The 144,179-nt window shown below is 41.0% G+C and overlaps 1 long non-coding RNA gene across 1 annotated transcript; it reads left to right on the top strand.

Moving 5' to 3' along the window:
* The first annotated feature begins 63,064 nt into the window (after window positions 1-63,064).
* LOC126162540 (uncharacterized) lies at window positions 63,065-126,304 on the top strand. Its single transcript, XR_007535084.1, has 3 exons — window positions 63,065-63,179; window positions 94,268-94,351; window positions 126,253-126,304. It is a non-coding gene; the product is annotated as an uncharacterized LOC126162540 (long non-coding RNA).
* Window positions 126,305-144,179: the final 17,875 nt, after the last annotated feature.

Here is a 144,179-nt window from a genome sequence, read left to right as displayed (position 1 = left end):
GACATTTGTGAAGGATCCACTTTTGTCATCTTGTCTGTAAGTAAACAGTTTAAATACCCTTCTATGATAACCTCGGCTGTAAGCAACAGGAAGGAGCATGCTGGTTGTTTTGATAACTTGTGGAGTTAAGTTCCAATAAAATCTCATAAATAAAATATTTCAGTCATTTACAATGTGATTTTTTTAATTCAGGTACATCATTGTTTTCAAATATATGTACAGTAACGACATATTTCTAAAATGGTAAATTATGTCCAAAATTTTATTCTTAAAAATTCGCCGTCTGCTTTGGCCGAGCGGTTCTACGCACTTCAGTCAGGCACCATGCTGCTGCTATGGTCGCAAATTCAAATCCTACCTCAGGCATGGATGTGTGTGATGTCATTAGGTTAGTTAGGTTTAACTAGTTCTAGGCTTAGGGGACTGATGACCTCAGATGTTAAGTCCCATAGTGCTTAGAGCCATTTTTTAAAGAAATTCGTCAGTAACATAACATCAGTAACATTGTTTACTTTCAAACTCAGTGCACTTAGCATTGGTTAGCAATGACTTTTACAACTGTTTACTTGCTGGGTGAATTGACTAGACATTAATACATAACCTCTCACAAATACAGATTAAAAAGGACCAAATTGTTTCAGTTCTTGACACTAGGATTTTCATTAAAATTTGCAATAACATAGTACAGCCTCAAAAATTAATCTATGATTTAGCACAACAAAAATTTAATTTTAGAGAACATTTTAATGCAGCATGCAAAGGATGTTAACATTTCTAACATCTCACTGTCATGTAAACTCACAGGAAATGCAATCTGAAAACAAAGGAAGTAGGCTACAGTACACTTGTTTGCCCACTGCTTGAATACTGCTCACCAGTGTGTGATCAGTACCAGATAGGATTGATAGAGGAGATAGAAAAGATCGAATGGAGAGCAGCGTGCTTCATTACAGCATCATTTAGTAATCGCAAAGTGTTCCAGAGATGGTAGATAAACTCCAGTGGGACACTCTGCAAGGGAGATGCTCAGCAGCTCTGTACGGGCTTTTGTTGAAGTTTCGAGAACATACATTCACCAAGGAGTCAAGCAGGATATTGATCCCTCCTACATATATCTCGCGAAGAGATCATGAGGGTAAAATCAGAGAGATAAGAGCCCACACAGAGGCATACCGACAATCTTTCTTTCCACGAACAACATGAGACTGGAATAGAAAGGAGAACCGATAGGGGTACTCAACGTACCCTCTGTGACACACCGTCGGGTGGCTTGTGGTGTGTGGATGTAGAAGTAGATGTAGACACAGTGCTAAGTGTAACAATTTAACATAGTATACTTGCTTAAATAAATAATTGTCTTTTGCAAATTGTTTGCATTCAGGAATGTATTCAGGATCTTTATGTGAGTACTAATTGTCCACATCATCCTCAGATTTGTATAAATCACTCCTCTAAAGCGTTTTCGTAGCACAAACACTGAATCCATTACTACTACTGGGAGATATGTCTTTGGCACTTACTACTGTTTACATGGACACATCCTGACAAAGCTTCAAGTACTGAGGACATGAAATCAGAGATACAGCTACCATTTCTCGGATTATCATGGAAGTTACAACTAATTTTAATACGGCACATCACTTACCATGTTGTACATAAAATAACTTCGTTTCTCATTGACTATCCCTAACCATTTTTGCAGGCAAAGTCTTATTTACTTCCAGACTAATCAGAACAAACATTTAAGACAAATTAACCATGCTTTTTATCGTTTACATCATGATGAAATGGGATATGCTTTATGCTAACTCATTATAAAGTTTATGCAGAACGAAAAGCTCCTCTATAAAAATCAGAATGTATTCTCACAGGTCTTGCAAAATTCAGTTCGCCCTGTTCGTCCATGAGATCCAAAGCGCCGTAGAGAAGGTGTTCAAGTCGTGTCCTTTCACCCTTGGAAAACATTCAGTACAGTTCCACGTTGTCATTTAGTAACAAAATACGATCTTACTGAGCATCAGATCAAATTGTGACTGCTTGTAAGACTTCCTTGCAGACAGAACTTACCTCGTCATTCTCAACAGGACAAAATCAACAAATATATAATTAATTTTGAGAGTATCCAAAGGAAATGTTACATGGCTACTACTATTTACTATTTATATTTATGATCTAGTAGACAATGTGGAGGATCTGTGAGGTTGTTCACGAATGATGCTGGGTAATTTCCGAGATCACTTGCAAGCGATATACATTGAGTGTGTGACTGTCATAGCTACAGATATCGTTTTTGTGTACACGGCTGACAACAACAATAATAAAAAAGAAACTACAATGATTTAAGTTATTTTATTTGTCATCCAGACCTACACCATCAATAATTCTGTGTGTTGTGTATGCAACCAGGAGCAATCCTTTTTGCGATTGCTGGGTACACTTCAGCTATATCTTTCACGAAAACTGCGAGTCTCTCGAAAGGCAGCTTTTTGCACTCAACTGAAAATTGTGAAAATACAGGTACCGAAATGGTTCAAATGGCTCTGAGCACTATGGGACTTAACATCTGTGGTCATCAGTACCCTAGAACTTAGAACTACTTAAACCTAACTAACCTAAGGACATCACACACATCCATGCCCGAGGCAGGATTCGAACCTGCGACCGTAGCAGTCGCGCGGTTCCGGACCGCGCGCCTAGAACCGCTAGACCACTGCGGCCGGCACAGGTACCGAAACATGTATAGTTCGTCTCAGTCACATAACACAACTCGTGACCAAAACCATAGTAGTTGCAAACAATATTTGTAGATAATCCAGTTTCTGAAGCAGTGACTTCTAACAGATATTCTTTAACCCAGTAGGAGATTAAAATATTACGTTGCTACATCATCAATTTACATTTAACGAACCACAAATTTTTCCTGATCGTAGTTTTTTTGTGGCATTTCGTACAACATAACTGAAATGGAAAATCAAAGTTGTTCTTTCTTTTTTACCAAGACTCACTATTACAAGATGTTCCGTTATCAACGCTGTAAAGCAATAACTAATCGATAACTGCTGCCATGAAAGTCGCGCGCTCGATATACATCGTTTTTAATGATCTTGGAAGTTACCGAATGCTGTTGACGAGAGCGAGTTTGCAACGCCGTAAGTCTATTGCGAAATGCAGGAAGACCAACAGGGGATTGACGACTGGTGCAGGGAATGGCCGTTGAACGTGAATGTAAGGAAATGTAACATACTGTGCGTACATAGGCCAAGAGACCCATTACTGTTTGATAACATTATTGGTGACAAGTCTCTGGACACAATAAATACCGTAAACTACCTAGGAGTAACCACCTAGTATGGTGGAATGGTCATATAAAATAAATAGTACGAAAAGTTGATGCGAGATTGAGACTCACTGGGATAAACTAAAGGAAATGTACCACATCCAAAAAGGAAATGGCTTACAAAATACTCGTTCGTCCGATTCTTGAGTATTGCTCAACAGTCTGGAACCCTTACCAATTAAAAGAAAAATAGAGAAGATATAGAGAAAGACGGGCGTTGCGTCACGGGATCACACCTGTTAGTATAGAGATGCTCAACAAACTCCAGTGACAGACTCTACAAGAGACGCATTCATTGTTCATGGCAGAGACTTTTACAATCCAAGTATCGAGAGCGTACATCCGAAGAGGAGTCAGTCCCACACACATCTCACGAAATGTTCTCGACGAGAAATTAGATAAATGAGATGTCTTACAGAGCTTCTCTAGCAGTTATTTTTCCTGTGCATCATTCATGAACGGAAAAGGAAAAGGGGGGGGGGGATAGAGGTGGAAGACAGTGGTGTCGGAAGTACCCTCTCTGGAATACAGCTGTACATGTAAATATAGAATTGCATAGCAGCTCAACACAGAATCAGTCAGTAACTAATCATTTCAGACATTCACTTCTCAAACTAAAAAAAGTCGTTTAGGGTTATTGTTTTCTCTGTGGCTCCTGAGCAGGGATGCTGAGAGATGTCACTTTTTTGCGAAGAGTACATGAGCGTGGGGCGTATGCTGTTTCACTCTCTCCGCTTACATCGAATTCCATTCGATCACTCTTTCTTGGGACGAGACATCCTGTATACGTGCGTCGAATGACATTATCCAAGCAGCGTTAACGAACTTTGTATCATTTAGCGCTGCTAAGAGGAAGTGAAATATCCAAAATGAGCATCCATCTTCAACCGTTAACGTGTTTTTAACACTTATGCACAGCCGACTGCCTCCTCTACTTTACATTTTCCGTAATTATGGGCTTTTCCACAGCGTTGTGTCACTGCCGTAAACTCGTGTATCTCATCACACAAGCAGACTAGCTGAGCTATGTGAACCAGAGACGATCCTCTTTAGCGGTATATGCAGTATCACTACTAATCTGTAAGGTGAAGACAAATGAAAACGAGGTGACGGAGAATATTAGTGTTCAACCGTCCGTCGACAACGAGGTCATTAGAGATGGAGCACAAGCTCGGATTAGGAAAGGATGAGGAAGAATAGCGGCCGTGCCCTTTCGAAAGAACCATCCCAGCATTTGACGTCCGCCCCCGGTAGCTGAGTGGTTCAGCCGTCACGGTAGCTCAGCGTGTTTGGCCAGAGAGCTGGTTGGCCTCTGTAATAAAAAAACTGAGTGGAAGGATCAACAAAACGAACTTGACCGGATGTCATGTGACGTCCGCAACGACCAAACACATCGATCAATAATGAATAAAATGAAAAAAAAAATGGTCAGCGCGACAGGCTGTCAATCCTAAGGGCCCGGGTTCGATTCCTGGCTGTGTCGGAGATTTTCTCCGCTCAGGGAACTGGGTGTTGTGTTGTCCTAATTATCATTATTTCATCCGCATCGACGCGCAAGTCGCCGAAGTGGCGTCAAATCGAAAGACTTGCACCAGGCGAGCGGTCTACCCGATGATGATGATGATGATGATGTTTGGTTCGTGGGGCGCTCAACTGCGTGGTTATCAGCCCCCGTACAATTACCCAATCTTTGCTCAGTCCAATTTCGCCACTTTCCTGGATGATGATGCAATGATGAGGACAACACAAACACCCAGTCATCTCGAGGCAGGTGAAAATCCCTGACCCCGCCGGGAATCGAACCCGGGACCCCGTGCTCGGGAAGCGAGAACGCTACCGCGAGACCACGAGCGGCGGACAGGTCTACCCGACGGGAGGCCCTCGTCACACACCATTATTATTACTTAAGCGATTTGGAGAAATCACGGAAAACCTAAATCAGGATGGCTAGATGCGGGTTTGAACTGTCATGTTCCCGAATGCAGCTGCAATACACCGACCACTGCGCTACCTCACTCGGTCAAATGAAAATGACGCAGATGGAAAAAGTAAGTAAACTGTTCATTATTTCAAAATGATCGCCATAGCTGTTAATGCATTTATCCCACTATGAGCCAAGATGATCATTGCTTTCATGGAAAACGTGTCTGGTGTGTAACTATGGAACCACGACTGTATCCAGGAGTGCAACTCTTCGTCTGAAGCAAATCAGTGGCCACAAACATTTCCTTCAGGGTTCGAAAAGTATGGAAGTCAACTTCTGCAGCGTAGTTGAAACAATCTAGGCAACATTATGGGGGACATTTTGTTGACAGGTTGCTTCGACTTCGCTGCAGAAGTTTCGCTGGGAAGTCCTTACATATCCTCCATAGAGTCCTAATCTATCACCATGCGATTTCCATATTTTTGGAACCCTGAAGAAAGGGATATGTGGCCACCGCTGTACTTCGGATGAGGAAGTACATGCCTGTGTGCAATCATTGCTCTATAGGTAACAGGAAACACTTTTTCCACGAATGCTTTGACCGTCTTGTCTCACAGTCGGATATATACACTCCTGGAAATTGAAATAAGAACACCGTGAATTCATTGTCCCAGGAAGGGGAAACTTTATTGACACATTCCTGGGGTCAGATACATCACATGATCACACTGACAGAACCACAGGCACATAGACACAGGCAACAGAGCATGCACAATGTCGGCACTAGTTCAGTGTATATCCACCTTTCGCAGCAATGCAGGCTGCTATTCTCCCATGGAGACGATCGTAGAGATGCTGGAAGTAGTCCTGTGGAACGGCTTGCCATGCCATTTCCACCTGGCGCCTCAGTTGGACCAGCGTTCGTGCTGGACGTGCAGACCGCGTGAGACGACGCTTCATCCAGTCCCAAACATGCTCAATGGGGGACAGATCCGGAGATCTTGCTGGCCAGGGTAGTTGACTTACACCTTCTAGAGCACGTTGGGTGGCACGGGATACATGCGGACGTGCATTGTCCTGTTGGAACAGCAAGTTCCCTTGCCGGTCTAGGAATGGTAGAACGATGGGTTCGATGACGGTTTGGATGTACCGTGTACTATTCAGTGTCCCCTCGACGATCACCAGTGGTGTACGGCCAGTGTAGGAGATCGCTCCCCACACCATGATGCCGGGTGTTGGCCCTGTGTGCCTCGGTCGTATGCAGTCCTGATTGTGGCGCTCACCTGCACGGCGCCAAACACGCATACGACCATCATTGGCACCAAGGCAGAAGCGACTCTCATCGCTGAAGACGACACGTCTCCATTCGTCCCTCCATTCACGCCTGTCGCGACACCACTGGAGGCGGGCTGCACGATGTTGGGGCGTGAGCGGAAGACGGCCTAACGGTGTGCGGGACCGTAGCCCAGCTTCATGGAGACGGTTGCGAATGGTCCTCGCCGATACCCCAGGAGCAACAGTGTCCCTAATTTGCTGGGAAGTGGCGGTGCGGTCCCCTACGGCACTGAGTAGGATCCTACGGTCTTGGCGTGCATCCGTGCGTCGCTGCGGTCCGGTCCCAGGTCGACGGGCTCGTGCACCTTCCGCCGACCACTGGCAACAACATCGATGTACTGTGGAGACCTCACGCCCCACGTGTTGAGCAATTCGGCGGTACGTCCACCCGGCCTCCCGCATGCCCACTATACGCCCTCGCTCAAAGTCCGTCAACTGCACATACCGTTCACGTCCACGCTGCCGCGGCATGCTACCAGTGTTAAAGACTGCGATGGAGCTCCGTATGCCACGGAAAACTGGCTGACACTGACGGCGGCGGTGCACAAATGCTGCGCAGCTAGCGCCATTCGACGGCCAACACCGCGGTTCCTGGTGTGTCCGCTGTGCCGTGCGTGTGATCATTGCTTGTACAGCCCTCTCGCAGTGTCCGGAGCAAGTATGGTGGGTCTGACACACCGGTGTCAATGTGTTCTTTTTTCCATTTCCAGGAGTGTATATTAACAGTTATGACGTTTCTTTACTGACTTTGTTACATTTGAGTCGTTTTCGTCTGACTGCCCTTTACATACTACTACATGGCTAACGCGATTCATGGTATCTCAGCCCAAGTTGTAGGTTGCCTATCTAACAATTTCCAGGGGCAACAGAAAAAAATTGTTTTCAATATTTCACTTAGCTATTAACCGAATGTAAAAACATTAAAATACTGTTATAACCTACTCATTAAGAGGTATAATCTTATATTAACGTTTTCGTACAGTAAAGCAAGTATTGCAGACAGAATCTATACATATACTGTTTATGTATATAGAGGCAGTGTAACTGATCGTGCCCAAACACCCAGGCTACAATATTCACCCGGTGTTTGGGAGTGACAGCACTTAGTGACTGCCAAAGAACTTCACACATAATTTCAAACTTTTATGAAATTTTTCCTCACTGACACTCCCACAAAAGTTTATCGCTTGCTACATTTTAACTTTCGTGCAGTACAACTATCGCATTGGGCCTGACATTTCAATTTATTACTTCTTTACTACTAACTCTATTCGAAAGGCATTTTGCAGACAATATCCAAATATACTGCTGAATATATCTGCAACATTTTAACATTGAACGACACATAGTTCAGGATGTATGACGACATAAACACTGAGCTGCGCGAAAAACTAGCATTTGCTTAGAATGGCATGGAAATTACCTAGACCATAGTCACCCAGTGTTTGGTACTGAGAGCACTTACCGACTGCAACATAATTTCAAAACTTTTAAACCCTTTGCTCGCTTACATGCTTAACGTCAAAAATTTTGTTGTGCCGTGCATCCATACACTGCGGTCGCCGCACGGAAGACGCGACCGCTGCCTTCTCTAGCACTGTGTGCCAACGCTCCAGTGGCAGCAGCGTGGCATGCTTCAGAGTTCTCACAGTGGAGGCGCCACAAGAGATGCAGCAGTCATACTGCTGGAGTCGGCGGAGCCAATCAGGATGCAGCCCCAAATAATTAAGTCACATTGTCACGCCCCAAAGGGGAGTCATCTGGTGGGTCTCCTGGAGTACGGAGCAGGTTTCCTCTGAGTCACGACGCTGTTATTGTGGTAGTGTTTACTGGAGATGAACTTTGGCTACGGACCTGAACACGAGTAATGTTTCACCTTGTCTTCAAAATAAATCCTCTAAGTTGTAATTAATTACGACTTTCCATTTGGTAGTTTGTACCTGGGACACAACAAATTTAGCACATTAACTCTTTTGCAAAATAATCAGAAGTATGAAGCTGTTATGTACCTGGGAGTTCGATTGTTTAAAGAATCGGGGGTTTACTGGTATTTTCTACTGAGGTGGTGGAGGACGATGTTTTAAATCCCTGTCCGGCCATCCACATTTAGGTCTTTCATGGCTTCCATAAATCTCTTAAGACCAAAGACGAGATAGCTCCTTGAAAAGTACATGGCTGATTCAGTGGTTATTCGTGCTGTGGAGTTACATGGAGAGCTAGCAGAAAAGAATGATACAACTATATTTGGACAAGCTTACCTTAATAATCGAACTTAATCATTTATTGCACACCCAATCAATCCTTCGATCTTTTAAGGGGGGATGTAATGGAAAATGTAAACATTTATTTAAAAAATAATTACAACCATATTTATTAAGGCACAAATCTAAAATTTTGCATTTGTAAAACAAAAGAGCTGTGTTTTAACAGAAAAAAATATAATAAAATATGCAGGATTAATATTTTGCCACAAATTAGAATTTTTAATTTTTTACTGTCTTTTTATAAAAAGCCATAACTCAAATTTAATCATGCAATTAATCTGAAAATTGTATTGCAGTGTCCTGAAAAGGTTATAAGATCACTGAATTACAGTTATTAATTTATGGTACAAATTGTATCATTAACATAGTTTTTAATTTTGCACATCCAAGATTAACTTTTTTCTGCATACAATCATATCAAAATCAGAATGTCATTGCAGGATCTTGTATTTTTTAGTTCCAAGGAGACAGCAACACGTTGCAAACAGGTCCTAAACATTTCATAGCATTAGCGCATATACTTTTTGAGGAAAGCTTCTATTAACGTAAAAAATGTAAAATAGGGAAATTAGGTTCAAAGATTTTCTTCTCATACTTCTACATGTAATAAGCTTACCTCAATTTTAAAATCCTCCATACTGATACTCCTCATCCTCCAGGTTTCTCTTGTCATCTCCGAATCTGCCTGGCCTGTATTTGCAGGTAAGACAATGATCTGTTAGCTTTTTTGACCCTGCTCTCGTCGATGATGTAAAATGCTTTTGTTATACACACACCAGGATCTATACCTACTCTCTTCAGCACTTCTATTCTGCCATTATTTCCGTTATTGTAACATAAAACTTCTTCACAGACACCTATTTTGAGTACTTCAAGTCCACAGAATGTCCTTTTTGAACATATAATCCAAATTAAATTATTGAGGCTTTCATTTGCTTTTTGCGTCTTTCTGTGACACCTGAATATGAGCTAAACTGCATTTTTAACAGGTTTTGGTAATGAGTGTTTATGTGAATACGTCTCATTTCCGTTGTTGAACTCACACTAATCGTCTTTCAGACACAGATTGTGCATTGGTGTTTGGTCAGTGGACAGTTTGTGGAAAAAAGTTGTCAACACAGCACGCCTTATTGTCTCTAGATGATAAGTGTTTTTCGTGATAGCTCTCCCATAAAATAACTGAAGAGAATCAGTTTTCTTCAGAGTAAGCCTGCCTTTTCCCCCTAGTGTTTTTCCATCCTCAAGTACTTCACCTTTCTTCTCTTTCAGCAAGCGATGAAGTTTTCAGGCAAAGATATCAGCCAGAGATATGATGTCAGCCAAAGATATTGGAAGAACATGGCCCTCACACTGACAAAAATTCCGCTGAAGCAAGCAGCTTCCCAAATGTCGGAAAAGGTGGGGGTAAGCGGCCGCCAGTGCAGAGCTAATCAGTTAAATAATTTAAAGTCATTTCTACAGCTGCTATCACGAAAAAATTCACCCCCAACATCGATTAAACTGTGTAGATCAAGAAAAAAATATTTTTGAAAAATTTATTTTTTCGAACAAAATCCATTACATCCCCCCCCCCCCCCCCCCCGTTAAGGCTATAAACTTCTCGATGATGTCTTAATAGAATGGCTGTGTTTTACTGACTGTGCTGTAAGTTCTTCCTAAATTGAATTATTTGCTAAACGAGGACATCTCTCTTCTGAAACTGTATTCCTCAGGTACTAGTATGTTTTTACAAGCTTCAAGCAAGAAAAACATTGTTACACAGATGCTGTAATAGAAAAGAGGGACAGAATAGGGGAGAACACTTTGTAAGTATCTGTAAAGATGTTCTTAGTCTCATTTATCATTTCTAACATCTTTCTGGTGAAAATCTTTCTTTGTCATAGGCATACAAAATAGAGAATCTTACAAAGTTTGTAAGATTTTAAATGCACTTGAAGAAGACGTGTGGTGATATTCAAACTTTGTGATGTTGGTAACGCAGCAAAATGATTTTTTTCATAATGGCTAAATTTCTCACTCATTTTCATCAAAACATGAGCCAGAATTCCGTAATACAAGATTCGATACATTTGATCATATTCATACTGATAGAGAGAACTGTACGTTCTTGAGAGACCTATATCTGTCATTTTGCCGGTCTTTTGAAAGATAATAGAAAAATACTGTTCGTTCCTCTTGTTCCATAACATATCATAATCATGTCTAAAATATACAGTACTAAATGCACTATGCTACAGACAGAAGCGTGCTCTATGCACACAACGACCACTGCTTTACAGTCTGGAACTGAAGGAGCTGGGAAGTTGAAATCTACCTCACGTTTAAATCTACCTCACTGCATGCCCCCTCCACAGACACACGCAAAAGGTGACGTCGCTGTCGCTATGGCACCCATATAGTTAAGCCTAGTTTACACGACGACATTGGGTTGCGCCACTCGTTGCATCGAATGAGTTGCACGCAAATGGTTTCATATTTGATTGTAGACACGGCGAAACCAGTATATACTTCAGTTTCGTCGTTTTGTGGGTTCTTGAGTCGTATCTGAAATGAAAGTTTAGCAGCTGCACGTCGCAAGAGTTGTGATGGAGTTAAAGCTTGTTGTGTGGAATCGCTGCATAAGAAAAAAATTAGAAACGTGTTTGGATTCGTGACTGGATGAAGCCGTCAGCTCGGTTGCTCAGCATCCTTGCTGAAATAATTTATAACAGAAGATCCAAGAAGTTCTTTTAATTATCTTAGAATGTCACCAGAACTATTAACATTTCTTCTAAATAGAGTTAATTATGCGATAAGGAATAAAGATACTGTAATGCATGAAGCACTGTCGCCAGAACTGAAATTACATATCACATTGCATGCATTGCAATCGAGAACACTCGGCATGCTATAAGATGCAGTTTTAGTTGGTGCTGACGCTTTTTCATTAACACCAATAAGTATTAACAGTAATAATTATTAACATTAACAGCAGTAATTATTCGAAGCAGGCTACATTAAGAAGAGAATGGTTTGCAAACTACTCTCTTGAAGATAGATCTGTTCAGTGGCAATATTTCAAAATTTAAACATATGTGAATGGGTAGCACTGCTGCGTCGTTTTAAATAGATTAATATTGAATAGAGAATGTAGCTCCTCGATTTGCGTAGCCTTCCCTCCTCTCAACAATATTCCTTAAAAAAAAAAAGAGTGGGCCAATTCGAGCGACGGGATTTTAGTTTTGTAGACGAGAGAATTTCTACAACTAGAATTATATTTGCTTGTACTTTTCATAATTCAGTTGCATATGTGCTCCTAATTTAATAAATTTTGTTCTGCGGCTCAGATATTGTCAAACTATCTATGTTCTGATCGCACATGAGCGTCTCAGGAGCAGCAGTATGTTGCTTATTTTTGTAAACAGCATCACTGAAATCCCACAAACACATATGCAAAGCATAGATATCCAAAAGGCGAACATTATTCTCCGTTCCCTACTTCATATTTCAGTTTGTCTACACTCTATGAACACACATAACCTCAAAACTCATGCAACTAGTGTCGCCAAAGTTGAAACACGCAGAAACTGCTTAGTTTCACCGACGAGTTGAGGAAACGCGCGGCGCGCTTGCGCAGTGGCCGGTAGCGCAGTTGCCTGCAACCTTGTGTCGTCGTGTAAACTGGGCTTGTGGTTCCCCCCAAGAGGTTGAGCTGCGGGAAGGGGGAGCCTACTTCATTTCGCCTTCTCAGAATCGCGCTCAAACTGCTACAAGAGAGTTCTGAGAAATATGTTTGGAGTAAAAACCAGAAAACTTGGTAACATAAATAAACGTTTTTAAAGCGTGGTAAGATGAAAATATTGAAGTGCTGGTTTACCAACTACTTCTGAGTAGCCACCCACGGACTGATTTCTTTCCCTGTCTTTCTCACATTCGAGCTTGCCTCAGTCCTTCATCCTCGTCGGCGACAGGATGTTAAACTCTAATCTTCCCATTTTTTTGCACTGAACATCTCATCATGTATTTTAGTAACGTCTGTGCACTCTAAATAATGTAAATATTGCTATACCAAGAAGGATACATATAACTGAAAGGAATGTTATACTACAGATGAAATGCATGACAACACACAAACAGGTTTGGAGCATAGAACTGTATTTGATCTCCGTCGCATGGAGTCAAAATCGCTCTGGATCCGTTCCACCCCCACAGAGTGTTCAGGAGGAGCACCACGAACAAGTTACTGTCAGTAGTGGTGCCTGTCATACTCTGAAGAAGCCTGCATACCGCTCTCCATGAATTCTCCCTCAATACCTTCCTGAAATATATCTGGAGTTATCAGACGGAGGGGCAGTACCTCGGGTTCTCAATGGGTAAAAGTCGAGACTGAAAGTGCTTTGCAGTGGCGCCCGAAACCATCGCAGCTGGCATTTGGCTCCTGTGCTGTTTAATGATAAAAGTTTATAGATTGTACACTCCATGGTAGTGGCTGACAGGAAAGAGGTCATCACAATAGGATAAGCAATAGTCGTCCAGATACATTATCCTACTGAGCTCGCATATGAATTTCTAACAAATGTACTTCAGCGCGTTTCTTAAACTCTCTCATTTGGTTTCTGTATTTTTGTAGGTCGTACTGAACATTCCTCTCATATTTAAATCGAAAATCTCAAAGGCCATACCTCTGAAGTTGCTTGATTGATGCTTTGATCTCTGAACATCGGTGGGACATTCTGGGATCAGCCAGATACGTTTGTGGTAATGATTCTGGTAACTTCCATTATGAAAATCCATACAGAGTCCTCTCAAAGATCGTAACAGATCTTCTTGTTGCAGTCTGAGTTCAATCTCCCTTAAAGCACATTTCGACGACGAAACCATGAAGCTTGCTGATAACCCGAGGGGTAACTGTCAGGGGCAGTGCTGCAAATAACGATTGAAACCCTTACGAACACTGTACATAACAGCATTGCAGAGCAGTGAACCCTCCAAATATGAGAGTGCTCAATGTAGTAATCTCCTTTTTTGTTACCGGTACTGACACTTCTTGTTTTCTTCTCTAACCGTTAGGCCACTTCCTAAGTATTTTTTTTAGGCCTTTATCCTCCCCTTATATCCCATCACCAACACAAAGTTCTCTTCGGTGACATCGGCTTTTACTACCAAACAAAACAATATTTCTAAACGGAAAATTTGCTCCAGTTAGAGCTTTTAACTGTTAATCAACATTGTTTACTTAATAGGACAGATGACAGGAAATAGAAATTAAATGATGAATTTAATTGAAATTTATCTTCCTTAAAGATAAACCCTTCTTCTTTCAATAGCGTGAGCCTCTTTGGTCTTGAAAATCTTAAAACTGGTTCACTAAAACTTCTTCATGAGAACTAAATTTATATCTATCTTCTCAATGAGCAATTTATTGTCCAATATATATGTGTAAACTGACTACCAGTTTTCTAACATTTTACTTAGAAGTTAAATATGATTTTGTATTATTGAGCTGAGCTACAACCATTCGTGGCGTCTTGGGTGGATCTATACGAAGGTGCATGTGAAAGGATTACGTTTCGTTTTCACTTCAGAATTAGTTATCTTCCACTGTCCTATCCTTAGATAGTTGTGTCGTCTCGATATTTTCTCTTTAAGACAGATACGAGGTCTGTTTAAAAATTTCCGGAACCTTGTCCACAAAATTTTTCTATGCTTATCTTTTACATTTGTGGGTGGTCTCCTTCGAAATGCTCTGCTCCACAACTGTTACATTGCTCCCAACGGCGTTTTCACCTCCGGAAGCAGCCTTGGTACGCCTCTTGCTGGATCACGCGAAGCGCCGTCTGCGAACTTTATTTTTCCTCGTCTATCGTTGCAAATCTTCGTCCTTTCAACAGGTTTTTCAACTTTGGAAATAAAAACAAAGTCCGCAGGGGCCAGGTCTGGAGAGAACGGAGGATAAGGCAGCTCAGTGATTTCGTTTTTTGTACAATGGTCACGCACCAACGGGAATGAACGTGCGAGTGCGTTATCGTGATGCGAGAGCCACGAATCGTGTCTCCGCACTTAATGCCGTTTCCGTCTCACATTTTCTCGCAGGCATCGCAACACTTCCAGATTGTACCATCAATCAACAATTTGTCCCTGTGGCACGAAATCATGATAAAGTAATTCTTCAACATCAAAGAAAACTATCAGCATAGCTTTGACATTTGATCTGACCCGATGAGCTTTCTTTGGTATTGGAGAACCTTTCCCGACCCACTGTGAAGACTAAACATTGATCTCATCGTCATAACTGTGGACCCACGTCTCATGACCAGTTATGGTTCTGTTAAGGAACATCTTGTTTTCATTTGCGCTATCCAAAAGCTCTTCACAGATTGCGAGGCGAAGGTCTTTCTGGTCTTGACTCATGTGCCATGGGCCGAACCTGGTGGCAACACGATGCATTCCAAGATGCCCTGTCAAGATTTCATGACATGATCCAATTGATAATGTTACATTCTTCTGCAATTTCTCGGACAGTCAGTCTCAGATTGGCACGCGCAATGCCGTTGACGTTACTGACATGACCGTCCTCGGTAGTTGTCGAAGAGCATCCTGAACGAGGGTCATCTTTAACTTCCGTCCGTCCATTTTCAAACAGTGTGAAACACTCGTAACTCCGTGTTCGGCTTAAGCACTCATCGCCGTAAGCTTCCTGCAGCATGTGGTGTGTCACAGTAAAGGTTTCCTTAAGTTTCACGCAAAATTTAAGGCAGACGCTTTGCTCCTCTAACTCTGCCATCTAGAAATTTGTAAACTGTGCGACACAGCTTCTACTCAGTACAGCACTGTACAGTAACTAACAAACACACACATTAAACACAGGCGTGTGCAAGGATGCCAACCGCATTTTGCTCCAACCCGCCATTGGTGCGAAATTACGGATGTTACAGAATTTTTTGAACAGACCTTACTTGCTAAGTAACCATTTTAATATTTTCATTTTTACATTAGAAAAACTTCGATTTTCTAAGTAGTTGAGTGTTTGTCTACCACATTTTGAAGGTGCTTAAACAGCGTGTTCGTGCATCGATTTTTTGTTCACTGCCACACATCTCTTATTTTCTAATATCCAACTACTCTGTATCTCACGATGCCTCTCAGACGATAGTGTCCGTAGCATACGTTTTGCTCTAGGTGTTCCTGTGAAACTTGTCTGCTGCAGGTTGAAGGAAATACGTGCATTAGGGCGTAAATTGCATTCTATACAAGGTGTAACCAAATTATACCGACAAATTTCAATGGACTGCAGCGAGTATCTTGAAGAACAAACTAAGGATAGGAAATCGTGTACAGAAAAGTAATAACATGACATTAAAGAGAGTCGTAATTGTAGGGTTTAACGCTTGACACTAGAGTACCCACTGTACAGCAGAAGTTAGTTTCTACGCTAATGGAATGTTAGTGGAACTCTTGGCAATGGCCGTGACTGTGTCTGGATGCAGGCTGCATTGGCATCCCTTCGCTCCCAGCTTCAGGCAGTGTTGGCTTCGGTCACACAGCTTGAGGCTGTTGCCAATGGGCATCACTGTGGGGGTCCGGATGGAGGTTTGTCGGGGACGGCCAGCTCGTTTCACGCATCCCCCGATCGGACTACGACTGTGGCTGCCCGGGATACTGCCCACACTGAGGCTGATCCCTCACCTGTGGTAGAGTGGGAGGTCGTCTCGAGGTGTGGCAGGGGGCGAAAGACATTCTGGAGGGCTGAACGGAAGGCCTCTCCAGTTTGTCTGACGAACCGGTTTCAGGCTCTGTCTCAGGCTGATACTGATCTTCGGCCGGACATGCCTGCTTGTCCTGTTCCAGAGGTTGCCCCTCAGTCTGCAAGATCCGGGCAGTCGCAGAGGGTGGGCTTACTAGTAGTCAGGAGCTCCAACGTCAGGCGCGTAATGGGGCCCCTTAGGGATATGGCAGCAAGAGAGGGGAAGAAAACCAATGTGCACTCCGTGTGCATACCGGGGGGAGTCATTCCAGATGTGGAAAGGGTCTTTCCGGATGCCATGAAGGGTACAGGGTGCACCCATCTGCAGGTGGTCGCTCATGTCGGCACCAATGATGTGTGTCGCTATGGATCGGAGGAAATCCTCTCTGGCTTCCGGCGGCTATCTGATTTGGTGAAGACTGCCAGTCTCGCTAGCGGGATGAAAGCAGAGTTCACCATCTGCAGCATCGTTGACAGGACTGACTGTGGACCTTTGATACAGAGCCGAGTGGAGGGTCTGAATCAGAGGCTGAGACGGTTCTGCGACCATGTGGGCTGCAGATTCCTCGACTTGCGCCATAGGGTGGTGGGGTTTCGGGTTCCGCTGGACAGGTCAGGAGTCCACTACACGCAGCGAGCGGCTACACGGGTAGCAGGGGTTGTGTGGCGTGGACTGGGCGGTTTTTTAGGTTAGATGGCCTCGGGCAAGTACAGAAAGGGCAGCAGCCTCAAAGGGTGCAGGGCAAAGTCAGGACATGCGGGGGCCAAGCAGCAATCGGTATTGTATTTGTAAACTGTCGAAGTTGCATTGGTAAAGTACCGGAACTTCAAGCCCTGATAGAAAGCATCGAAGCTGAAATCGTTATAGGTACGGAAAGCTGGCTGAAGCCAGAGATAAATCCTGCCGAAATTTTTACAAAGGCACAGACGGTGTTTAGAAAGGATAGATTGCATGCATCCGGTGGTGGCGTGTTTGTTGCTGTTAGTAGTAGTTTATCCTGTAGTGAAGTAGAAGTGGATAGTTCCTGTGAGTTATTATGGGTGGAGGTTAAACTCAACAACCGAGCTAGGTTAATAGTTGGCTCCTTTTACCGACCTCCCGACTCAGCAGCTTTAGTGGCAGAACAACTGAGAGAAAATTTGGAACACATTTCACATAAATTTTCTCAGCATGTTATAGTCTTAGGTGGAGATTTCAATTTACCAGATATAGACTGGGACACTCAGATGTTTAGGACGGGTGGTAGGGACAGAGCATCGAGTGACATTATACTGAGTGCACTATCCGAAAATTACCTCGAGCAGTTAAACAGAGAACCGACTCGTGGAGATAACATCTTGGACCTACTGATAACAAACAGATCCGAACTTTTCGACTCTGTAAGTGCAGAACAGGGAATCAGTGATTATAAGGCCGTTGCAGCATCCCTGAATATGGAAGTTAATAGGAATATAAAAAAAGGGAGGAAGGTTTATCTGTTTAGCATGAGTAATAGAAGTCAGATTTCAGACTACCTAACAGATCAAAACGAAAATTTCTGTTCCGGCACTGACAATGTTGAGTGTTTATGGAAAAAGTTCAAGGCAATCGTAAAATGCGTTTTAGACAGGTACGTGCCGAGTAAAACTGTGAGGGACGGGAAAAACCCACCGTGGTTCAACAACAAAGTTAGGAAACTACTGCGAAAGCAAAGAGAGCTTCACTCCAAGTGTAAACGCAGCCAAAACCTCTCAGACAAACAGAAGCTAAACGATGTCAAAGTTAGCGTAGGGCTATGCGTGAAGCGTTCAGTGAATTCGAAAGTAAAATTCTATGTACCGACTTGACAGAAAATCCTAGGAAGTTCTGGTCTTACGTTAAATCAGTAAGTAGCTCGAAACAGCATATCCAGACACTCCGGGATGATGATGGCATTGAAACAGAGGATGACACGCGTAAAGCTAAAATACTAAACACCTTTTTCCAAACCTGTTTCACAGAGGAAGACCGCACTGCAGTTCCTTCTCTAAATCCTCGCACAAACGAAAAAATGGCTGACATCGAAATAAGTGTCCAAGGAATAGAAAAGCAACTGGAATCACTCAGCAGAGGAAAGTCCACTGGACCTGACGGGATACCAATTCGATTCTACACAGAGTACGCGAAAGAACTTGCCCCCCTTCTAACAGTCATGTACCGCAAGTCTCTAGAGGAACGGAAGGTTCCAAATGATTGGAAAAGAGCACAGGTAGTCCCAGTCTTCAAGAAGGGTCGTCGAGCAGATGCGCAAAACTATAACCTATATCTCTGACGTCGATCTGTTGTAGAATTTTAGAACATGTTTTTTGCTCGAGTATGATGTCGTTTTTGGAAACCCAGAATCTACTCTGTAGGAATCAACATGGATTCCGGAAACAGCGATCGTGTGAGACCCAACTCGCTTTATTTGTTCATGAGACCCAGAAAATATTAGATACAGGCTCCAAGGTAGATGCTATTTTCCTTGACTTCCGGAAGGCGTTCGATACAGTTCCGCACTGTCGCCTGATAAACAAAGTAAGAGCCTACGGAATATCAGACCAGCTGTGTGGCTGGATTGAAGAGTTTTTAGCAAACAGAACACAGCATGTTGTTATCAATGGAGAGACGTCTACAGACGAGTAACCACTGGCGTGCCACAGGGGAGTGTTATGGCACCATTGCTTTTCACAATATATATAAATGACCTAGTAGATAGTGTCAGAAGTTCCATGCGGCTTTTCGCGGATGATGCTGTAGTATACAGAGAAGTTGCAGCATTAAAAAATTGTAGCGAAATGCAGGAAGATCTGCAGCGGATAGGCACTTGGTGCAGGGAGTGGCAACTGACCCTTAACATAGACAAATGTAATGTATTGCGAATACATAGAAAGAAGGATCCTTTATTGTATGATTATATGATAGGGGAACAAACACTGGTAGCAGTTACTTCTGTAAAATATCTGGGAGTATGCGTGCGGAACGATTTGAAGTGGAATGATCATATAAAATTAATTGTTGGTAAGGCGGGTACCAGGTTGACATTCATTGGGAGAGTCTTCAGAAAATTTACTCCATCAACAAAGGAGGTGGCTTACAAAACACTCGTTCGACCTATACTTGAGTATTGCTCATCAGTGTGGGATCCGTACCAGATCGGGTTGACGGAGGAGATAGAGAAGATCCAAAGTAGAGCGGCGCGTTTCGTCACAGGGATATTTGGTAACCGTGATAGCAGAACGGAGATGTTTAGCAAACTCAAGTGGCAGACTCTGCAAGAGAGGCGCTCTGCATCGCGGTGTAGCTTGCTCGCCAGGTTACGAGAGGGTGCGTTTCTGGATGAGGTATCGAGTATATTGCTTCCCCCTACTTATACCTCCCGAGGAGATCACGAATGTAAAATTAGAGAGATTCGAGCGCGCACGGAGGCTTTCAGACAGTCGTTCTTCCCGCGAACCATACGCGACTGTAACAGAAAAGGGAGGTAATGACAATGGCACGCAAAGTGCCCTCCGCCACACACCGTTGGGTGGCTTCCGGAGTGTAAATGTACATGTAGATGTAGACAGCATTCAAGACGTTAGATTGTTGAATTACAAAGCACTAAGGGAAAGTGCTTCTACTTCTACTTCTACTATTACCCTGGTCGCCTCTACCTCCGCACCACGGCATTGCGCTCTACCTAACACTGGTCAGGTCAGTGCTTGAGTAGGTGGCGGTGGTGGGGGAAAGGCCGCTTTGACTCACATCGCGGCGCTGCAGAGGATGCAGCTCCGAGCTCTGAAATTCGCTCTGCGCCCCCCGACTCTGTATCCAACTCGTCTGCTGCACGAACTGCAGCGGGACAGAATCTGGTAGACTACTCGCTCCTTCTGCGAGAAGTGTCAACTCCACAATCGGCTCGTCATGGAACTGGAACTGGGCCACCAACAACACTACAGGCCGTCAACACATTGGCCGGACCTGCTGCAAGAATAATTTTTTCCGCAACAGTCTGAGGACAACTCACCTCCAATCACCAGTGGTCAGTCTTGCTGTGAGAGTAACACTGGCCAACAGTGAAAATGTATCTGGCGTGAAATAAACAATAAATGTTTCTTGGCTATATGGACTACACTGATAACGAAAACGACGCTGAAAAACTCGAATTAGCTCCTGTTTCCAAGTTAAAGGGGGGAGTATTCAATTATAATTATATTTTATTAGCATTCATTGTCAATCCTGCCCCTTAAAGGCTTCGAAATTCCACTGATGCTAGACGGAGTGATGAAGTGCCATGCATCAATAGCTGTGTGTATTTTGTCGCTTTTTTTAGCCCAGCTTGGTAGCAACAAGGGGAATGGGGAGCAGAGCATGTTTCATTTAAGCGTAGTTTCAGTCTGTTGCATTCCGTTCGTGTGCTAGAAGAACATGTTACTGAAGTGTAGTTGGTGCGCGTGGTCATTGTAATTCCTATGTACCGCAAATGCGTAAACAGTGCTGAAACTTTTTACTGCATTTGCGGATAGGCCACATTGAGATCGCAAAGGAGGCCAATAACACCGCATATAAGAAAGGCGCACAGACTGTGCTTTGTCTGTGAAATAGGGGACCAGGGGAAGTCCTGGGCTCCTCATGTATGTTGCATAACTTATGTCTCGAGATTTCATTTGTTGTTGAATCGTAAAAGATTTTCCATGAGCTTTGCTATATCCACGATCTGGCAAGAATCATCAAATCATGTGAACGATTGTTACTTTTGTATGATAGCTCCATTAACACATGGTATTTCCAAAACGAAAAAGCGTTCCTTCACGTATTCTGACATACCGCCTGCCATGTGACCAGTGCCTCACGGCGACAGACTGCCTGTTCCTTTTTACCTGACTGCCACAGTGACAGGGGCAGTTGTGAAATTAGTGCTGCACCATCACCTTCAAAACCTAGTTTTTCTAAAGATCCTAACTTTGTATGCAACGATGAGTGTACAAAGGTTCATCAAATAACACAGTGTGAACCTAATGACCAAGTGAGAGACCTGGAATTGCCGAAAGATAAAGCTGAGCTGTGTGTGTGTGTGTGTGTGTGTGTGTGTGTGTGTGAATTCCTAAGGGACCAAACAGCTGAGGTCATCGTCCCTAGACTTACACACTACTTAAACTAACTTATGCTAAGAACAACACAGACACCTATGCCCGAGGGAGGACTCGAACCTCCAGCGGGAGGGGTAGAGCAAACCGTGACATGGCGACTTAAACCACGCAGCCACTCCGCGCGGCTGAGCTGTCAGCGTCAAGACTACAACAGTGGAATTGTCTTTATAAGAGGATAAATGTGACTGCGTTTCATAACCGTCATATGCCAGTCCTTCCGTTTTTCGAAAATGAAAAAAAACTTGGTGTTTTGTAGTGATGTACAAGGACTAATGGCAGCTATGGGCACATTGACTATAAAATTGGTCAGTCGAGGGTGTCCATAAACTCCTCCACAGTAAGTCTCAAGTGTGTGCTACTGCATAATGGCGACGTGTTACCATCGATTCCGATTGGGTACGGCCCTTATGGTGAAAGAAACAGCTGATAACATGAATTATTGCGATTGAACTATGACAAGTTGAAATGGCTGATTTATGGGGATGTGGAAGTGATAGGCATATTACTTGGGTTACAAAACGATTACAAAAAATTCTCTTGCTTCCTGTATGTGTGCGATAGCTGCGATGAAGTAGACCTATTCACTATAAAAAGAAAGATTGGCCAAAGCGTCAGTCACTTGAATCAGGATCTCACAATGTTATGTACGAAGCACTTTTCGAATCCAAGAACATAATTCTCCCTGCTCTTCTTATAAAATTCGACCTAATGAAAAATTTCGTTAAGGCCATAGACAAAACTGGGAAGATTTCACAACTGGCGCGAGAAATTTCTACTTATTAGTGAGGCGAAAATGAAAGAAGGGGTTTTCGTGGATCCCTTACACACAAACTATACAGAGATGAGCATTTCAACACCACCCTGTCTGATAATGAAGAATTAGATTGGTACGCCTTTGTTCAAGTCTCAATAAACTTTCTAGGGAGTAAGAGGGTAGAAAACTAAGGATCTCGTAGAAAATCTTCTACACTGCTCCAGTAACTGGAGTGCAATATGGCCCTGAAGTTACATTTCCTATATTCCTACTTAGACTTCTTTCCTGACAACTGTGGAGCCGTCGCCGACGAGCACAGAGAATGCTTCCACCAGCAAAATACAGGAAATGAGGTACCAGAGAAAGTGGAGAGCATCAATATTAGCCGATCACCGTTAGACACTAATCAGGCAATCACCAGAAGAAATCTCTAAAGATCAGGCAAAGCGATTGTGCCTTCATTGACCTACCTCTGAGGGATAAAACCAAGGTAAATACATGCAAAAGCTTACATAGGGAATAACATAAAGTTATCATAACTTCAAAATGAGAGCTAATCTGGTTTGATCTCCTTGTGATGTTCGTGGTCCAGATTTACAATGTTGTCTTGTTTATTCACACACCAGTCTCCACGTAAATAGGTTCTGCGGAGAATACTGTGGCCGGTAGAGGCGTAAATGGCAAGGCACATATGGGGAGAACGGTAGTGGTGGGAGTTACGGGCAGGCATTGTAAGGGAAAAGAGCAACGCTGGAGGGGAAGTGCTGTTCTAAACTGAAGCCTAAGCCGACCTCGGGGAAGATCAGTTTGGATTCCGTAGAAATATTGGAACACGTGAGGCAATACTGACCCTACGACTTATCTTAGAAAATAGATTAAGGAAAGGCAAACCTACGTTCCTAGCATTTGTAGACTTAGAGAAAGCTTTTGACAATGTTGACTGGAATACTCTCTTTCAAATTCTAAAGGTGGCAGGGGTAAAATACAGGGAGCGAAAAGCTATTTACAATTTGTACAGAAACCAGATGGCATTTATAAGAGTCGAGGGACATCAAAGGGAAGCAGTGGTTGGGAAGGGAGTGAGACAGGGTTGTAGCCTCTCCCCGATGTTGTTCAATCTGTATATTGAGCAAGCAATAAAGGAAACAAAAGAAAAATTCGGAGTAGGTATTAAAATCCATGGAGAAGAAATAAAAACTTTAAGGTTCGCCGATGACATTGTAATTCTGTCAGAAACAGCAAAGGACTTGAGGACTTGGAAGAGCAGTTGAACGGAATGGATAGTGTCTTGAAAGGAGGATACAAGATGAACATCAACAAAAGCATAACAAGGATAATGGAATGTAGTCGAATTAAGTCGGGTGATGCTGAGGGAATTATATTAGGAAATGAGACACTTAAAGCAGTAAAGGAGTTTTGCGGAGTTAACACAGTCTCACCTCACTAAGAACTGCGAGGGAATTCTGAAATAGTGGTTTATTAAGTTCATTAAGTGAGGGAAAGTAGCGTCAGTAACTTATGAAAAAGCACAGCCTCGGTAAAAAAAAAAAAAAAAAAAAAAATAGGTATTAATGGCTCCTGAAAATTACATTCTTACATCGAAAATTCTATAGTTCATGGAATAACACGGTAGGTAATGAAGTTTTGCATAACAACGATACTGAAAAATACTCTCCTTTTTGCGTGCTATCATTTGCCAAAATCTCATTTCGATATCGGAAGGCGTTTATAAAGTATGAGAAATGTTATGAATATTTCACTATGGCTTTATCGCTGGTGCGGCGCTATCGCAAATTAGGGTACTATCTCAGATCAGTTTTCTAGTGATTGGTGACAGCTAGATACCTCTACCCAAGTCTAAAGAAAAATTCATTATTTTAGCTAAATTTCATAAGCAATAACATATTATGTAATACATACCAAATGCACCACTATTTTTCATTACAAACTTTTCGGAATTACGCGCAGCGCCTTACTTCTAAATAAATATCGCAGTAACTATGACCATTAACGAAATGATGGGCACATCATCGTGAAACTGACATATAAAACTATAAGTAAGGCAAAATGATTTTTTTTCGGAATAGGTTCTGTAAAATCGTTTGAGGAAGATCGCAGGGCGTGCGCCTCGATTCTGTTTTCGCTGACCGGCCGGAAGGTGGCAAACACTTGGGGGCATCCCCTTCCGAAAAATGAACGAACTCCCCCAGCACTTTGGACGAAAATCGGTCACTGCACATCAACCACCGCATCCTGTGCGGACTCTATTGCAACAGTGCGGAGGCTCCATGATTCATTTGTATTTGTAATGTGACATCAGTCCATTAAAAGGGTGCACTACTATGGTGCATGCAGAATTACATATACGATTGATAAAATTTTTGAATTTGTTCCTTTACAACAGATAACAACATACTGCGAGAATGTACAATTACTTGTTTTTTCGTAGTATTTTTGCCACTAGGAAGAGTTAGATATTGCTCATTGCTTAAGAATAAAAAATGGCTCTGAGCACTATGGGACTTAACATCTACGGTCATCAGTCCCCTAGAACTTAGAACTACTTAAACCTAACTAACCTAAGGACATCACACAACACCCAGTCATCACGAGGCAGAGAAAATCTCTGACCCCGCCGAGAATCGAACTGGGGAACACGGGCGCAGGAAGCGAGAACGCTACCGCTCGACCACGAGCTGCGGACGCTTAAGAATAATGTAAATTCAGACAAAGCTGAAAAGTTCGCCTTTTTTGGATAATATGTTGCTTATCTACAAAGGTTAGAGTTGTTAAGTTCACACGAATGTCAATGTGTCCATTATTCTGTTTACTTGTACACATATTAACGTGTACATTTAAATGTTCAATAATGAGCACCACACAGACGTCCTACGACAACCACATTTTACTGCTGGCACGCCCACGACCTGGTCTGAATGTGACCGTTGGCTACGGCACATTGTGTTTAAGCTTTCTTAGCGAAGGCTGCTTTTGGAGTTATTTTGAATTCCTGTGCATTGAAATCGACCGACATCCCTTCAGTAGCACACCATTTTGGAGGAAATGATTTCATTTTTTTATGCACTCCCCTGCGTCTGATGGAAATGCTGTTTACTTGTCCTAAATTTCGTTTAGCTCCCCACCAGGGATAGCGATTACACACAGGGAACTAATTCTCTACCCCAACACATGATTGGTCACTATTTATCAAATGCACACCACCAGTTTGTTTTTCCACTATAACAGAAGTCTAGATACTTTCATACTTGGTTTCTTATTTACTATGGGCTTTTATATTTACAGGTTTTCTGTCCAAATCTTTTAATCTACTAGTATTCTTCTATTTATTAGTCACATGCTTACATAAGTTCGACTTAACTTATTTTCAGCCTTTTAAAATGCTTTTTAGAATCTGGGTGCAGTATCCATATATCATGGACGTAATATTTCATTTATATATATACACATGAAAGTGAGGTCGAAGAGAAGTCACTGCAACACATCACTACCTAAAGTACTTGAGTGCAAACGTTTACCATGGTTCTTGAAATTAACTTCCAACAGGGTGTTGCGCCCGACCTATATGATCTCAGAGAAAGGTTATAATGTCGTACTGTGAACGTTTAGTGGTTTAGTGCTGGTGAAACAGCATATACATAATTCAAAGTAAGTTCGTATATTATGAATCATTTACAACTACAGCACACGATGCTTGCATTATGACAGCTGGAAGCAGAAAGACAAATGCGAATAGCCAGGCTTCTCGTAGCAGTTGTTAAAAATAACTGAAGCTTGCGCCTTCTTTTATTACACAGGTAACGTAGATATGAACATTGATCCTTTGGTCGCAAATCTTTACATGAAATTTTACACAAAAATATAATTTTATAAAAAGGGGTATTACAGTACGTAGAGAATTGGAGACGAGCCCACTAAGACCAAAAATGGATGAAAAAATCCACTGAAGGCGTCCCTTGTTCACTGATCTTTACTGTGAGAACGTTAACAGCCCAGCACCTCATGCTGAAGGAGTGGGACCACGGCCGACCTGCCCAAAATGAGTACCTGATACAATTAACTATTTTTCTGTTCTCACAAAAAAGTCCATGGGATATAGCCACGTCACGTCTTGACTGGCAAACTCAGATGGGTGACCTGGTAGGTGGCAGAGAGTTGCTGTGCACTGTGACAGTGGGTGGGTGGAGCATCGTGTTTGTGTGTGTGTGTGTGTGTGTGTGTGTGTGTGTGTGTGTGTGTGGTGAGGGGGAGGAGGCGGAGGCTGCACAGCTGTAGTGGCTTTAGATAGCCCTCACGTACCATTGCAGAATGCAGTCGAAGTGGAGGTGTATTCCATGGTGGTGTCACTCCAAAAACAAACCCCCAAAACTGCAATAGTCCATCCGATGGATATTAGTGTGAGGCCGAGCTTTGATTACTTCACTTCCACTAGTGACAAAGAAAAGACTAGTTTTGTTCCATTACTGGTAATGCGAAACTATGTTTTGTTCAGTAAGTGCAAAATACAGTTATAAAAGTCAAGAATTCCTTTAAAAACATTTAGCATGAACAATCTTATAACCATCCTTACATATGTAAGAGGATCATTAGTTTTTAAAATCGCCTGGTGACTGGCACTTAGAAACAAAAATTTGAGGTGGCTTACAGAAACGTTTACAAACCTGTTTTGTATTAAAACGCAGAATAACACAAAGCAGCACTAGAATTCAAGGAATGGAAAGGCTGCTAGGCAGTGTCATAGTTAACGTACATTTCTGCCGGTGCCAAACTTCAGTGTTCACGATAGCGCATTGGTAAAGTTAAATGACAATGACTAATTGTTACCTCTAAGGTAAGTTAAGTAAATACAACAGGAATGGTTTCAGACTAATGTTAAAGTGGTATTCCAACTGAACATACAGTTTAAGGGAGGGAGTGATAATGTGACACTGGGACTACTGAATAGCAGTTCGATAACAGCTAAAAGATACATAATTATTAAGCTCCTTTCGTGGCCACTTGTTGACAAACTGCCTATTGGCTTCCGTCTCGGGTTCTTCGGCCGACGTTCATCTAATGATTTTACTAACGTTTCGCCAGCACGAGTGGCTCCAATTGTCAAAGCTTCCCCCTCCATTGCCGGTGGTGAACAACTGAACAATTTTTTAACTTTGCTTCTTTATGCGTCTATCTCAACTGCAAAATTTCCATACTACGCCAGTATGACATAGATCAGCACATAAATATTAACCATTTTGAAACCCAAAGTGCATAATGTCTTACTGATTCATGCCAGTTAGGCACACTCGCACTACAGATATTTTACGTTTTATTGGAATAGACTTTTTTCATGAGGCTATTGCGCAAAGTAGTAATTCATTTTTATTAATATAACGCACATTTTAATAGCGTTTTCCCATTAGTTTGTTGAACATAACAGTACACATAAGACAGAAATCAATCGCCAATAATATATCCTCTAACACTATCTAAAATAGTCTGACAATGCTGAGGTAGTTTGCCAATTCCATGCCTCTATAAATCTACTCGTTCAGAGTTAAAGATTTCGTCAATCCAGGTTTGAAGTACATTTTTATTCAGAAAGGAAGTTCCTGTACGGTTGTTCGATAAGTGATAGGAAAGGTAAACATTTGAGGGTGCAATATCGGATGAATAAGTACATGTGGGAAGGCTTCCCAAACAACTCCTGGACAGTTCTGTTTTGAAATCTGCCGAATGTGTTATATCGTGAAGCAGCAACATCTGATGCATTTTAGTTGGTTGTTTTCTTATACTGAGACCTAAAGGTTTCTCATTTGTTGACAAAAATACTAGCTCCAATGGAAACACATCTGTGCAGAAGTTCGTAGTGCCTAACACAATTTTTATACCACTCAATGAAAATATTATGACTTCACACTGCCTTTTACTCGAGGAGAAATCTTTTGTTAGGGCTCTATCATCAGTTTCTTCTTAAGAAGCTAACATAAAGCAATCATAACTCGTCACCAGTAATAATACTGCACATGAATGCTAAATGAGTGAACAATGATGTTCAATGATAAATGTAGTTACAATCCGTTCGACATTTTTTGCTTTAAATTACAGCATGCAGTACTCCTACACCAAGACTCTGAACCTAGTCTATTGCATGCACTCTCACATGCCGTGATTACCTAAAAATATCAGCCAGCTGCACTGTCCTTTAAATGATTTCATTTTATAAATCAATCTTGAAACAAGAAAATCCTTTTTTTGACGTGATTTGTTCAACGCCATTCGCCCTACTCACCATATAAACGTTTCGACCTCCGCTTCTCCATTAAATAAAAGTGAACAACGGGTCGCAAATGTTAGACTTATCCACTTGCGCCCCTACTTTATAATGCTTAAACAACTTTGATAATACTGAAGTATGCAAAATCCAAACTACACGATCCTACAGTTTTGCCAGATTGTGCATATGAACGGAGTTAGAACTCTGAGGAGTTGCCAGTTTTACTGGTGTCTTAAGTGGATGACTCGGACTTTGTGACAGACAGGCTTTATGTCTAAGATTGTACATTATACATTATCGAAACCTCCAGCAGAGTCTTTAGTTGAGATTGAAACTGGATCGAGACATTCACACTGTTTCATTCAAACAGTGTCAGTGTTGGAGAAATATAGTGACGTAAATATCGATAAGAGTGCTTCTGCGACTTCTGATTTTGAGTATAATTTTTGTAATCTCATGAATAATGCATTTTCGGCAAACTATGGAAAATGTTATAATCCACCACGATACTGAGATGGGCGTTAAAGTGTAAGAGATTATATCGCCAGCTCAAATTTTAAATGGGCTGCAATCTTTAATAAAGAATTAATTGCTCTGGAGATGGCAAAGGTTTCTGTAGAGTTCATGAAACCTTTTCATGTGTGTATGTGTATATTAGACCCATCTTAACCCCACATGTACCAACTTCATTATGAGTTTGCAAAAATCCATTTTCCCAAGCTAAGGTTACGTTATATGGACACAGACAGCTTCATCTATTGGGTGAAGGCCTGTATTCCATATGTATTGCTGCATATGACACATATCGATATGAAACCAATAATACTTATGGCATAAAGCCGGCTAACCATAAGGTTATTGGCTTGACGAAAGATGAGGCAAACAGGTCACAGTTTATGGAGTTTGTAGCACTCAGAAATGTACTTATACCATACAGACAAGAGTATCTCCCTTGTATGGGTTAAGGATATGCAGCAGGCAACCTGAGTCTCTCTCACAGCTGACGATTACTTAAAGTGCTTTCTTGGTTGATGCTGCTCCACCTCCTCCTCTGCATATGGTGTGCCAAGTAACTTTTGAATTGAGAAACCACGTGGTACATATTGCATTGCAGTTAGAGAATCAGCCTACCACGTCATGATGACACATATTGACATCATTCGCTTGAGTGATGAATAGCTGTATGTGTTGTATGTATACAGTGAAAATTATTATTTGTATTTTGAACAGAAACGCTTACTTTACATGTTAGAGCTCATTTTATTACTTCTCTTCAAATCACATTAGTCATGGAATGGAAACACACAGCAACAGAACGTACCAGCGTGACTTCAAACACTTTGTTACAGGAAATGTTCAAAATGTCCTCCGTTAGTGAGGATACATGCATCCACCCTCCATCACATGGAATCCCTGATGTGCTGATGCAGCCCTGGAGAATGGCGTATTGTATCACAGCTGTCCACAATACGAGCAACGAAGAGTCTCTACATTTGGTACCGGGGTTGCGTAGACGAGAGCTTTCAAATGCCGCCATAAATGAAAGTCAAGAGTGTTGAGGTCAGGAGAGCGTGGAGGCCATGGAATTGGTCCGCCTCTACCAATCCATCGGTCACCGAATCTGTTGTTGAGAAGCATACGAACACTTCGACTGAAATGTGCTGGAGCTCCATCGTGCATGAACCACATGTGTCGTACTTGCAAAGGCATATGTTCTAGCAGCACAGGTAGAGTATCCCGTATGAAATCATGATAACGTGCTCCATTGAGCGTAGGTGGAAGAACATGGGGCCCAATCAAGACATCACCAACAATGCCTGCCCAAACGTTCACAGAAAATTTGTGTTGATGAGGCGATTGCACAGTTGCGTGCGGATTCTCGTCAGCCCACACATGCTGATTGTGAAAATTTACAATTTGATCAGGTTGGAATGAAGCCTCATCCGTAAAGAGAACATTTGCAGTGAAATGAGGATTGACACATTGTTGGATCAACAATTCGCAGAAGTGAATCCGTGGAGGCCAATCAGCTGCTGATAGTGCCTGCACACGCTGTACATAGTACGGAAATAACTGGTTCTCCCGTAGCACTCTCCATACAGTGACGTGGTCAGCGTAACCTTGTATTAGCAGCAACTTCTCTGACGCTGACATTAGGGTTATCGTCAACTGCACGAAGAATTGCCTCGTCCATTGCAGGTGTCCTCGTCGTTATAGGTCTTCCCCAGTCGCGAGTCATAGGCTGGAATGTTCCGTGCTCCCTAAGACGCCGATCAATTGCTTCGAACGTCTTCCTATCTCGATACAAACGTACCGCGCCACGGCTATTGCCCCATGCTAATCCATACATCAAATGGGCATCTGCCAACTCCGCATTTGTAAACATTGCACTGACTGCAAAACCACGTTCGTGATGAACACTAACCTGTTGATGCTACGTACTGATGTGCTTGATGCTAGCACTGTAGAGCAATGAGTCGCATGTCAACACAAGCACCGAAGTCAACATTACCTTCCTTCAATTGGGCCAACTGGCGGTGAATCGAGGAAGTACAGTACATACTAACGAAACTAAAATGAGCTCTAACATGCAAATTAAGCGTTTTCGGACACATGTCCACATAACGTCTTTTCTTTATTTGTGTGTGAGGAATGTTTCCTGAAAGTTGGCCGTACCTTTTTGTAACACCCTGTATTGTTGTTTTGGTCTTCAGTCCTGAGACTGGTTTGATGCAGCTCTCCATGCTACTCTAACCTGTGCAAGCTTCTTCATCTCACAGTACTTACTGCAACCTACATCCTTATGAATCTGTTTAGTGTATTCATCTCTCGGTCTCCCTCTACGATTTTTACCCTCCATGCTGCCCTCCAATGCTAAATTTGTGATCCCCTGATGCCTCAGAACATTTTCTACCAACCGGTCCCTTCTTGTCACGTTGTGCCACAATCTCCTCTTCTCCCCAATTCTATTCAGTACCTCCTCATTAGGTATGTGATCTACACATCTAATCTTCAGCATTCTTCTGTAGCACCACATTTCGAAAGATTCTTTCTCTTCTTGTCCAAACTATTTATCAACCATGTTTCACTTCCACACATGGCTACACTCCATACAAATACTTTCAGAAACCATTTCCTGACACATAAATCTATAATCGATGTTAATAAATTTCTCTTCTTCAGAAACGCTTTCCTTGCCATTGCCAGTCTACATTTTATATCCTCTCTACTTCGACCATCATCAGTTATTTTGCTCCCCAAATAGCAAAACTCCTTTACTACTTTATGTGTCTCATTTCCTAATCTAATTCCCTCAGCATCATCCGACTTAATTCGACAACATTCCATTATCCTCGTTTTGCTTTTGTTGATGTTCATCTTACATCCTCCTTTCAAGACACTGTCCATTCCGTTCAACTGCTCTTCCAAGTCCTTTGCTGTCTCTGACAGAATTACAATGTCATCAGCGAACCTCAAAGTTTTTATTTCTTCTCCATGGATTTAATACCTACTCCGAATTTTTCTTTTGTTTCCTTTGCTGCTTGCTCAATATACAGATTGAATAACATCGAGGATAGGCTACAACCCTGTCTCACTCCCTTCCCAACCACTGCTTCCCTTTCATGCCCCTCGACTCTTATAACTGTCATCTGGTTTCTGTACAAATCGTAACATTTCTACGGAATCCAAACTGATCTTCCCCAAGGTCGGCTTCTAACAGTTTTTCCATTCGTCTGTAAATAATTCGCATTAGTATTTTGCAGCTGTGACCTATTAAACTGATAGTTCGGTAATTTTCACATCTGTCAACACCTGCTTTCTTTGGGATTGGAATTATTATATTCTTCCTGAAGTCTGAGGGTATTTCGCCTGTCTCGTACATCATGCTCACCAGATGGTAGAGTTTTGTCAGGACTGGCTCTCCTAGCGCCGTCAGTAGTTCTAATGGAATGTTGTCTACTCCCGGAGCCCTGTTTCGACTCAGGTCTTTCGGTGCTCTGTCAAACTCTTCACACAGTATCGTATCTCCCATTTCATCTTCATATACATCCTCTTCCATTTCCATAATATTGTCCTCAAGTACATCGCCCTTGTGTAGACCCTCTATATACTCCTTCCAACTTTCTGCTTTCCCTTCTTTGCTTAGAACTGGGTGTCTATCATACAAGTGTTTCTCTTTTCTCCAAAGGTCTCTTTAATTTTCGTGTAGGCAGTATCTATCTTACCCCTAGTGAGATAAGCCTCTACATCCTTACATTTGTCCTCTAGCCATCCCTGCTTAGCCATTTTGCACTTCCTGTCGATCTCATTTTTAAGACATTTGTATTCCTTTTCGCCTGCTTCATTTACAGCATTTTTATATTTTCTCCTTTTATCAATTAAATTTAATATTTCTTCTGTTACCTAAGGATTTCTACTAGCCCTCGTCTTTTTACCTACTCGATCCTCTGCTGTCTTCACTACTTCATCTCTCAGAGCTACCCATTCTTCTTCTACTGTATTTCTTTCCCCCATTCCTGTCAATTGTTCCCTAATGCTCTCCCTGAAACTCTGTACAACCTCTGGTTCTTTCAGTTTATCCAGGTCCCATCTCCTTAAATTCCCACCTTTTTGCCGAAAGAGAGAGAGAGAGAGAGAGAGAGAGAGAGAGAGACAGACAGACAGACAGAGACTGTATACTGTACATGCTATATATGTGAGACTCCATACTGCGTATGTGTGATAGAGGGCACACTGTGTGTGAGTGCATACACTGTATGTACTGGCTAGAGTGCACACTACGTGTGTGGGTGCACTAGATAGTATATTGTATATATTGTTTGCACACTGCTACTGGCCATACTAATCATTATTGTATTTATTTTATTTATGTTATGTCTCACAGTCAAACTGTAAATGTTCGGTATCATGTATTACAATGTCAGTTGTAAACAATGGTTAAAGAGTATTTAATTCTATTGAAAATATCTAGGTGCATCAACTGTTGAATCTATTTTGACACTGTAAACTGTGGTTAAAGTGTGTTCCAAGATGTTTAAAAACATCAAGTGCAACATTCTTTGAAAGACGTATTAACCTGTGGGAGTTATTTTGTATATAACTTTTCCAAAGATTGTTAAATTATTTTGTAAGTCAGTATACACTTTTTGTCTCTTGTTTTTCTGTAAAAAGCATATCTGAAAGGTAAAGTGTGCAGTATCTTCAGCCACTGCATGCAGGGAATGTACACGTAGCAAAGAAAACACGCTCGTGTCACAATAATACCTTATTTATATCGCGCATCATATAACAGATCCGCATAGTCACAGGTTCTAAGCCAAACTGCCCAGTGTCTCTCCTCCATACAGGTATCCCACTCCACCAGATGAGTTTTATGGTCACACCATTGCCGAGGCTGGTGTCCTCACAGAGCCACCCCCCACCCTCTGTATTGTGGAGCACTGAGGGGAGCAGTGCCAACGGCCATGCAGTAGTGGTAACACTGGTTCCCATCAGATCAGTGAAGTTAATTGCTGTCAGGCTGGGCTAGCACTTGGAATGGGTGGCCATCCGGTCTGTCAAACGCTGTTGGCAAGTGGCTGCACTCAGCCCTTGTGAAGCAAACTTAGGAGCTACTTGATTGAGAAGTAGCAGCTCCGGTCTCTGTGCTGATCACATGCCCTCTCCATATCTGCATCCAGTGATGCCTATGGGCTGAGGATGACACGGTGGCTGCTCGGTACCATTGGGCCTTCATGGCCTGTTTGGGAGGTGTAGTTTTAGTTTAGAGTGGTGCAGTGGATGATAGGCAACTGGCATCATTGAATGAGATGACTGTGTACAGGTGTGCCTGACCAGCTATGTTATGGGCGACTGCAGAGTAATACATGGCTGGGCTGTTTCTCAGTGTAGGGACAATGTGGTCGATAGTGACCAACTGTGCTGTGGCCAGCTGTAGAGCAAGCCACAGTTGAGTCATTTCTTTTTGTGAAGTGGCTCACAGCTTTTGTGCTGTATATGTGATATGGTGCCAAATGTGGAGGAGATCGACATGGACATCCATATCGGGATACACTTGACTCTGACGGAAATGGCAGTGGTAGTACCTGATATTTAGCACAGCTTAACAGATCTGCGGCTGTCTGTGATATGGCTGTCTGTGTAGTGACTGTTGTGATTCTCTTGGGGTCGTGATAGTGACTATGCCATCTGTGTTTAGTCAGTTTGTCATTGACTGCATGTCTGTGGCTCATAAAGTCGATAAGGCATGCTTGACTGAAGTAGGCATGACAGAGGTAGGGCCAATATTGGCTGTACGGTGCATAAGCATAAGGCTCTTGCATTGCTGGTGCACATTCACGACTGCAGTGAACACATCATACATGCATTGCTGTAGCAATATGTTGTGAGCATGTAGGGCATCTGATGCTCTGCGGGTGTCTACACATAGCTGGTTCTTCATCATTAGGCTCTCCATCACTTTAACGCTCTCTGATAATGCATTAGAATACGCATTAGCATCCTTTTGATGTCTAACAGAGCATGTGGTAATTTCATGTGTCATACAGTGTCATGATATAGCAGTGCTGCGTTTTAAAATCTGGTGAGAGGTGAAAGTGCTGTAGGAAGTTGATTCCTACCACTGGTTTGCTCACGTCTGTAATACAGAAGGTTCATGGGAACAGGCTTAGTTCCATGGACAATTAACATTCCAGTACACAGTAATATGTGTTATATATGGCACAGAGTTGTAGAGATGTTGTGCTGAACAGTATAGCACCTGTGTCCTTTTGTATTATTCTAATGTCTGACTCCATATCCATGAAGAAGAATTCATGTGTGCTTTGATCAAATATACAGGGCCTTCCAGCTGACAGTGAGTAGTGCAGAGGATGTTTGACCCACATGTAGTGGGCATTGGTGGTTTAATGTGTTGGCATGAGCCGGTACACCTATTGCAAGCCCACTTGTGTGGTTTGGGAAGCTGCAGTGAGGTTGATAGTTCTGTGCAGTATTGGCAAACTGTGTGTTATACCAACAATTCAGTGACCTTGGAGTGGTGGCAGTGATAAGCACATCATTGCAAGCTGGGCTGGCAGTGGTGTGTGTGTGTGTTGTGTAGGTTGGCATAATGGCAGGCGGCAGTGATGTCACCATTGTGTATTTTCAGCATGAGTCAGAGTGGTTCAGCACATGCAGTGTTCAGCTGGGTTCTAACACTGAGTGGTGTGCTACTGTCCACAGCATTGATGTGTTGTCTATGCTGCAACATGATGAACATCCTGTGTGCCAGGGAGAGCTTCTTCTTTAGCAGCTCTGCCTCCTGAGTGATCATGACAAGTTGTAGCTGCAGCTGAAGCTTAACAATCCATAGAGTCCATAATGTAGTGTCTGGCATGAAGGTGTCATCGAGAAGCCGGCCACTGTGGCCGAACGGTTCTAGGCGCTTCAGTCTTGAACCACACTGCTGCTACAGTCGCAGATTCGAATCCTGCCTCGGGCATGGATGTGGGTGTTGTCCTTAAGTTAGTTAGGTTTAAGTAGTTCTAAGTATAGGGGACTGATGACCTCAGATGTTAAGTCCCATAGTACTTAGAGCCACTTGAACCATTTGAAAAAGCTATTTGACATCGAGGAGTGTCTATGAGAGTTGGGACAGAATTTTGTCAGCGACTTGCTCATCATAGATTGCTTGTTGCAGTCATTGTTCTGAGGTGCGTGACAATCGTTGGAACAAAGTGGATTTAAGCACTTGTTATTTGTTTCGTTAAGACAGTGCAAGGATGCCATCACTAATAATGTCAGCATGCTCTTTTAAGTGGCAAATTAGAGTCATGAAACGAGAGTTGTCGTCCAAGATGCCCATTGAAGTAAACATGAATTCCACTGTGTTGAACCAAAGTGCTGATTGTTCTGGGCAGAATGGTGGCAGCTTGGAGTGTGTTCCGAGTCTTTGAATTGGATATGACTCAGTTGTGGTTCCACTCATGCTGTCATGTGAAACATTATAAGCAGTGAAGTACTTTGGAACACCCGCAGCATGTTTGCAGATTCAGACATTGTGTTCAGGTAGTATGAGCCTATAGCATTCCACGATATATAGCAATCGTATTTGCAGATAGCGCCCATGATGTTGGCACAGGAGTCATGTTGCTGCTCATACTCAGTCCGACTTGTCCAGCTGGATCTTGAGCTGATGCACTTGGTGTCAAATCCTGTTCAAAGTCCAACAGTAGATCATTCAGTGCAGTCACTGTCATCGCGTGTCAGTGCATATGTTGTTTTGAGAAGCAACATTTGTAATCGTATTTAGTTGGTATTTGAGCAATGGTTGACTGTTATTAATGCTGATAACCACGATGATACACATTGCTCGCGTTAATACCTGAGGCAAAGTCTTGAGTGGCTGGTGATGTGGTGCAACCAATGGAAGATGTCTGCATTGTGACCATGTATAATCATGGTACAGAAAGAGATGTCAGTGTCGTGAGGTTTTCTTTATAGTTGCAGGTCACCAGTGAGGTAACTATGCCTACTGAGTGCAGGAAACGGACTGATAACAAAGGCAACATGATAGTGTGACAGTAATACTTTATTTATACAGGGTGTTTCAAAAATGACCGGTATATTTGAAACGGCAATAAAAACTAAACGAGCAGCGATAGAAATACACCGTTTGTTGCAATATGTTTGGGACAACAGTACATTTTCAGGCAGACAAACTTTCGAAATTACAGTAGTTACAATTTTCAACAACAGATGGCGCTACGGTCTGGGAAACTCTATAGTACGATATTTTCCACATATCCACCATGCGTAGCAATAATATGGCGTAGTCTCTGAATGAAATTACCCGAAACCTTTGACAACGTGTCTGGCGGAATGGCTTCACATGCAGATGAGATGTACTGCTTCAGCTGTTCAATTGTTTCTGGATTCTGGCGGTACACCTGGTCTTTCAAGTGTCCCCACAGAAAGAAGTCACAGGGGTTCATGTCTGGCGAATAGGGAGGCCAATCCACGCCGCCTCCTGTATGTTTCGGATAGCCCAAAGCAATCACACGATCATCGAAATATTCATTCAGGAAATTAAAGACGTCGGCCGTGCGATGTGGCCGGGCACCATCTTGCATAAACCACGAGGTGTTCGCAGTGTCGTCTAAGGCAGTTTGTACCGCCACAAATTCACGAAGAATGTCCAGATAGCGTGATGCAGTAATCGTTTCGGATCTGAAAAATGGGCCAATGATTCCTTTGGAAGAAATGGCGGCCCAGACCAGTACTTTTTGAGGATGCAGGGACGATGGGACTGCAACATGGGGCTTTTTGGTTCCCCATATGCGCCAGTTCTGTTTATTGACGAAGCTGTCCAGGTAAAAATAAGCTTCGTCAGTAAACCAAATGCTGCCCACATGCATATCGCCGTCATCAATCCTGTGCACTATATCGTTAGCGAATGTCTCTCGTGCAGCAATGGTAGCGGCGCTGAGGGGTTGCCGCGTTTCAATTTTGTATGGATAGAGGTGTAAACTCTGGCGCATGAGACGACACGTGGACGTTGGCGTCATTTGGACCGCAGCTGCAACATGGCGAACGGAAACCCGAGGCCGCTGTTGGATCACCTGCTGCACTAGCTGCGCGTTGCTCTCTGTGGTTGCCGTACATGGTCGCCCTACCTTTCCAGCACGTTCATCCGTCACGTTCCCAGTCCGTTGAAATTTTTCAAACAGATCCTTTATAGTATCGCTTTACGGTCCTTTGGTTACATTAAACCTCCGTTGAAAACTTCGTCTTGTTGCAACAACACTGTGTTCTAGGCGGTGGAATTCCAACACCAGAAAAATCCTCTGTTCTAAGGAATAAACCATGTTGTCTACAGCACACTTGCACGTTGCATGGGGGCTTAATAAAATGAAATGCAAATAATTTTGGTAGCTGTATGTCCGATTACGCAAGTCTCGTAAACGGCTGGCCCTGACAACTAATTGTTACGCTATCTGACTGCTTTGAATGACAACAAAGAATGAAATGGAAATTTTCGTTAACACAATTAATTAATTAAGCCCCCAGCAACTATAAAACCTACGAAACAACAAGCACAAGTGTAGCTGTTCTGTATGTGGTAGTATGACTCAACGCACATCTGGCACGGTTCTTCTTCAACAAGACAAGAATTTTTAAATATCATTTATACTGACGTGATAAAAGAAAATTAGAAATACTATAATTGTGCAAGAAAACCAAAATTACACTCTAATACACGAACACAAGCCAGATGCTTTGTTGACTGAACCTGTAATGAAGCATTATTCAGGACACACAAATAATAAGAAAATAAATAACAGTAGTTAGTTACCTTAATTTATATTGACGAAAAGCACTCAGATCATTACAATATCTCCATTAGAATAACATCTGCTATCTCTCCCATCACATAGCTGCACAACATGGAACAACACTCACTACTACCCATCTCATTCCAACTTCCGATAAAAGCAGTGTCCACCACGACTGCTCGGCAAGAACTCTCCGCAAGAACAGCTTGCCACTACCTCTCAACACGCACTGCCAGTGGAGGCGGCGAAACAATACTCTCTCTGGCGCGATTTTTGGCGCTGTGGCTCAGTGTAGCCACCTTTCATATGCCCTTCCTCCACGGGCTAGAATTTGATGGTATTTTTGCCAGCATTGGTGGTGAAAATACCACCAAATTCGTCAAAAAAAATACAGACAAAAATAAAAGATCATATTAATACGTAAATATCATATAACTAGATAAAATTTTGGCTTTGCACTGACCTTTCAATAGCCTAATATATAAAATACACTAAGCAATACAAATTCTTTCATACATGTGACTTTACATAATAGTTTACAGAAATATCATGTGGTTAAACAATTCAATCGATAACGTCAGCAATGACGAATATGAGCAGTCTTATAACTTTTCACAAACAGTAATACACAAAAAATCAGTTAATACAAATATTCACAACAAGTAGTTCACAGTTCCAGCAGTAGCACCCCGCACTGTTGAATAGGTGCTGACAGCAACAAGTGACATCATCTCAGTAGAAGCAGTCCATCAGTGGCACCCAGCATTGTGGAACAGGTGCAAACAGCAACAGGTGACATCATCTCAGTAGAATCAGTCCATCAGTGGCACCCAGTAATGTTGAACAGGTGCTACAGCAACAAGTGACACCATTTCAGTAGAAGCAGTTCCATCAGTGGCACCCAGCATTGTGGAGTAGGTTCAGACTCCAACAGGTGACATCATTTCAGTAGAAGCGGTCCATCAATGGCACCCAGCAATGTTGAGTAGGTGCAGACACCATCAAGTGACATTATGTCAGTAGAAGCAGTTCCATCAGTGGCACCCAGCATTGTTGAGTAGGTGCAGACAACAACAGGTGACATCATCTCAGTAGAATCAGTCCATCAGTGGCACCCAGTAATGTTGAACAGGTGCTACAGCAACAGGTGACATCATTTCAGTAGAAGCAGTCCATCAATGGCACCCAGCAATGTTGAGTAGGTGCAGACAACAACAGGTGACATCATTTCAGTAGAAGCAGTCCATCAATGTCACCCAGCATTGTTGAACAGGTGCACACAGCAACAAGTCACATTTCTCAGTAGAAGCAGTTCATCAATGGCACCCAGCATTGTGGAGTAGGTTCAGACTCCAACAAATGACATTATGTCAGTAGAAGCAGTTCCATCAGTGGCACCCAGCATTGTTGAGTAGGTGCAGACAACAACAGGTGACATCATCTCAGTAGAATCAGTCCATCAGTGGCACCCAGTAATGTTGAACAGGTGCTACAGCAACAGGTGACATCATTTCAGTAGAAGCAGTCCATCAATGGCACCCAGCAATGTTGAGTAGGTGCAGACAACAACAGGTGACATTATTCCAATAGACGCAGTCCATCAGTGGCACCCAGCATTGTGGAACAGGTGCAAACAGCAACAGGTGACATCATCTCAGTAGAATCAGTCCATCAGTGGCACCCAGCATTGTGGAACAGGTGCAGACTCCAACAGGTGACATCATTTCATTAGAAGCAGTCCATCAGTGGCACCCAACAATGTTGAGTAGGTGCAGACACCATCAGGTGACATCATTTCAGTAGAAGCAGTCCATCAGTGGCACCCAGCAATGTTGAGTAGGTGCAGACTCCAACAGGTGACATCATTTCAGTAGAAGCAGTCCATCAATGGCACCCAGCAATGTTGAGTAGGTGCAGACACCATCAAATGACATTATGTCAGTAGAAGCAGTTCATCAGTGGCACCCAGCAATGTTGAGTAGGTGCAGACAGCAAGAAGTAACATCATTTCAGTAGAAGCAGTCCATCAATGGCACCCAGCAATGTTGAGTAGGTGCAGACAACAACAGGTGACATCATTTCAGTAGAATCAGTCCATCAGTGGCACCCAGCATTGTGGAACAGGTGCAGAATCCAACAGGTGACATCATTTTAGTAGAAGCAGTCCATCAATGGCACCCAGCAATGTTGAGTAGGTGCAAACAGCAACAGGTGACATCATCTCAGTAGAATCAGTTCCATCAGTGGCACCCAGCAATGTTGAACAGGTGCAGACACCATCAGGTGACATTATGTCAGTAGAAGCAGTCCATCAGTGGCACCCAGCATTGTGGAGTAGATGCAGACCCCAACAAATGACATTAAACAACTATCACTGATTACACTGTTCCTAAGCACAAATTAAACATGTCCTAGTGGCACCAATCATGTAGAAACAGTACAAGTAACAGTCCATAATTTCATCCCTACTCAGACAGTTCAAGCATGAACAATAGTTTGAATACACTTACAAATGCTTTTACAATGCTTTTACACTAAACATACAAATCATAACAACACACAAATGATATCAGATAATTGTTATATTACTATTACAAATACACAAACATCAGTTAATAATTATGGGTGTCAGTGCAAGCCACTACAAACAAATAAAATATTATTTAGGAGATAGGTGGGTAGGATTAGGAAAGGAAAACACACAAAACACACTCACTCATCTTTCATCCACATTAAGTACTACTGTGTAATTGTATAGTGTTAACTGTCTGACTCCACTTCTGTCGAATTTCATGTTCATCATGTGTATCAAGTAGTAGTGACAGCAATGTATAACAGTCAATAATAGTTACGTCAACGTCATAGTCATCATGTCAAGACCAATGTTTGCCAAGCCAGATCAAAATGTACGGTTACTGAACAACTGTCAGTGTGCCAAGATATGCAACTTCCTCTCTCCAAAAAAAAAAAAATACATACTGCTTAGTGATTTAACAAAGTGTGTGTAGACAATCTTCCTTCCATTTTAGTGTTCTAGTCTGCTATCTTCATCCTCCTTGTTCCATATAGACCAACAACAAAAAAATATGCACCTCACTTATTTTACCTTTTATCCACAAAGCTCCAATCAACTTCATATAATCTCAATACCTCCATAATACCTCTTCAATACGTCGACATATAAACCTTAGCACCAATATCATTTCACTTCCATAACAACTCTTTCCTCAAGTCAGTTTCGTCGAATAAGTACAGATACAATCCTAATGCAAACCTCCTCATCCCATACAATCCGAAGACACACTGTCAACACACAACCTCTGTGTAATCCATCTGACCAAAATCTTCTACTTATTATGAATTATAAACAAAGAATGCATACATGACCTCTAACAGACTTAGTTCGAATAACTCTCAGTAATTAAGTACGATTACGGAGTGTGAATGATCCTAATATTTCACAGTGTGTACACCACTTCAAGAATTATGGCAAACAGAAGCAAACATGTGGAGTATTTCTTGTGTCAAGTGTCACTTCCTATTTCAATTGCTCACGAAAAATGCAGTGTAATAACTGTGTTGGTATGTCATGTCGTTAGCTTCCTTCCTATTGGCATACATTTATACAGCTTTCATAAAACCTCCAGCTCATGTGACTTCTATGACGTTTCTTGTACTAATGTCGTTCGTCGAATTATAGCAGTTCATTTTCTTATGTTAAAATATAAAGCACTGAGCGTAAGCAAAACAAGCAATAGCGAGTAAATATACCAGTAGTGAACAGAATGTCAACAATTGGATGCAGCACAGATCTTACAACGAGGCTCTGCCAAGCGAACAATCTGTAACTAGTACCATAGTGTAACCTAAACTATATGTTCATACACAGTATAATAGCATTTCTATATACAAAATTAAAGAGTAGTTGTGACAACAAACAGAAATGTATAAATATGCAATCCATACGCATAGCAGCAAACATATCTTACGTAATAAACAGGTCATCAGCATCGTATAACCGTAAGCAAATAAATGTGCATATGTAATCTAATAAATAAACATGAAGGCGCAAGCAAATAAGTAAACATGAAGGCGCAAGCAGATAAATCACAAAGTATAACTTACATACCTAACCACATCAGCACAATTAATCAGGTGACAATTATAATTTGAATAAATAGGCACAGCAGGCACATAATTAAAAATATGACATCAGTGAAAAAAGCAGTGCAGCCACGCGATGCATAATATACACAAGTTACAATCCAGTACATTAATAAAAATTGTCAAAATCAGTTAACGTACACAAGCACGTCGCTTCACAAGCAAATTCATAGAACATGTAATTAGCACAAAGTATGAATCACGTAATCGCGAGCAGCAAATTACGTCTAAAGTACGTACCTAAGTGGAAATATGTTACCTGAAAAATAAATCAACTGCAGCCATGTCCTTTAATTTTGCTGGAATGATAGGAAACAACGGTGCTCTGTGAGAAACTGTCGGCGGCTTAGCCTTTTGACATAATTTGCATTTGGCAAGAACAAATCGAATACGTTTTTCCATATTATTGAAGTAGCAATTTTCTCGTAATTTATGAAAGCATTTTCTGGGACCAAAGTGTGCATAACTGAAATGCGTATACCAAATCAGCTTATTAACCCACTCATCAGGAATACAAACTAACCAAACAGAGTTGTCGACCGATTTTCGTTTAAAAAGAACTTTCCAGATAGATCGCAAAAACGAGGTGTGGCCAAATTGTCCAATTTAACAAAGCTTCGAAGAAAATTACAGACACCAAGGAAACTACGAACATCACGTTTTGTGGTAGGAACAGCTTAATTACGAATTGCGTCTAGTTTCTCTGGATCAGGCACAATACCTTCTGTAGAAATAATGCGACCGAGAAATTTCACCTGAGAACGACCAAATTCAGATTTTTTCTAAGTTCACTGTAATGCCAACTCTTGCAAAGATACGTAATAATGAATCCAAAATTTTGTTGTGCTCACTCCAAGAATGTTTAGCAATAAGAATATCGTCAACATATGAAGTAATATTGTCACGAAGATAAACAGGTAAAATTTCATTTAAGCTACGAATGAATGCTGCTGAAGATACAGTAAGTCCAAACGGTAATTTCTGAAATCACTTTTTGGGTAAAATCGTCATATCAGGTTATTTTTTACACGCTCTCTAGATAGATTGATAGTCGAAGAGTTGTTTTGACAGATGCAAAGAATAGTAAAAGAGTAGGCAGCGGTACAGAAAACTAAAAGAGAAATAGCACCACTACAGCTCGAGGCCCTGTGCACGCTACGGCACATATTCACTTAGAGTAGTGAATCCCCTGAGGACGTTAACAGCTGCACATACTTTTCAGTTTGTGACTTAGTGGCAAATTTAGCGGGAGTGCGTACATAAATTGATCTAACCATGAACATGGATGTATGTCATTCTTAGAATTGCGGAAGATCTTAAGTTTCCGAACAGTCAAAAAGTGTTTATAGTCAAAGTTTTCGCCTCGTGGCGACAAAGACCTACCGCGTCTGTCCCAGTCCCAATGCCGATTATTGTCAAGTTCGCGCGCCTGGCGCTCTCTTGTTGCATCCCGTAAATGAAACAAATCATTTTCTTCAAACTCCTCTGGTATCTGTGATTCTAAATTTCTTTTGCCGTCTTTTCCTACGATTTCGCCTTCAATTTGTTTGACTTGCTTTTTTAATGCCTCAAATTCCCTTTTAACACGATCATTAAATTTTCCCTGATTTTCAACATGTTTAGTTATGCTCTGGTACTCTTCGGTTTCTGAAAATGGCAATGGAGCTGTGTCATCTGAATCTCTGTCCCCATTTAAACTAAGATTTGTCAATTTATCTGAAATCTCCTCCACTCTTTCCGATAAGTCACCAATTTGTTCTTTCTGTTTATTTACGTCTTCCGTAAGTGTCGCGACTCGCGTTTCAGTATTAACGCATTTAGTAGTTAACTGTTCATACTGTTGTGTTAGGTTATTTAATCTGTCATTTGGTACGGAATCCTCGATTCTCTCAAATATTTCTTCCTTATCTTTTGCACGTTGTAAATTTAACTCTGAAAATTTCTGTACTATCACGCGATCTCTTTCTTCCTGTTCTCTATCCTGTTCCCTTTGTCTAATCTCTACTGCAACTAATCTATTATTGTGAGCATTCAAAATCGGTTGCACTTCTTCTCGAATTTCTTTCTTTAATTCATCTTTCATGTTTTTGAAACATGTCCCTATTCGTGAGTCTAACCGTGTTTCCATTGTTCCCATCTGTGATCCCAGTGAGTCTAACCGTGCTTCCATTGTTTCCCTTTGTGAGTCTAACCGTGTTGCCATTGTTTCCCTATCTGTTTTTAATTCAGATCGTAACTGCTCCATTGTTCCCATTTGTGAGTCTAACCGTGTTGTCACTGTTTTTAATTCAGATCCCAAAGTTAATATTACACCCATCAACTGCTCCATCTTAACTGTTTCAAAATTCTTTTCACCCCTAACATTTCCCGCGAAACCAGTTTCCCTCGTCATAGCTGTAAAGCTATCTGTGTTCGATACTGTTCCACAATCTTCTATCGTTAATCTCGGGTTCTGTGAATTTTCTGATTGAGAAAAATTTTGAAATGGTTCCGGACTATTTTCCCGACTTCTTAAATTGTCTTCCACTTCATTATTCATGATACTGTTTTCCTCTGTTGGCGAGTTCGCCATGTTAACAATTTCGTCATTCTCACTATCCATCATTTTTGCCTTTTTCATGGATCGCGTAATCATTTACTAAATGTACAAAACTCGTCACTGTACGAAAATTACACACAATGCCTCCTTATGTCCAACAATACCATTCACTCGAAATGTTTCCCTCAAACACGTTTACTCGAACAATTGAAATAATTGCACTAAATTATCAAACCCGTGGACAAGACAACAAAAAATGAATAAATTTTGAAAAATACCATTAGAACAATACCAATTACCAAATCTACACATGCAAAATGGACTACAATTACCAAACTACAAATTACTACAATACTACTGTCTACTATTTTTACAATCAGAAGATTCCAAGGGACGATCCTAAGCAGCGGTCGCCACGTGCATGGGGGCTTAATAAAATGAAATGCAAATAATTTTGGTAGCTGTATGTCCGATTACGCAAGTCTCGTAAACGGCTGGCCCTGACAACTAATTGTTACGCTATCTGACTGCTTTGAATGACAACAAAGAATGAAATGGAAATTTTCGTTAACACAATTAATTAATTAAGCCCCCAGCAACTATAAAACCTACGAAACAACAAGCACAAGTGTAGCTGTTCTGTATGTGGTAGTATGACTCAACGCACATCTGGCACGGTTCTTCTTCAACAAGACAAGAATTTTTAAATATCATTTATACTGACGTGATAAAAGAAAATTAGAAATACTATAATTGTGCAAGAAAACCAAAATTACACTCTAATACACGAACACAAGCCAGATGCTTTGTTGACTGAACCTGTAATGAAGCATTATTCAGGACACACAAATAATAAGAAAATAAATAACAGTAGTTAGTTACCTTAATTTATATTGACGAAAAGCACTCAGATCATTACAATATCTCCATTAGAATAACATCTGCTATCTCTCCCATCACATAGCTGCACAACATGGAACAACACTCACTACTACCCATCTCATTCCAACTTCCGATAAAAGCAGTGTCCACCACGACTGCTCGGCAAGAACTCTCCGCAAGAACAGCTTGCCACTACCTCTCAACACGCACTGCCAGTGGAGGCGGCGAAACAATACTCTCTCTGGCGCGATTTTTGGCGCTGTGGCTCAGTGTAGCCACCTTTCAACGTTGTGAACAGCACACGCTTACAGCAGAAAGACGACGTACAGAATGGCGCATCCACAGACTGCGTTGTCTTCTATATCTTTCACATCACTTACAGCGCCATCTGTTGTTGAAAATTGTAACTACTGTAATTTCGAAAGTTTGTCCGCCTGAAAATGTACTGTTGTCCCAAGCATATTGCAACAAACGGTGTATTTCTATCGCTGCTCGTTTAGTTTTTATTGCCGTTTCAAATATACCGGTCATTTTAGAAACACCCTGTATGTACATCATGCAACATATTCACACAGTCAGTTTCTAAACTGGACTTCCCAGTCTTTCCACCACACAGATGTGCCTCTCCACTGCGTGAGTTCTCTGGTCACTGATGTTGCCAGTGTTGGTGTCCCCACAAGTGTGTGAACTGGCCCAGCTTGTGGGAAACACATTTTGAAAACAGATTGTATGAAATGACAGACTTCTGGGACATACATAAAAGGGACCTGAAAAATATAGACACTCTTTGATAGTCAAAATGACATACCGTTATAGTTCTTGCACAGGGAGAAGGGAAGGGTATTTTATGTCTTCAAAGTGATCCCCATTACACCCAAACACCATCGATGCCGCCGAACTGTTGCCAAACTACAGGTGTCAGTGTTGCCACTGTGATAGCCACACAGGACACCTTGATGATCTCTAGCTGGCTAGTATTGATAAGCTTTATTTTTCAAGGTCTCCAGTATGTAGAAGTCAAGACGTGTAAGGACTGGAGAGTGTGGTAGATACTCAACAGCTCCCCTTTGACCTATCCATCAGTCAGGTAGATTTTCATCGTAGCAAGCTCTGACTCCTCTGTGGTAGTGTGAAGGTGCGCCGTCTTGTTGTACGTAAAATCTTTCATTTCCAAACACGTCTCAGATGGCAGGTAAAAGCGATGATTGCAGCACATGAGGATACACCTCATCAGTCACGGTATCTTCAAAAAAGAATGGGCCAATCAAACCATGAAACAACAGTCCACACCACACACTAACACCCACTAGATCAACATGTTTGTCCACGTAAACGTGAGGATTTTCAGAAGCCCAGAGCATGCAGTAGTGGCAGTTTACAGTATTGTTCAGTTTGAAACGCATATCGTCAGACAAGATAACCATCCCTGCAAATCGATCATCCTTACGAAACATGCCTTCAGACCAGTCACAGTAATCCATCCTTCGATACAGGCCGTTCCCAGCGATCTTGGAATGTACATTTTCCACTTTGCAGCCTTCAGAATTCGTTGTACGCTTGATCGGCTTACCCCACTTTCACGTACACCCAGCTTCACAAATTTTTGAGGTAACCTAGTAAAACGTGCAATACACCAGCGCTGGGAGCTGAACTTAAAGTTTTTATTTGGCCAGACCTTTCCTTATGCTAATCCTGAACAGTGCCATCGGCGTCAAATTTATCTCAAATTGATGTACATTTTGGTGGCTGAGTTCGGTACACATCACGTCACTGACGTCGTACCCCAATCATATTTTCGTTCTTTTAGTATTGCTTCAATACGGCCTTGCGTTCGTCAAAAGACAATCTGAAGTTATCTGCTGGGAAACGCGCGCCGATATCTGTTGAGAAAAAATTGCACTACGCTACCACGCAAAATTGTAACAATATGTCATTTTAGAATGTCAAATCAAAACATCTTTTAGCCGTCTAAGTTTCCAAACCGTCATTATTTTACTGAGCAGTCAGTTTTGGCGTTAGTCATCTTCAGGCCCCCTGACTGATGTGTAGGAAGAGGGCCTAGTTTATATGTGGCTTTGTTCCAAAGATATTACCTATAAAAAAGTGTCTACTCATACATTTTCCTGGGCTCCTCTATATTTTGAAGAAAAAAATTACACTGATTTATAAAGCGTAAAATATACTTTTGAAGAAAAAAGTATTATCTATAAATCTTCTTTGTTAGACTCTAGTCACCCATCTCCTTTCTTTCTTTCTGTGTCAACTGTACCACATAATTATATATGATATCAGATTGCAGTTACATCATCATGGTATGCGACTTTTTGTACAAGATTGAATGCATTTAGACTTCATTAACAGTGTTCAATTTTACAATGGGCAGGCACATCTGCACTGCACACTTGTCTTTTACATAAGAAGAGAAATACTTGCACTTCATTTAAAGTGTTGTTGGGTTGAATTATGATTGTCAAGAACCTTCCACACACCTGTCACCAGATCGTTGGTAGGTACAATTCAGTAGTGCTTTCAGTGCCAGAGGAGTCAGACTTGACTGCTAGTATGCAGCTGGCTGGTGGCAGCAGCAGTGCAGTCCGATGTCACTCTCTTTGTCATGCAGTCCCATAGTTGATCACATGTGATTGGGCATCAGGGCAGTGGGGGCAGTGGCTCTTCCTTGTGCAGCATTTGTTTAACTGAAAATGCAATTCCTATCATATACCAGCAATATGGCAATTTTTAAACAGTGCACAGTTTTAAGCTTAGGGCAGTTGGGCTCTTGCTGTTGGCATGTGGCGTGGGGAAATAGTTTAGATGTCATTTTAAACTGGACTGTTTGAATTTTAAACTTAGCACAAGTGGTCTGTGACATCAGAGAAAACCTTCTTGATTATCATGGACTCTACACTTAGAACAAATGATCTGGAAGCCATGTAGACTGTCCTTGTATGCTCAGGTCACCATTTTGGAGTCTGAAATCACAGAGACTCTTCTAGAATGCACACGTCGCTATGTTGGATCGTTGTCTTGGATTCTGAAGTCACAGAGGCATCTTGGATTCAACCATATTTGTGGACGTATATGGCACTTTAGATCTCCCTAAGATCAGCAGTCTTTGATTTTATACTGAGTACAATAGCTCATTTTGGATTATTTGAATCTCCCCCATTGTATGCATATGGGAATAGGGCTATTATGAATTTCCCGCCATCTTTTACATAGGGCAATTGGCCTCTGATGTTAGAGCAGTACGGGAGGGGATATTTGGCAACAATGCAAGATGTCATTGATGACATCACTAAACATAAGGAGATTGGTGGACATATACAATACTTCAGACTGTTTCAGAAAGCAGTCAAGTACCCTACTTTAGGTGTAATTATTTATTAGTTAACAGGTTGTTTAAAGGCAAATAGTCCCATCATATGGCCCCAGAGGTAAAGAGAAGGAAATTACCTCTGCAAGGAGAGATATCGCAAGTAGTCAGAAGTAACCTCTGGTTCAGTTGAGAGAGGAAGCTGGGGCGCAGATGCTTTTCCTCGAGTGGGCGTGGTTTGGAGAGGGTGGAAAAGGCACAGAGCTGTTCCGCTTGTGGCGAAAAACACCCTTCAGGCGCCTACCCATACGTGTAGGGTAGCCCTTTACCAAGTAGCGCCCACTGGCACGTTGGACTGGAGGATTGGTCTGCAGCACTGAACATTCTCCCAATGAATACATATCCCATGTACGTTAGATGCAGATTCGGAGCACTTCCTGTAGCAGATTCAGCACTTCCAAATAGGCCGAAAGACTTCATGACTTGATGTAGTTTCCCTAGTTTTACTAGGGTACATCTAATAGACTATCTTAACCTCATAGAAGAGAAGTTCGGGCCGTCACTAACGAAACTCTTTGAATTCATTCTCTCGTCAACTTAGTTACTGTTTGACGGAAATTACTACAGATTAACCCACAGAGTAGCGATGATACGGCAACTATAACGAGATTTTTAAATTTTTTTTAATAGGTTGGAGCCCCTCCGCCCTCACATCGGCATGATGGCTAACACAAAAGGTCTACTGCCATCTCTGGATAGAGGTTAGTGTTCACTAAGTGAGGTCTTTGCGGGATGTGGGTACTGCAATGTTTGCGTACGTCTGGTTATGATTAATCGTTAATGCTCGCTCATCTGGAGATAGATTGTGTCGAAAACTGAACGAAGGGTAGCGGTTTGAAGGGCAGAGGGAAAAAAGTGCCAAGGCAGTAGCGGACTACTTGCTCTCTGTGAAAGATCATGCAAGCGTTAAGTAAGTCAGTAGTGGGTATCATACAGGCAGATAACTGTGAGGCTCCGACGCATTGTCATTTGGCAGCTGCAGTTGGGTACTAGCATTGTCTTCTCGGCCAGCATCAGCATACATGTAAGAGTTGAGTTCACCATCGGCTAGTGTCTGATAGACCAAATACTTGATGTATACTTGGTGTATGGTAGTGTAGATCGTTTGTGCGTTAGCGTGCGAGTTCATTGGCTTTTCTGCTGTTGCCTACTGGTGGGCTGTGATGGCAGCTGGCATGTCCAGTGAATATTGCTAATGTGCAGGGGCTCGCCCATGTTGTCGCTTGTGTGTTAGCTCGTCATAGGTGGTTAAGCCCTAGCTAAGAGTGTCCTTGGTCCCTTATGCTTCCACCTATGATTGTGATCATAGTTCCACAGAATAAGAATGAAAGGATTGTTTGAGTGTCTCGAGTTCCTGTATAAACGTGCGGCGAGTTTTTTAAATATTTCCTTGAGGGTTTCAAGGCGGTATTGAGTGTGAAGATCCGTAGCACGAGTCTAACGTGGAGCATTGCTAATGACATGTTGCACTTTGTTCTGTATGATCTGCAGGCGGTGCAGACGTGTAGGAGCCACACACTCCCAGACAGGAGCTGCGTACATCATCAGAGGTCTGATTAGTGTCATGTTTATGGACCTCAATACCCTCCTGTTTAGCGTACTTTTCCTGTTGAGAATAGGATAGAGTTGTTTGAACCTCATGTGCACACTGTTAGCAAACTATTTTAGGTGGTCTCTCTATGTAAGTATCTGGTCTAGCCTGACACCAAGGTGTCTAACTTTCGGAAACGTACTAGGGTGTTGCCTGTCTACAGTGTTGATGTTTGCGATGTTTGCCCAATAGTTTCAGTCTGCATGTGAACAGTAGAGCTTCACAGTTGTCGACGTTTACTTTAATGTACCATCATTCAAACCAAGGCTTGGCAGTTCTGTGTGCTGTCTATAATCGTGAATTAATCGTCAACGGTTTCCAATCTTGCACAAGTTTGGCTGTGTCATCCGCATAGATAGCTCCCTGTGTTGCAGGGAGATCATTAATGTAGAGGTTGAACAAGATTGGACGCAATATATTACCCTGGAGTACTCAGACTTGAATACCATGTCGTGTCGACTGCACATCAGTGCTGAAACATCTGTTGGTGAGATATTAGTGTATGAGATGTTCAAGCCTTTCGGGGAAACCAGCATCACTTGGCTTGCATATAAGACCATTGTGCCAGATATGGTCAAAAGCTTTTGTGATGTCCAGGAACACAACTCCTGTGTCTTTGTTCATGTTGTAGCCATGTGCTATGTATTCAACTATGCAGAGGAATTGTTGTTGAGTGGTGATTCCTAAAGCTGAACTGCTCCAACCTTAGTGTGTCGTTGGTGATGCAGTGCCTAATGATGCATTTTAGTATTACCTTCTTGGCAATATTTCTGAGCGAGCTCAACAGACTGAGGCGTCGGTAATTTTATGGGAGGGCATGATCTTTCCCTGGCTTCCTGAGCATCAGGACCTTAGGTGCCTTCCAAATGTCAGCTAAGTGTTGGTGTTGTACAATGGCGTTCGTTACGTGTGTATGGCATTCCACAGCTCTATCCATGAACTGGAGGACAGGGTTTGGAATGGCATCATGACTGTTGTAACCGTGACAGGAACAGTCGTGGGGTTGCTGCTAATGAAAACGCGGTGGGGCCGAACGGAGCGGCCCGCGAACAAACAAGACGGACGAACGGGAATGGAAGGACAAGCATGACAACAGACAACCGAGCAAGACACCAAGCTCAACAACAAAATATTAAGCAAATGGGTCACAAGAGATAACCTCACGAAATCAAAACAACATCCACTCATAAACAGAAAGTAAGCACACTCAATGTAGACACGATGTCTGTAAGCGAGATATCAACCGACTCAACGCGAATACCAGACTGCCTCGCTGAGTGAGAGGCAGCCGCCTAAATACATGACAGGGCATGTCGCTATTTGCCGCTGGGACCACATGCTCCACAGTGGCGCCCTCACGTTAGGATCGGGGCCAGGAATGCTCACAGCCATGGCTTACGGCGCGACTGTTGCAGGGACATCTACTGGCCATCGAGTTCCATGCTGTCTGGCGCGGATTCGAAACCCGCGGCGTTCAGTACCAGAGTGACCAGGAGCTTTCCTAGCACTGGTATATTTGATAGCCCATGTGATGTCATTTGTGCTAGTACATCTAATCTCGTTGTGCGTGGGCTGGGCTACAAGTAGTGTAACCCTTGGGCGTTTCAAGTGTGAAACTGGGTCTGATGGAACCAGGATCGACATTAAAGACGCTGAAAGTGTTGTCATAAACTCTGTCTTCTCCTTCGTGGAGTTTTCAGGCCGTCTGGGTCTTGTAGAGCAGGAATGTAGTGTTTTTCCCTGGTGAAGTATCTGGCTAGCTTCCACACGCCAGGACGTGTGGCATCTAGCCCTGCAAGTTTTTTCCCCCACTGTTCGTTTCTAATTGTTTATATTTTCTCCCATATTAGACCCTAGAGTCTGTTAACGTGCAGGTTATAGAATGGACGCCTGGTATGCTGCCAGTATCTCCTGAGGCGGTTCCTCATTGAGATAAGGTCAGGAATTTCCTGGGGCAGGGCCATCGAGTGTTGTTGAGATGTGTATGCGGAATAGCATTAGACATTCTGTCCATGACAGCAGTAGTGAGAACCTCCACTGCCTCATCAATTTATTGTGTGTTGTTAATTTTGTGAGTATCAGGAATACGACTATCAAGCGTTTCCTTGAAGAGAGTCCAATTTCCGTGTTTGTAGTTCAGTATCCCCTGTGGTTCCATGTCTTGCAATGTTTCTTCCATGTAAAGTGTTACAGGCCTGTAGTATAAGTCCAAATCGTTTTCAACCATAAGTTTAAGTGTGCCCTTGATGAAGGGTATGTGTAACATGTCTGGTCTGAGTCGGGCCGGTGTGAACATGTACATGGGGACATCCAGCCCTAGTATAATGTGGTTTCAGCCTAGTGCATGTTCATATATTTTCTTGCTTTTGGAGGTACATATTGGTGAATTCTAGTTGGGGCATTTTGCGTTTAAATCTCTACTGGCGGTGTTATTTTGAGAACTGTCCCGATATCGTGTGTTACTATGTTCTTAGGTAGGTTGTAAACCGATACCAGTGTAGTGTTAGCTCCATTGCACTTGACACTGGCGGCTGTAGCCTCTAGTCTCTCAAGTGCAGGGAGCTTGATGATCATGTGTTCTATGTCTTTGTGTATGGTGATGGCTGTGCCACCCCCTGCCTGCCACCCACTTGGTTGGTACAATAGACTCAATAACCTGGGATGTTCAGCTGTTTGTGAGGCTCCAGCAGTGTGTAATTCATGAGACTGATCCGTATGCCTTTGCGCTCACTGAACACAACCATGGTTATTTTGGGTAAGATCCCACTGGCATTCCAAAACAGGATCTGTGTGGTAGTGTTAACATGTGTGTTGTGGGCCTGGTGCAGTGCGTTAACCATAAATTGGTGTTAACAGTGGTGTGAGAGCAGTTTGTATGTTAGTCCATTTGAATGAGCCCTATACAAATTACGTGAAGAGTTGTGTGATAATCTTCATTATCATTTTGGCGGCTGTGAGTCCTGGGAATGATGTCACCATTATTCTTCAGAATGTAGTGTTGATGTTGGATGTGCCAGCCTGTGTGTTATCGGTGGTGCTGACAACTGCTGGTGCTTGTCTTGGCATTGGGTTTGGTCTGGCTTGTGAGTCAGCTGTTTGTGGAGTTGTTGTGGGCGCCTGTGTCGCCTCCGTGGTGGATGGATGTGTACTGTGGGTCGTTGGGGTGGTGTCCGAATTGTGTGCATGCATATTGGTGTCCTGTGTTCTTGTTGTGGTGTAGTTGTGTTCCCTTTGTTCCAGTTGTTTCCCTTCGTCCACCTTCTCTGTGGTTGTTACTGTCCCTGTGAGAGTTTTTTGTGGCTTGTCGTGGGCTGCAAGCCGAGGTCTTGGGAAGAGGGGGTGGGGGGTGGGGGTGGGGGGGAGTAGGGTCATATTGTCATTTGTGTCTTGTGGTGTAACCGATGTGAGTCAGGTATTGGGTGTTCTCTGAGTTGGCTCTGTCTTTGTTGGTGGGGGATTTTGCTGTGTGGGTGCACAGCTCTGAGGTTCCTCTGCCCATCCTCTGTTGCTGAGGTTGTCAGCAACCACTCTAGCAAATGATTTTCCATTCCTTATTGGGCATGGGTGGAGGAGGGGGGGGGGCGGGAGCGGAGTTTAGAGCTGTGACAGCGATAGGTTTTGCGTGTTTTGCTGTTTTATGACTCAGAGCCTCCTTTTAGGGAATTCTCTCCCTGCAGTTGGCCGGATGGGGTGGGGCTGTTAGGGGGAGCTTACACTGTAATGTTGTGTGGTCACCAGCGCATTTGCGGCGGTAGGGAACCAGACCACGTCGATACCCGCATGCACAAAATGCTGGCAGTTGTGACATTATTGGGGAGTGCATGGCGTGTTGTAAATCTCTACGTCCAAGACCATATAAAGAACTTCATCTTCAACAGGTCTCGTGATTTGGCCGCGTCAGCCACCTCAACAACGTAGTTGCATGAAAGTGTAACAGTGGTGAACTCAGTCGTTCGATTTACGCGAATGCAATTCCAGCCTAGGGCAGTGAGTTAATTGAGTACTGTGTCAGCCGCGCAGGATTAGCCGAGCGGTCTCAGGCGCTGCTGTCATGGACTGTGCGGCTGGTCCCGGCGGAGGTTCGAGTCATCCCTCGAGCATAGGTGTGTGTGTGTATGTCCTTCGGATAATTTAGGTTAAGTAGTGTGTAAGCTTAGGGACTGATGACCTTAGCAGTTAAGTCCCATAAGATTTCACACACAGTACTGTGTCGCTCGGGGTTTTTGCATCTACCCCTTGATCACGTATTGCTGTGTGTTTTCAGATACGGTTCTGTACGTGAAGTGCTCTACCTTCCTTTCTTTCAGAAAGTTCAGTAGATTCGTGAAGTCTGAAGACTGTTTTGTTCGCCGCGTACAGCGTGGTGTGTTCCCCAGTGAGCTTTGAGTAGTATGTTGTGGGATTTTGCGTTTTGTTACACTCTTTGTTTAGGAGACTTACGTCCCCGCATTTGCGTACAATGACTGGTGGGAAGACAGCTGACGACATGTTTGGCCTCTGCGTAGCTGTGTGTGTGTATGTATGTGAGTGTGATGCAGTCGCAGGTTTGTTTGTGTTGTTCCCTGTGTTGTTGGTGTTGCTGCTTGATGTTGATGGAGTTGGCAACAACACTCGTGGTTGCCTCGCGAGCTTGTGGGCTCACTTGTTTGTGTATTAGTGGCTTTTCTGCGTTTTGGACCGACCTGCTGCCACGATCCGTCTCCTGTGTCGTGTGTGTCCTCCGTCGGCTCCGGCTCCTGCTCTTTTGGCGCGGGAGTCGCCAGAGGTGATATAGAGGGCATGTCTAGTGTAGTTGCGGCAGGTGCCTGTGTTTGTGGTGTGTGTTTCGTAAAGTCACATTCCACGAGCAGTTCGATCAGTTTCTGCTGGTCGGCAATTTGCCGATCCATCAAGGCCACTGCCGACTGAAACGTGGCGAGTAGGACTATGATGCTGACGGAATCAGCTGCCAACTCCGCCGCTTGTACTGCAGTTATGCTGCGGGCTATTGGGTGGGATAGGCTGAGGAGATCCGATATATCCCAGCACAAGGAATTTTATTTGGTTGGAAAAGATCCAACATAGTTTGCTTTTTTGTGAGACGAAAAAAGATTTAAAATGTGCCCTAGGTAAGTGGGAGATACCTATGACTTGTTAGTGCACAGTCCAATGTGCGGCGCTTAAAGGAAGCGCTGGAGGAAGAAAGAAGGCTTGCAGCACGCGAGTGTGGCCGACATGAACGGGTCCCTGGTACTGGCTTCGAAGTCCCTAACGAAGTACGGGAGAGTCTCGCAGGAGAATTTCGGAACCCGCTAAACGCTTCAGTGCTTCAGAAGATGTTTACGAACGGCAGTTACGCCAATATATTTATGGAGGCATGTGAAGAAGAAGCTCAAGAGTCGGCAGTCGGAAAACCCTCATTTTTTCCGTTGCAGAGATGATACATATGTGCAACTTTTAAGAAAGAGACAGTTTTAGAAAAAATTTATGCTAGGACAGAAAGATGAATAAAACACAGAGGAAGGATCATAGAGTGCTGGCAATGGCGGGTAAGGAAAAGAGAACAACCATGGGACTTCTGTGCTGAACTGTAATTGGCATCTGATCCTTTAAGGGTCTCGACGAGAGAAGAAGAATATTGGAAAAATAACTCTGTCGATGTTTATGATTGTTCTATACTATCACAATACCTAGACGACAACCCGCCAATGGCAGAAGGGGCTAATTACCTTTTACCGGTAGACATTACTCGAGGAAACTGATCAGTATTCAGTTTTGATGTCCATAGATTGTACTCACTCTCCAGTTAATTTTATCATTAAACTTAAATCTGAGTGAGCATAAACAGTTTACATTTTTGTGAGAAAAATGTCAGGCAGGAGACAATTTTGTTGCTCTGAAGTACTAAGTGGACCTGTGGCCCTAATATTTCCACGAAAATATGGAAAGTTGTTCTCACACTGCTGTGGTGTCTACAAAAAGGATCATTGCTAATTAGAGACAGAGTGAACAATATTTTCAGCTACAGATACAGGATGGCGCAGATAAAAAGAGCCATGTAGGTATAAAGGAAATGCGGTGAAATAACACAAACAAAAAGCTCAAATGGGCTTATTATTTATTCACAATGAAAAATACATTTGTAGAAGATATTGAAAGTAACCCCCTGCAACATCAGTACACAGCTGTGCACATCTAAGCATATTCAGATACACTAGGCATTAAGTCCGGATATCGATGCGGCAACTTCATGGCTGGTGTTGCCTTTCAGTTCCTGTACTGTGTGTGGATTTGTTTCATAGACGTTGATCTTTAGGTGTTCTCACAGGAAAAAACTCACATGTTGTTAAGTCCGGCAAATGTGATGGCCACAAATGTTTGCTGACAGTTCGTTCTCAGTGAAACATAATGGACTCCTTCCTGGGATCCCTTAGATGTGTGGCATGTAGCCCCATTTTGCTGGAAGAAGCAGTATTATCTTTCACTTTCATGTTCAGTGAGATGAGCACGAAATATTATAAAAAATTTCCATGTACACAAACGTGTTGAGGGTAATTTCAGAAAATATCTGTCCAATGATGCGCGTTCCTGTTACACACCACAACCGCTGATTTTTTCATCATGGAGTGGTTACTGAAACACAATGTTAGGGTTGTCAGTTGCCCAGTACCTCGTGTTCTGTGAGTTCACATGATCAGATAGAATAAACCATACTTCATCATTCATGATGTAATGGAAAGAGTCTAACAAATTATCGTTTATGTTATTCAAAAGCTACGTGCAGTAATCTACACGATTCTGTCATCCTCCCGTATTCTTGCACAATCGTCATACGATATGGCTTCAGATTAAGACTGTTCAATATCCTCTGGCAAGTCCTGCTTACATACACCTGTTAGGCCAATTTACTTGTTGACTTCTTAGGGCTCTGAATAATTCCTCGGAGACTGTCTGCAGTAACTTCTGCTGTGGGAACTGAAGGAATTCTTCGTCATTTTACATTTTTCACTGCTCCGTAGGTGCATCAATTTTTTACGGGCTTTGTATTGCTCTCTTTGCTGGTAGTCTTCTGTCCGGATACTTAACCCCGAAAATTTCGCGAGTTCGCTTAATCGAACCCGTTTTCACATATGCTTCCACAATTTGAATTCTTTCTTCTATCGTGAAAGTCATTTTGCAAACCGCAAAGACAAACGTCTAGCTTCACTGATGAAATAAACTAAAATGCTGACAGAAGAATGCTAACAATCGATTTTGCAAGAAACTCCATTGTTGTTGCTGCTTCCTCTATTTCAGAAGTAGAAATCTTGCATTCGCATTCAAAGTGGAGGCGAGCTACTTTTAACTGCGCTACCGTGTATAACATACAGCTAGTGAACTCGGGACAATAGTGTTCCATAAACTTTTTGCTACATGGAAAATCATAATGTTGTCGTCCAATACTGAAATGGGTGTAATACAAACAGCGTCCAAGAACGGTGTGGGTTTTCCACTTGATTTGGTCCATTTTGGCATTGTCTACTAAGTAAAACGAAATGTTTCTTTCTAGTGTGGAATCAGTAGTAACAAACGCTTAATAAACGAGTATGTTTTATGCACCTAGTTATGTTAATAACAAGATGTACTGATTTCAAATGCATATGTCTACAAATAATCAGTATACGTATGTCAGCAAACACTGAAATAGCCTCACCTGTTAGTCGTGTGCTACATCCTCTCACTTATAAAATCTTAAAGACAAAGTATGGCTTCTTTCGAGAGACGAAATCTAGATACAAATTCGGAAAAAACATATTCTTCGTAATAACTGAGGAAAAGTCTCACATTCTTCTCCTTTTTAGGTTCTAACAACAATTCTGCCAAAATCTCGTTATCACTGTCTCATTCTTTCCTTCGATTGTGAAAACTTATTCTCCAGATAATCTCGCTTATCCGGCCCCAAATCGCCAGTTAACTTGTCCCAAGTTTATACTCCGGTTGGTACACCGCGGTTCTTACGCTATACCGAGACTAGAGCATAGCTACCTGTTAACCGGAGTTTGTGCAACCGGCCCTATGAGGTACAATTTGTTTGTACATTTCGGATGTGGAACTGTGAGACTTTATTGAAATTTTCATAACAGAGCAATTATGCACTTGGGAGGCATATTTCAGCAAACGGTAATTTTTACACATTGCACGAGAAATATAAATCTGGAGAACTGAAGTGCGTGAAGAAAGATGAGAGTTTAACTTTCTGTAGATGACGCCTTTATTACAGGTTGAGCATTAACTCAGGAAAGGACAGAACAGGGATCTTTTTGAAGGAACCATATTTACTTTCATTTAAGTGACTTAGGAAAAAATCGAACCGCAATAGCCAGACAGATATTTTAAAGTCAACCTTCCTACTAAATACTGAAATATTTTGAGAGACGGTACGCAGTAATGTGTACCGTATCAGGGAGACAATGGAAAAATAAATTTTTAAATGAAGTTAGTCAGTTTATCCTCGGATAAGTGAAAAGTATGTAACTGCAGATAAAGAAGCAGAATGGGACCTATATTCTCGTCGCAAAATAACTTGTAAGTGGTATTCTATAAGGACACTTATTACATTAGGTTAATCATGGAAAAGTTTATCTTTTTAATTACTCCCTCCCTCTCATGGTACCTACTTGGATTCTATATATTGTAAAAGACACGTACAAAATATATGGCCTTTACTGTTCTTTCATCCTTGTTGTTTCTTTTATAAACTAACAGACGTGACCCATTTTAAGAGAGCGACGTCTCCAGTTTCGTGTATGATCACAAAGGTGTAACGTATCCGAGGAAAATCTGTGGTGTTGCACGTCGAACAACAGATTTTTCGCGGTCTTCCGTAAGAGGCGTCATAAGGGTAAGCCCATTTTTATTGCTGATACCAGCTCAGCTTCTGACTCATGGTTTATCCGACGCACGCCACGAACCGACAGATAAAGACTGATACACCTATACGATAACAGTAGATAAAGGAAACGTCACGCCTTAGGCTTCCAACGCACAACGCAGCTTGGTATCGCATTTCTGCGCGGAAGTGTTTGATTCATTGCGTTTCCGAAATGTACCGTTGTCGACGTTCTCTTCTTTATACAAGTCTTCTTTTTGGTAAGTTTCAACTTGACACTGTCACATTTATTGTTTTTCTATGTTATTTTAGCAAGTTTCTGGGAAAGGTGCTCACAGTAGTCAATATAAGTTGTGCAACCATTTACCAGCGACCCAGTGCACGTTTCAAATGAATGTGTGTGAGTTCGACAATGAATGTGTTCCCGTGTAGGTACGAATGAAGAGGAATGATTCGATGAATAAACCAGGAACATTACGGTGACTGAATCCATTCACCCACACAAAAAATCATCGTTATTATTACTGTTATTATTATTATCTTTCCCGTACGTGACCCAAAACGCTGACAGATCTTATACAAACATTTTTAAAGCAAATGAAAGTTTTCGGTGATGCACTGTATAGAGAAACATGTTTAGAGATGATTAACGGCATAGACGTGTAGCGGATGCAATTGTAATCCCCTTGCTACAAAGTACAGGTAATGGAGTTATTCAGCATCACCATATTTGATTTTGTTAATTCCAGCGGCAATTGAGAGGCAAAGAAATGCCTCCAATATAAATATTGCGTCTTTATGTATAGGATGACTCGGATAAGTTGTGCGCCTCAAATATTTCCGGTATCATTTGATACACTGTAATTGTGTTTTCAGCCCCAAATGAATTGAGAGTTTCATGCCTACATAAATTACAGAGCTTTCGTTATCAGCTTCGCTTATTCAAATGAAACTACAGTAATTTCTGCTACTAATATCGTAGTTACAATAGAGATGAATTCAATGGTATTTCACTTTTCAAAATGCGATTAGTAGTTTCGGAGTAAGAACAATATTTAGAGCATACAGTGAAGAGCCGAAGAAACTGGCACACCTGCCTAATATCGTGTAGGGCCATCGCGAGCACGTAGAGGTGCAGCAACACAACGTGGAATGGACGCGACTAATGACTGACGTAGTGCTGGAGGGAATTGACTCTATGAATCCTGCAGGGCCGTCCATAAATCTGTAAGGGTACGAGGGGGTGGAGATTTCTTTTGAACAGCACGTTGCAAGGCATTCCAATCCCAAGTCCGTCGGAATGCACAATGGGCGTGAATGGATGCAGGTGATGGCTCTGAGCACTATGGGACTTAACATCTATGGTCATCAGTCCCCTAGAACTTAGAACTACTTAAACCTAACTAACCTAAGGACATCAACACAACACCCAGTCATCACGAGGCAGAGAAAATCCCTGACCCCGCCGAGAACCGAACCCGGGAACCCGGGCGTGGGAAGCGAGAACGCTACCGCACGACCACAGGATGTTTACGTACGTGTCACCTGCCAGAGTCGTATCTAGATGTATCAGGGGTCCCATATCACTCCAACTGCACTCGCCCCACAGCGTTACAGAAACTCCATCAGCTTGAATAGCCCACTGCTGACATGCAGTGTCCATGGATTCATGAGGTTGTCTCCATACCGTACACATCCATCTGCTCGATACAATTTGAAACGAGACTCGTCCGACCAGGGAACATGTTTCCAGTCATCAACAGTCCAATGCCGCTGTAGACGGGCCCAGGCAATGCGTAAAGCCTTATGTCGTGCAGTCATCAAAGGTACATGAGTGGGCCTTCGGCTCCAAAAGCTCATATTGACGATGTTTCGTTGGATGATTCGCACGCTGACACTTGTTGATGGCCCAGCATTGAAAGCTGCAGCAATTTGCGGAAAGGTTGCACTTCTGCCGCTTTGAACAGTTCTCTTCAATCGTCTTTGGTCCTGTTCTTGACTGTCCTTGCAGAATTTTTTCCGGCCCCAGCGATGTCGGAGATTTGATGTTTTACCGGATTCCTGATATCCACGGTAGACTCGTGAAATGGTCATACGGGAAAATCCCCGCTTCATCGCTACCTTGGAGGTGCTGTGTCCCATCGCTCATGCGCCGACTATAGCACCATGTTCAAACTCACTTAAATCTTGATAACCTGCCATTGTAGCAGCAGTAACCGATCTAACAACTGCGCCAGACACTTGTCTTACACAGGCGTTGCCGAACGCAGTGCCGTATTCTGCCTGTCCACGTATCTTTGTATCTGAATACGCATGTCTATGCCAGTTTCTCTGGCGCTTCAGTGAAGACATCTGTTTCGGACATAATTGACTGCGAAAATTCGTGATTGCATACCCAAATAAGGGAATGCTTCACGTCAGATAAGAAATAAAGAGTGTTGCACCATAGTGAAATCTATATAAAAGCGGCACACAGTCTTTCATTCTGTCTGTATCGTTCACGTATGTCGAGTGCTGGTTAGTTTCAAAAAATAAAAGTCTTTAAGAAACTAAAAGTAATTTGCTCTGCTACTTCTTTACGAAGAATGCACAAGAAACTCGAAGACAACTGAGTCGTAGTCACAAAGGTAACCCGACGGAAAGCGTCCAACAAAAATAAAAATTCAGTGAATGTAAGTAGAAAAAACTATCGTTAGAAGGGCACTCTACTGCTACCCAGAAGGTAAGAAACAAGCCTGCAATGAATAGTGCGAACGAAATAGATGAACAACTGTTACTCGTAATCCATGTGTTAGCTCCAGAGAAATTGTGAACGGCTCTGACCTCATTAGCCAGCCAAACGCTGTTCGTATTTTGCGCGCTGCTTCCATCCGTATAGTGAGACACTTCCCAGCAGATTAACCAGCAGGACTGCAAAAGACAGATCTGAATTCAACTGCTCTGTTATGGTGCGACAAAAGGACAATATGTGTTTCCTTCAAATAATTATCTTTATCGATGTAGCAAACTTTACATATCATAGAAAGTTGAATGTGAGAAATGCCCATTTTTGGGCCGCTGAGTATCCGCACTGGCTGAGGCAAGTTGAACATCATAGATAGTGGAGTGTGAACTTTTGGTATGGATTTATTGGAGATTAACTGATTGGTGCATACTTCAAGGAAGAAACGTCTATGGGTAAAACATGCACAATTTCTTATAGAAGTGCTCTTGGTTCACCTGGAGATGATACCACTTGAAATACTTGGATATAAGAGGCAGTCAAAAAGTTTCCGTTTGAGGGCGTATCTGCAGCGTATATTCGACTGCAATGCGGGTACATAAACACAGACATGTAGGCAAGAGGTCGGTGTAACATTCGTATCGTTCTGATGTGCCCATGGCAAATGCGGAAATGTGATCTGTGGCAATGCTACTACCAAATGTGTCCAAACAGGACCAACATGCTGTTATTCCTTTCTTCTCTGCCAAAGGACTAACACCAGTAGACATCCATTGGAGAATGAAGAATGTGTATGAGGCAATGTGTCTGTCGAAGACCACCATTGTGGTATGGTGTGCCAAGTTCCATGTTGGTCGCACGTCCACATACCGCAAATATCGTGCTGCGTAAGTTACGCCAACTCCAGTGGGAGACACATATGTACCCGGCCTACAGTCCTGGGGCCCTATTCTGTATCATTCAGCCATTTTGCCGATCGGTTCGGTACGAGAGCGCCCCAAACGGTCTTGTTTTCGAAGGAGAGACCCAACATTATTCTGCAAGCATTTCGGAAGCGATGTCGAAGAGTCCTAGCGAACCTGAACGCTCTTGTCAGTTCTCCTCGCACCAACCAGACAAAAGTAATCTGCCTCAGATTCGCACATGCGCACTACAGCGCCACAGCGGCACGAACTCGAAACGGCTAGCAGCCGACAAAGGCACGCCATTCTTCACAGTACTGAAAAGTGTGGTTAGAGTATGTAATACTGTTTAAATTTCGCTGACCACTTGCTTCCATGAATTCATGATAACGATAGAATATTGACTGTGTTCTGGAAATTGTCATAAATTTCACATTATGTCATTTTATTCTCGTTCACATCGGCGTCTTGATTTGGATTTTACGTTTCAGAATATGAGCTAGGAATGGAGTGTAGTACCACATTGTGCAAATACATCTGTAGAAACACCCGAAAAATTCGTCATTCTCTGTTTTCTGTCGTTCCTTGGTTGCTTCAGAATTCGTCGAGGTATGTTCCATCTATGCAATTAATTGAGAGCAGCTTGTTTCTTGACATACGCGTTTTACTCTTTTTTTCGTGAAGATTGCTATACACGTTTCGCTTTTTTTATTCGTGAAGATGCGTCACAAATGCGAAACTGCTTTCATTTAATTGCACAGAAGAAACACATCTTCACGAACCCAAAAAATTGTTTAAGAGAGTGTAAAAGAATAAGAAGATGCATAGAATGCGGTTGTAGCTCGCTCCTAGAGATCCAGATTATGAAGTAGCCTACTTCTCTATATGATACATCAATGATTTGACTCATAAAAACAAAAATTAAAAAAAGAAAACGCCTTTTCGAGAGCATGTGGTGAATGCAGTTACAGACGTTCGTTGTAGTTTGTAACATGCATCTGATGAAATAAAATATTTCATATATTGTAGTATAGTCTGAAAATATTGTGGCAGGGATCATTCATCTCGTCTACTGTTGTTAAGGATTCAATCGCAGATAAATACACTATGTGATCAAAAATATCCGGACGTGTGGCTGAAAATCACTTACATGTTCGTCGTGCCCTCCATCGGTAACGCTGAAATTCAATATGGTGTTGGCTCATTTGCAACTATCCATTGTTAACTCTGCCGAGGGTTGTTGGCAGTCTTGGGTGGCACATATTTTATCAGCTATTACTTCAACAGCACTCATGTACCCATCACCAGGCCTCTTCCTTCTTCTATCCCTGCTTTGAGTGGCATGGGTAGGGGGTTGTGGTGGTAGTGATGGTGATGCTGTTGTTGTTGTTGTTGTTGCCATTGTTTGTGGTGGTACTTCTGCACATTGTTCCACAAAGCAGACATCATTCAGCACATCCACATCAAAACTATAACATTCTTCCATATATTGATGTGGAGATGGCTGCATATCCACACTTTGGGAAGATGAGAGACTGCATGTCTGTAAATTGCAGAACAGTCTGAAATTTATTGCAATACTGTACTGAATGAAATGCATAACATCACAATGAACAGTTGAGCATACTTAAGTTTTGCAAATAATGTAAGAAACAGTTACTACATAAGGGGGAACTTCTATTTAAATCACATTTTGTTATTATAAAAGTGGGAGGGGGGTGTTCTTTGCCCCAAATTCAGGAAAATTGAGGCAACTTTTTCCCACTGACAAATTTGATCAAAGTAGCTCCACCATATTTTCATTTCTGTCTTTTACACCTGAAGCAACTTGGGATGAATCTTAACACATTGAAAGGAATACTGCTTAAGAGATTAATGTTGTTACAGTGGGTATGAATGCAAACAAAAGCCAAGAGCACACCAATATGCAAATTACAACGCACACAAAATCTGAAAGAATTCCAGTAATCCATAACAAATGGAACATTTGCTAAAAATTTCACAAAATGCTTCTGAATCAGTGAAAGGTACTAGTAAACAACCTGATATAAGGAAGAAACCAGGCAGTGCTTGATTATTCTAGTGATGAAGACCTATCATAAGAACAAATTGCAGATGAGAAAGTTCAGATGAAGACTGGGAATCATACAGAAGAAATAAAACCATATCAAAACCACAGAGAAAACTGATACCTATCCACAAGCAAATTAATCCACACTAGGGCTACTTTGCTCCAGTTTTTAAAAGGTTAAAAAACAAAAAAATTATTCCTTCAGGGTTTACTATGGTTCTTAAATAGATTCTAACAGAATAACCTCATTTTCAAAAGTAATTTTACAAAACTATCACCCACTACATGATTTATTATGAATAACTACGGTAGTGGTGCACAGTATTCTAACTGTACATGCAATGTGTCTAACATCCATGAAATTCAGTTTTTGTCGTAAGTAAATAGGTAATTTACTTCTTCACTTTCATTGTCCTCAGTCATGGAATGTTGAGTCAGGCCTATAGATGTGCTTTTTCTTGGCAAGCAATGATCCACCAAAAACAGTAACTTATCATAATACCATAAATCTGCATATATCTGCAAAATTGTAAGTTCATATTAACATATTAAAATGTACATGGGAAAGCTACATCGTAATCCATTACCATTCAAGATTATGTGCTTTCAAAAATCGGGTGAATATTCAATGTGATAGTTCTAGGAAATAGACTTAAATGTGTCCGATTTTTGCAAGTAGTAGGTTTCTACATTCAACGCAAAATTCATAGTTTTGTACTTACGTCATTCATCCCAGCACCACTGCTTTTCGATGATTTTACTTTGACGTACTCCACTTTAAATTGAGTATGTAAATTGTGCATTCATGCAGGGAAATCTTTGTTCATCATAAATACCTCACAGTCTACTCACTGTATCTTTACAAATTAATTATATTTTTTGTGACACATCAAAACAAAGCAACAAAGTGCTCTGATATGCATGCCTATAATACAAGAAATAAAGACTGCTACTACAGACAAAGAACAAAATGTAAAACAACAGACCATAGTCCATGCATTAGTGGTCAAATATGGTACAACAGATTACCGAGCTCTGTAAGGTGCTCTGTAAGGGAACTTATTCAAAGTGAAACTGAAGTATTTCTTGACTGACAAGTGTTTATATTCCTTAAGTGAATATTAATAGTAAACTAAAATAAATTATTGTATATATATATATATATATATATATATATATATATATATATATAGTTGTGTAAAATCTGAATATTTGTAATAGGTACGATGTAACACCCAATATTGTGCCTTATTAGGTACAATGGTACATTTGTATCATGTATATGTAATCACATATGTATATATGACTGCACTAAACTTGGACACCAGTTGGTGTCTCCATGCAAAAAAATACAATATATATATATATATATATATATATATATATATATATATATATATATATATATATATTGCTATAGCACTCATTACTCGTCGTATATGGTCGAACAAGACACACGGCACTTGCAACTCTTTCGAGTGCTTCTGCACGCAAGTGTTTATTATAATAGTTTGCGCTTTTCACGACGTACAGACACTGTTCTTCCCTATAAGTACATATCAATGCTTCAATCGCTTCCTTGGACCACTGCGGTGCTATTATTTAATAATTATAAGAACTTCCTATCGCACCTCACAACAGCAGAAAAGTGACTATCAACACAGGCTTCCCGCCCAAGCTTTCCGCATCTGACGTCACAAACTAAACGTCTCATGATTGGCCAATGCAGGTAGCACGCAGGGAACCTTACAAGAAAAATAGCACCGGACCTATCCTGGAAATCTTACAAGGTTCCCAGCAAGTTAGCCCGCTAGCAGACGACGGAGCCCGCGAGGTAACCGTCGTGCGAGCCAGCAAGGAAACTTAACAGCGAATCTTGCTCTATGTGAGGCAATCGCCATCCCCGAATTGCTCTTCAACAGTGGGAAGCAAGAAGTGCTTAAAACATCAATGTAGGCCTGTGCTGTGATAGTGCCACGCAAAACAACAAGTGATGCAAGCCCCCTCCATGAAAAACACGACCAAACCATAAAAACGCCTCCGAATTTTACTGTTGGCACTACACACACTGGCAGATAACGTTCACCGGGCATTCGCCACACCCACACCCTGCCATCGGATCGCCACATTGTGTACCGTGATTCGTCACTCCACACAACGTTCTTCCACTGTTCAATCGTCCAATGTCTATGCTCCTTACACCAAGCGAGGTGTCGTTTGGTATTTACCAGCGTGATGTGTATCTTATGAGCAGCCACTCGACTGTGAAATCCAAGTTTTCTCACCTCCCACCTAAAGGTCATGGTACTTGCAGTGTATTCTGATGCAGTTTGGAATTCCTGTGTGATGGTCTGGATAGATGTCCCCCTATTCCACATTACGACCCTCTTCAACTGTCGGCGATCTCTGCCAGTCAACAAACGAGGTCACGCTTTTGTGCTGTACGTGTCCCTTCACGTTTCCACTTCACTATCACATCGGAAACGGTGGACATAGGGATGTTTAGGAGTGTGAAAATCTCGCCTACAGACGTACGACACAAGTGACACCCAATCACCTGACCACGTTCGAAGTCCGTGAGTTCCGCAGAGCGCCCCATTCTGCACTCTCACGATGTCTAATGACTACTGAGGTCGCTGATATGGAGTACCTAGCAGTAGGTAGCAGCACAATGCACCTAATATGAAAAACGTATGTTTTTGGGAGTGTCCGGGTACTTTTGATCACCTAGTGTACTTGTGACAAGCTAAGTACAATGACGATTGCAGCTAGTTTCATTCGCAGTAATTAAATTGTGGTCTTAGTTTCCTGCCTGAGCACACTCTCGGAAATCGCTACGTATTCAGAAAAAAATGATGAATTATTTGTAACAAGAAAATGTAAAAATATCATTGTCAGTTGTTTCACGCGCAGCAATTTCACCTTTCATTTCTTAAACATATGGAAGTCACGAAATCGGAGATAATCGGTACTGAGAAAGCGCACTATTACGTGTAAATAACAACGAATATTTCAGAAAAATGCTTAACTTTAACGATTAACGAAGTCTCAGAATATGCTACAAACACGGAGAGGGAAACAAATATTTTAAAATTTAGTGGTATGCGAACCTATGAACTTCGACATGGCAATTCGTTGCCTTACCGACTTTTTTAAAAAAAATTTATTCCACAAAAACAGTAACAAAAATGGCTAGCTTACAATGAAATGACATAAATAAGGTGACAGATAGTTGCAGTCATTAATTACAGCATTCATAGAATGAGAAATGATATTCAGTCTTCAGCAGTAGTACACATTTAGCATCTTCACTGTCGCCTTCAACCGTGGCAGTTCAGCATGCACATTTTCTTCTTCTTTAGCCTGAGGTTCCTCATCATCATTTCCCAGACCCAAATTAATCGTTCAGTAAATCCTTGATGTGTGTTCCTAGTCTCCCCCAGGGTAAATTACGTGGACAGGAGAGCAGTCCCGAACAGCATCACTAAGTCCTTCGCTGCCTTGTTATTTTTTGTCAGTTGCAGCCTTGGCTACTACAACTCGCATGTCAGCAGCGCTTTATTCCGAGTAATTCTAGTCGAGGGACACGCAGGCTGAATTGCGGAATGATGCGGTCATAAGCCGTAAATGCATGAAATTTTGGAAGGTTTCCTCTATTTTTTAAATCTCTCAATTACGTAAAAATAACAGGTATTTTGTGAGAATATTGACGGAAACTGTTTTTTATGTTATAATCATTCACAGTAACAACAATACAAACCAAATTTCTAACAAAGGAAAATAGTCTATTATGAACTCACATTCCACCTGGACACGTCCTGGTGATTATTCAGTAACATAATCACTAAATCCGAAGCTAAAACCGCTCAATATGTTTAAAATAACAAATTCTAGTTGTAAATAAACCACACCGAACCGAACGAGAGGGCCATACCGAAATCCAAAACCTCTCGTACAGTTGTCGAAAAATTGGCAGGACCGATTGGCAACAGGTTTCAGAAGCTTACTGAATAGGAACTTCGGATAAAGAACCGAAAATGACGTCACTATCGAGGCTAACATACTGCACCGATCGGTATGAACGATACAGAATAGGGCCTCTGATCTCTTCCCATGCAGTCGTCGCGCCTTAGGTCCCTTAAAAAAGGCCTTGAAGGATTAACGATTTCTGTCAGGCGAGGATGTGCAGCTGGCAGTTCACTCAGTAGGACACGCTGTTTTACCAAACGGGTATCTCCAACCCGATGCATAGTTGGAATGATAGCCCCGATGCTCACGGCGATTTTGCCTGATTTGCAAACCGATTCTGTGCTGTAAGGCTTCGAATGGAAACTTTTTGATCACCCCTTATATACTGGGTGTCTCTCCTAAGAGATGTGATGCACATTTTCTCTGATGTTTCAGCAGATATTTGCAATTTAGTTTTTCAGTTGCACAGCTGGAGTCAGCCCAAACAAATAGTGCTCATCGCATTTTTTAGGCGACGCCCAGTGTTGACGAAAGGCATTGATTTGTATCCCGTACAAACAAGATTATTTTCAAAACGGAATTTTACATGCCCATTCGATAGAGCGGTTTGTTTTATCGTTATGTGTTAAAAGGGGGCAGGCCGTTGAGACCGAGCGGTTCTAGGCGCTTCAGTCTGGAACCGCGCTGTCGCTGTTCGAATCCTGCCTCGGGCACGGATGTGTGTGATGTCCATAGATTAGTTAGGTTTAAGTAGTTCTAAGTCTGGGGGACTGATGACCTCGAGATGTTAAGTCCCATAGTGCTCAGAGCCATTTGATTTTGTTAAAAGGGACAGTACAAACTCAAAGAATAACCATCACTGATGCAGCGACAGCGCTGCCCTGACGCGCGCTGACTGCTACCACCAAGTATGCAACGCTTTTGAATGGCTGCTGGATGGGTGTTTATCCTTCGTGTTTTACTGTCCCTGTTAATACATACTGATCAAACGAATATCGAAGTAACCTAATTTGGGAGCACTCTCTCGAATGGACACGTAAAATTCCGATTTAAAAATTATTTTTGTTTCTAATGGGAAACAAACGGACGTTTTCTGTTGAATCTGGGCATCGCATGAAAGACACGACGAGCAATAATTGTTTGGTCTTGACTGTAGCTACACAATGCAAAACCGAAATTGCAAATATCTGCCGAAAGACGAGAGAAAATGCGCCTGACGACTCTTAGAAGAGACACGAGGTATATGATACCATTACGATGAGTACCTGGCTCACTGCTCGCTAGTGAGCGGTCACCAAACTCTTTCCTGGGCGCTTCATAGATGTGAAGGAGTTATCAGTTGGCCTGCGCGTTCGCCAGATTTGATCCAGCTGGACTTTATCTCCGGGGTAAACTCAAAGACGAAGTCTACACACAAGTTCGGACAACCTGAGATGATTCAAGGCATCGCATTGTTGCGGCATGTGCAAGGATATCGGAGGAATATCTTTAGTTTGTCCAAAGTCCTTGCACCAGTGACTGTAAAGTGTATTGTAGTGGACCATGCGGTAGACAGTGGGCGCTTGATGTCATAAATGGAATTTTGAGGAAGTGTATAACAGCACATTCTTTTGTGATTTCCTTTTTGTTGCTGTTACTGATGTAATTTTGCAATATAAGGCCCAATTCACACTGAGGTGGAGCGGCGGGGACGCCGCGAGTAGCGCACCGAAGCGACGCGTGGCGAATACTACGTCCAAATGGCGTGCAGCTGTTTTCATTAATCTGAAGACATCCAGCGTGCCTAAAAAAATTGTTTTGCTTAGATGAAGCAAAGCTACATCCGTCTCTGTAGAGAGTTTCCCAATTTGTGGCCCGTGTTTCTCTTTCATGCGTGGTTTACGAAGTCATTTAATATTGCATTAAGAGTTATTTTCATTTAAAACTAGAGATAGACAATCACAGATACAGCGAGAGATTCAGCTTCTTGTATATACTGTATACATAAAATTTTCTTGTCTACACCAACGGTTTCGTTGACGAAACATTCAGTAACTATTTTCCTTCACATATTGGCGAACAAATGACCTGCGTTCGATCGAGCAATGATTGAGTAATGGTATTTTGCTATTCATGCATCTAAAGTGTTCTGTATTCTGAATGTTTTATGCTTACCTACTTGCTTATCTATTTTATGCTTACATATTTGCACTTCCTTGATGCAGGCAGTGTGTATGATGAAAATCGCTATTTTGCATATTTTCGTAACAGTTATTACACAATTGTTTATGTTATCTTTGAAAAATCAGCACCATCATTTTTACTTTCCTGGACGAACAACGTTGAATCTGTGCAGTTACAAAGTTGTGCTGCTGAAACACTCTGGTTTTTCTGTGTTACGTATTGCAGAAATAGAAACTTTATATTGAGAGAGTACAACAACACAAAACAAAACTCGTAATGTTTACTGTAATATAAATTTGCACAAGCGGGAGCAGATAGAGAAAAATTTAACACTATTCCTGTTACAATTACACTAAAAATGTACAGTCAGCATTACATTTCCTGTCCTCAATCAATCAGTTTCGCCAGACGGATGTGCGAATCCACTGCTCACTTGGTATTTGCTCATGGAAACTCCGTTTTTTAGTTTGGATATACTGTTGCATGCTAAGTTACGTACTTTTACTGGCAGAGTTTTATTACACAAGACAAGGAAAACTGTAATGTTACTTGCGGCAGACTTATTTTCCAAGCACCTGCAATGCTTTGACAAATCCACAGTTGCTGGATGTTAAGACTTCTCCTTCCCTTTAGTGTAGCTGGGTTGTCAGATGACGTATGAAGGCGGACATACTCAGTTATTTTGAACGAGCCTCTGTGTAAACTGTGGTCTGGAGCGCTAAGATCCCTGAAATTCTCCGGAAATCTAGCACAGAAGGAATCCGTTGTCTTTGGCGTTGGCAATGACTGTAATTCAGGTATCGTAGTGAAAGGATATTTTGATCCTCTCTATAAGATCAAAAATATCCATCAAATGCTAGGAACCAATGCCCTGTAATGAGGAATTTCTGGTCAACATCAGTGAAGTATTTACGGATGATCAGATTTTGGAAAACTGTCGTAATATTTTGAACATATTTCACAAAATCAGAAATATTTAGGTTCAAATGGCTCTGAGCACTATGGGACTTAACATCTGAGGCCATCAGTCCCCTAGACTGAGAACTACTTAAACCTAACTAACCGAAGGACATCACACACATCCGTGCCCGAGGCAGGATTCGAACCTGCGACCGTAGCAGCAGCGCGGTTCCAGACTGAAACGCCTAGAACCGCTCTGCCTTAACGGCCGGCAAATATTTAGGCTTACCTTCAAATAAAAATCGTATGTAAACTACGAATTATGATCAAAAGCTTCCAGTTTCGTTGCTTTTCTCTGAATGCTGTCCTTTACTTTATTTAAAGCAATATAGAAACATTTTTGAGACATAGTGTAAAACTGCTAGAAACGTTCAGGATACATGTTTAGTTCGCTGATTACGTCGAATGTGCCATATTTCTTCCGTTTTTTCAGCCATAACGTATGTACCAATATCTTCTCCGCTGTATAATATTTACGAGTTAAAATGATCCAGTGCATCAATGTCTTCGTCTGATAGAGGACATACACTGATCCATTCGTGGCATTGTTCACGCCCTTGACTTGCTGCCAGGCGCCCGCACACACCGTTTCTGTGTGAATTGTGACCAAGTGAGCACCTTGATATTAAACTCATGACGTGAATTTATTATTTAACGATCCTTATACCTCGACTAGCGACCTGTACTTGGCTTCTAACGGGTAGCATTAAGTACCTACGGCCGGACAGTTTGTCTGGCGTAGACTATTTTATTTGTAGACTACTGTGCAGAGTTACGAAAAAAATTCGGATCACGACATTAAGTAACTGAATATCATCATTTTCATATAACTTAAGCAATGTAAGCGTCGTCAGCAAGGAAAGTTGTCTGGAGGCTTGAATGTTAAGTGTTCCATATTGAATTGGCGTTTCGAGTGGCATCTCATAGCAATGATGGGAGCTCATTGTCGTCTAAGGAATATGTTTACACCTATAATATATTTACAAATATTGTATGAGAATCGTGGTTGAGTGCGCACGTGTGTGTATGTGTGTGTGTGTGTGTGTGTGTATGTGTGTGTGTGAGAGAGAGAGAGAGAGAGAGAGATGCAGTATGTATCGGAGGATGGCTGCATGATCTACACTTTAGATAGTGTTACAGCAGTCCTCTTGTGAAGTTAAGTACGTCCTGTGAAGTATTGTTGAGACTCATTACCTCAGTTCTTTGTCGTGGAGTCTTTATAGCGGACCTTGCCACGCAAAGAATCGTGTCCAGATCTAGGTTTGAGTAAAGGAAAGCAGAAAGCTGAAAGTTGAAGCATCTGCTGCGCTGCTGAAAGAACATTCTGTTTATAAACAAAGGTAAATTGGTAGTTTTTCCAAAACGTTTTACTTGTGGCATAAAAAATGAACCACCACATGTTCTGGATTTATCGCTATGCAGACATTCTTAAACAATTCAATCACAGCTTCACGACGAGGATGTTATCGTTTCGTTTTCAATAATATTTATTACGATACTTCAAAGTTGAGTAACTCACTGCCCGTTGATCGAGGAATTTGCAGTGAATTAAGAGTGCGAATTGTGACTGCTAATCTGAGGGAAGCAGAAATTGGCAGTTTAAATTGTCGTCATATTTCGAAATGCATCCCTCAGCTGTCTGTAGAAGTATTTGTAAATATTTGGTACTCAAACGCAAGAAATTTTCTGAACCCCATTAAAAAAAATTTGCACATGTCTTCATGATCTTTAAAAGGTTTAAATCTCTTTCTCGCCACTGGAGACTCGTTTGCCCATCTTCTGTACAAATTGAAAGTTTCCAGACGATTAATAGCTGAGTATGTTAAGGCGCGTGCACACTGCACTACTAGATGCAGTTTGTAGGGGCGGGGGGGCTCCGGCATCGTTTTCACACCGACTGTTGACATCCATTATATATACAAACCTTCCACATAAATCATTCTACCTATTAATAAACATCGTATCAAAATCTCTGCTGTAGTTCCTGAGATTTGGCCAAATATATAAAAAGAAGCGAACAGGGGACTTCAATTTATTTGTCTAGCGAAGATTTGTAAGAGCTCATGTATCGCAGGCTGGCGGAGTGGATAAGTCGAAGATGGAGAAAAAAGAGACAAAAGTTTGATGTAGATTTTCAGTCCGTGACGGCACTCCTGTTGTGAAGCTCAGTAAGCACAGTTTCATGTTGGGGCTCAGTGCCGCAATTTTTTGTCGCGCACTCTTTGTGGCAGACTTTTTCGCTCCACTACACAAAGAATCGTGTTTGCATCTGTGTATGCCTCAAAGGAAGCAGAAAGCTGAAAGGTGAGTCATCTGCTGCGTTACTGCAAAACTTTCTTTATATAAACGAAGCAAAGCTGCATCCTGGCCGGGGTAAGGGGAGGTACAATGTAATGTGGAATCCGAGCCACGTTCCGTGGCTAACATAAGGACTAAGGACATCACACACATCCATGCCCTAGGAAGGATTCGAACCTGCGACCGTAGCGGTCGCGCGGTTCAGACTGTAGCGCCTAGAACCGCTCGGCCACATCGGCCGGCTCTGACAATTCTCCACATCTTTGATAGTTGAATACTAGGTTAAAAGGGAGAATGAAAAAAGTGGTCCAGTAGGGATTCGAATCCACAACTTTTCAATTTCCAACCACACACTCTACCGCTAGACCACCATGCCGCATACAAATTGTTTTTGTATGTCTATCCATATGATTGAAGGATTGAGGGATTTCAGCCATTCACATACGTAATAAAATGGAACGAACACATGCAGCCGTCCTTTCGATGTTATTTATTATATAGCTACCAGTTTCGGTGGTTCAGTACCTTATCTTCAGGCCTTAATTGACGCTGAGGGGATAACTGCAATCGTATACATGATTCCATCAGTGTCCAACATCTATGAACTGGTTTCCATAGACTGTAGCAATGATGATGTGTCTCCAAACATCAATTACCAGCAAGTTGGAGACACAACATCGTTGTTATATTCCACAGAAACCAGTTTGTAGATGTTCAAAGAGATTTCGTGATAGCTACCAGTCGTCGTCAATTTCACTCCACGGAATTTCGACTGGACACGCACCAGTCATCTTCAGGTGAGCCATAGAAGACTGACGAAGACGTTCTCTACTCCGCTCTATATAGTGTGCTGAGAGTATTGCCGCACATGCGTCAGAGTGACGGTGACAGATGGACCACTCCACGTGGCGGCAGAGTCCTCATTGGTGGAACTGAGAAGATGCTGTCTTCGGCGCTGCTGCTCGCTGCAGCCATTGGAGTACTCTGGTGTCTTCATCTGGAGCAAGTCTCGGAAACGACGGGATTCCACGCGTTATCCAGCTGATAGACGCTATCGCGGTTCATTAGATTTTCCACAATGCGTATTTTAATGGATTCTTTTATAATGGAGAATATTAATTTTGGGCACATCAATATCTTTTTGCGACTCCATTATAAAACAATCTGTTGAAATATGCGTCGCAGAAATTCTAATGAACCGTGACAGGGGCCTCCAGCTGTATAATGCGTGCAATCCCATCATCTCCAAGATTTGCTCCAGAGAAAGGCGCCAGACTACTCCAATGGCGACGTTGAATACAGCTGATCTTCACAGGCTCCATCAGCGAGGGCACTGCTGCCGGGCAATGCGGTCCTTTGTCACCATGATTCTGATGCTTGCACGGCAATACTCTCAGCGCACTACATAGAGCGGAGTAGAGAACGTCTTTGTCAGTCTTTTATGGCCCACCTGAAGTTGACTGGCATGTGTCTAGTCAGAATATCTGGGAGTGAAGTTGACAACGACTGGCTGCAATGCCGAAATGTTTTCGAACATTTAAATTGCTGGGAAAATTTTAAATTTCACGTCAGTTCACAGATGTTGCCTATTGATGGAATCATATATATGACTGGATTTAACCCCCCCCCCCGGCATCAGTTAAGGCCTGAATATAGTGTATTGAATCACCGAAACTGGTGGCTATATAATAAATAACATCGAAAAGATGGCTGCAGGCGTTCCATTTTACTATGTATACAAACTGGGTTATGCTTGCTGCTCTCTCAAGAAACTGCTGTTCTCTCAAGTTACGGTGGCTGTTCGCTAGATGGCATTGGCTTTGGTGCCTTTTTACAGAGGTGACAAAATTTAATTCGTCTTAATTCACAAAGGTTCTACGAAATATTTATAAACTGTGCACTAAAACCTTCCTTGTGAATCAATGTATTTATTAGTCAAAACCAGATCAAAATACCTATGGAAATTCCTGGTATTAACCTGCATATAGTGACGGTAGCAAGCAGGTGACTTCATTTTATGTGTGTAGAGATGCCCAGTTTTACAAATCCATTCCATTTTTAACATGTATGTTTCTTTCAAAGACCTGGCAGAAACAAGACCAGAGTTGTTACCATAGCTGATTGGTGAATCATCCTTAGAAGCCACATCACTTGAATTCTGGTTGGTGTGTCAGTCCAACTACATGCACCTATCGAATGGTGATTAGTATAAGCTCCAAATTAAACTTTGCTCCATTTGACTGCTTTGCAAGTAGACTCCCTTTCTCTTAGCTGTGTCCATCTGGAGCTTCTCATCAGCGTGATGCAACAGTTCCTTACAACAATATAAAATTCCACATAAGACAGCGATCAGTTTTGGGTTCAAAACATAAATCCTAAGTTATGGACATTCTAATTTCTCTGAAACTACTAACTGGATACTGAAGAGTAAAATGCCAATGAGTTTGTCTTTTTCAGAACCACGGTACTAGTAACAGTAATTTCTATACTTCCATTTGAAAATCAGTATCTCTGTTAGGTATGAAACGATACTATATATCATTTAGTGGAGACATTATCATGGTTCATTTAAGGGAAAACAGAGGACTCAAAGGAATGAAGTATCCTAGCACAGCTCGGTGCTAGCCTAAATCTCCTAGTAGGGCCATGGTACAGTTGGATCTATCTGTGGCCACATGACTCTATGGAAGCAAGCATGTCCATGGAGCCATCAATCTCTGGTGCTGCTCACCTACTGCCTGTCAGCCTAGCGGGCATGTGAGGTCTTCTGACTGTTGTCTATAGGTATGGCCCCTGTGGCTTTGCCATATAGGCCACTCACATGATGCGCTGGTGTGAGAGGAGAGGGGTTGGTGATAGAGATAGAAAATTGCCTATACATAGCATAAGCTACTTTAACAGAGGCATATTGTTGTAGCCTATTGGCTGGGAAAGAGCATCTCAGAAACAGCAAAACTAGTCAGATGTTCGCATGTTACTATAATGAACATCTATGGAAAGTGTTTGAAGGAAACAGGCATTTTGGAGCACGCCATTCAGTACACATGAGATGCTGCAATTACATGTTCTTATGTTGATCCAGTGACATTGTCAGTTACAATTGTAGTGAGCAAGGGATCACTGAGATTGGACCACGAATCAGTGGAAACGAGTTGACTGGTCAGATGATTCACATCTCTTGTTACAGCAAGTAGACGTTTATGTCTGGATATGATGTCGTTCAGATGAACAGCTGCTCAAAACATGCCCCGTACCATGGACACTGGCTGGCAGGGCAGTATTATAGTATGAGCATTCATCTGGGCTTCCTTGGTATCTATGGTAGTAATCAAAGGTGCCATGTCAGCTGTGGACTTCAAGGATATCATTGCAGATGATGCACATTGCTTCGCGATGTCTTTCCCAACAGTGATGGCATCTCCCAGCAGGATAACTATCCATGTCATAAGGCCAGATTCATTCTATAGTGGTTTGAAGAGTATGTTGATATCTTGTCCACCAAATTCACCTAATCTGAATCTATGGGAACTACTTTGAGACACTATTGGGTGTCAGCTTCACACCCACAAACTGCTGGCCTATAATTCACAACCTGATATCTGGTATCACATACCAGTGGAAACCTATTGGACCAACATGCTATTAAGCAGTTCTGGCTCATCATTTTGTGTGTGTGTGTGTGTGTGTGTGTGTGTGTGTGTGTGTGTGTGTGTATGTGTGTTGATTTGTTGAATAGGGCTGATCTATTTATTGGTTGTGAACAACACTCATTAATGGGAATCATAACTATTTAAACATCAACTGACTAGTTCTACAAACAACACATTGAGGGTGGGAGTTCCACTTCAATGTGATGGCTAAGTTATAATGGGCAGACTCTGGTTTTGTGATCTGAAGAGCAGCAGCAGCAAGTGTGCCATGTCACACTGATGCAACTTTCCCAATTTAAAACACATAGTAAATTGCAGACTGCAGATCATCATAACCTAAATGAATTGTGTGATCTGTATATGTAGTTCTGGCATCACACGATGAGATGTTTGTTATGTCATGTTTGATTACCTTACAGAGTCAGCTAAGAAATTCTTGTTGATATGCGTACTATAATCTGGAACAAAGAACACTTTCATGAATTGTAAGGGGATACTGATAGCACTCCCTATTAAGATTTTACACCAATTGAGCAGGTTGGCTAGGAAACAGGGTTCCTTCAGTGGAAAGCTGCTGAACATTCACTGAAGATCTTAGACTTATTAATGCAAACTTTATTACAGTAAAAGCTTTCATTCCTTGGTACTCAAAAGATACAGTGATAAAACTTCAACACTGCTAATCAGTAAAAATATTATTCTTTGAAAACCAGAACACAAAGGCCCAAGTCCCAGCAGGTGTAACATTAATGTAAAACAGAATGATAGAATCAAACAGAAGCTATTAATCTACAGACATGTTTCAAAAGAAGACAATTTTGTTTGAGGCATTGTACATCAAACAATATAAGACATTGCAACACTGAAACAAATCTTGACAGGTCCTTGCCTGAAATATGAAATTATTTAAGAAAATTCTAAAATATTCACCAGAAAAAGAAGTAATTAAAGAAAATTCTAAAATATTCACCAGGAAATTTCTTTACCATTAACAGATACTTCTAGGTGACTGCATAAAGCCAGTTTAACCACCTTTTAGTACCACATTACAAGAGATAAAATCAAATAACTTCCAATCTAAGAACAATACGCTGTTAACAATAAATGACTTCTGATCCTTGGCAATTGGTTGCAATAACACAAAGTAAGAGCAAAGCAGTAAAATACCCTTGTATGCTCAAGCCTGAAAAATGTGTGTACCACTATACCAAGATATCCAGCTCAGTTAAACATTACAGGATTAGAGCCGGAATATGCACCATGCCGTTGGCTGGTCAAAAGTGGAAAAACTGGCTGCAGGCCACTTGTAATTACGAAACACTCCTGCGGTAGCATAGGAAATTAGTGCACAGAGTATTATTAGCCTTCTGCAACAAACAGAGAAGTGAAACTAGTTAATCTAAATAACGTACACTTCCATATGTGAGCCTAATCAGCAGTTGCAGTGTACACAACGTGAGGTGAGATTAGCACTAGCAACTAAAGCTTTAAATGCCCACAAGGACATAAATTCAAAACCAGTGACTGCAGCTAAAGCATTGTATAACATGTCTAATGAGTTGGGATGCCACACAGTCTCCCAAAGTTCAAAGTTGCTGCTGAATGCCTCACACCTCACAAGATGTCTGAACATTGCATCTCATCAAAACAAGGTGTGTAACCCAGCCTGCAGTGCTTGCTCACTCCGTCATCTGCACTGGTCACTTGTGACTGCCACACACAGAGGTGCTTCCAGCACCAGGGTCTTCTGCACCACATCATGGCCCACTTGCAAACTGTCAGCTCTGTCCAGCCAATGCTGTTTGTCCAGCACAGTGCTTAAAATTTTTTTCCTCACACAGATCATATTCCCTCCACCAACCCACCAGTGATGTCACTGGAGTTGTTTGCATCTGCGACAAAATCGATTGGGTCATATCAGATATGATCCCATAGACTTTACTTTCAAGTGACACCTTCTGCAGTCTATTGTTCTCAAGAAAGATTACAGGATATTTGGAAGCCCAATATTCTCAAAATTGTGTAAGTCTCCTTACCACAAACATTCATTATCTGTGACTGAGAACCAGACCGGCATAGGACAGCATTTTCCCCCTATCCCAGGTATCAGAGCATGTGGTAATTCTGGAAAATGGACTGCTATGTATAGTATATCCAAAGAAGTCTACACCTGTTGTAGGAAAGTGTTAAGTCCCTCTAAGTTTTGCTATCTATTCCTCCTCATCTCTCCCTCTGGGTATGTCAATATCATATTATCTTATTTATTTGGACACACCTCCATATATTGTCCCTGACTGTTGTTTCTATACCTTGATGAAATATGTATTTTTTTCTTAATATTGTCACCTCAGCTGTTGTTCAGCACAGAATGAATATGGATCTTTCACTTATGCAGCTACAGTATGCCGCATTCTCTTTATGAAGAGACTATCACTGAATCTCGATGTTGGCATCCTAATAAACATATGGTATAATCATAAAGCATTCCTAGAACAGCTAGTAGTTTTTGTTATGGAAACACAAATTCAGTTTATTTTTGGTTTTTTCATGGTGAGGATTGAGTATTTCTCTGCTAATGATTTTAATAGGAACAATTATTTTAGTAAATGAGAAATATGTATTTTATTTTATACTTTGTATGATTTTAGCCCATTATTTTTGTTTTGGCTCTATAACAACACTTCCACTTAATCTGGTGACAATTTCAACTTATGAAGAAGGCTCCCTAGCAAGTGGTTTATTTAATACAACAGCAGGCATTTCCTTTAACTGCAAGTACTCACAATGGCAATCTCACTTCTTCTCACACAATCTCTAATAAAACAGCATTCAGCACAAACACATTTCAATCTAGAACACAACAAAATGTTTTGTGACTGTCTAATAGAACTCTAGGTGAAATGAAAAATGATTACAGGGCTCTGATGCAAATTAACAATTCTCCTGACAGCCATCTCAAATACATTGCATCTTTGGCTGCGCAGTTTACAGCTGCATATTCAGCTTTGGTAGTTGGAATAGGAACATCATCCAGTTCCACCTCCTCCCAGCAGAAAAGCACTTCCATATTGTGGCAACCTAAATGTTAAATCACCTACAAAATTCAAGTCAAGAAAACAAGTTACATGCAAAACTTTAAAATCCCCTTTGTTAATCATAATGCTATAGTTTTTAGTAACCTTAACATAAAAAAGTTTAAAATCCCCTTTGTTAATCATAATGCTATAGTTTTTAGTAACCTTAACATAAAAAAGGACTGTTTTCCTGCCCTGTCCCCTCCAAAATGCACACTAGTAAACTTATAATTACATTGGCTTAAAATATTGGCTGCGTAAGATATGCCAAGTTTTGTATTAGTATTGATATACAGCAAACACCCCACAAGTTCCTGATATGGCATTTGTACCTCATCACCCTGTACATCCCAAAGCTTTAATCCAGTCTCTATTGGTGTTCCTTCAGGAGTGCAGATTAATGCATTAAAGGAGTCTTTCCTTCTCATCCTGTTCGATAAGTCTCCCCTGGCCTGGAGTTCTAGGTGACTTTTCCAAACTCACCCCCTTTTCCTAAACCTCTCTAGTGCTTTTCATGCACCTCTCTTCCTTCGGTTGGTCAGGTGGTAAGAGCAGTAGCGGTTGTCTTGCTGCCTGCGATAGGTCATGCAAGGATAGGCTTTGTTAGTAGTGGGTATCATGCATGTTGATACCTTGACGTTGTGCGGTTGTGCTGCTCGGCAGCTGGTGCTGGGTGCTGGTGCAGAGTCCTCGTTCAGCATCAGCAACTTGCAACAGTTAGGTTTATTATCGATCTTGTGTCCAATAGGTCATATACCGGAAGCACAGTGTGAGGGAATGTTGGCGGATTGTTTGTGCATCTGTGGGCGAGCTCGTCGGTGTCCCTGCTGTGGCCTGTTTGTCGGCTCTAATAGCAGCTGGTAGTTACCAGCCAGTGTTGCTGATATGCAGGGGCTTGCCGACGTTTGTCACTTGTTTGCGTATGTTAATTTACCATAGGTGGCCTCCCAGTTTTATATAACTATATATATGTGCCTAGATAGGACTTTAACTTCGAAATGCTCAGATGGTACAACTTCTCTATCCTTACACCATTATTACAAAAGGCATCAAAATCAACAACATATGAAGCAACAATTGCAAGGCTTTTAACTGGCCTGTATTCTCAACAATAATCTATGTCTAAAAACTGCATTCGGTTGGAGCAGCTGGTGGTGGTAGCAGTCATGCTTGCTTGAGGTGTGTTTGCTTGTGTGAAAGTGTATGTAGTTTGTTTGCTGAAGAAAGCTTTGTCCTAAAGATATAATGTGTACCGTCTTCTCATCTTTATGGTGAGTGGCACTCTATCCTTTTCATAATATTGTTGATATGTCTAAAAGTACACTTTTTGCCTTTTCATTCCACTGTCTAGCTGACTATTAGAAACCGTAAATGGTTCAGCTGGTGAAAATATGCCATTGTTATCTACATCAAAATTTTGACCAAATCCCTTAGCAACAAGTCCAGCAAAATAGTGTGCTGCATCATTTCCATTCCTTTTCAACCTGAGCACCCACTTGTTACATATGATACTTTTAATCTTTGGTGGGCCCATATTCCCAAGCATCAATGTGTACATGGACTGACATTCTGACTGGCTGGTTACTTATGGAGCATCAGGATCCACTGACAGCACCTCAGTCTCCTCTATGTTTATCACAAATAGAGCACCAATGATGTTGTCCAGGTTTTGATCAGTGTCTGCACTGTAACTCCCAGCACTTGCTGACTTCCATTACTTCCTCTGTCTCACCCTGTTTGGCATGCTGTACTTTCAGTAATTTTCACTTATAGTTGATGCCCTGGTACTGTCATTTCTGCAAACATTCATCACAGAAACAACACTCCTACTTTTCATAATTTTCTTGGGTTTCTGCTTTAGCCAGTTCACCATAACCTACAAATACAATTTCCTTATCCTTGGCATTCCACTGTGTTGTATTTTAACTTGGTATTTAGAGAAGGGCTTGAGAACCAAACACTTTAAATGGTTCAGAAGAGATACTTTACCTTCCCAGAACTCCTGTGGACTGCATCATTAAGTTTTATACGAGGAACACAGTTCTTTATGCACACAGCCATACTGCTTGCCTCTGCCTAGTATCACTTAGGAAAACCAAAATCAAACAACATTCACTGTGCCATCTCACAAACTGATCTGTTAGTTCTTTCCACAACACTATTTTGTTCTGGGCTATGGGGAACACTAATCTGATGCTCTAACCTGTTCTCTCTGAAAAAAGAATCAATCATAGAGTCCACAAATTCAGTGCCATTGTCTGATCTAATAGCTGTGATGTTCCTGCCAAACTTTCAAACAAACAGAAAAAATTAAATGTAATTTAATTGGATAGGTAAAAATATCTACTCATCAAGCAGCAGCAGAAAAGACACATAAAAGAAGGTTATAATTACGCAAGCTTTCGAAGTCAGTGGCTCCTTATTCCAGCAGAAGAGATGAAGGGAAAGGAAGAGGGGTGAAGGAAAAAGACTGGAGAGATTTAGGAAAAGGGGTAGAGTTCAGAAAAGTCACCCAGAACTGCAGGTCAGGGGAAACTTACCTGACAGGATAAGTCTTTCCTTCTCATCCCATCCAGTAAGTCTCCCCTGACCCACAGTTCTGGGTGACTTTTTCAAAATATACCTCTTTTCCTAAACCTCTCCTGTCCTGTTGCTTCAACCCTTTCCTTCCCCTTCAACCCCTTTGCCAGAAGAAGGAGCCACTGGCTCTGAAAACTTGCATAAGTATAACCTTCTGTTTTGTGTATGTTCTCTTGCTGCTGATTCATGAGTAGATTTTTTTATCTATCCAGTTATATCATAATGTCAAAAATGGATTATTTTCATTGTTAGATAAATTAATTGTTTGTTTTTACCCTTGAGGAAATAACAGAATGTGAAATAATCACCCACTAGTACATATGCACTCAACCATATCATGTGATATCTGCTCAGTGGGATCATATAAATCCATACACACCAAGTCAAGCACCTCAGATGCACATCATCCTTCACACTTAGGAAGCAAAAAATTTGACGTCTTACCAAGCACACACTATTTACACTTGACAGCTTTAGAATCACAGCACTCTAACTTTATGTCTCTTATCTTTAAACATGACTAAAATCCAGTGTCCACTTTTACATGAGTAAGTTTACAATACCATAATTCTTCCTAGTAACTAATTTTACTAACAGCTAGAGCATGCTCAGTTGACACAGGCCCAACATTTCTATCTTTGTCAAAAACAATGTTTATGCCTCTTTTAACCAAAGCAGAAACTGACGACAAATTAATGGCTAAGGCAGGGACAAGAATAACATTTTTGATTGAAGATATACCTGGAGAATTGACAATACAATTCCTAACCATTCATTTACTAATTCAACATTATCAGCACACTTCACAATTTTTTGTTTGCAATTTTCTGGTACCAAATCTCGAAGCCATCCCTGTTTTGAATTTATGAGTGATGATGTTCTGGAATAAATGATCCAGTCATTCTAGTTGAATTCCACACACCAATTGCACGAAACAATGACTTGTCTGCTCCCCTGGAATCCTTCTTTGATTACTCTTGTCTTTGGTGATAAATGGACTTGAAGTGACATTCTTCCAGCAATTGAAACATTTTATTTTCTTCTTTTCTTTGGAAAAACTCTTGTGTGATTTCTTACAATGGTTTGTGAATAAAGCACTATCACCACCATCTTTGTCCAACTTGAGGTATTCTTCCACATTTCCACTTAGCAACTTTACTTTGATGTTTTCATATGTGAGATTTTCATCCATAGTACTGGCCTCTATAACCTCCTAGTAAGAGAGATAAACTTTTAGTAAATCTCTCAGCAGAATTAGTGCAATTTGTGCATCATCATTTTTTTTGCCCAGGCTCTGCAGTTTGTTGGCTACATCAAGAATATGAGTGACATAATTTTGATCATTTGGTGCAAATTTGGATAACATGCCATTCAGCAGAGTGCAGTGATACAATTACTCAAAAACTATCAGTGAAAAAGTGAACTGTAAAATATCTTTCTTTTTAGGTTATCTGCCATCCCACTTTTTTGACTGCCATGTTTAGTTTGAGTGAGGTCTGTTGTAGAGTTTCATGTATTTCTCAATGTGTTTTAATAAAATGAGTACCTTCAGTATCAACTTAGTGTACTTACTGTGGATTGATTTGTCCCTCAAGTAGTGACCCTACAGAAAGCCCAGGACCATAAGAAACACATTAATTGTAGGAATACTATGATAACAACAACAGACACCATCTCATCAGAACAGTTAACATGAAATTTGGAGGAAGTCTCTGCAACCCTTCTCCCTCCAGTACTCCCACAAGATGGACAATTACCAGATAATTCATGAGATATGCAACCCATGGACAAATTACCAATTAGCTGCATTGTGTCTTCCATGCTGGTAGCAAAATTATCATACCACCATACATGCCACAGCAGCTGGACCTGTGGTTCAAACTACTTTAACTCTCATTTACTGCATATGGTGTATGTGATGAGAATCTAATTTTTTTCCTGACAATCAGTACTCTAGACACTCAAACTCTTTTGTTACTGCCAGATATTGCTCATGACGTTCCCTCTGTGTATTAGTATGCACACTTGAAAGGCCATGTACTCCACAGTGTTCACAAATCAAGCGACCTATACATCTAGCAAGTTTTAAAATGAGATTATTGGTGATAAACCTCCATCTAACTTCTGGTGTCACCTGAGAACACAAGACTCCTCTAAAGCAACAAAATGACCACATCCGGGCCTCTACTCAAATTACAATAGCGACCAGGAGTAGGCACAACTGGATATCTTTGTACACAAAGACCTACATGTGAATTCTCATGTTATGTTGTGTGCTGACTCTGTCAAAGCTTAATTGCAAACACCTTATACAGGTCCTTAGCCTCTATTGGCATGGAACAAACACACTATGACAACATTCATTATTGGTTAATGGCAAGCCCACTACGCTGTCCTTGGAATGTGTCTTAATGGCCTACCTACTTCAAGAGAACAACACTCTGGGTTCTGTGATGTATCATCAGCTGTTGCCTACCTCACATCGTGCAGCCGTTGCTCAGACTACACCGTCAACAGACAAATCTCTGTCATACACTCAACTAGCTTCATCTGTTTTAATACCAACCTGCACAGGAGCTGATAGAGTTGCGAATATCAAATATCCCTTCATTCCAGGAGTGCCACTCTACAGGGAGGAAGGGGGGGGGGACATGTGGTGACACAATTAGTTGAAAACTATTGCTAAAGAGTTCGCAGCTCGTGGTCCTGCGGTAGTGTTTTCGCTTCCTGCACAAGGGGACCCGGGTTTGATTCCTGGTGGGGTCAGGGATTTTCCCTGCCTCAAGATGACTGGGTGTTGTTGTGCTGTCTTCATCATCGTCATTCATCCCCATTATGGTCAGAGAAAGGCAATGGCAAACCACCTCTGCTACGAACATGCCTAGTCGGCGGTGCGGGTCTCCCGCATCGTTCCCTATGCTCCTCGGAGTATGGGACCTCATCATCATCATCATCATTGCTAAAGATGTGAAGTGTAAATTATCTTTGTTATTGTGTTCTCTGTCTTCCCACAGTGTTATAACCTTTAATCACCAATAATTGCGTGGATATTCAAACACACTCACTTAGAAACAATAGCTGGTTACATGATGACAACCCAGTATCTCTCATTCGACTGCCGTGCCGTGACATGCGGTCGGTGCCATTCGTAGCTAGGTGGTGCTCCCACGCTCAGCCGAGTTGCGGAGCGCCTCTATCGCCGTTTGCGCGTACTGTCGTGGCGGCACTGTTAAATGTGGTGGCACTGTCACAACACTTTTCCCCCCTTGAAAAGAAAGAAAGAAAAAAAAAACACTCACTTCCTTGGAGATGTGGACAGTGCGGAGACATCCATGGCCTCTTGTGAGGCCCTGAGAAGATCCCGCGGAGAGACACGAGAGTATGGTCGAAAATGTCCAGGACGGAAGCTTGTGCGTGGAACGTGCCTCCTGGACGAGATGATGGGTGAAAACTCCGGAGCAGCATCCATAGGTGTCGTGGACCTGGGGGTGTGCTCCAGCGAGATGGGTCCCGGAGAAGGCAGCGTTGCGACTGGGGCCTGTTCTGGCATACTCAGAAGCAGTAGCGACGTCGGCTGCATCAACACGTACGGTAGATCGGCAGCAGTGACAGGACTGGTTCTCGGGCTGGTGGATGCGGAGGAAGGGGCGGTGGCACCAGCGTGGCCACCACTCGTGGGCGCATCTGGTCATAATGGCGAACAACCATGCCGTCGTCCGTACGTATTTCACAAAGCTGGCGGCCGCGAAGAGCCTTGACCACCCCTGGAATCCATTTAGGGCGAGATCCATACCCTCGTGCCCACACGTCGGCGCCCACCGAGTATTTTCCCGCACTAGGGGACACAGCACAAGGCCTGACAGGGTGAAGCAGGTGCAGTAGAGTGCGCAGTTGGTGGCCATGCAAGAGTTCAGCAGGGCTGCGATCACCCAGAGGCGTGAAGCGATAAGAACTCAGAAATTGCAGCAGAGCATCATCTGTGGAAAAATCACTAAGGAATTTTTTCATCTGGCTTTTGAAAGTGCGGACAAGGTGCTCGACCTCCCCATTCGATTGCAGATGGAAGGGCGGTGCTGTAACATGATGAATCCCTTGTCCAGTACAAAAATCACGGAAGGCCTGCGAAGAGAACTGAGGGACATTGTCCGTGACGATCGTGGATGGAAAACCTTATAGCACAAAGATTTTGGACAAAGCCAGCATTGTCGCCACAGCGGTGGGCGACGGACATCGAACAACAAACGGAAACTTCGAGAAGGCGTCAATCAACAGTAGCCAATAAGTACCGAGGAAGGGGCCGGCAAAGTCAGCGTGCACCCGTTCCCATGGCTGCACCGGATCAGGCCACGAAGAGGGCATTGTACGAGGTGCAGCCAGTTGTTGAGCACACTGACCACACGCAGCAACCATGTGGGCGATGTCCGAATCAATACCAAGCCAATAAATGTGCCTGCGGGCCAGGGACTTAGTCCGAGATATCCCCCAATGGCCTTCATGCAACAGTTTGAGAACATCTTTGCGAAGAGAGGCTGGCACCATGACCCGTGGAGATGCGCCATCCGTGGCCAGAAGAACAACACCACCACGAACAGACAGACGAAGGCGCAAGGCATGGTAGTTGCGAAGGGGATCCGATGCCTGGCCCTTGGTCCTGTCCAGCCAACCCCGTTGAACAAAACCGATCACCTGACACAGGACTGGGTCCCGCGCAGTAGCCGACGTGACCTGCGAACCTGTAAGTGGAAAACCCTCGACCGCACGACGTTCTTTCTCATCAATGTAGAAACAGAGTAGTTCATCACGATCGAAAACTGTGTCGGGGCCCATTGGCAATCGTGACAATGCGTCAGCGTTGGCGTGCTGGGCCGTGGGGCGATAGTGAATCTCATAGTGAAAATGAGACAAGTATAAGGCCCAACATTGCAGGCGGTGAGCTGCCTTATCCGGAAGTGACGCCGATGGGCTGAACAGAGAGACCAGCGGCTTGTGGTCGGTGATGAGGTGAAACTTAGAACCATACAAAAAAATGCTGAACTTTTTTAGAGCATAAATGATAGCGAGCGCCTCCTTTTCGGTTTGAGAGTAACACCGTTGTGCATCGTTGAGGGTCTTGGAAGCCTAGGCGATGGGTCGTTCCAACCCATCCTCATACCGATGGGTGAGAACAGCCCCTAGGCCATACTGTGACGCGTCAGTCGCCAGAACCAAGTGCTGACCCAGACAGAATGTGACAAGACAAGGCACCAACTGCAAATGAGCCTTCAGGCGGACAAAAGCCTGCTCACACTTGTCGGACCAACAGAAAGGGACGTTTTTGCGTAACAGCTGATGCAGAGGATGAGCTACCGCCGCCGCAGATGGAATGAATTTGTGATAATAAGCAATCTTGCCCAGAAACGCCTGAAGTTCTTTGACTGTAGACGGCCGGGGTAGAGCGTTAATGGCTGCAACGTGCTGACATAGAGGACATATACCCTCACGGGACAAGTGGAAACCAAGATACACAATGGAGGGTTGGAAAACTGTGACTTGTCCAGATTGCACTTCAACCCAGCCGAATGCAAAACCCGAAACAGTGAACGCAAATTGCGAAGGTACTCCTCAGTGGAGGCCCCCGTGACAACAATGCCATCCAGATAGTTTATGCAGCCGGGAATGGAAGCCGTGAGCTGTTCCAAAAACCGCTGAAAAATGGCCAGTGCACTAGCGACGCTAAATGGTAACCGCTGGTACTGATACAACCCACAAGGAGTGTTGATGACGAGAAATTCCTTGGAAGACGCATCCAACAGCAACTGATGGTACGTATCCGATAAGTCAATTTTGGAAAAGAACTGGTCCCCAGCGAGCTTGGTAAATAACTCCTCAGGACGGGGAAGAGGATAAGTGTCAATGAGGCTCTGAGGGTTGATGATGGCTTTAAAATCACCACACAATCGCAGACTCCCATTTGGTTTAGAAACCACCACGATTGGCGATGCCCATTCGCTGGAGGTAACAGGAAGGAGAATCCCTGAAGCTGTTAACCTGTCTATCTCAGCCTTGACAGGTGCACGCAATGCCACCGGAATAGGGCGTGCCCGGAAAAACTTAGGGCGAGCTGTAGGTTTAAGAGTAATGTGGGCTTCAAAATCCTTGGCACGACCCAGACCAGTAGAGAACACGGACGAAAATTCAGAACACAATCCATCCAGCTGTTGATATGGAATATCCTCAGATATGAGGTGCACATCATCATCAATGGAGAACCCGAACAACTGGAAAGCATCATAACCGAACAGGTTTTCAGTGCCCGCATGATCCACCACATAAAACGTGAGGGGCCTAACAACAGAACTGTAGGCAGTGGAAGCATCAAACTGGCCAATGATAGGAATTTTCTGTTTATTATAAGTTCTCAGATTTCGCGTAACTGGAGACAAGGGAGGGGAGCCCAACTCCAAATACGTGCGAGAATTAATGAGAGTTACTGCAGAGCCAGTGTCCACTTGCATGTGAATGTCTTTATCCAGAACACGAACAGTAACAAACAACTTATTTGTTTGAGAAAGCACACAGTTAACATCCATGTCCAATGCCTCGTCCTCGTTGACGGAAACTGTAGGGGACTGACACACAGAAGCAATGTGGCCTTTTTTCCTACATGAATTACACGTGGCCCAACGTTTTGGACACGCAGCCCTGTCATGCTGTACGAAACAACGTGGACAAGAAGGAAGTGCGGAACGAACCTGCTTCTGTGGTTGCTGTTTTCGCTGCGAGCATTGTGGCCCAACGCGATGTTGTTTATGCGAGTGAACCGCCACCACATCTTCGTTCTCGTGTGAAACAGGCAAATTGTCCATGTCGAAAGTTGACTGTACAGCGCCTACATCACACGATGCGTCTATTTGCACGCCAGCAGCGTGAGACACTTCAAAGGATTGAGCGATGCTTAGAAATTCCGACAACGACGGGTTTGGCAGTTGTAGGGCACGTTGCCGAACTTCTTTATCAGGAGCAAGCTGTAGAATAGCATCCCTAACCACTGAATCAGCATAAGGCTCATGATGAGTGTCCGTGACAAACTGACATTTCCTACTCAGACCGTGTAGTTCTGCTGCCCAAGCCCGGTAGGATTGATGGGGCTGTTTACGACACCAGTAGAACGCCACGGGGGTGACAACGACGTGGGTGTTTTTGCGGTAATAGTTAGACAATAAGTCACACATTTCTTGGAAGGACAGGGAGGCAGGTTCCCGCAGAGGAGCTAACTGAGATAGCAGTTGATAGATCCGTGGGGAAATCCAAGATAGAAATAACGACTTACACATAGGAGTGTCGACAATGTCGAAAGCCAAGAAGTGTTGCCGCAAACGCTTCTCATAATCCTCCCAGTCTTCAGCGGCCTTGTCGTAAGGAGGGAATGGAGGCGGAGAAGAGGAAGACAGACGATGAGTAAGCGACGTCGACAACGCGTGAATAGCAGCCATCAGCTGTGTTTGTTGTTCAATGAGTGCTTGCATAAGCTGTTCCATGTCTGCCCCGTCACGAACACACAAATCCACAACGCAGTGAAAATATCTGACCTCGTCGCCAAAAAGTGTTATAACCTTTAATCACCAATATTTGGTGGATATTCAAACACACTCACTTAGAAACAATAGCTGGTTACATGATAATAACTCAGTATCTCTCATTCGACTGCCGTGCCGTGACATGAGGCTGGCGCCGTTTGTAGCTAGGTGGTGCTCCCGCACTCAGCCGAATTGCGGAGCGCCTCTGTCGCCGTTTGTGCATACTGTCTTGGCGGCACTGTTAAATGTCGTGGCACTGTCACAACACACAGTGTTGACTGAGATGTTTAGTTTGAGTGATTTCTGTTATAATGTTTTGTGTATCTCTTATTTTGTTTTAATAAAGTGTACAGCTTGAATATCAACAAGTGCTTACTATACTTGTTGTGACTTGACGTCTCCCAGATGAACTTCCCAGAGATTTATCCACCTAGTTTATACTTAATAGTAAGCATGTTTTCCCGGGCATCCAAAGCTTCCTTTGCATTTGATGCTTTCAACATGTGTATACAAAGATTTTTTCACATGCAAAAGGGTAAGTGTCCACACACCTGTATCTTTCTTTGTGTTCGTAACAGCACTTGCTTCCAGGGCATAGTCCTATAATTTTTCAGACATAAATTCAGGTTCATCATGAACTTTCATGTGTTGTAACCAACCTTGTCCTTCAGATTGAGTGCCACTGGATTTTTTGAAAACCCTAACTCACAGGCACTAAATTATGGAAAGGATTTCTTCCAAAAAAGAAGTTTAAACAGTGCTAAGTTTGACAAAACAGGTCACTTATTTATATTCCTGCCAGTACAACACACATAATTCACTGCACAGATTTACTGCCCTTGGTCCATAACCTTTTAGAACAGGCTGGTGATGATATGATAAATACCAAGTCCATTTCTCATAATAGCTGTATTCACAAATCAGTGTTACATCATATACACAAATGAAAAAGGAACAACACAAAGATAGTAATGCCTCACAAAGAGTTACAGCAAAATGAAATAAGCTGTTAGATCACCAACATAACAACAATAATTAATAGGTAATGCAATAATTGAAAATCTTTGGTGGAAAATAAGTCCAATAATTCAATTAACATCTGTAGAATAGTAAACATATGTTAAGAAGTAAGGAATAGTTAGAATACATAAAAGCTTATTGAAAAATGCTGTACAGGCCATAGCAGTACTGGAGGTGGCCTGTGCCAAGGATGGGAGGGGATGGCACTGGAAGGGAGGTGGTTTGAAATAAAAGAGAGAAATAAAGAAAACTAGGAATTTATTGTGATAGTAAAGGATACAGATGGCCATGCCTGGGGTGAGAGAAAAGGGTAAGTGCCAGCCTAGGTGGTCATGTAATATGGGAATAGGAAGAGGGAGAGAATGTGGTCCATGTCAAGTTCTGCTAGTGGCTGGTTACTGAGTGCTGAGCAAGATGCTGATGGCAAGGAGCTGCCCACTCTGTTGGAAAGCTGTATCACAAGAGGGAGACTCAACTGCACTTTGCTCGCCAAGGTGCAATCAGGAGCTGCCACATGACCCCATTCCTGTGCGTCCTATTGGCTAAACATGTGGGGTGGATAGCTTGTTTATTCAGCAGAAGGCTGCAAAACCTGCTCTTATTTCAGGAATATCATTACTTTACTGAAATATTAATATTTCTCTTTGAGCTTCTGACCCAACAGCATTTGAAAATGTTACACTTGAGCATCATTAAGTTTAAATATTGCAGCCATGCACAATAGTTTCACTTATTTAAGAAATTATTGAAAGTTTTGAATTATCTTCTAGTTATATGAAAATTGTAATACTTCTCCTATTATGAATTTTTATTACTGACTTAAGTTTGTTTCCAATTAATTGCAGTGATCCTCAGTCTTATGATACATGAAGCTGAGTGCAGGAGAAAAATTTTAAAAGGGCGCAGAACTATTTCAAGATACTATTACGGTAAGTATATCTTTCAAAATAATTAATACTTTTTATGTTCATGGAACTTATGAGCATAAAAATAAAATTTATGGCATAAAAATCAATTGTGCTTATTTGTTTTTCATTATTCTGCAATTCTTAGAGAGATGTTTACATTAAAACAGGATATTAGAGATGAACCCTAACTTGGCCTCAACATCCTTCTCCAGTGCCGTTACTAAAAACACTAATGTCTCAGCAGAAGAAAGGACTGCTATTGACAATCCCAAAACAGATCCTCACCTACTCATTCTCCCTGCAGACAAAGACTACACCACTGTTACAATGAACTGCTGATGGAAGGCCTCTGCCAAATGTCTCATTCATTTGCCTACTAGCTCTGTTGGAGTGATCCCATCCCAGAAGTCCAGCATAACCTCCAACCCTTCCAGAAATCCTTAGACCCATCCCAGACACTCTCCCCTGAGTCCATCTCCCCTCTCACCCCAAAAGCATCCTGCACATTCACAACCTACATGCTCCCCAAAATCCACAAACCTAACAACCCTGGATATCCAATTGTAACTGGTTATTGGCTCCTACTGAAAGAATTTTTGCTCTTGTTGACCAGCATCTCCAACTGATTGCCCAGCACCTAGCCTCCCACATCAAAGACACTAACCACTTCCTTCACTGACTCTCCACATCCTCACCCCTTCATCTCCTCTGTCCCTACTTGTCACTGTTGATGCCACCTCCATATATACCAACCACTCTCATGTCCATGGCCTTGCCCCTATCAAACACTATCTCTCCCAACATCCTTCAGACTCCAAATCCATTATATCATTCTTTATATACCTTACCAAATATATCCCATTACACAACTACTTCTACTTTGAGGGGAAGGTATATTAACAAATCTGTGGCACAGCCATGGGCACCCACACAGTACCTTCCTATGCCAACCTTTACACTGAAATCGACTTCTAGATTACTACTCAGTAATTCACACTGAACTGCCTGGTGAAAGGTTCATTGAACCACTTTCACACTGTTCTCTGCCATTCCAATCTTGAACAGTGTGCAGGAAAAATGAACAAATATTTCCATGTAAGCTCTGAGTTCTCTTATTTTATTTCAAAGATCATTTCTCCCTGTGTAGGTAGGTGTCAACAAAATATTTTCACATTCGGAGGACAATGTTGAAGATTGAGATTTCATGAAAAGATCTCACCGCAATGAAAAATACCTTTGTTTTAATGATTGCCACACCAACTTGCACATCATATCTGTGACTCTCAACCTTTCTCTGGACCATCTAAAGGAAACCTTCCTAGCCTTCCAAGACCCAAACCCCTTGATTGGTTCAGGTTCATCAATGATATCTTCATGATCCAGACTCAAGGCCAATACATCCTGTCCTGATTCCTACACAACCACAACACCTTCTCTCTCATCTGCTGCTTTACCTGGTCATCCTCCACACCAAAAAGCTGCTCCCTAAAGCCTCACCACCTATGGCCAGCATATATGCAGTGATGAGAACTTGCTTGACCAACATGCTGAAGGTCTAATGAGGGCCTTCACAGAAAGGCACTATCCCTCAAACCTAGTCTGCAAGCAGATCTCCTGTGCCATATCCTCACACACCCCTAATCCTCCCACCACCACCAAGAATCAGCTACAAAGGAATGTTGCCTTCATCGCCCTGGACTGGTACAAATGGACCATATCCTTCGTCAGGGCTTTCATTATCTCTCATCGTGCCCTGAAATAAGGGATATCCTACCCAAGATCATTACCACCCCTACTAATGTGGCATTCCATCACCCATCCAGCTTACACAACATTTTAGTCCATCCCTATGTCACTCCCACTCCCAACCCCTTGCCACAGGGATCATATCCCTGTGGAAGACCAACGTGCAAGACCTGCCCAATCCAGCCATCCAGCACTTCCTACTCCAGTCCTGTCATAGGCTTATCCTAAAACATCAGAGGCAGGGCCATCTGTGAAAACAGTCATATCACATACCAATTCTGCTGCAACCACTGTACAGCTTTTCATGGCAGTATTACAACCAAATAGCTGTCCACCAGAATGAATGGCTACTGCCAAACTGTGGCCAAGAACAAAATTGACTACTGACTGGCACAGCTTACAGCTAAGCACAGCATGCTCAATTTCAATAGTTGCTTTACAACATGGATCATCTGGACCCTCCCCTCTAACAACAGCTTTTCTACACTATACAGATGGGAATTTTCCCTGCAACACATCCTTTGCTCCTGTAGCCCTCCTGGCCTCAATCTCCATCAACCCATTGTCCTCACACCCTCCAGTCAATAATTTCCCTTTCCTCTGCCCTGTCAATGACTCAGTGCTTCTGCTATTTGGTGAGTGGTCTTCTTTACTCCTAAAGTATTTATAGAATATTAGATTATATACTTTTGTAGAAAATACATTCACCCCAAGTTCTCTTTAATATTCATCTGAGGAGAGCATCTTTCTAGGAGATTAAAATGTAAGGAGGGGAAGGAATTGCACTCACATCTTACCTTTCCCTTTAATGAAAACCATTTTGTCATACAAACATGTAGTAAGGGTGAAATGTCAACACACTTGCCTCTATCAACCAGAGGTTTACCTTGAACTCCTGGCCTTGCACACATCTTTGTCAATAATGTTCATCACAATGCTCTCTCTCTCTCTCTCTCTCTCTCTCTCTCTGTTGTTGCATTGAAGTTCTTTTCCTGAATCTGAAATTTGACTGAAACTATTAAGGCTTCTGCATCCACACCCACAGCTATATCAGCACCATGTGGACTACTGTACTGTTTGTGGTAGGAGATACATAGTGTACCAGCATAATTGTACCCTTACTACTTCTGTAGCTGCTGTTGGTTTGGGAGAAAGACTGACAGTTAACTTTTACATTACAACAATTCAGTACCAGAAACTGATGAGAAACAGCTGGTAGAAGAGAAGCCACACATTTTCAAAATCAGTGTAGAACACAATAGGTATCCAGTTACTTTCCCCTGTTGAGAGGTTTTAGTTGTTTTTCACTTCTGCTATGATTTATATTGGTGTCTGTAATTTTTGTGCCCATCAAGTAATTAAAAGAAAGATATATAAAGCAATCTCCTTCAGTGAAACAACTTCAGAATAAAAAAATTAGTACTTTTCTTTTTCCTAATGCAGTAGGATGGGATAAAATATCAGCTAAAATAATAAAGGCCGTATGTTATGGTATAATATACCTGTTCTCTCTCCTGATCTTTAGGTCATATGAAAAAGGTACCTTTATTGATACCCTAAGATACATGGAAGTATGGCTGTTACAACAAAGTGGCAGACACCACGAGGCATATAAAGGTGGTGGAGTTCCCATTTATATTTGATTTGATTGATTGACTTATTATTGGCCCTGTAGATCATACAATTTGTACATCAAAGCACATCATGATATAGGACAACTCAATTTGAAAAATTATGTTAACATGGTATATGATGAGAGATGACAGTAGTGGCACATAACTCACATATCAGAATACATACAGGATATATAGACAAAATATAAAAAAGGTGGTGTGTGATGAGAGATGAGGGTGGCATACTGCATATAGCAGAATACATATAAGAGATACAGACAGAATATGAGTAACAAACAATAATTAAATTATCTTACTAAGTAAAAATATCTACAAGTGAATATACAGCTTATTATAAGTAATTAAAATATTGTGGTACATAGTTCACATAGCAGAATACATATATGAGATACAGACAGAATATAGATAAGATACAATAATTAAATTATCTTACTAAGTAGAAATATCTACAACTGCATAAACAGGTTATTGCAAGTAATTAAAATTTTGTTTCAAGAAATTCATGTACAGAATAGAAACAGTGATTTAGTAGCAATTCCTTTAATTTAATTCTCATTATTTTTGGGTTTTTGCTTGTTTTTATGTCTGTTGGGAGGTGGTTGGATATTTTAATGCCCATACATTTAACCCCATTCGCATATAATTTTGTGTTGTGGGCTATAATTTGTAACTGTGTTTTGTTTCTGATGTCATGTGTGGGCGGTCTGCATTTCTGTCGAGGGCGTCTAAGTGCTGTGCTGTACTGTAAAACAAGCTAGTTCCAATATATAGAGGCATGGCAGTGGCAGGATTTTTAGCTGTTGAAATAGTGGTTTATAGTGTTCAGTTCTTTTTTTACATTTCATCATTCTTACTACTTGTTTTTGTAACTTGAAAATTGTGAGAGAATCAGAGCTCTTTGCCCAGAAGATTAGGCCATAGCTCAAGACAGACTCAAACAGGGCATGGTACACCAGCTTCAAGGTATCTACACTGGCTGTGTCTTTTAATGATCGTAATAGATAGCAGGTTTTACTAAGCTTTTGTGACAATGTCTCAATATGTGGTTTCCAATTTAGTGTGTTACTGATGGTAAGTCCAAGAAATTTGGTGTCCTGCCTGTTCGTAATGTCGTCTTTGCCGAAAACTATAACTGCACTGAAGGGGGTTAGATTTTGTCTAGTATGGAAGTTCATACTTACAGTTTTTTGAGTATTTATGAGTAGTCTATTTGCTTCAAACCATGATTGTAAATGACAAGTAGTTTCATTAACTGCATCTTGCAGTGTGTCACCTCTACTGCTTAGCAGGATATTTGTGTCATCTGCATACAGAAAGGGGCTGGCATTTGGTATGTGTTCTGGGAGATCATTTATGAACAATATGAAAAGAACAGGGCCAAGGACAGATCCCTGAGGGACGCCGTTTGTTGTATGTAGTATATCTGACCTGCAGTGCCTGAATGTCTCTGATTTTCTTATTCCTACATATTGCTTTCTTTGACTAAGGTAGCTATGGAACCAATTGTGGGCTACACCTCTAATCCCATACTTATGGAGTTTCATAAGCAGCAGCTTGTGGTCGACCATGTCAAAGGCCTTGGACTGATCAAGAAATATATCGACAGCAGGTTGTTTATGGTCAACAAAACTTGAGCACTTTTCTATAAATGCATACAGAGCATGTGTGGTGGACCTATTTTTCCGAAATCCATATTGGGAAGATATGATTATGTTGTTAGAATTTAAACATATTTCTGATCTAGTTAACATACAGTATTCAAATATTTTTGAGAAGGCAGATAAGATAGCAATTGGCCTATAGTTTTTCATGTCCATTTTCTCTCCCTTCTTGTAGAGAGGTATAATTTTAGCAAGTTTTAGCTGGTTTGGAAATGTTCCCTCTAGAAATGAGGTATTTATGATATTTGACAGGGGTCCACTGACATAATTTGAACACTTATGAATTAAGAAGCAGTGTATCAGATCATGCCCTGCAGAATAAATCTTTTTTACTCTTTTTTTTAATAATATCTTCGATTTCATATGGTGTTGTAGGAGATAGGAAAAAGGAGTTCAGGCGAGTATTATTTTTGAAACAAGAGTGTGCAATGTTTGGAGAGTTAACTCAGGAGATTTGTTGGAGGAGAGTGAACAGTATTTGAAGAGTTGGTTAGGAGATTTGTGGAAATTTCTGAAAAATAGCTGTTGAATTTATTGGAAATTTTATGTGCATTTTTAGTCTTTTGTCCTTCTATATTTAGTGTGATTTTATCCTCTATCCTTAACTTTCTACCAGTCTGTTCATTTACTATACCCCAGATGGTCTTACATTTGTTGGAAGAGCACCTAACTGTTTTATCATTATGAGCTTTTTTAGCCCATTTGATAACTCTCCTGTATGTGTTTTTGTAATTTTTATAGTATACCTTGAACTCTTAGGATTTGCCACTGACCAGTTTGCTAAATCTGTGCAGCTGCCTCATCTTTTCTGATGAAGTTTTTGTACCTTTTGTGACCCAAGCATTCTGTTTTTTGTTAGTGATAGTCTTTGTTTTCTCTGGGAAATGGCAATTAAAGTAATATTCAAATATCTGCAGAAAATTGTCATATTTTTCATTTGTTGTTGAGGAAGTATATACACTTTGTCAGTCTTCTTTCTCTAAGCTAAGTACAAAGTTGTTTATGTTGCTATCACTATAACTTCTACATTTAATAACTGTTTCTCCTGTTAGGAGTAGATTGAGTGGTGGATTAAAATATATACTGTTAGTGCACTGTGATCTGAAAAACCAACATCTATAATTTTTACAGTGCAATCAATGTTAGTGGCAACCTGATCAAGATAGTTGTTTAATCTCGTAGGACATATAACTTTCATATTTAAGTTGAATGACATCATTAAATTTATTAATTGGGACTTTTGAGCAGATTCTTCAAGGAAATCAATGTTGAGATCACCACATATTATTATATTTTTTGAGTTGTGACAAGCTTTTTCTAGCAATAGTGCAAAGTTTCTGAGGAAGACTGAAAAGTTACCATCAGGTGATCTATATACACACATTATATACATATTTAGGTCAGCAAGTACTACCACAGCTATTTCAATGTCTTTGTCTGAGGAATGCACTTCACAGGGATGGAAAGGTTCACAGCTAATGCTATTTCTTATGTATAAACAAGTTCCACCACCTCTGTAATTTTTCCTAGAATAGTGGTGGACTAATCTGAAGTTTCGAATATACTGATAAGGTAATTCTGACAGGAAAGCTCCTAAGGACTGCAGACAGTAAGGGTGTGAGATTACCCACAGCTAGAGAAAAAGACTTTGTGATTACTGGTGTAATGACTGATGGCTTTATATTGTTTTGTGTACACAGATCACCAAGTGCAAGATTAGCATCTTACTGAAAAAAATTGCCAACTTACTAAGAAAGAAGAAAAATATTGTTGTCTGTGGAGACTTCAGTATTGACATGAGAAAAGAATCAAAGCCGAGATTTTAAAGAATTGTTCATACAATCCAATATGGAGGCAACAATATCTGCACCAACAAGAGTGACTTCTCAAAGTCAGACAGTTATTGACAACATCATTACTAATATTAATAGGAGTAACTATCAGTAACATGTAGACCAAACTGAAATATCTGATCATCGTGGACAGCATATCTGCTTCTGCAGAAGTAAGAACATAATATCAAAACTAAAACAGGCAACCAAAGGAATCAGGAACATTAGTGAAAAACATATTTAGGACAATATTAAGCAGGAAAAACTGGAATGAAACCGTACAGATGCAGAATGTAAATGAAAAGTATGATTCCTTTATTACAATTAAACACAATTTTAACATAGCATGACCCAAAGTAAAGTGACGAGAAAAGCTGCAGGATTAGACAAAGTGGTTACCAGTGAAATAATAGTACTGCGAAGGAAGCTGCAGGATCTGAGGTAGAGGGTTGAACCTGAAAATTATAAAATGCTATGAAAGAAGTATAGAAAAATAATAAGACAGGTGAAAGCAAGAGCAATTAATGCCACCATAATGTACTCAAAAAACAGGGTAAAGGCACCCTGGAATGCTATTAATGATGAAAGAAAGGAAAAAAACACTGGATTGAACAAAGAAACAGATATCAAGTCAATGAAAATAGACAACACAGTGGTTACAGATGGTAGAGAAATAGCTAACATACTCAATATATATACATAGGGAACTTAAAAGTGGAAAGAAATGGTGTGCAAAAGAAGGTTAATAGGTTATCAACAAATCAAGTGGAACAATGTTCTTGAAGCCTGTCACAGAAGATGAACTGAGGAAAACTATACAAAAACTGCATCCAAGTAATCAGCTGGTGATGGTGAAATATCAAATTATATAATAAAGGAAGTAATGAGCAAATAATCTCACCATTGCAGGACATAGCAAACAGCCAAGGATGACCCCAACAACTACAGGACAGTTTCATTGATTAAAAAATTCTTAAAAATCTTGGAAATGCTTATGTATAATAGATTAGTTGATTATCTGGATAAATGCGACAGTCTTATATCATCACAGCATGGTCTCAGAAAGAGTACCGTATTTACTCGAATCTAAGCCGCACTTTTTTTCTGGTTTTTGTAATCCAAAAAACCACCTGCGGCTTAGAATCGAGTGCAAAGCAAGCGGAAGTTCTGAAAAATGTTGGTGAGGGCCGCCACTACTAACTTCTGCCATCGAATATATGTAGCACTACACAGGCTTGCTTTGTAGGCACAAAGATAAATACTGGCGCCAAAACCTCTGCGTCAGTAAATAAATTAAAAAAAAAAAGGTAAAAGACGAGCTTTTTTTCTCCGCCCCGAGTTTTGACCACTGCATTTTCATACATTATCCAACGAAGTAAATACAAATTCCGTATTGTTCATCATCGAATGTAGCAGCATTTCAATGTACTACGAAAACCTGACTGGCAAGTCTGTTTGGGATGTTGGTCAATATGGCCAACTCTATATTCTGAAGTTTTTCCCCTGTGAGAAGAGATGGTTCCTAATAGGAACTTTTATGAATTGTGAATCACATGCAGTATTCTCCTCACCATAAGAATAATACGAATATAAACATTTTGCCATGTATTGTTTCAGGTTTGCTGCTATCTCATTTAAATCCTGTCTGCCTAATAAACTACGAAACTAGAGTGAGACAACAGCAAACGCGGAAGAATATACATATCATGTCATGGTTATATTCGTATTATTCTTATGCCTAATAGTGATACAGTCAGAAATGAAGCACGGCAATTGACTAGATTTTTAAATCTAAGATGACTCTAATTTCTGTGGAGAATGTAATGTACTAAAGAGGCCCCTGCAAAGATTTTCAAACGGAGAAAAATTTTCGCTACACTCTCGTTCAGAACATCTTCTATCATACGCAATCTATTATTTGGTTCTTGTTGATCATTATCAATGAAAGCAGCAGTGTAAGTAACAACAAATAGCAGTCTTTTGCCATTTTTAGGCTAATAAGATGATTCCTCTTTTTTTTAAAAAAAGGCAGCGGTAGTGCGCACGAAAGCTAGCCATGCCGCGAGTCGCGACAGGCCATAAACACGCACTAACAGAATGCGACAAACAATGCATGACACAGTACAGTAATGCATTTTCAGATTAGAGTTACGTAAACACCTATAAGAAAGAAAACGGCGCTTATCAGATCAAAGAAAAATAAGCAATCGATTCAAACCAGACGAAGCACGTGAAAAAGGAAGGGTACCCGTATAAATACGGACGGAGCGCCTGACGCACAGCAATGGCTACCTGGTAAAGCTTAACTGCTAAGCTTACGACTCGAACCAAACTACTGTAGCTGAATCGTCATTCATTCGACCTAAATTGTGTCTCATATTACAATGGACCAACTTTGTTTCGATTTGGAGATGCGGTCTAAAACTTTTCTCTCCCCTTGAATTTCGAGTCTCAAATTTCAGGTGCGGCTTAGATTCGGGAAATTTTTTTTCCTTGATTTCGAGTCTCATTTTCCAGATGCGGCTTAGATTCGAGTGCGGCTTAGATTCGAGTAAATACGGTAAATCTACAGAATCAGCAGTTGCCAGTCTGACAGAATATATTATACAGTCCTTAGACAAAAAACAAGTTGTACCTGCAGTGTTTCTGGATCTTTCCAAAGCATTAGATACTACTGACCATGATGTACTACAAGAAAATTGGAAAACTAAGGTATTCAAGGACAAGCAGGCGAGTAGATAGAATCATACTTATGCAACACTATTTATCAATAGGGAATTCATATCAACCAGAAATCAAACCATCAAATATGGAGGGCTGCAGGGATCTGCAATCGGGCCACTGCTGTTTGATCTGTTTGTTAATAACATGGATGTTGAAGAGAAGGAGAAGAAAATGTTGTATGCAGATGACATGACAACATTGAACAATGAGCAATGTGATGTACAGTTCAAGAGAAAAGCTTACATATCTACAAACACCACAGTTCAGTGGCTCCTTAAAAATGGAATTATTATAAACCTAAAAAAGACTATGTATGCATTGTTCAGAAATAAAGAGAGGGCTGTGCACATGGGTTTAGAGGTGGATGAAATGAGACTGGAATAAGTAGAATCCACTTGATTCTTAGGTGTTACTGTGGATAGTGAGCTGAAATGGAAGCAACATATTAATTCTGTCTGTAAGAAACTCACCTCTATCATATTTGTAATGAGGCAGCTATCACAGTATGCAGACAAAGAGCTTCTGTGCACAGTATACCATGGACTCTTCAAACTATACCTGCAGTATGGAGTGATAGTGTGGGGAAACTCAGACATTCAAGAAGTAAAAAGGGTGTTCACATAAAAAAAATTAAATTTTAAAAAACCAGGATCATATTAAGAGGAAAGACTTCTGAAACATGCAGAAACTGCTTCAGAAGACTAGGTGTCTTAACTTTTACATTCTTGTACACATATAAAACAATAATATATGTCGCAAAAGATAGTGCAGAGTGTACACACCCACAACACATGGAGGAAGAATGACATATGAAGCATACCCCACCAACTAACAATGCTTGAGAAAGGGCCCCAGTACTCAGGTGTCAAATTACTAAGAAGTCTGCCTAAAAAACTGTGTGACAATGTACATGACAATAAGTTTTCAAAGAAACTCAAAGACTGTCTGGTGGAAAAAAAATTAGTGTTAAAGAATATTTAAATGTATATTGTTACTTATAATCAATGATGTTAAAATATAAGAAAAATGGATAGGAAGTATGTGATAATGTATGTTTTCTACTTTTACCATTCAGTTCAATTCAATTCAATGAAATTATTGGCAAATTTCTCTTTTGCCAATATTTTAAAAATCTTCAATAAGTCTGCACTACAAATAGAAAGGTATAATAAAACACACAAAATATTCTGGATAACCCACATGGATTCAGAATGATCATACTATGATAGAGGTAATTAAGAAACTGGTCACAAAAGTAATCTTGTGCCTTGATAATAAGACCAATGTAACAGGAATTTTATACTCCGATTGCATTTGATATGGTAAACTGTGACTTGCTCCGTTTGCAAAATGGCTGCCTATGGTTTGGCAGAAAAATCGTTGTGCTCCCTATCTTTTACTATTCCACTTCTTGTCCTCTTTGGATGGTATATCATATAAGATAATCATAGACATGATTCTTTATGCAAATAATTTGAATCACTGGTTTCTAATGAAACCAATGAAGCAGTTGTTCAAAGATACACTTAGGGAATTTGTGATTTTCAGTAAGATAAAAATCTGATATTAAACTTTGCTAAAACTCTAATTGTGTAATTTGATACAAATAAAGATCTAGAATCCATATCAGAAACAAAATAGAATAATAAAAATTTCATTACTACAAACTACCGAAATTTGTTAATATTCTTATGAATAAAAACTTGACGCGGACTTTTCATGTGGAGGTCTGTTTAAATTATAAATAATGTAACGGAATTTGATGTCACAAAGACGACTTTATATAATGTATATTAGACACCAATTGTCAGATATGGAATCATCTTCCTGATTTTTGGAGGAAGAAGTCTGCTGAAAGTATTTATCTCTCTCTTTCTCTCTCTCATGTCATGGCGATGGCAATGTTCATTTGGGGGTCTGTGTGGTTATACCTGTGAATGTGTGTACTATTACTAGAAAAATAGCAATTGTCAGAAATAGGTGAGCTCTCTTCCAGCAATTTCTTTGTGTTCACTGGAGTTGTGAAAAATGTTTATAAGAACAAAACGTTCTTTACTATGCAGGAACTGAAGAAATGTTTGAATCTGCTAACATATACCAACTTTAACAATTTGACGACTAAGAGTGTGTGAAGTGTATATGCAAACTTCCCACTTCTCTTATACGAGTTGACTTACTTGGTGTACACGGCGATCTTCTTCTATAGATAGCCAGCTTCTGGAATCTCTATAAACTTCTTCTCTGAAGAATGATGCTAGTTACAGGAACCTTGAAGATTCTCTCTCTACTTGCAAAATAATTAGGTACTCGAAGAATACTATTGGTATATTTGAGCTTCATAAAGAACAAAATTCACACTTCACACATAAACATTAGACTTTTTGTAAGTCACTTGTATTATCTCACATTAGAAACAGATTTAAGAAGATTTAGCAAAGAGTTGGCTTAACAACCATAACTCTATTACAAATGAATTGTAAAATATGTCTTGCCTCCAGCAAGCCCAAGTTAAGAGTTCTTTTTTTAGACTAAAGAATCTCAATTGTTCTTGTTATTTATAACAATGGTCACTGATACAATTATCACAGAATAACCTAGAAGTTCCATGGTTCTTTGATATACTTTCACTAGAACTTCCATGGATCGCCCAACAAGTACTTGTCAGTACTGTTTGTCTGCTGCATCTACCTTCTGCTTGTGACTGATTTCACAACTGCACACACAAACATGTGACGCGCAGTAGGTAGGATTCTAGCATCCCACTCTCACATCTAAAATATCATGTGTTCAAGATGGTAGAAGGCCGAGTGGTTCTAGAATTTACGCACAAATTCTCAAAACACTACACAACGTCCTAGTTTTCAACATTGCCCACCACTATGATCTGCTATTGTGGTCCTGTCTTGACCAGGAAATAACTGCAGCAAATGAACAGTTATAAAACCTATGTAAACACTTCAAAAATTTTACTGTGATTAATGTCAATGGATGCAGATTTCATATTTGCCATGTTTTACATCTGAATGGCCTGGGCAAACATCTAGTAACCAAGAAAGCACTTTGTATAATAGTAAACAAGCCTCATGAACTAAAAGCACAGAGAATAACCTTAGGATGGGATCAACAATTTCATGACAATTCTTTTTTAGTTTAAGTGTAGAGACTAAGTGTGTAGACAAGTACAAAGTGAATTACATTAATTCAGAACAGACTTTCCCCTATTCTTGTAATAACTCTATGGTATTGTTGCATGTCAACATAAGACATTAAAAAGTGAGGTAGATGACATCAGTGTTCTACTAGAAGAAAGTAAAAATTCTGTTCTATGTATTAATGAACATTGGCTACATGAGAATCGACTATATTTGTATGAGCCATCAGGATATTTTTAGTATCAAGTTTTTGTAGAAGTGTGAACAACTATGGAGGTACTTCAGTATGTGACAGCAATGATGTTTTGGCAGAAAGCGCTAATCTTGGCATAAGTAATTTTTGCACTGAAAGTGTATCTGAGCACCAGAACCTATCTTTAGGTGGTGGTGATCTGAGGCAGCTGCTATAATATTTCCAGGTCTCAAACTGACTGCAGTGTCTGTTAGCCAGGACAGCAATATTGAAGTCTTCATAGAGGTACTAGACAGAACAATCTCCCACTTGCAGAAATACAATCAACATAAAATTTTAGCTGTTGGGGACATTAACATTGACATTAGGGTTACAATGACAAAGAACTTACACTTGCTTAACGTCCTCAGATCACACAATATGTTTTGTGCAGATAACAAGCTAACAAGACAGCCATCATATCTGGACAATCTTATAACAAATGTAGGAAGAAATATGCATGAAATAGGGCTTTTTAATACCATGTATCAAACAGATCATGAAGGGATATGGATGAAATTGCTGACAAAAAATCCCAGAGAGCAAAGTGAACAACTCAAATGTGTTGGAATTGTTAATGATTCTCGTATCAATGCTTTCAGATCACAGCTCTGTATGATAGAATGGTCCAACTTCCTGTTGTTAAATCTTCAAATTTATCACATATATTTCGGACAACACAACAACACATATAAGTCACTGAGTAAGTACACCTGTGTACAAGTCAGCATTCGATTAAACACTGAGTCTCAGTCTAGCGGCCGCCGCTCGGCTGGCCGCTTAGGTAGCGCCGCTGCTGCATGGCTGGCAGACAGCACCGCACGTAGAGGACGTGCGTAATTGCGCGGCGGCACTTTGAATAATTGGCGAGTCACGACACTTTTCCCCCCTTTGAAATTGTTGCACTGGTTTTGATGGAGGTGTCCTGGAGATGGCTAACGTCCATAGGTGTTGTTTGACTCGCCGTAAAGTCTCGAGGAGGGGGCTTCCCGTACGGACGGAAGTGTCCCCGATGATAACGGGTCGAGATGACAGGAGACGTAGGGGTCAAATCTGCTGGGGCCCCATGCACCAATCTGCCCATTGCGGCAAGTCCAGTTGATATGACAGGAGACATGAGCGATGTGTCGGCGTCCGTTGGGGGAGGATGTACTCCGACAGAGGATGGTCTTCCGGTTCCTGCATGGGCACGTCTCCTGGTGGCGTCCGTTCTGGTGCTGGCATCGCGATGGTGGTGAGAGGGCTGCGTTGTGAGTATTGAGAGATGCCAAGATCCCGAGCATCAGGTAGAGCCAAAGGTGGTGTGGCGGCATTCGGAACAGGCGTTGCTGGCACCCGAGGCCATGGCTGGTCCGAATGACGCACTGCAACACCCGTGTCCATCTGGATTTCATACAGGCGTCTGCCACGGTGTTGTAAGATGCGGCCCGGGCTCCACTTTGGCCGCCTGCCATACCCCCGTACCCAGACGAGGTCGTCGGCGGTGAACCGGCCAAGTGAAGGCACCCGCGGCCGTGAGGTGGGAGGCTGCAGAAGATGAAGTAGCGTGCGGGGCTGTCGGCCATGTAAGAGCTCAGCCGGGCTGTGATCGCCCATGGGGGTGAAACGGTAAGACACCAGGAACTGGAGAAGCGCATCATCAGCAGCAGAAGAAGTCAGAAGTTTCCGCATCTGAGCCTTAAATGTGCGGACCAGTCGTTGAGCCTCACCGTTGGATTGTGGATGGAACGGTGGGGCCGTGACATGCGTAACGCCGTGACGAGCACAAAAATCCGCAAAGTTGGAAGAGGCAAATTGCGGACCATTATCAGTAACAAGAGTAGAGGGGAGGCCTTCCAAAGAAAAAATGCGGGCGAGAGCACTTGTGGTTGCCGCGGTGGTAGGTGACGTGCAACGGACAATGAAAGGAAAGTTAGAGTAGGCGTCAATTACGAGGAGCCAATAAGTACCTAAAAAAGGTCCCGCAAAGTCAGCATGAATGCGCTCCCAGGGCTTCTCAGGCGAAGGCCACGGTGACAAAGATGACTTCGGGGCAGCGGCCTGTGACGCACAAGGGCCGCATGCAGCGACCATGTGTGCTATTTCAGAGTCGATGCCAGGCCAGTACACATGACGGCGCGCCAGAGATTTTGTGCGAGACACACCCCAGTGCCCCTGGTGAAGGAGGCGCAAGACCGAAGCATGCAAAGACGCAGGGACCACAACACGCGGCGAAGCATTGTCAGTGGAGAGGAGGATAACACCATCCCTAGCCGTGAGGTGGTAGAGCAAAGTGTAGTAGTTCCGCAACGGATCAGAAGTCTTAGCGGATGGGCGATCTGGCCAACCCTTCTGAATACAGTGTAAAACCCGGGAGAGGGTAGGGTCAGAACCCGTAGCAGCCGCCAGCCTCTCCCCAGTGATGGGGAACCCGTCCACAACCCGCTGCTCGGCAACATCCAGGTGGAAACACAAAAGTTCGTCCCTGTCGAATGCCTGATCAGGATCCATGGGAAGGCGAGACAAAGCATCTGCATTTGCATGTTGAGCCGTTGGCCAGAAATGAATCTCATAATTGAAACGGGACAAGTAAAGAGCCCAACGCTGGAGGCGGTGTGCAGCCTTGTCGGGAAGTGTCGTTGATGGATGAAACAGGGAAACAAGTGGTTTGTGATCCGTAATGAGATGAAATTTTGAGCCATAGAGAAAAACACCAAACTTATGAAGAGCATAAATGATGGCCAAAGCTTCTATCTCAATTTGAGAATACTTTTGTTGGGCATCCGTGAGCGTATTGGAGGCATAAGCGATGGGTTGTTCCGAACCGTCAGAAAAACGGTGCGCAAGGACTGCACCGACCCCGTATTGAGAGGCGTCTGTGGCAAGAACAAGATGTTGGCCCGGTCAATAAGTAGCCAGGCACGGGGTCTGTTTCAGTGTAGTCTTTAATTTCCGGAAAGCCGCGTCACATGACGCGGACCAGTGAAAAGGCACGTTTTTATGCAACAGGCGATGCAACGGCTGAGCCACCGACGCCGCAGACGGTAAAAACTTGTGACAGTATGCTATTTTCCCCAAGAAGGCCTGCAGTTCCTTAACAGATGTAGGGCGAGGAAGGGCATCGATTGCAGCGACAGTGTGTTGAAGCAGACGAATACCATCCCGAGAGAGTTGAAACCCCAAGTACGTGATAGATGCCTGAAAAAATTGTGATTTCTGAAGATTACACTTAAGACCGGCAGTCTGTAAGACATTAAAAAGTGTGCAGAGATTTTGAAGATGTTCTTCAGTGGTGGAGCCAGTGACAACAATGTCGTCCATGTAATTGATACACCCAGGGACAGGGAGCAATAATTGCTCCAAGAATCGCTGAAAGAGAGCAGGGGCGCTAGCAACCCCGAATGGCAAGCGTTGGTATTGATAGAGGCCGAAAGGCGTGTTAAGGACCAGAAACTGCTGGGAAGCAGCATCGAGAGGAAGTTGATGATAAGCTTCTGACAAGTCAATTTTAGAAAAATACTGTCCTCTAGCGAGTTTAGTGAACAGTTCTTCAGGACGGGGCATAGGGTAAGTGTCGATGAGGCATTGAGCATTTACAGTGGCTTTGAAATCGCCACAGAGACGAATATCACCATTTGGCTTAGCAACTACAACGACAGGAGAGGACCACTCACTGGAAGTGACAGGAAGCAAGACCCCTGAAGCAGTGAGACGATCCAACTCCCGTTTTACCCGATCACGAAGGGCCACAGGAATGGGCCAAGCCCAAATAAACTTATGCCGAGCAGTGGGTTTGAGTGTGATATGAGCTTCAAAGTCGTTTGCACGGCCTAACCCAGGAGAAAAAAGGGACAAAAATGTCGTCGACAAGGAATCCAGTTGAGCATAAGGAATAGCGTCAGAGGCAATATTGACAGAGTCATCTATGGAGAACCCAAAAACGCGAAAGGCATCGAAACAAAAAAGATTTTCTGCGTTGCTCTGGTCGACCACAAATATGGGAACAGTGCGAACGACGGATTTGTAAGATACCTCAGCATTAAACTGTCCCAAGAGAGAAATCTTCTGTTTATTGTACGTCCGTAATTGCCGAGTGACAGGGGACAGGAGTGGAGAACCCAGCTGAAGATACGTCTGAGAATTAATTATAGTGGCAGCAGAACCGGTATCCACTTGCATGCGAACATCTCGACCAAGGATTTGGACAGTGAGGAATAACTTCCCTGAAAGGGAAGAAGTGCAATTGACAGACAACACAGAATCAGAATCAGCGTCATGTTCATGAACATCATGTATGCGGTCGGATTTACAAACGGAAGACACATGTCCTTTCTTTTTGCACTTGTGACACACAGCCCAACGTTGGGGACAATCCTCGCGTGAATGTTTCGTAAAACACCGTTGACATGAAGGAAGTTGCCGGGGATTTTGCTGCAGTTTCTTAGTGGGTTGTTTACGGCTAGGCCGAGGCTGCGTGTGGGAGCGTACTGCGGCCACGTCGGCCGGCGGGGACGCGCCGCACGCGTCGTCAACAGCGCACAGAGGTTGTATTTCCCCGACGTCACCCCACGCTTCTATTTGCGCCCCAGCGGCGCGAGAAATTTCAAAAGACTGCGCAATGGAGAGAACTTCATCTAGAGTCGGATTTGCCAACTGAAGGGCACGTTGCCGAACTTCTTTGTCGGGTGCCGACCGGATAATCGCATCCCGTACCATGGAATCGGCATAGGATTCTTTGTGAACGTCAGTAACAAATTGACACTTTTGACTGAGGCCATGAAGTTCAGCAGCCCAAGCGCAATAGGATTGATTTGGTTGTTTTTAACAACGATAAAAGGCAACACGAGAGGCTACCACATGCGTTTGCTTTTGAAAATAGACAGACAGAAGTGAGCACATTTCAGCAAAGGACAAAGACGCAGGATCCTTCAAAGGAGCCAATTGCGACAACAACCGATACATTTGAGGTGAAATCCAGGAAAGAAACAGAGATTTACATGGTTGTTCGTCCGTGACATGAAATGCCAAGAAGTGCTGTCGAAGACGTTTTTCATAATCAGACCAGTCTTCCACCGTCTCGTCGTAAGGTGGAAAAGGAGGTACAGCCAACGACGAGAAACGCCTCGCATTTGACACCGCGACGAAATCGCGAATCGCCGCTGTTAGAAGTGTTCGCTGTTCAAGGAGATTTTGCAAGAGCTGCTCGACAGTAGCCATGGAACCCTGTGAGTCAACGGTGAAAAGGAAAAATCCACTACCTCGTCGCCAATTGTTAAATCTTCAAATTTATCACATATATTTCGGACAACACAACAACACATATAAGTCACTGAGTAAGTACACCTGTGTACAAGTCGGCATTCGATTAAACACTGAGTCTCAGTCTAGCGGCCGCCGCTCTGCTGGCCGCTTAGGTGGTGCCGCTGCTGCATGGCTGGCAGACAGCGCTGCACGTACAGGACGTGCGAAATTGCGCGGCGGCACTTTGAATAATCGGCGAGTCACAACACCTGTCCCATTTTACAAATGGTGATGAAGCTTTCGACAACTTTGTCACTATTGTTTCTCATATGTTTAATAAGTGCTGTCATAAAGTATTAAAAAGACATATGGGGAAACCAAGCAAAAATAATCATAGTTTACAATGATGGTTCACACATGACCCCAAAAGTTAAGAACACAGGTCATCAATATATCAAAGAACACTGAAGAAGATAGACTTCAGTATCTTCAACTAAAGGAAAGGTACAGATCATAAATTATAAAATAGAAACTGTTGGCAAATAATAACTATATTTAGCAATTGCAAAACAAATGCAAGACTGCTTGGAGAATCATCAAAGCAGAACTGGGTAATACTAATAGAGCCTCTCGTGACACTACCATTGTCACACCCAATGAAATAAACAACTTCTTTATTAATTCTTGTAACAAAGGACACCCAACTCAACAAAATGGCAACCATGAATCAAGCAGTAATAAGCATTTAGAAAAAATGAATTCATTCATATCACACAACAAACCAGCAACATCCCCATTCATGTGGGCACAAATTATTATCACTGATGTTCAATGGTGGATACAGAAAAACCTCAAGGAGGGGGCACTAAAGATATCTTTAGATACCTTTACTTTTACCGTAATAAAAAATAATCAAGTCGCATGCAAAGTTTAAGAGTTTCATTTAAACTGATTATACACATATATACATAAAAAAGTTACAGTTGTGGTTCTCTTCCTTAAATGATGAATTCTGTGCACCTATTCTTCCTGGCAAATTGATTAATTACATCGTCAATAGGACAATAAATTTCAGGGTGAGTGTTCAACAGAGGTACACCATTAAGTCAATCCTCCTTCAGTGTCAACCTCGCCATGTCTTTGTCTTCACAATCAACTGATCACTCTCACTCTTGACTAATCTCCACAATTGCACTTGCTACAACTAGGATTTTTTACTTATTCATTCTTCAGTCTTAATATTTCTTCTTCTGAATGTAAACTAGCTTCCTATTCAGTGAATAGTCCATATCATAACACTACATATCAAAGGTTCTCTGTACAAGAAAACAGTAGAATATTCACGACTTTTCTCAAACAAATGCCAGACAGAGTAACATATCGAGGTCACTAGAATGGCCATGGCTTTTCTCTTAGGTATGTGTTAGCTATCTATGTGCTTGACAGAAACGTATAAAATTCGATGAAGCAGACGCGCTTGCTACATATGGAAGTAAAACTACTTGATAACTCAATTCAGTCAAGTCAACTGATGAAAGAAACAAACGAATAGTGTGTGGGCTGATTGGCAGGAGTGGCACGGGTGGCAAGTGGCAATGCAAGTGGCCCCACAAGGACACAAGGGGCAGGAGTGCGCACCCTCCATATGTATCCACCACTGCTGATGTTGCAGCAGCTATAGCAAAATTCAGCAATTCAAAATTAGACGACTTGTATGGTCTTTCAAATTTTGTTACTAAAAAGATAGTGGACATTATACAACAACCACTCTGTGTACTAATGAATTGGATTTTTGTGAGTTGTTATTTCCCAGCCTACTTAAAGATGACAATAATTATTCTTCTACATAAAAAAGGAGACAAATCATGCATTGGTAACTACTGTCCTATGTCTATTGTACCAATAATTTTGAAAATAGCTGACAATCGCATGTATCAACAAATTTACAAATATTTCACCTGCAACATAATACTGACAATCTCTCAGTATGGCTTCAGGGAAATTCATCTAACACTGAAAACTGTTGGAAATGTTGTATCAATGAAACTCAGAGCCTTTGAAGCAAAATCATCTGTTGATGCTCTGCTCATTGACCTTAGCAAGGCATATGACACTACAATTCATCAGATTCTAATAGATAAACTGAGGTGCTATGGCATTCAGAACTAACCCGTATAGAATCGTATCTTGACAATAGGAAGCAGAAGGTACTCTTTAATAATATGAGTTCTGCATTCCTAAATGAGGTGTGCCTCTAATTACTGTACTGGCACCCTTATTGTTTTCAATCCATATTAATAACCTACCTACTATAAAGCCATGTAAATAGGTTCTGTAGGCTGGTGAAACCACTTCCATTGCAATTGGAAAATGAAAGATAATGGGGCAGTGTTGCATGATAATAAATATTACAGCTGTGGCACCATCTGCTGGAACATGTGTACTAAGGACATTTTGACAAGAATTTTCTGGTGAGAGAGAAAAGTGATTTAGAAAAAATAAGTGCCGAGGCAAGTTACCCATAGTGAAACAGTTCTACTTTAATCCATATCTGATTTGACTGTATTTTGAATGATAAGTTAGAAATTGGTACTAAAAACAACAAAATAACATTTGAATAACGCAGTGTGGAAACGGAAGCTGTAAATATAGTAAGACCCTTGACTACTGTATGTATATTCTGGAAATGTAATGATAAAAAAACAATATAACAGTAATTGGATAGATAAAAAATGTACTCACCAAGTGGTGGCAGGAGAACACACACATAAAAAAAGGTTTTAGGTACGTAAGCTTTCGGAGCCAGTGAATCCTTCTTCCAGCAGAAGGGTTGAAGGGTAAGAAAGAGGGGGGAAGGAAAAAGACTGGAGAGGTTTAGGAAAAGGAGCAGAGTTCAGGAAAGTCACCCAGAACCCCAGGTCAGGTAAGACTTACTGGATGGGATGCGAAGGAAAGACTCAATCTTTCCTTCTCATTCCAGATGGGAGTCTTTCCTTCGCATCCCATCCGGTAAGTCTCCCCTGACCCGGGGTTCTGGGTGACTTTTTCAAACTCTTCCCCTTTTCCTAAATCTCTACAGTCCTTTCCCTTCACCTCTTTTCCTTGATAAAATTATAATGTGCTCAGTAGAGCATAAATGCAAAGGTGGACAACCACTCCCCTTGGGAAACAAGCCATCTGGTAATTTTAGATTGTTCACTTGCCCCATTCAATGGAAAAGTAGCATTAGTTTCTATTATTGAAATTTCATAGGCTTGACAGGTGTTTATTAGTGTACATCATTTCCCAGTATTTTGCAAAATGTAGTAGAGGATCTAAAGGAACAAAGCAAAACCAACATAAGAATTTCTAGTAACTGGTCTAAGGACAATAAATTAACTGTAAATCAAAATAAAACTGAGAATGTAATATTTGGTTTATGCAAAACCAATAATGACTTATGTTGTTTAACACCTTCATGTACACTTGGATTCCTAATTAACTTGGAACCTCCACAAATTTCTATATGCACTAAATTGTCAAGAGTCATATACCTGCCACAAACTTAGAGCATGTCTTAATGAAAACACGATGCTCATCTCCTATTACACATTTCTTCATAGCCACATAGTATACTGCATACTACTTTGGAGCAGCTCCACTGTGACAAAATGAGTTTTTATATGGCAGAAAAAGCCTATCAGATGTGTAGTGAGTATTTTCAAAAACAACATATCTTATAGGGCACTTTTCAAGAAACTGGATGTCATGATAGTTCCATCATTATTTACACATAGTTGCCTAGCCTACACAAAAGAAAACCACAAGAGCTACAGATTAAGGAAATAATTCCATTGTCATAATACACATCATGAAGGAAAAAGTTTGACCAGTCTTTGACATGACTAAGCAAGACTCACAATAGCTATATATACCTTGGAGTAAAACAGTTCAAAGCAATGCTGCCAGCAGCACACACACCTCATTAAAAACCTTTAGAAATGTTCTACAAAACTGGTTTTCAAAGAAGGCTTTCTGTGTCATAGAGGATTTTTTTTACTGTTCAAAGGTGGATCTAAAACTTTAACATATACTCATTGTATGTTTGTACACAAATCTACATTATTTAACTGTTTTCTTCATTATTGTATGTACCATTATATACTATTCAATTTGTACAAACTATTAATATCAATGGCATGTCAAAATGCTTGAAGATGAAATAAACAAAAATAAAAACATCCAGGTGTTAATAATGTTTCCTGTAACATGTACCTAAGCCCCCTCATTAGTGCACTATAAGTGAGTGATTGTCTTTCTATTATTTTATGTATAACTCTATCCTGCAATTTCCATTATTGTTAGAATCATTATTTTTTGAACGGCATGCAGCTATAATGTATGGTTAAATGATTATGGCATTCTCTTGGGTAAAATAGTCCAGAAGCAAAATAGCTCCCCATTTGGATCTCGAGGCAGGAACTATTCAGGAGAATGTCATCATGAGGAACCACAAAACTGACATTCCACAGGTCAGAGTATGAAATGTCAGATTTATTTATTGGCTAGGTATGTTAGAGAATTTGAAAATGAAAGAGGATAGATTCAAATTATATACAGTGAGAATTGTTAGGTTCAGTGGCAGGACGAAAAAGGACTTCTGGTCAGGGGACTGCAGTGTTATGAATGCAAAATCAATAGGAATAAAGCAGGAGTAGGTCTAATTGTAAACATACATACAGAAGAGCCAAAGAAACTGGTACACCTGCCTAATGTCATGTACAGCCCCCGTGAGCATGCAGAAGCACTGCAACACAACATGGCATGGAGTCGACTAATGTCTGAAGTAGTGCTGGAGGAAATTGACACCATGAATGCTGCAATCCTGTCCATAAATCCGTAAGAGAACAAGGAGGTGGAGATCTCTTTTGAACAGCACATTGCAAGGCATCCCAAATATGCTCAATAACATTCATGTCTAGGGAGTCTGATGGCCAGTGGAAGTGTTTAAACTCAGAAGAGTGTTCCTGGAGCCGCTCTGTATCAATTCTGGATATGTGGGGTGTTGCATTGTCCTGCTGGAATTGTCCAAATCCATTGGGAAGCACGATGGACATGAATGGTTGCAGGTGATCAGACAATCAGACAGGATGCTTACATGCATGTCACCTGTCAAAGTCATACCTAGACATATCAGGGGTCCCATAGCACTTCAACTGCACATGCCCCACACCATTGCAGAGCCTCCACCTGCTTGAACAGTTCCCTGCTGACATACAGGGTCCATGGATTCATGAGGTTGTCTACATACCCGTACAATTCCACCTGCTCGATACAATTTGAAACGAGACTCATCCAACAAGGCAACATGTTTCCAGTCATCAACAGTCCAATGTTGGTGTTGGTGGGCCCAGGTGAGGTGTAAAGCATTCTACCATGCAGTCATCAAGAGTACACGAGTAGGCCTTTGGCTCCAAAAGCCCATATTGATGATGTTTTGTTGAATGGTCATATGCTGACACTTGTTGATGGTTCAGCATTGAAATCTGCAGCAATTTGCTGAAAGGTTGCTCTTCTGTCATGCTGAACAATTCTCTCCAGTCATCACTGGTCCTGTTCTTGCAGGATCTTTTTCAGGCCGAAGCAATGTTGGAGATTTGATGTTTCACCAGATTCCTGATATTCACAGTACACTCGTGAATTGGTCATATGGTAAAATTCCCACTTCGTCATTCCCTCAGAGATGCTGTGTCCCATCGCTTGTGTGCCGACTGTAGCACCACATTCAAACTCAGTTAAATCTTGATAACCTGCCATTGTAGCAGCAGTAACTGATCTAACAACTGCACCAGACACTTGTTGTCCTATATAGATGTTGCCAGCTGCAGCACCATATCCTGCCTGTTTCTGTATGTCTGTATTTGAATACGCATGACTAAAACAGCTTCTTTGGTGCTTCATTGTATAAAAATGGCTGCAGGGTGTTTGTGTGTATATGTTCCATATCTCCTCCTAAACCAGATTGATTTCAACTAGACCTGCAACACATATCATTTATTGTCTGGATAGAATCCATATGGAGCAGGGGAAGAGTGAAAAGGTTGGCACTGCCTGACATCTCTGCTGCATCAACATATCATGCAGGTAGTATCAGAATGCATTTGAGGTGGCAGACAGGCAGATGTGCATGGCTGAGCAGAGGGAAGGGGGAGGAGGAGATGAGTAGTGATGTGAAGGATGAGGAGATGGACAGAGAGAGGAAGAAGGAGGAGATAGACAGGTAGATGTGTGATGATCAAATGGATGGAAACGGGGGGACGAGGAGATGGACAGAGAGAGGGTGGAAGAGGAGATGGAAAGAGAGTGGGGGAAGAGGAAATAGAAAGAGAGAGGGGGGAACACAAGCTGGTAAGAGAGTGGGGACGAGGAGATACACAGAAACAGGGGAGGAGACGATCAGAGAAAGAGGGAAGAAGAGGTGGACAGAGAGAAGAGGGAGGAGGGGGAGGTTTATGAGGCAGGTGGTCGATGGAGAGGGGTAGTGGAAAGGTGTGAGGAGGCAGGTGGAAGTGTTGTGGCTGTAAGATATCTCTACTATCAATAAGGATAGGAATGAGGATGAGAAGGTGATGATAACTAAAATTGTTCTAAAAGTACCTTTCAGTATTTCTGTCCTGTATTTGGTTGACTTGGAACACTATTAAAGTATGAAACGCTATTTATCTTTCATTTGTGCTGCTTATTGTGTCACTCAGGTCATAAGAATGGACAATAACTTTTGCCAGTGTATTTAGAGACCAAAGATCATGTCACAATAGCTGAATACCACAGATAAATTTAATATCCTCTCTGGGGGTCACATAGTGGGAAAAAAAGACATACATGTGTGTGGAGTATATGTGACATATGCACATGAGGGCAAAGGGAGGCTGTATGTATGAATGTGTTAATGTGTTATGTTCCACATCTCCTCCTGAACCAATGTATCAGTTTCAAACAAACTATAACACTTATTGTTGGAAAGAAGTACTGTGGAGGTAAGAACCACCTAGTTCCAATTAGGGTTGGCAGACAGAGAGAGGGGGAGGGGGAAAGGAGATGGACAGAGAGAGGGGGATGGAGGAAAGGAGATACACAGAGAGAGAGGGTGGAGGAGGAGATGGGCAGACAGAGAGAGAGGGGTAGGAGTTGGACAGAGATAGGGGTAGGTAGAAATGGGCAGATAAAGGTCGAGGATGAGATGGACATAGATGGGGAAGATGAGGTGACAGCCAGAGAGGTGGGGGGGGAGGGAAGGAGGAGGTGGAGAAAGAAAGAGAGAGAGAGAGAGAGAGAAAGAGGGGGAGGAAGAGATGGGCAGAAAGTGGGTGGAGGGGAGATGGACAGAGACAATGGAGGAAGGAGGAAATGGACATAGAGAGAAGAGGAGGAGTAATAGTAGTAGTAGAAGTAGTAGTAGTAACAGGAGTAGGACAAGGATGAGGAGGTGGACAGAGGGGGGAGTAAAAGATGGACAGAGTGTGTGGGGAGGGGAGGTGGTCAGAGAGAGGGGTAGGAGGAGACAGATTGAGGGAGGGGGGAGGAGATGGACTGAGAGAGTAGGGGTAAGAAGAGATATGTGCAATAAATAAAAAAAAGAGGAAAGTGGGTGAGTTACAGTGAACAGCATAGTGGACATATTATCATACAGCCACGATAGACATGAAACCAACGCCGACCACACTAGTGCCAAGTTTATTTACAAACTAGCTCCTCAAATCATGGAGAGATTGAAAGACTGTATGATGAGGTAAAAGAAATTATTCAGATACTTAAAACATAGGAAAATTTAAACTGTGATTTGACATTTGGAATTCATTAGTTGGAAAATGAAGAGAAGGAAAAATAGTACGAGAACATGGACTGGGGGAAAGAAAGGGGAAGCTGGCTGGTAGAATCTTGCACAGAATCCAAGTTAATTATCGCCACCACCTGATTTAAAAATCATGGAAGTAGGTTGTATACACGGAAGAGGCCAAGAGACACTGGAAGGTTTTCATATTGATTATACAATGGTAAGATAGAGATTTTGGAACCAGATTTTAAACTGTAAGACATTTCTAGGGGCAGATGTAGACTCTGATCATAATTTATTGGTTACAACTGTGGATTAAAAGAGAATAAATGCAAAAAGACAGGAAGTTAAGGAATTAGACCTGGATAAACTGAAGAAGCAAGATGCAAGTTTCAGTGGGAACAATACACAATGATTTACTGAAACAGATGAAAGTAACACAGTAGAAGATGGATGGGTAGCTTTGAGACACAAAACAGTGAATACAGCATAGAATCAAATAGGTAAATAGACAGGGCCTAGAAATCCTTGTATATCACAGTAGATATTGAATTTAAGTGATAAAAGAAGAAATATAAAAATGCATCAAATGAAGCAGGTGAGAGGAAATACAGTCATCTAAAAAATGAGATTACAGAAAGCGCAAAATGACAAAGCATGAATGGCCAGTGGACATATATAAGGATATAGAAAAATATGTTACTAGGGAAAAGATAGACACTGTCTATTGGCAGATTAAAGACATATTTGGAGAAAAGAGAAGCAACTGTATTAATATCAAGAGCTCATATGGAAAAAAAAAGAAAAATTGAAATGTGGAAGGGTGTACGTAAAGTCCAGGAACACATTCAATTATTTATTGCACAAGAACCAAACATTGTACAGATATCATACATGCATAATTTTAAAGAGAAACACTGAAAGCTTTTTTCCATGTATACTACCACAGCGTAGTCAGGTAATTTGTGACTTTTTTCTGTGGGGACACATTAAAGATCTGGTGTATGTGATGTAGCAGAACAGGTAGCAGAGCTCCAGAGAGAATATGAGAAGCAATTGTCAAGTCGATGATGACATGCTGGGACAGGTATGGCAAGAATTCCATTACCGTACTGACGTCTGCCGGGTCACTCATGGTTCGCATATCAAATGTTTGCAAAATAAACTTTCACAGTTCCTCTTCAAAATGCAATATGTATGACATCTGTACCATGTTTAGTTCTTGTGCAATAAATAATTGAAAGTGTTCCCGGACTTTATGTACACTCTGTATATGGAGGGGCTATAAAAGACAAGTGAACTTGGTGGCAGTATTGTAGAAGTGGAAGATGGAGTGGAGGGAGATGATGTTGGAGGTATGATAGTGCCAGAAGAATCTGACAGAGCAATGAAAGATCTAAGTCCAAATAAGGCCCCTGAAGTAGACAAAATTGCCTCACAACTATTGATATCCTTGGGAGAGCCAGACAGGATAAAACTATTTCATCTTTTGTGCATGGTGTATGAGACACGCAAAATACCTTCAGACTTAAAGAAGTAGTTATTTTAATTCCAAATAAAGCAGGTGCTGACGTTTGTAAGTATTACTGAACTATGAGTTTTAATATATCATGGTTGAAAAATACTGACATGAATTATTTACAGAAGAATAGAAAAACTGCAAATTCATATGGATGTAGGTTGCCGTAGTTATTCTGAGATGAAGAAGCTTGCACAGGATCCAGTACTGTGGAGAGCTGCATCAAACCAGTCTTCAGACTGAAGATAACAACCACAGCAACATATAAAACACTCAATTTTTGAAGTCAGAATCCCCAAGTATTTGTAGGAAAGTCCTTTGAAAAAGACACAGAACAGATTATAAACCACCATATCAGTGACAAAGTACTTGAGAATAGTTGTCTCTCGCATAGGTGTAAAAATTTACAATATTTGAAGAATCAAGCATAAAAACTTTTTAAAAATTTAGTGTTAGTATAGTGCAGAAGAACTCATGGCTGATGAGTTCACATATCAAAATTCTTTAATTATTTCCAAATTTTCAACATTGTGAATCTAAATATCACTGTAAATCAAACTGTACAAGCTGATATTATTATCTAAATGTGTATATCTGTTATTTTCTGTGTTGTTTGAATGCAAAAACTAAAGTAAGCCATAAAATAAGTAAAACACAACTGATGCATCACCATTGTCTTGATATAATGATTTTGCATGACAAGTCATGTGAGAATAAAGATGTAATCCAACCAACTTCCATTCCAAAGCCAATTATTGAATTAGTCTCATAATATTTGAGGAGAATAATGAAGATATCACAGATATACAGTAAAGAAGTTTGAGAATCAGAATGCCCCTTTTTAACCAAACAGTGCAAAATACAAACTGTATTACTTACATTTCCACAGTTCTTGCAACTCTCAATAAATGAAGAGGCAAGGAGCAGAAACATCAATTCCTCAATACTTTACATTTCTAGAAATAAGGAAAATGACATCTTCACACCAACAACACAATACCAGTACGATATTTTGTAGCTCAAAAGGAGGATGCTCAACTTCATGTTAACTCACTTTAAAGTAGAGCTGACACAGAGCTGGATGTAGAACCACAAAACATCAATGAAAAAGAATTTTATATTATTATTATTTATTTATTTATTTGTTTCACCTTCCAAGGAGCACATGGAACCATTAGTTAGCACTGGTCTTCTTAGCTTTCTTGTTCTTCTTTTCTTCCCAAAACTTCCTCATCCTTTCACTATGGGCCTGTCTTCTTTCTTGTGTTCATGCGTTTTTCAATTTCAGATTATTTTCCATCAGGGTTTTGGTTGTGAACTTATGAGAGTTGATTTTCTGTCTGTATGCAGCCTGTGTGGTTTCCAGTGGGTCAATACTGAGCTCAGTGAGGCCATTTTGGGTTTCTGTTAGCCAGCGTGCCCTGGTTTGGCGAGTTCCTTTGATGATGAGGAAGATTTTCTTGGTCATTCTAGAGGCATCCAGTCTTGCTAAATGTGTGTAGAATTTCAATCATCTTTTCTGTGCAACTGGCATGAAACTTTTCAGTCCTTGAGTACAGTTCTTCAGAGCTTTTGCGCATCCAGATACCATCTTGAATCTTGGGTCCAAATATTTTCCTGAGTATTTGCCTTTACATACATACATAAAAAGCTGCGTATATTCTTACATCTTAAATGGATAATACTATACTCAGCCAAATGATTTTTCATTCCACAAACTATTATAATTTGATAAGTTTTGGTTAAATCTTTGTGGAGTTGATCTTAATTTTCTGTTGCCTATATAAGATCAGTTCTCGGTTTCATAAAAGATGTGAGCAGGTAGAGTAAATCTAATTTGTACTGTAGCTTGTGGTCTACCTGCACCAGGAAAAGTTGTCAAACTGAGGATCATACATTATGTTACTGCAACCACTAAGCTTGCCTTATGTGTAAAGTAATGCTGAGCCTCACCTCCTAAGTTCAGTAGTCTTTCTTCTTTGACAACTTAATCTAGTATCAAAAAGTTCAATAGAAATAAAGCACAATTTCCAGATATTGTAGTGTGCTTGTAGTATGCTACCAGTTTTATTGTATCATAATAAGATGTACTGTGTGTAATCCCATCTTTTAGAGATCTCCACAGTACAACTATGTTTTTAAAGAGGTTAATTAACAACTATTTAAGTACACCAATTTCTGTAGTAATAAAGCTCATACTTGCCTTTCAGCATTCTTTTGCTTCAAACTGTATATAATTCATTTGTCTATTCCATTACTTTGTTACTAATTACCCTATACTTTTTGTGCTCACATGCTTTATCATCCCTTCAGTCCACCCATGTCCTCTTGTACAAATCACTGCCTTCCCTGTTGTTCTGTTCACTATTAATTTCTCCCTGCATTTTTTTTGTTCCTTTCTCTCCACAAAAGCTATTATCACTTTTGTGTGGTCAGTGGTGCATTTTTAATCCTTCTCACTTTTACCTGATTTGCCCCCTTAATGATCAATTATATTTTGCTCTCGACAACTGATTGATGATCTGTGATCCTAAATTCTGCAGACAGTAAAAGGCTGAATGATTGTGAACAATTACTGTAGATGTAGTACTCATTATGTAAGTAATCGAGTATTTTTTGTATTCATCAATCAAAACTAGAAAAAGGCCAAAAATCTGAAAGTATTTATGTAAAAGATTAACCATCATATACAGATCCCATACAATCAATTGTGAGGTCCCTACATTATGTGTTCATGTTGTCACTTACAGGAAGTAAGCTAGTTAGACTGCAAGTCAGGAATGCATTTAAATTGTTTATATCTCACTAATTCACTGTGGAGCTTATAACCTCCTATCTTCAGTAGGAGCAGAGAGATGGAGGAAAAATGCATTTTTTAAAATCCCTACCATATAGGCTGCCCTTGGTTTGCAAAACAGCCTACACATCAGGGGCAAAAGATTCTTCCAGCCCCCGTCATGCAGGCTGCCCCGCACAATTAGCTCCTTGTTGTAGTAGTACCAGCCTGTTTATCGAGCTGTTTTACTGGGACTACATGTGTAGTTGGGCATGGCTGGGTGACGGCAGAGATGGATAGAAGAGGGTAAGGACAGAGAGAGGGGCAGGAGGGGTTGGATAGGAAGGGAGTAGGAAAGGAAGGGATGAACAAAGAGAGGGGGAAGGAGGAGAAAGTCACAGAGAGGGGGAGGAAGACATATGTACAATTGGGGGGGGGGGGGGGAGAAGAAGAGATGTATAGGGTTGGAAGGAGGGAGAAGGAGATGGATAGTGACAGGGGCAAGACAAAATGACAGAGTGGTAGGGGCAGTAGGACATGGACAGAGAGAGGGGGGGGGGAGAAGCACAAGGACAGAAAAAGAGGGGGAGGAGGAGATGACAGAGAGAAGAGGAGGAGATGACAGAGAGAAGGGGAGGAGAAGATGGACAGACAGAGGGTGAAGGAGAAAATGAGCAGAGAGAGGGGATGAGGAGATGGTGGGAGGATGAGATGAACAGAGAGATGGGGTGAGGAAGAGGTGGATATGAAGAGGGAAGAGTATAAGATGTATGATATACATGTGTTGCATATGCGAACAATCCTGGGGGCAAAGTGCTAGGTCATTAAAAAGTTAATACACACTATTTACAAGCAAAATATTGTCTACTGTAATAGTAGTTTCAAATCCTCCTGCACTGTATTACTAATATATGACAGCAGTGATGTCATAATCCATATTTTCACCTCCTCTTATGGTCTTTATGTAACTCACATTATATTACATGATCTTCCTGAAACACAACGAAGTGAGAAGAGATCAACAGCTATTTGTCTCTCTCCTAAATAGGATCCTGAGATTCCTACTGCACAAGCTCCAACTCTGAAAGTTGAGTGTGAGAGCACTTCTCCTCTCATTACAGCAATTTTTGTCATTTCTTTTCAGACAGTGGTTAAAGCTTTTACAGCAGTCTGCCTATCACCATAACGGCAAACATAAGGTTTGTTGTCAGTTTTAAGTGTGTGTTACTGGCTGTCAGACCACAAATCCACAGGCCTGTGACTGCACCCCTGGATGATCCTCAAAATTTTTCCAAGCCTCAGTTGAATTTTAATGTCTGTGAGGGGATGGGGGAGGTCAGATGAATGCAAAGGTGTACTATCTCCAACAGCATCATCCTAGTACAGAACTGTGGAGTGCAACTGAACCCAAGCTTTGGAATTTTACTTTATTTAGTATCACTAAAGCATCTTCCTAGTTCTCAGTACATTTTGTTTCTGATTCACAGGAATACCAGCTTTGAGTATCAGTAATTCATACTAGAAATTGGATCCCAAGTAATATCAAGACTATATGTGTGTGTTGTTTTTCGATTTTTAATCTTTCAATAGTGAACATAGTATTTCTGTTTCAGAGGGTACAGCCATACCAGCATGGGCCATCATAGTTATTGTTGGAGTAATCATGCTCGTCTTAGGAGGTGGGCTGTATGCTATTATGAGGAAAATTGTCCTAGGAAGCAGTAACACAGATTACTCTCCTACTGCAGTAAATGAATCTTAAGAAACACTTGCAACAAAAATTACCAGTAAGTTCATATATCTATAAGTTGGCCAGCTCATTATGTAAAACCAGATACATGACATTACTGCAATGGGCATGCGATTAATTACCTTGAAGTCAAAGGGCAGTTTTAAACAAAAATAAACAACTGAAAATTTAAACAAATACTGTAGTTTTTGGTAGTGGACTGTCTTGTTTCTTACTCCTACTCCATATCTTTTGCTCTCTCTTTACAAACTCATAATAGAATATGCTAAAGAAAGTATGTATGCAGATAGTTATTAGAAACTTCTGTTCAAGACATCCTCCAAACTTATGTCTGTCTGTACTTGGATATTTTTATATTTCAGAACTGCAATTTCAATGAAATGATTACAAAAAACTTTGATGAAGTACAGCAACAGAACTATTTTTTCATTGAGAGTAGCTTTTTCATAACATGTCAAGAACATGTAATAAGCACCACTTTTACGAGATATATAACAATAGTTAATGTTCGTTATTGATTACATAAAAATAGCATGTGGTATTTGGATGATACCACAATGCAAGTAAACATATGCCCTTCTTTACTGGAAAGTTGCAACAGATACCGAGTGTTTACCTTATAATAAAATGACTGGCGAAAAAATAAATAAAAAGTAATTTAAAAAAGCATTAGTTAGACACCTTATACTAAGGAGTTATTAAAATTATATTCATACACTTAGTATGAAACTGTATAATACATACACTAAAGAATTACAGTAATTATCATACATGTTTCTCTCTTTCAGGCTAGACACAAGGAATCAAAATAAATTGAATTTCATTCAATTGAGGATTTCAGTTCAGTTTCAAAAGTGCTTCTCATCCCAGTACTGCATTTGGAATTAGATATAATACAATAAAATTCATTTAATAATCTATTGTAAATAATGTTCCAGTTTTGCCTACTGAACAGATAATCTATTGTAAATAATGTTCCAGTTTTGCTTACTGAACAGATAACTTAAAAACTCAACTATTTCGCTGTTCTTTGGATTGTGTTGTTCAGGGAGTATGGGCATGTTTTGTGAGGAAGGGCCATTATTCACAGCATAATCTGTGTAAACAGTTTATTTTAAACAGACTTTTTTTGCATTTTTCTGATATTCAGAAGATAGATGAATACTATTTTTTTAAATTACTTTTGTGAAAGCTTCATCTGATAAATTTGACTATCATATATTTGAGTAGCAGCCAATTGTAAGTTTCTAACTTAGTTGGAAATGTATCATACAATATTCAAATTAGTATTTTGTCTGTACACAATAAAATACCTGTCAGAAATATATCATTACACAATTATATATTATTTTGTTTCAAAGTATACTGCATATAGTTTTATTTATGATGTCACTAATTAGCAAAAACTAAATTCCAAGATAGATGTTTAAATCAATTGTTCTAACAATTCCTTATACTATAGACTGAATGAGAATAACAATTAACCATTTTGTACATCAGTCCTCAACTGTAAGATGTTCTTTATTAAATATATTAAAAATTTTGGAAATTTGAAGAAATATTATACCATTTCTGCTGTTCTTTATTCTTTACAGCATGATTTGTACAATATTTTAATGATTTTATACAATAAAAACATGAAAGGCTATATGCAGTCATCACTATCCACATGCCTTGACAGTTTAGATTGATGCTTTGCAAATGTTTTGCCACACATTGCAGGTCTTCCATTGAATGGGCTGTCACAGATAGCTAATAATTTAGAATGTTTGATGTTTAGAACGTTTATTGTCAGCTGTTTAGTGTGTTTTCACACAATTTGCCTTGTCAATAAATACAGTAAATAATACAGGTTTGTACACATATATAAAAGCTTAAATATAATGAATTGTATATATAAGCACATTTACAAATAGTTACAGTTACTCCAAGCAAAATTCGTGTATCTCAATCTCCATCAACTTGTCCACTGAGTAACAGTCATACTCTTTTAGGCAAGTTTCTAAAATTTTTAAAACCTTTGTAACAGAATCAAGTGTGCTATTTTTGGTAGTTTGTTGAACAAATTCAGGCTCGTGTGTTTATGGCTTTAGTGTGTGTGTTGTCATGCTTCATTTTTTTTCCCTGTATTTTAGTGAACTTTGTACACTTACAATTCTGTTGATTGATAGATGGCAATGACAATGAAGTTCACCTCCTTTTCCAAAAACAAGATATTTCTATTCTTCACTTCCAGAAAATTTGTATACATAAATGTCTGGCAACTCTTACGCGTACTTTACTTGGTTTTATCACTAAAATATCAATTTTCATTAAATGAAACAATATGTTCTGAGCAACGGGCTAGCAACACGTCCTCTTTCCACAAGATACAGATTAACAGTTATCTTTTTTTTTTTTTATAAATCAATTGTCTTTTTTTTTTTTTTTTTAGAGTCCATACTCAAAGATTCACAACTACTATCACTGGGGGAATTGTGCACTAAAGAGTTTGTCGCTGCCCAGCTGCGCTTCATTTCACTTCAAGTACTTTTTGAATCAAATTTACATTTACGGTATTCACACATTACTGAGCTTCTCAGAATGAAATCAGACACAAATTAGTTTAAAAAAAAAGGGCAGGAAATCAGACACAAATTAGTTTAAAAAAAAGGGCAGTGAGGCTCACATAACATTAATGTATATATATATATCTGTGTGTGTGTGTGTGTGTGCGTGTGTGTGTGCGTGTTTGTGAAAAATTCTGGAGTAGAGCTAATTTATCTTGTGACTACTTCTTGTACTTTGCAAATTAACCATATTTCTTATTCTAAATTTGTGTAAATCTTCTTTGGCATAAATTAATGAACTATGGATATAAAGGCTTGGGACTGTAATTATGTAAAGTGATTTGAACTGAGTTCTGCAAGTCTCTCTGGGAGGCAAATCTAGAAAAGATCTAATAACTTTCTTCTACCACTGTAAAATGTGAGCTGACTCTGATGCATTTCCCCAGTGTAGGTGAGAGTGGAAGAATCCATAATAAGTTTTCTACTGATATTTTGCCTTAATTTATGTAGCAAGAATAGTACTGTTCTTAGTTTGCTGCTTAAGTAATTTATTTGTCAGTCCCACAAAGCCTTTTATCAGTTGTAATTCCAAATAGTTTCACAGACTTAGTTGTTTGAGAATGACATAAAGTTCTTTTTTTTTATGGGCAGATGGTTACTAGATACAAGTAATAAATCACCTCAATTATTTTTCACTATAATTTTGAATACTTTGTAAATTTTCACCTGTTATTAGTGTCATGTCATTGGCATAGACCATGCTGAGATACTATTTTTCTGGCAGATAATGTTTTCATAGAACAAGCAGATAAATACATGACTGCATAACCACTGTAACCTACACCCATTTGAACCTGCTTGCTGTAGCCAAACCTTCTTCTCCCTCTACAGTTTTTATCCATTCTGTCGCCACCCACCTGCACACACAAACACAAACACTTGCTTCCATTACCAAACTGATGAGTCCTTCCTGACGCTTAAATTTATACTGAATTTCTCTTTTCCAGAAATTCTCTTCTGCTATTGTGTCTGCATTTTATATCCTCTACTTTGCCTATCATCAGTTATTTTGCTGCACAAATAGCTAACCTAAGTGAATATTTTTAGAGCTCATTTCCTAATCTAATTCTCTTAGCAATTTCTGATTTAAATCAACTCCATTCCATTACTGTGGTTTTATTTTGTTGATGTTCATCTCATGAACTATTTCCAAGATATTATCTAGTCTGCTCAATTAATCTTCCAAATCCTTAGTTGTCTCTGGTAGAATCACAATGTCATTAGCAAACCTTAAAGTTTTTTACTTCTCCTACATAAACTTTAATACACTTTCAACATTTATCCTTGGTTTATTTTACTACTTGTTCAATGTATGTATTGCATAACACCAGGAATAGTCAACAACACTGTCTCACTCCCTTGTCAACTACTGTTTCCCTTTCATGTCTGTTGAGTTGTGGAATTTCCTTGAAGAAATTCTTGTACTGAAATGCGAAGGGCAGAGTGATGTTGATCGAAACACTTCATGAAGATACAAGCCAAATGGAGACTGTGAAAAGAAAGAAGATCATATAATAGACTGCAAAACTTTGGAAGACTTGAGCACAACAAATAATGCTTTTACTGTATATATACTTGCCGACAGTCACGGAAAAAGACTGGCAGAAACCCTATATAACTCAGGATGCAGTGTTACTAGCGTAATAAAACCTGATGCTCCACTGAAAGAGATCGTCAATAACTGCGAAAATCTGAGTATCAAGATAAAGAAAAATGATTGTGTTCTAATCCTAGGGGGCGGAGTAGATGTCCACTGCAATGATGTATTATCAGCAAGACGAGCACTAAGAGAGACGCTAGAAAAGCTCAAAAATGTACATGTGATGGTAACCAGCATTCCATATGATTTCTTTAAGAAATCTCGTGTTAACGAAGAAATCAAAAAAACTAACAGACTGCTTCACAAAATAACAAAGTGCTACTCAAATTCAACATTTGTCCAGCTAGATTTCAGAAAACAACATTTCATAAACAACGGCCATCTCCTAACTAGAGCAGGACAACTGTATGTCTGTGCTCAAATTATGAAAACAATGAACAATCTCAATAATCAACTCAAACTGCCTGGTGTCCTCACCATAGCAGTAACTGAGCAAATGGAAATTTGCAAGGAAACACCTAAGATGAGAGAGATACCTAACATACCGGTACCAGTATCTGAAGGAGTGGTAGAATATGGGGTACCAGCAGAAATGTCAGGAACATCCATCAGAGTTGAAGAGGAAACAATTTCTTCAGATGAGAAAGCCTACAAACCTAGTGTAAACTCATGTGCATCTGAAACCTCCAAGGATGAAGCTGTCAGCACATTTGACACTCTTCATGCCTCACGCTCACTTGTAACTAGGACTGCAACCACACCAACAGCCAAGAACCATTCTACTAGATCCAGAAACTCATCAGCTGCTCTGCAGACATCTCAAAGGAAGAGCCTCAGGATAAGAAGAGCTGCTGTGCGTAGTGACTATTTTTTATGGGATCTTCGCAATTCGAAGAAGAAGAAAAGGCAGAATCTTTACAGTGTCACCAACAAGAAAGTACAAAGGTAAATAGTGCAGCAAATCCACTACATGAAACTTTAACAGTTGTATACCAAAATGTGCAGGGAGTAGAAAGTAAATTAGCTGAAATAGAAGTTCTATTAACTGACTATCTAAAAGACATTAACATACTATACATAAGTGAGCACTGGGTAAAAGAAATGCAAGCATCTAGCATAATTATTCCAGATTTTGAAATGATTAGCAAATTTTGTAGAATCAACCATAAAGGGGGTGGGACATGCATTTATATTAGGACAGGGGTAGAATCAAAAGAAATTAAATGTAAACTAAAATGCATAGAAAAAGATTTTGAATACAGTATATGTGAGCTGACCAAATTAAAATTACTATTGTGTATTTGTACCGATCACCATTGGGCAACTTTGCCATTTTTATGGAAAACCTTGAGGGACTACTGAATGAACTTAAACATAATGTAATTGTTCTTGGTGATTTTAATGTTAACTTTAAGAATGATTGCAGTAAACTACAGCAACTGTGCAATCTGTTTTTGTGTCATAATATGATGGCAACTGTAAATGAAGTTACCAGATGCGGAAATATGTCTGAAACTATAATAGATCAAGTATTTATAAGCAAGGACAAGTGTGAATATAACACTGAAGTAATTGACACTGGTTTCTCGGATCACAAGGATATCAAATTGAGTTTAAATGTCACATCTTACAAGGACCCTGTTATCAATAACAGTTACAGAGAAAGGAGATTTATAAATGATGACAGCATAAGAATTTTTAATTACATTCTGGAAAATGATAACTGGGGTAGTGAATCAAGTGGTGATGTCAACACAAAGTTTGACTCATTCCTTGAAAGCTATAAACACTGCTTCAATGTTGCCTTTCCTATAAAAAGAGTCAAAACTAAACATAAAACCAAAACATGGGTTACACAGGGGATTAGAAAGTCATCAGACACTCTCAGAAAGTTAAATAAATCAGCCAGGAAGAATGTAGCACTGAAAGCACATGTGAAATGTTATAGAGGCCTGTACAAGAAAGTAATAATTGCAGCTAAGAAGCTTGATAATGATTCATATATTGAGAAAGGTAACAACAAAATGAAGTCAACTTGGGAGGTAATAAATAAAAATATAGGTAGACACAAAAGAAAAGTTAACAGCTTTGTCATTAAAAGTGGAGGTAAAACTGTTAAGGACCCACTTCAGATTGCCAACATATTTAACAAACATTTCACAAATATAGCCATAAATTTAATTAAAACTAAATGCAATTCCAATAGCAAGGTAAAAATCCCCATGAATGACATGACAATGTTCCTTTATCCAGTAACTGAATCAGAGGTACTAAATGCTATAAATAAGTTAAAATATAAAATGTCATGTGGGTGTGATGGGATTCCTGACAAAGTCATTAAGCAAAGTGCAAGAAACATAGCCTCACATCTCACTGAAATTATAAATGAATCTTTTAAGACAGGGGTGTTTCCATCAAAACTTAAAATGTCAACTATAAAGCTGCTTTACAGGAATGGTGATAAATATGATATTAGTAACTTTAGGCCTTTATCAATGTTGTCAGGTTTCTCAAAAATAATAGAAAGGATAATGTATCATAGACTATACAAATTTCTTATTAAGAATAGAATATTGGTTAATGCGCAAAATGGTTTCCATAAAAATAAATCAACTGAAACAGCTATCTTCAATTTTTTGCAACTTGTTCTAAATTCCATAAATAGAAAGTAATTAAACTGTGGATTGTTTTTAGACATCAAAGGCCATTGGTGTCATCGACCATACGTTACTGCTTAGGAAGTTATGTGCCTATGGGATACGTGGAGTTGCCCACAAATGGTTTGAATCATATCTGTCGGACAGGTATCAGAAGGTGCAGATAAGCCATGAAGATAGAACATCAAAATTCGAGAGAGTTTTGTACGGAGTACCCCAGGGATCTGTATTAGGGCCCATTACTGTTTTTAATATTTATCAATGACCTACCAAATCAACTATCTGAAGCAGAGGCAGTACTGTTTGCTGATGATACAAGTTTGTTTGTTAAAGCAAATAATGAAGCTGACTTACAGGAAAAAGTCACATTAGCAACAGACGAAGCAGACAGATGGTTTAATAAAAACAGGCTCATTGTGAATGCCAAAAAAACAATGTGGATCAACTTCAGACATATTACAAATAAAATAAAAACTAACCTTAAAGTAGAACTGGGCAAGTGTAAGATTGAACAAGCATCATACACTAAATTCTTGGGAGTATGGTTTGATCAACACTTAAGATGGGAAAAGCATGTTATATCACTGAACAAAACATGTTATATACTTAGAATGCTGAAAAGCTCATGTAATATTAAAACAGTGTTATGTGTTTCTTTTTCATTCATGCACAGTTTATTAAGATACGGTGTACAGTTTTGGGGGAACATCAGTCTAACAAAACATTCATTTAGACTACAAAAGAAGGCAGTCAGAATAATAAAAGGTATAGGATATAGAGACTCTTGTAGGCATGCTTTCAAAGAATTAAAAATCATGACACTACCATCCTTATACATATATGAAAGCATATGTTTCTTAAAAGAACACGAGGAATTTTCTACATTAAACAGAGAATTTCACAACTACGAAACAAGGAATAGGAATGACTTCCACAGAGAAATTCATAAAACAGCTATGTATCACAAAAGTGTACTATACCAACCCAAAATCCTCTACAGTGCTCTCCCCAAAGAACTAAAAATAATACCAAAACTGCACATATTTAAAAGAGAATTAAAAAACCTGTTTTTGAGCAATAGTTTTTACAGTATTGAAGAGTTTATGAATCGTTGACAATAAAAGCACAGTTAATATTTCCCTGACATAATAAATATGTGTAATTGCTCACATTTAAATACTTGCTGTTTCTATGAAAGTGTGAAACAGTGTTAATGTAAGAATGGAAATAATCTTTGATGTGAGAATCACTAGCTTTTTTTTGTACATTGTTATCCTACTTGTATATTTTTATGTTAATGTTCTTATAGTTCTATTAAAATTGTAATGTCTAAGTGAAAAGTAAATTCAATTATAAATTTTCATTTACATGTATTTTAAATTGTAATGTTTATTGACAAGTCCTATGTCATTTTGATGATGTACTAAAAGGACGCTAATAAATTGAATTGTACACTAGACAGTTGTTCACAGCAAACTAAAAGCATCAAAGGTACTCACTGGGCAGGAGAGCAACCCACTGCCCAAAGGGTCTTATTCACTTGCACTTGTGTTACTGACAGTGAGGCCCCACACTGTAAGTAAAACACATTTTACAACAATCAAGGAACACCAATTAATAAGAAACTGTAGCAAAACAAAAAGTATTTACCTTATACTATAACTTTGAGGAAAAAATCACAAAATGTCATGCAAACAGCTCCTCCACTGAGCAACACTCAGCCATACAAAGCCTCTGCGCAACGGTACAGCAGAAACGGTGGGAACTTCCAGTTGGAAAGTAGTGCCCTATACTGTTCACTAGGTGGCAGTTCCATACAGAGGCGGGAACTGTGAATCCCATGGGACTAGGGGCGAGTTCACTGTAGTGGGAAGCATGTTTCCCACGGCTCACGAAAGGGTTAACATTGATTTTATACCATAGCAGAACTCTGTATATTTTCATATTAAAAAATCATTTCCAGAGGTGATAAATGACAGTGGTAAAACCAAGTCACTCTTTTTCATTAAAAGAATGTGTCCATTTTCTTATAGCATCCCATGACAGTACTACGTATATCTCCTCAGAGAACACTAACAGTAACTTTACGTCCCCTGGCTGGTTTTATTCAAATTGCTTGTGGCTTCTTACAGTAGTACTGAAGACAACTGGCTGTCAGCCAGCTGGAAACTCTGATTTATTCACAGCCTACATGATCTGCTGACCGCTATATAAGGTAACATAAAAATTCTCTCTTTCTCAAAGCAATAGCTGCTGACATGTCTTACTGGCAAATTTTCCATCTCACAGGAAGAGGTGAAACCTATAGCACTTACTTTGTAATATTCAAGGTGTTCTGTGAAAATAGTACTCCATCGAGCAAAATAGACAACATTCTCAAGAACCTCACAAAGCATCTTGAAAGAGGATAGTGCTTGAGGACATTACATGAATTCAGTACACTTAATGTGTATGAAATATTCTAATGGAGCACATCAGGTGGGCTGCTTCAAACAAAGTACATTTTCCATTTATCTACCATGGCACAGAACATCTCCTTTGACTTCATCTTTAATATGAAAAAATTGTTTGTTTAGAAAAAGAAATGGCATAAAGGCAATTCCAGTTAATGTATCTTTAGCAACACATAAACAATATTGAAATCATTGCTAAGCTGTCGGAAAATTTCCCTTCTCAGAACTGACTGACTTAACAAACACAAATACACACTCTATATTGTCCTGTGGTGAGGGGTTTTGTCACAGTGAATGAGATGGAGGAGGAGAGGAGTGGATGAGAGGAGGACTTCCATAAAATTGCAAAACTGTGTGTCAGTTTTCCCTTGAACTATCCTATTTTCCCTCCTCCATTCAAAACTTCAAGTTTACAATATTTTTTTTTTACCAGTCTTCTGACTGGTTTGACACAAATCACAACTTCCTCTAATGTGCCAACTTCCTTATTTCAGAGCAGCAGTTTCACCCAATATCCTCAGTTATTTGTGGGATGTATTCAGATCTCTCCCATCGTCTATAGTTTTTACTTTCTACAGCTCTCTGATATCTTAACACATATCCTATCATTCCATGCCTTCTTGTCAGTGTTCTTCATATGTTCCTCTTCTTCACACATACTGTGTAGAAAGTCCTTGTTTATTACCTTACCCATCCATCTCATTTTCAACATCTTTGTATGGCACTATATCTCAAATGCTGTGATACTCTACTTTTCCCATTTTCCAACTGTTCATTACTACGTAAAAAAGATGAACAATATGGTGTGTACATTATAAGTGCAGCTTTAGTATAAACAGTATGTCTCAAGTACTTTGTAGCTTCCTTGCAGATAACTACATTTTCCATTTGGTAGCAATCAATATGCACTAAAAGTACTGTATTCAAGTGTGTGTGTATGCATTAAATATTAATAACACATTCATACCAAAACTGCAACATTTTTGGTGACTGCCAAAACTCAATAATACATTGTGCAGAACTCAATAATACATTGTACTCTAACCACCGATTCATGTTTAACCTCTTTGACTGCCACCTAATAAATCAAAGATTGAATTTCCTTTTAAGCTTGGAAGAGGGATCTCAACTGTTGGACATTGCCTGCCCGTGCAGTTCCAAAGAAGACCAACAGATGGTGCTCTCCGATTGATATCCTGTTCTGTATGGTGGATATTTATCATTCTGTATGCATGGTAAACGTGTCCTCTCAACAACGGAGTTGGTACACGCTTTCTACCAAATACTCATTGTTTTGGAAGACATACCTAAAACTGCCACATGTACTCCATTCATCCTATTTCAGTTCACTACGATACCTTTTGGATTATGCAATGCTGCATAAGCCTTCCAGTGTTTTATGAACAAAGTCACATGCGATCTTGACTTCTGTCTATATTGATGACGTTTCAGTGATGTACAGCTCTCAGGATAGACATCTAACAAAAATTCACAATAAGCACCCTCACCCCCAGGTGTAATAATATTGTAGTTGACTAATATGTCCATCTGTATTCATTGTATTCAGATGCCTCACTAAAATGTAATGTTATATTCTGATGTTCATACATAACACACGCCCATTTCTGAGAAGGAACTTTTGTCAGCACACAGTCTTGTCATTGCATGATTTGTCCCACCATGGGATCCAGAGTGTGACAAGGCTGGTTAAGCGAGTTAATAGTGATCCATCTGTTGAATGGGTATGTTGACAAGGTAATTTAGCCTTCTCCCTACTCTCATCATTCAACAAGACAAACATGGCATGAAAACTCCACACACTTACTGCAGTCACTTACTTTGGACAAATAAATTTGAGAGACAGTTCTCAGGAAAGGTGCCACTGTGCATGAAGAAAGACCTTTCCAATTATCATCTGAACCAACCCGTTCTTAAAACATGTTTGATTTTTTTTACATTAGCTGGAAATTTTGGAGGAGTACCTCACACAGGCATCAGACCTATACCCTCATCAGAATAACAAACTGATTTGACTGTTAGTTGCTTTGTTCACTGCTACCACGGCAACAATTACCTGCAGCCAGCCAGAGAATGTGTCTGGTTAAGCCTTTATCATATCACTCTGTTTCTTCAGGTCCCATTAACAGTCAGATGCAGACACTTGCCACCAATAATGTACCTGTTTTGCTCTGCTGTCATTTTTTGACATGGTACCTCTCAGCAGAGTTTTCATTTGACAAAACAGAATGCCTGAAACTGGCAGTAAAACTGCACTGAAAAATGAAAAATCTGTTATTATCCTGCAAGATGAACTCAGTAATGTACATGAATGGGAAATACATAAGTGGACTGAATAGCACAGCTGTTGATGCCACAGTAATATGGTGTGTGCACAGATAACACAGGAAATACCTTCTATGCTTGACTGCCAATCACTTTCCTTTCCTAATCCACATATAGTTCTGTTTCTCTATGATCCTATACCTACTGCACTCAGTATCTAGTAAGATGAAGGGAGCATATTTATGCTGATTACCTGTAAATAAAATTATACAAATAAACGCAAAGCCACACCAATAACATTTTCCACTTTTTTGTTTCATAGTTTCTACACTGACTGGAAAAAAACCACAACATCAAAAAAATACTTAATGTATTGTTGTTGTTGTTGTTGTTGTTGTCTTCAGTCCTGAGACTGGTTTGATGCAGCTCTCCATGCTAGCCTATCCTGTGCAAGCTTCATCATCTCCCTGTACCTACTGCAACCTACATCCTTCTGAATCTGCTTAGTTTATTCATCTCGTGGTCTCCCTCTACGATTTTTACCCTCCACACTGCGATACAATGCTAAATTTGTGATCCCCTGATGCCTCATAACATGTCCTACCAACCGGTCCCTTCTTCTTGTGCATGCAGACATACATGCATTGTATTGTACAGATTCTGGATGTCAGTTTATGGGATAAAGTTCCATGCCAGCTGCACTTGTTCGGTGAATACAGGGGCAATTAATGTTTTTTGCGGATGATGCTGGAGTTGCCCGATGATGTCCATTATGTGCTTGAATGGCGACAGATCTGGTGATCGAGCAGAACAAGGCAACATGACGACACTATGTAGAGGATGTTGTGTTATCCTATTGGAAAACACCCCCGGAGTGCTGTACACGAATGGCAGCACAACAGGTCAAGTCACCTGATTGATGTACAAATTTGCAGTTAGTATGTGTGGGATGACCACAAGAGCTGTCCTGCTGTCATGCAAAATCACTCCCCGGGCCACAGCTCTAGTATGTCTAGCACGCAGAGGCATTGGTTGAGGCCCTCGACTGGCCTCCTCCTAACACACACACAGCCATCACTGGCACTAAAGCAGAACCAGCTTTTGTCAGAAAACACAACAGACCTCCATCCATGAACTCTCGCATGACACTACTGCACCAATGGTGGTTGTTTAGGGTCAGTGGACTGCACACTACAGGGCATCTGGCTTGGAGCTGTCCTTCAAGCAACCAATTTGTAACAGTTCACCATATGGCATTCTTGACTAACATCAACTCACCACATCTAATCTCAAATGTAACTAAAACTCATGACCATTACATCGTGTATTTAAAGCAAACATGATTCACATCCTAATAGTGGCGCTACCAGTACCACTCTTATGCGACTGGTGTACAACTTGAATAGACATAATCTTTCAAATGTAGAAACACGCCTAGCAACTTTTGTTAGTGTCGCACAACTCCATTTAGGTCTTGCGATTTTTTCCGTAAGTGTATAAAAATCCAAAACACAGAGATCATTAAACTTTAAGCATTTCTATAAACTGACAAACTCTGTTGTCTTAACTGTACTCATTTGGTAAACCTTTTCCCAGAAAAACACCAAACAGTTTCATTACATTCTGGAATAATAGGGTTGTGCCAGCAGAACATATAGTAAGAACAGCTCTACCTAAAAAAAATTGATAATTTTTTTTTTCTGAACACAGTATTTTTGAACAATATGTTGGAAATTTTATCTTGCATTGCATACTACAATAAGTAAATGAATAACTGTCATCAAGTACAACTGTAAAGTGCTTCGATTGGTCTCTGGGCACTAAATTTTGACAGCTCTCCAGTACAAACATTGGAAGCTGAAACATTACACACTCTTAATTATCATGCAAGTGGAAGCAGTAAAAGGTACACAAGAAAGGATGATTCCAGAAATGGTTGTTTGTGCTGCACCCATTAGTCAACAAAAGGGAAGAAAACAAATTAAGAAAGATATCTGAACTAATACAGTGGAGCTAATAATTTATAAACAATGAATGAATATTCAGGATTCTAGGACTTTTCAGCCAAAAAATTTAGCAATCAAAACATTTGCAATACAAAAGTTGAATTTTTAACAGCAACAGTGGGGAAATAGGTTGAAAAATAATGTCTGTCTTAATGCTGAAAGACATAACACTCATTTCATGGAGAGTATGAACAAAACACATACAATTTTTATTGTATTACTCTGTACTTTTCAACTAAATATACAAAAGCAAATCAGCATAGTAAGTTTAATAAGCATCAACTAACCTCCAGTCACTAAGACCATCAGTTATGTACTTCAGCTTCAGGAAGGCAGAGAAATACTCTTTGGAATAACTTAAACTGTACATAGCCTGTGATCAAGGCAATGAAGCATTGCTGCCAACCTTATTTCATTCCACACAACGGTGCCCTATCTATACACATATTTTCCTCACAGAAAATCTTGCAAAATCTGGAAAAAGATAACTGCTGTTTCATAAACATCACAGCATAGTTCTTGTACCCATTAGATATTGTTTAGCTCTTAATTGCCTTTATCTATTCATTTTAAAAACACAGCACAAATGGCTGTGAATGAAGGTAACAGGCTGATATTACACTATGTGTTACTGGTGTTCAACTAGTTTTGATGCTTGTACTTTTAGTTTCCTGCATGTGTACAACAAAAAAACTTCCTTATCAGTCTCCTGACTGGTATGATGTGGAGGCCTGCCACAAATTCCTTACCTGTGCCTACCTCTTCTTCTCACTTGCATCCAATGGCCTCAATCATTCATTGGATATTAGCTGTGCCCAGCTATGTGTTGCTGTAGTTCAGTCTGGTTAAACAGAAATGAGAGAAAGTACACATTTCTAATATGTATCAGACTTGGATACATGTCCTAATCTCCTTCTCTCCCCTGTCCCTGAACGTCTCCTCCTCCTTCCCCCTATCTGCGTCCAACACCTTCTCACTATTTTCTCCTTCCCCCTCTCTCCTCCTGCCTCTCCAGGGTTGCCACAAGTGAAATTCTTTGATTTCCAAACAAGTTTTAGCATTTTTCCCTGACAAATTTTGATATCTCAAGGGCAAGTTAAGACATAAGTTGATAATCTGTCTTTGAAGCTACAGTACAAGAGCAATAGTGCAAACGAGGAAATATCTAAAAAACTTGCAAGCAGATGGCGTTTCCTGATATGAGCAAAAATCTTTAGTACTAATATCAACATCTTTTGTAATGAACTGTTTATAGGTGGAGAAAGCAAGTCAAGTGGTACATATGTTTCATTACAACCACTGAAGTTATTTTATTTCAATAAAACAAAATACATTTGGTAACAAAAATATAAATTTCCTTGGAGTCACAAAATGGATTTAAAATACCTTCACTGATTTCAGAATTAACCTCAGAAAAAAGTAGGCCACTTGAAAGAAGTGTATAAGGTGGGGAAGAATTGTGTAAACCAACATTGTAGACAACCGCCAACAAAAGTTTGGTTCTACTCTGTTTGTTATAAGCAGTTATTACCCTCTGTATTATTGGTTCTACTATGTTCGTTGTTGTCGGTTATTATCCACTGTGTTGTATCTATTATTTTACAGGTATTGTGTAATTTTTCTTTCGTGAAATGCATAAGTACACAGCATACCAACTTCCAATGACTGAACAATTTTCTTCCTCTTATGGTCCATACTTTCTAACATACAAACTAGTTTTGAAGTGCTAAAATGTACTAGAACAAATAAAATGTCAATAAAATGCCACACTGTAAATTGCACTTGCCGTGAGACAGTTGCAATTCCTGAAACCATCACCCATGGTCTCTGGCCTGTTGAGGAGCACCGCAGCCCTGGGTCCATGGAGAAATCAGCTGCGTAACACCACGCACAAACAGACCTTTCCTGCAGGCAGATCAGTGAGGCTACATCTGACGGGCAAGACTATGCAAGATGATGATGGGAACCGAATGGCTTCATATCGGCTTTGGAATGTCATGGAAATCCACCCGGGTGGCCACTTAATTCATGAGCCACAGCCAGTATGTTGATGAAATGAGACCACAGTGATCAGTCCATGCAACAGATAATTTTTTCAAACACTCTGAGAATCAACAATAATTAGGATAGGTAGCAACTCACCACAATGATTATTGCTGAACGACAAACAGGCATGTTGAAAAGACAGTCACACTCACAACTAAAGCTTCAGCCACAGCTTTTGACAGAAAACAAGAGCACACACACATTCACACAATCACTCAGACACAATCATGCACACCTGACCACTGTCCCTAAGCCTCTGAGAATCAGATCCAAACAAACCACTCCTCACACCTCCTTGCCTCTCCTCGGCAGAAGCAATGGCAAGGAGGGATTAGGGAAGCAGCGCATGTACTCAGTTGCACCCAGCAAGCAATGATGCATGACACCTCAGTAAACAAACCATTTCATCTACTGAGACGGAAATGAGATTTTTCCAGTGTTTTTTTTTCAAATTTCACTGATATTTCCCTGACGTGTTTGAAATTCTCTGATTTCCAGAACATGTGGCACCCTGCCCTCTCTATGTCCATCTCCTCCTTTCCACTCTGTGTCCATTACCTCTCACTTATCTCCCCCCCACCCCTCCCCATCTGACCTCGAGCATTGTTTATTGTTATTCCAAATTCAGACTGTATAGTAATACTCCATTCACATGTAAATAAGCCATAAATATAACTTTCCTGTTTTCTGCGAAAAGGTCTGTGAGAAAGAAAACAAAATGGTACATTGTTTTGTATACAATTTATGTTTAAAAATATGCACAGGGTATCCCAGAAATGTTGCTGTGTTGTGGAGGATGTCTTGAGCAACAAATCAAGGATAGGAACCCATGTCAAGAAAACAATATCCAATGATGCTACAAGCTGTCAAACTTACAGGTGCCAGCCTGCCACTAGGCCACCCCTTCAGCAGCAAATGTAGGCAGAACATCTTGCACAGAAGATGAAGCTAACTGTCTGTAGACAAGCCTTGTCTCCTATGAATACGATGTTCTGTTGCCTCGGTGATAACGGTTTCAGACATGTTTCCATCTGCAGTTTATTTTTCTCCTGTATTCTGAAAAACATTGGAGATTTTAGAAGGTCCCAGGAGAAAAATAAACAGCAGATGGAAAACCATGTCCGAAATGGTCATCCTTTGAGGCCAACAAACACCACATTCATAGGATGCACGGCCTTCTACACATCAACTAGCTCCTTCTTCTCCAGTGGTGATTATGGCAACCACTGAATAACAAACAACATCACGAAACGTTCCACCTACAGTCCTTCATGTATGAACTCATGTTTGTTGCCAAAGAGTTGGCCTAATGGCAGGTGCTGGGGACTATAACTTCAACACTCTGTAGCATCTTTGATGACATTTACAAAGATTGGTTCCTATCCTCAATTTGTTCCTCAAGACACCTCTACAACCCCTCAAAGTTTGACACAACATTCCAGGGACACCCTTTATAATGAGAAAGAATACATATGGGAGAAACGATTTCTCTGATAGTTTCATTGCCCCACTCTCGTAGTTAAAACTGCCTATGACTAAGGAAACAAAAGTGCACAGTTTTACAGCAGAGCATTTTCTTTTTTGGAGTCAGCTTTAGCAGAAAATCTACAGAGTATCCCTTAAAATTTGAAGTAAATCAGATTTTTGGTAACAACATTTTCCCTTTACATGTTGTTGTTGTGGTCTTCAGTCCAGAGACAGGTTTGATGCAGCTCTCCATGCTACTCTATCCTGTGCAAGCTTCTTCATCTCCCAGTACCTACTGCAACCTACATCCTTCTGAATCTGCTTCGTGTATTCATCTCTTGGTCTTCTTCTACAATTTTTACCCTCCACACTGCCCTCCAATACTAAATTGGTGATCCCTTGATGCCTCAGAACATGTCCTACCAACCGATCCCTTCTTCTAGTCAAGTTGTGCCACAACCTTTTCTTCTCTCCAATTCTAGTCAATACCCCCTCATTAGTTATGTGATCTACCCATCTAATCTTCAGCACTCTTCTGTAACACCACATTTTGAAAGCGCCTATTCTCTTCTTGTCCAAACTATTTATCGTCCATGTTTCACTTCCATAGATGGTTGCACTCCATACAAATACTTTCAGAAACGACTTCCTGACACTTAAATCTATATT

Source organism: Schistocerca cancellata, chromosome 2 (genome assembly GCF_023864275.1).
Source record: "Schistocerca cancellata isolate TAMUIC-IGC-003103 chromosome 2, iqSchCanc2.1, whole genome shotgun sequence".
Lineage (NCBI taxonomy): Eukaryota > Metazoa > Arthropoda > Insecta > Orthoptera > Acrididae > Schistocerca > Schistocerca cancellata.
Note: the sequence above shows the minus strand (reverse complement) of the source record. Positions and strands in the feature narration are given on the sequence as shown.